The sequence below is a fragment of the Mustela nigripes genome, chromosome 7, assembly GCF_022355385.1.
Source record: "Mustela nigripes isolate SB6536 chromosome 7, MUSNIG.SB6536, whole genome shotgun sequence".
Classification (NCBI taxonomy): domain Eukaryota; kingdom Metazoa; phylum Chordata; class Mammalia; order Carnivora; family Mustelidae; genus Mustela; species Mustela nigripes.
The window spans coordinates 16,674,123-16,818,301 of record NC_081563.1 but is presented as its reverse complement, the minus strand read 5'-3'; positions in this window follow the sequence as shown (position 1 = coordinate 16,818,301).

Here is a 144,179-nt window from a genome sequence, read left to right as displayed (position 1 = left end):
ATTTTCTAGACTCTCCTTTTACCCCTTTAATCACACATTTCTATTTAATTCTATCAGCACAGTATTTAATGAAAGTGCTTGGATCCTTCTGAATTCTGGTAGCTGTATGGTGCAAAGATTACAGGCATGCTTAATTAAGGACAGTCACAGCTGAAGACGGACCCAACGACTTCTACTGCATCTGCTTTCCAAGTACATTATTTGCTTATAACTGTCCTGTCCTTTCCTCAACCACCTACCTCCTTTGGGCTTTCCTTCTCATCACTGCACCCATGACTAACCCCACGTACCTTCCTCTTGCCTCATCTGGTGTCCAGTTCCCCATTTTCCTCCTATCCTTGGCCCTAAGTCCTTATGAAAGGCCATGTTTTAGGTAAGGTGGGAGGTTTCCTTTCGGCATCTTCCCTGTCCTCATCCTGTGCCCTTCTTGAGTTCATTTCAAATCTTTCAGTAGCAGTGCACCTGCTTCCTACCTCCTCCCGTCTCCACTGCCTTTCTCTGCCAGCCATGGAAGAGACTCCAGTAAGCCTGTTTTTGTTGATGCAGTGTACTCTCCAGGGGGCTCTTGGAATTTTGAAGTCCAGGGAAACAATCCATAACACAAGGGGATACACCATAATGCTAAAATTTCAGGGTCGGAGGTGGACATCAGGAGACACTTCTGAGTGTTCCCTAAAGCAGACCCTATAAACCACTGTGTGGCCAGCACTATGAAAATCCAGGCTCTGCTACATTCCTACCAGCCTGGCTAGATATTAGTCTCCACTTGGAGTTTATCTATTCAGATTGAATGAGACAGGATATTCAAGAAACTGGAAGAATAGCTAGAAAATGACACAACACCTTAAGAAGTGGTGGGGCCAACAGGAGCTATCGCTTGCTCCTACATGCCAGTGTCTCTCTCCTTCTCTGACATTTCAGTGCTGGAGCCATCTCCTAAATGGCAGATACCTTTGGAAAATTTTATGCATGAGTTAATAAACAATGTGCTGTCAGTTAATTCTTACTAATCTAAGAAAATATCATGGACAATTAGAGATATTAAAGTGAGGCAGAAACCCTTAAATATTGTTCAAGAAGCAGTGACCTTACAACTGAAGTTATTCACAAAGTTAACTGATAGACTCAGTGTTTTAAAATATCATATATATGAAAATATCAGAATTAATTAAATTACAATTGCATAATGATAAGGAAAGTGTGTGTCTCCGTGTGTGTGTGTCTCAGTATGACACAAAGTTTTATGGGGTAGTTTATACTAACAGTCACCATGGGCAGCCCCAAGTTTCATTAGAGGAGATGTGTAACTCACAGACACAAATCAGTGGCTGCAGTAGTCAAAGCTCACTGCATATCCATTGTGATATGGTTACAACAAGCATTTTATATTCTGGCATATTCTGAAAAGAAAATTACGGTAACATGGTGCTGCTGCCAATTATCTGAATATGACTGACAGTCGGAGCAACCGCGTAGAAAGTCTATCTTGTGATTTCCCTTCGACTGCCGGCTTTTGAACTACAGGGGGTTGAGTTCCCAATCAGATTTTCTTGTTTCCTAGACTCAGCCTATGTAGAGCTGCATTTTCCTTACTTTAAGTTTGTCATCGTAGGGCCACAGGGCCTTTTCATCCTCCACCCCACCCCCCACCACAGTGGGCTTTATTTCTGACGTGGTAACTACAAGAAAGCAGAACTCTGGGTAAAGCATCTCACACAGCGTGGTGAACAGTGGTCTCAAGACTCACCAACTTTTGAGACCTGTGTTCACTGAAGGATGTTAAGTTGGATTCCTCAGATACACATTCCTTACTTTATATTCTACCCAATACCTTGGTCATTCCATTGTCCCCAGGGCCGGCAGTACTGCGTTCTCTGGGATTTCATTTGTACTTGCTACTTCCTTCTGCCAAGAATTCATCTTGTATAACCACACGTGGAAAGCATGTCACTCTAGAGGGTGACATTTCAACCCGTCATCAAGTCCTTGTAGCTTTACCTGTAAAATATATGCATAAATGACCACCTCTCACACCAGCTCTGTCTCTATTACTTGAGCCCAAACCACCATCATCTCTGGCTTGACATTGCAATAACCTTCTGAACCTTACATCTTCCTCGTAGAGGCTGGCTTCCTTGAAATTCATTCTCTATGAAGCATCCGGAGTGATCTTCCTGAAATTTAACTTAGAACATGTTACTAGCCAAAAGTCTTTTTAATGGTTTCCTACCTGAATCAGAGCATAGGTGTGGCCCTCACTAGCAGGAAACCCACCCACATTGTCCCCTGGGGACAGGCCACTTGCTCTGTCAACCTTGTCCCTTTTTGAATCCTCCCTCCTTCCAGAGCCAGGTCTCGACATTTCCTCAAACTCACCAAGCACGTTCAAGCCTTAGGGCTTAACTTACACTTTCTGATTCTCCAGGCAGGGGTGATTTTCTCTGAGTTATCCACATGGCTGTTACTCATTTCTTGCAGATTTCTGCTCAAATATCACCTCCTCTTAAAAGCCTGTCTGTAGTAGTGTTCCTCACACGGATATCGTCTCTCCCTTTGCCTGCTCAATTTCTCCTCCCGGCACTTAACCATGCCCAAATATTGTTCCTTTTTGGCTTACTGTCTATCTCCCCCACTAGGATTGGACACTGCCAGCACAGGGTTTTTTTAAGGTTTGTTTACTATCAGGTCCACTCCTCTAGAATGGTGTCTGTGACACACAGTAGCGGTTAGTAAAGAAATGGTTGAATTAATATCTGTGGCCCTTTGTACGAAGTCCTTATTTTCTTTACAGCTGTGCACTTGGCCATTTCAGTGCCTCCTGGGCTTCCCGGGAGTTCACGTTTGATATTTTTGTACCTCATGTTTGATAATTCTGTTATTCCAGCTTTTAACAGTGCTCACCTGAAAATAAACTTTTCCTTTTAGAAAGTTTTGGAATTATGGTAGCGAATCAGGAAGAAGAAATAATTTCTGGTGCCCTTATATATAATCAGGGCATGACCTAAGCCACTTAGTTCTAAACGTTTCTTTAACAGATGAGTTTGTGGTTCACAGATGTGAAGCACTTTTCTTGTCACACAGCAAGTCACATTTGGAGGTAGAACTCATATATAGTCCTTCTTCCTGTTACTGACCTGTCCTTAGAATTGACTCCTGAGACCACCCACCCATCTCTGGTTTCTTTGTGTGGGAGGCAAAGGATGGGTCTATCCTGTATTCTGACATTTTGAGAGACAAAACAGGATGAGATACAGGTTCCTTCCTGTGGATCATGAACTAGGGTCTCTAGGTTCTTTATCCTCTATTTTGTCTTGGAACCATTAATCATTTTTCTCCTGCCACTGGTTGTTCTGGGCACCATTTACTTCATTTATAACTTGCCCAAATTACACATATAACTATGAATTCTGACCACGTAGCTCATGAGAGTCAAGGGAACGGTGTCATTGTGTACCTACTGTGTGCTCCATATTCACTGTCTTTCATTGCACACAGAGTTTGAATTAGCAGTTGTGTTCACGGAGACACATATTTCTATACTGAAACATTTTCTTCCTGCCAAAGCCAAATGTTAAATGCATTCATTCTCAGCTGAAGTTTTAGAAAGCAAAATTGCATGGTTTGAGAGTGAAAAATCAAAGTATCATTTTAGGATATGTCAGGTACAATTCTAAATCTGTGTGCAAGGGTTGGAGATTTGCTAAGTACAGATCCAGGCTGGTATTAAAATTAGCATTCCTGTAGAATACAGGGCAGCAGGCAGTGCTGGCTTGGCTGTACCTCTGAGGGCTGCATAGGCTTTCTTATTCACCTGACTTTTGTGTTTATCTGAATATTTAGGTAGGCTTTGCCAGCATAGGGTTATCTGCTGGCTTAGCTACTTCTCAGCATCCATAAGGATATAAGTATGAATGTACTTTTCACCTCATAGTTTGTGGAGAGCTGATTAGATTCTGATTAATTCACACAACCCCTCCCCCCAGAATTCACACCCTATTTTCATAATTCACATCATAAACAGACCCTTGCATGTAACAGAGCTCTCTTTTCAAGATCACCTGTCTTAGGGATTATTTAACTTTGCACTGAAATTCCTAAAGGAGACATCATTAGGCATGTTGTTTCAAGACAATAGTAACTGTCATATGAGGCCACCGTGCTTCCGGTAGCATTACCTCACTCACTTCTGAGCCTGGTATTATACCATCTTCACAAACATAATAATGCCTTTTTTGTGCAAAAGTGAAAAAAATCAACACAAAAAAAATAAATCTCATATTGGGCTCTGAAAGGAGTGGATTTTCCCATATCTAAGAAATGTATGAAGTAGAAATAGATGAAAGGAGACACAATCAGAAATGAAATATCCTCATGATTAGTCAAAGACATAATCCCGTCTTTGAAAAATGACTCCATGTTTAAGGTTTTTCTCTATTTCTTAACATCAGAATTCTGCAAGACGCTGAACTCTCAATATTGGAAATGTAACTATAGAAAATGTTCACTCCATAATTTTTTAACAAGATGGAATATCGTACATTAAAGCACGAAATGATTGCTTCTTATTGCCTATCAGTGAAAGCCCAAACTCCTGGGCTTGGACTGAGAGGCCCTCTGGCTAGAGCGCCGTACCTAGCCAATGCCAGTTCCCTGAATTCTTAGCAGAGACTGACTGACTGTTCCAGCCATCCTCATTGCAAGCTTCTCCTCTGTCTTTAACACCTTCATTTCACCTCTCTCATTCTCTCTCTCTCTCTCTCTCTCTGAACATCTTAACCATCAAGAACTTGCTGAAGTCCATAAACTACTGCCAGTAACTCTTAATGCTTAGATAGAGAAATGGATATTAAGTGGAAATTTAGTTACTTTCTTTTTTTTTTTTTTTCATTTATTTATTTTCAGCATAACAGTTTCATTATTTTTTCGCCACACCCAGTGCTCCATGCAATCCGTGCCCTCTACAATACCCACCACCTGGTACCCCGACCTCCCACCCCCCTGCCACTTCAAACTCCTCAGATTGTTTTTCAGAGTCCATAGTCTCTCATGGTTCACCTCCCCTTCCAATTTACCCCAACCCCCTTCTCCTCTCCATCTCCCCATGTCCTCCATGCTTTTTGTTATGCTCCACAAATAAGTGAAACCATATGATAATTGACTCTCTCTGCTTGACTGATTTCACTCAGCATAATCTCTTCCAGTCCCGTCCATGTTGTTACAAAAGTTGGGTATTCATCCTTTCCGATGGAGGCATAATACTCCATCGTGTATATGGACCACATCTTCCTTATCCATTCGTCCGTTGAAGTTCCTTTCTTTAAGGAACCTTTCCTTCCTGCCCAAGCTCAGAATTGTCACTTCCTTTCCTAAGCTGTAGTAGCGCCTATAAACTCCCACAGCTGTTCCCACCAGCCCACAGTAGCCTTTTAGGCTATTCTGAAGTGCTAATAGACAGCAAATTCCTCAAGAACTCTGAACATGGCTTCTGCTTCCTTACCATTCCCCAGAACGCCTAAGAAAGTATGAAGTACGAGGCTTAGCCATTGTTTTATGATTTGATATTTTCAGAGAGAATTCTTGTTTATGAGAAAGGGCATATTCTCATCTTTAGGCATGGCCAGGTGAGGTTCAGGTAATTACTCCTGGCAAGAGGTTTCTTAACGAAAATGTCAAGTGGCCTGGAGACACTATACTCCACATTCAGTACCTCTCAAGTGGTTTTCCTCAACTACAGTTAGCATTTATATTCTGGATCCTTCTTTAGCATCTGTAAAAGTTCTAAAATATGTTCTTTGTATGGAGTGCTTAAAAACACCTGCAACGAGGGGTGCCGGGGTGGCTCGATGGGTTAAGCATCCAACTCTCCATATGGACTCGGGTCATGAACTCGGGGTCCTGGGATCAAGCCTGTGATGGGCTTTGTGCTTAGAGTCGGCTTGAGGATCTCTCTCACTTTCCCACTGACCCTCCCTCTCCTCACCCTTGTGCCCACTCTCTCTCTTAAATAAATAAATAAATCCTAAAAATAAAAACAAAACCCAAAACACCTGCAACCAGGTTTAACAGCACTGGGAATCTGTAATTCCAGTGTGTGAGATCGTAAAACATTTGCCAGAACATTTACCAGAAACAAAACAAAACCGGAGTTGTTTAATATAGATCTTTATATACCATCATCACGAAACAGTACTTTTGTCCCATACTTTACAGTACATGATACACTTCACATTTCATGTTTTGTTGTATTTTAGTTTCTTTTATTTCTTCTCACTCAATCTTCATATCTGGATTTTTCACAGGTGAAGAGACAGAGGCTTAGAGATGGCGGTGGTGCTGGTGAGCTATCCCAGAGGCATAGAGCCCATCTGTGGCAGAAACTCAATTAAGGTTGCTTGTTCTTTCTAGAACAGCAGCTCACGTGTCCCATAATTCCATAATACAAATCTTGGAGGGCTTTATTAGTTACAGGGAATTAAGGTTGCTTGTTCTTTCTAGAACAGCAGCTCATGTGTCCCATAATTCCATAATACAAATCTTGGAGGGCTTTATTAGTTACAGGGGAAAGTAAAGTTGAGAATTCTTTAAACTAATTTTCTCAGATAGTCCAAATCCACATGAGACCAATATGTTCGGACTCTCTTTAAGTATATGATTCCCTTTTAACATATATCACCGTACCTTATGTATCCACACGACAAAGAAACAATACACATTTGCTGAGTAAGCAATTGAGAGACTGTGTGAGCTAAGTAAATATTGTATTGAGGCAGGGAAACAAAAGTGAATCTGCAAGCTTCTGGCTGGTAAATTTTCCTTCATAAAGAATTTGCTTCAAACCTCGGAGAAAATGGTCCCATCTTTCACATTTTGTGAGTACTATGACTCTGTGTTCTTTACTAGGTTATTAGTCTGGGGTGACATGAATTCTGTTGCAAGCTTTTTAGAGTCATACTGAGCCTCTGTTAGAGACTGATATCTTAACATTGTTAAAAACCTGAAAATTTTTAATTTTTGTCAAATGTCAATCATCTCTTTTATCGGTAGGTGGGCTAGATTGTTACTTTGATGATCCCAGTGAACCATATCCTCTGATATCTATGCTCTTGTGTGGTCCCTTTTGTTGAATCTGGGCCATGACCTACTTTAAAGATTAAAATATGGCGAGAATCATGTTATACCTAGTAAAATAAAATTTAAAATTGAAAAGTTAAAAATATTTTAAAAAGCAATCAGGCTATGCCGATTTCAGGCCTATACTTTAAGACTTGGGTATGTTCACCTTTGTGGTCTAGGGGAATCCAGCCTCCACATAAGATAGTTGATGACCCTGTGACCACCATACAGTGAGAAGCCAGACCCTCCCATGCAGCCAGGCTGGGTGGCGAACTGAGGCCCCAACCAATAAGCCAGCTGAGCCCATAGTGGAGAGTCCTCATCTGTTTGTTGGCCATGTGGGTGAGGACACCGAGGAAGCACCTCAGTCAAGACATCCCGCTGTTGCGCTCTCACCGAGATGGACCGCTCTTGACGAGTTCTCCCCAAATTGCAGAATCGTAGCAAATGAATAAAATTACTGTCCTTAAGATCTGTTAAGATTTTGGAATAGTTTGTTATGTAGCAGTATTTCACCAAGACAACAAATAACCAGGAAATGGAGAGCTCTCCAAAAAAGCTGAATAGGTGAACCTGTTTTAACAACAACAACAAAAAAAGCATTAAAGAGACAAAGCTGCACACTGTCGCAGATTCCCAGCATTCCATCCGTCTGCCCCAGAAGTCCTGTGTCTCGGTTCTCTCCTTCATTCCTCTCTCTGACCTCCTGACCATCCGCACCCCTTCCGCTTTCCCCGATGTTGTTACTACCTCTGCTCACATAGAAGGAAACACAGATTATTACAACAGAAGAAAATAACAAAAATTACCAAAACAGCAGCAGCTGAAAACTGGTAGAAAGTTTTTATTTACAAATGGGCAGGAGGAATGATTTCCAATTAATTCCGCTAATTGTTGCCAGCATTTAAGAATACGATTTGTTTCTATTTTATTGACTGTTTTTGTCATCCTGCTAATTAGTCTTATCTGAAGCTACCATATTTTAAATGAAACCATTTGATCTGTATTTACTATCTACACCAGCAGAAGTTCTAGTCCTTTAGCTCATATTCTTGAAAGGATTTTAAAGTTTGTATTAATTAATGAAGTTGGCACCCAGAGCTACAAATCATGGCAATTTTTACTTTTCTCTGCCACAGTCTATTTTGCTTTCGAATGTTTTTCTTCAGCTAGTAAACAAACTTTCTGGCTTCCCAGAATGACTTTCAGTCTTTTTCATAAAAACTCATTACCATGAACTCTAAGCAGTGGCTTGCAATTTCATAGATAATAAAATGTACAAGAAAATGTCCCAGGTCACATCAACCTGTTTATCATTATGGTTGTTACAAAGCGTTTATAAGTCAGTGTTTTAGTGGTTTTATAATAATATGAATAGTGCTGGTAATTGCTCATTTATTTTATTCTTTAGTAAAATATTTTCTTTCTACCTTCCCCCTTATTACAAAAATCAATTAATAGCAGATATTGACATGTCCCTAGTTATGTGCTTAATGCAAACATGCCTATGGGACACCGATCTAGACATTCTTTTGTATATTGTTGGTCATTTCCTATATATTATCATGTAATAAATCATAATTATCAAATAAATAAAAATAAGTCATAAACATGACAATCCTATTTACATTTGTTTCACAGATTAAGAAAATAAATTCTGGTGTGGTGTCAGGGGGACCTCAGTTGGAATCAAAAGAACTGTGTTTATGTCTGCCACTAACAGTTATATCTCTTAATGTTTCTCAGCCTCAGTTTCCTTGCCTGTATGGAGCAGCTAATAATCACTGATCCCATGGAGTTCTTCTGACCACCAAATGAGACCATAGGGGGAAAGAGCTTAGCACAGGCATCTTGGGCAGAATAGTCACTCAGAAAATGTTTGTTGTCTGAATCTGAATGGTCTTGAATACTGGAATTTACTGAATTAATAAGAAGGAGGCTCTTGAACAAGTATCTATGCTATTGCAAATGTATGGCTCTTCCATTGGTTCCTGGCTAATTTTATTGCACTTGACTTCTGTGTATCATCTGAATGACAAAATAATCTCTCCTTGTCAGATGCACAAGCATGCGGGCACAGGCTATCTGGACATACTGAGAATTGAGAGTATGTACCAGTGGTTTTTATACCCAGTGTAGCTCCTTGATATGGTGAATTACTCAGTTGATGGATGCAATTATTTACATTCAATTTAACAAAAAGTGGGTGATTGTTACTCATGCTGGGCACTAGAAATACAAAGCTGACTCAGACACACAACTTTTTTTTTTTTTCTAGAAGATCTCAGGACCTATTTATGGAGACAAATATACACCCAACTGATCATGAAATACCTCACAATGAAATAAAGGTTAAATGTAAAGAAAAGAAAGTTCTATGAATAACAAAAAGTAGTAGCTGATTGTAAGGAGATCTGGAAAGGCCTCCAGAAAAGGTAAGCTATTAATAATGGCTTCAAAGATGAGATAATCTGGGCACTTGGGTGCTCGTTGGGTTAAAGCCTCTGCTTTCTGCTTGGTTCATGATCTCAGGGTCCTGGGATCAAGCCCCACATCGGGCTCTCTGCTCAGCAGGGAGCCTGCTTCCTCCTCTCTCTCTGCCTGCTTTTCTAATTGTGATCTCTGTCTGTCAAACAAATAAATTAAAAAAAAAAAAAAAAGATGAAATAATCCAAGGACTATCTCTCTTGGAACTGGTCTTAGTCTGTACTCTGTGCTGGGTATTTTAGGTTGTCCTCCAGACCTGCACTCCATGCTGCTCTGGTCTGCTCTGTGCTGAGGGTTTCTGACCAGAAGAGATTACATCAACTGACTCTGTTGGTCTCTGGCTTCCGGTTGGCTTTGACCAATGGGGAGTACCAGTAGAAGACAGGCAGGAGGGTGAAGAGTGAAGTCAGGAGTATTCATCTTATTGGTTCCCTCCCTGCAGGCTTGTAATAGGTGGCTGGACCCTCAGTTTCAGTCTCAGATCTTCGTGTCTGGCACACTGCCTTTCCACTTCCAGACTGCCATTAATTCTTCCTTCTATGCCCTTCAATCTCCCTTGTCATTTCTTAACACCCTGCACATGCCTTTGTGAATAATCCTTTTATTAAACTTGACTCAGATTATCCAAATTTTGTTTTACTTTCTATTTCCTACTGAGAGACCTTGGCTAGAATACTTTTCTTCACGAAATTTTGTTAGCTTTTACTATTTGATTTCCAAAGACACCATACTGTGACCATTTTCCTATTTGGCTCACACTGCCTCACTGCTGGTAGCACCTGCCCATTCTTCTCAAACTGATTTCCACTCATCCTTAAGACTCTTAGTTCAAGAAGTTACCTTTGTTTGGGTCCACATTATGGACTCAGTTTCCTTCCTTTACTTTGCACAGCATCATTCACATGGATGAGCCACAGCTCTTGCCACAGGAGTATTTAAACTAGTATTTCCCATTAAGATGTGAGTCCCTCAAGGGTAGAGATCCCATCTTTTCCATCTTCATATAACAGTGGTTCCCATAACTCTCATAATTCTACTTATAACCCTGGAATGATTTAGTGTTTTATTCAGTAATCAGTAAAAATCTTAGTTTTCTTTTTTCACTGGATTAATTTGAAACAATCCTGGACTTTGTATGTAAAAGTTCAAATCAGGTGATGGGTTTCTTTAGATGAAAACTTTGTTATGGGTTTAAATAGCCTCGTAGGTGTTTTCTGTCTTGGTTAGTCTGACAATGTACATTCTGTGATACAAAAGAGGGTGTTTAATTCTTTGTGCTATCGCATATCAGAATCTCTGGATTTCCTCGAAGTCCTTCCGCCTGAAGTTGTTAAAATGTTGTACATGTAGTCATATAGGAGTCACGTGACAGATCTATGTCATTCGTATGCCGAGCATACTTCATGGGCTGTGGCATAGATAAGCAAATATGAGTTTTGCTAAATTTCACACTTTTTCCTATTCAATAAAATAGGCCATCATTAAATTGAAAGGGGGTGATATCATACAACAGAGCTAGCCTTGGTCCTATTTTAATTCACTTTATAAAAAAGCTTAAGGAAGAATTTAGCACGATGATTAGGTATTTTGTTTTGTTTTCCAAAAATTCCTTGGGAATGTAATGTAATTATGCAGACGGATAGGTCCTTTCTGGTTCCTTAGAGCGTGGCCTTTCTGTTTAACTTAACCGTCTTTAATGTCTTGAAAAGAGAAGGAATGGCAAGTCATTTTTGTGTTTTCATACAAGATATGATAAACAGGATATGAAAAAGAGGCAGCAGAGTCTCTCTTTTCTCCATTTCCCATCCCTTGCTCTCCCTCTCTACCTCCCTGGAAGGAGAAATTGAGAGAAGAGAAACTGAGCACCACAGGTGGTTTGGGTGGATTACTTTTGCCTATTCAGAGAAGACATAGTTGCTGCTTCCAGAACCAGATTCTATTTCAAAATTACTCCAGAAATGGTGCCACCACAGCTTCTTGTTCTCTGTCTCTCTCTGTTGGAGTTTAAGAGAGCCAAGTGACATGGTTTCTAAGCCCAGGATCTTTTGTAGTAAAACCACAGGTGAAAATGCCATCCATTTCTTGTTGCCTTGTTTTCAAGAACAAACTGGTTTGATGTTTTTTCTTCTTCGATTTTTCCGGGACATCACATTCAATTCTCAACTGTCCTGTTTTTGAAGAAAGATAAGACTTTGGTTTTGATTGAATTTTCCTTGAGATCAGTTATTTCCAAGTCCAGTTTATTAAAGGACTAATGTGGTGTCAGTTCTGAATTCTCTGAGGTCACACTCAAGTTCATCTTTGAATTATAGAAGATTTTTTTTTTCCCCCAGAGTGTGAATCTTGAGTTATATTTGTTTCCTATTCAGGGGGAGAGAGGATAAGTAAGAGCTAAAATGGGAAGATTATCCTTTCCTTCTTTTTGGTATTTAATGCCTTTTTCTGAAGTATGCGCAGATGTTGATGCAAATCTATTGAAATATATACTTGTTAAGCTTACTGCTTTGTTTCTTGGTCTTTATTACTTATATGTTAGTGATGTCTGTAGTTTGTTTAGAATAAATGTTTAGAATGTAAGAAACTTAGAAGGAAGTATTATTTCCCTTCACTTAAGGGCTTGAAAGATGAGTCAAGAAAAAAATGTGGTGTCAAACAAAAACGCATGGCTCCTCACCTTTAGCATGTCATGTTATGGATAAGAATTCTGTATACTTTGTTTCCTTGGAGAGCATTCTGTGTGAGAAGATGCTGGATAGAAAGGAGTTACAGGTGTCCCACTTACACTACAGGTTAGCTAGCTAACTATTGTTCACCTATGTCAATGATACAACTTTGTAGGTGGCATACCTGTGCAGATCAAACACTTATTTAAATGGCAAACCTTAGGTTGGCACACATTTGTATGGATGGCACAATAGAATGGATGGTACATATTTGACCATCTAGGAAACATCGATACAGAAAGCATTTTTGTGTGGGTAACACATGAGGGGATCCTGATGTTTGAGCTTTGACTGGCCGTTGGTTCATGCTTTCCTAAGATGTACACCATTTAGGACTTTCAAACTTTAGAAAATATTTCCTCTGCTGTTATCATCACAACCCCAGAAAACTGTCAGGATCTTAGGGTGAAAAGCCATGATTGAAATCATATGCAAAAAACTGGAAGATTTTTTAAAAAAAATCTTAATTTCAAATTTCTGCTTAGAAATTTTCAGATTATCTACTTGTTTGGCTGCATAAAGTCTAGCATTTCTAATATAGAATTCAAAGCCAAGATTAACTTGGTCTTATGATCCATCTCCAACTGTATCTTCATTGTATTCACAGGCATGAAGCAAATCTGTCAAGTATGGTCTTTACTGTTCCCGTAATATGCTCACCTCTGACTCACTTTGTATTTTTTCTCAGATCATTCTCCTTACTCAGAGTTTTAATTTATCTGTTCTCTAGCATCTGTTCATCTTCCTATTCTAGCTAGGAACTTCTCTCAGATGAGGAGACTTCACTGGACATCTCAAAGTCCAATGATTTTTAAAATTTTTAATTTCTCTAAGCTTTTACAGATTGTATTTTTTTTTTTTTTTTTGATGTAGAATTTTTCTGTTCCAAACAACTTGATGTTGTCTTATGGATACGATTCTCTTCTCTCCGACCAGGGACCGTTCCCTCTTCCGGCTACCTCAGTGGTTCACTTTGTTGATTACAGAGACAATTTCTCCAATTTTTCTCCTCCTAGACTTCAAGAGATGAATGCCTATGACTGGCTCAATTTCTTTTTTGCCTCTTTACCAAGGTCCTCCTGGCAGGGCTTTGGTCTTCCCAAATGCTGACATCTTTAATCTATGTTTCCTGAAAGCTGGGTCTTTTTAAATTCCTCCTCAGTTTCTCAAACCGTGAGCTCTTTATAGAGTAGTCTGGTTCTTCTACTTCTCTGTTTGAACACCTCATGAAGCTATCCATGCCTGCATCAGCCCTCCTTGATCTCAGTTCCTAAAGTTTTATAGCATTTAATGGTCTAAATTACATAAACTTCATCAGAACCATGGAGCAGATTTTGTCAGCATGGATAGGAAATACGTGTATTTGGGGAGGCAGGTGTTAAGGTACAGAAGTCATCTGGTATCCCTCCTATTTTAAGAACTAGAAGAAGGACTATGGCTGCTCAGTCAATGAGTATAGTATTGATGATTCATTTAAGAAATGATAATTCTGCTTTACTGATTATCTTCTGCCTCCTTCCTCCTACAGGCTGTTCCCAGCTATTCAGTGATTCAGGTTTCAAACTTTTTGTCATGTCTCTGTGCTACATCTTACTTGTCTCCTTCCTTAGTTTTTTATGTCCTTGGAAGTTCTGCCCTAGCCTTAGCATTTTATACCTTGTGCATGCTTTGCTGTCTGATGATATCTGCATTTTCTCTGATTCTTCTCATTTGGTCTGAAATCCCACACCCTGTTTAAATGGAACTTTGTGATTACCTCTCAAGCCCTTCCCAGCCCCTTGTCCTAATACCTTAAATACTAATTTGCAGACTTTAGTCTATTTTGGTGACTTATTAGATTTTTCTTTTAGCTTTCCTCCAGGGGACATCAATTTCAAACCCTCACAAGCACAGGTGCAACTTCTGCTCTTATAATTCCCACCCACACTCCTAACTCCACTCTATCTCCTGATAACACCATATTAAGTCACTAATGGCTAGAGTTTGAAAGATTGAATGTTAAAAGCATAATTAGAGACTTAAGGGAAACAAATTGTACCCATAAAATTTAGAATTAATTTCAGGAAAATAGGGCAATTGAAGCACCTAGTGCAATTTGAAATGACTTTTCTAAAAGAGTGACTATGCCAGAAATCAGCCCCCTCCTAACTTCCTCTGTTTCCTTCTTATTTCCTTCTAAGAAGGGCAGGTCAGTGGGGGAAGTTTGGCAAACAGCAATGTACATTTCTTGTCAGAATATCAAAGGCAAAGAGCTCACCTTAAAGTTAAGCTTTCTCTCTTTAGTGGAAATGGAAAATGGGAGAAGGTGTGCGGGTGAGACCAATCATTGCCCTTGGGCGAGCTTGAGAAATTGCAAGACCAGAACCTACACATTCAAAGAGGCAATGCTTCTGAGCCCAGGCTAATCCCATCAGTCAGTAATTTCTCATTTCTTATATCCAATATTGGCTAACGGCACCATTCTAGTTTACACACAGTTATATTACATACCTTCAGTCCCCTGATGTCTTTGCCCAAGCAATGTTCCCCTTAGGGGAATATTGGGCAGCTTAACTCAGCCAGTGGAAAACTATCTGCATTTACATCACCTCTCCTAACATAGCCAGGAAGCCAGCTTTGACTACCACAGCTCTCCCCTGTCTCTCCCTTCTTAAGTCCATACAGAAACTAAAACAAATAGTAGAAGTTCCATGAAAGACCCTGTGTAAGCCCCTGTAAGTGCAAAGAAGAAATATGATCCCACTATCAAGGAGCTCATAACCTAGTGTGGGAGGCAGCCACAGAAGTGGCAATTATATAGCATAGAAGTACCTGTGAATAGGATGTTATATGGTTACAATAGGGATATTGATAGCCTTGGTCTTCCTTCTCTTAGCTGTATGATTACAGAGAGGTCATTTCTCTGGTCTTCAGCTTTTTCACCTTTAAAATGATAAAATTAACAGTTATTCTGTAGGATGGTTTTATATATTAAGTGATATATATTAAGTGAATATAAAATGCATGGTAAAGGTCTGACCTATAGCTGGTGTTAAATAATCATTTCCTAGCTGGTATTCAGGTAGAAAGTGGTTGAAGAAACTCCACTTATAGGTTTGGTTGCAATTTAAGGCTGTTAGTGACTCTAGGTCAGCCTTGTCTGCCCTGCAATATTTACAGCTCTCAAGAAAGCAAGAATTAAGATTACGGATGGATCAGGGCATCTTTAGCCTTAGTCTTGGAAACCCATGACTATGGATGGCAGCCCAGGATTTTTCCTTAGTTAGCAAATTAAGGCAGCAACCTGTATTATTACAGGTTGGCAAAGTTGGATTAGCCGTGAATGTTTGGAAAATGTGAATGAAAACAAGGCAAACTCAGGACATTACAAGTTTCCCTGAAAGATTAACCATACAAATTTCTGCTCTGGGAGACTTCGTAGAGAACATTCTTCTAAAATACCTTATTCCCTGGGGTTCTCCAGCTGTCTCTCTTTTGTTGTTACTAAAGCAAAAAGAAGAGAACAAGAAAAGTCTCTAAAATCCAAATAAAATATAGATTTAAAACCAGCTAAAAAGAGATTCTTTGACAGTCCCTTTTACTGGCCTGGTAGGTATTTCCATGTATTGTGCATGAATTTTCATAAGACATGTGTCTATCTTTGGTAAAACAATGGAAAACCATTGCTTTTATTTATTTATTTCATTTGGTGTCCTCTTATACCGATCCCAGAACCCATGTTCCTTATGCTTAAAAGTAGAAATAATAACTTAAGGGCTAGGCATGCTGAGAGGTAGGGTGAGCTTTATCAAATGATGAGAACTTACCATGGTGGCCTGCACATGAAAGCTCACGTCACTACCAGCTTGCCTGTGCAAAAAGTCCTCAGCAGGCATATGGCATGTATTCCCTTCTTATAGCTCCTGGAGGCCCTTAGCAGTTTGTTTCTCATTTGTATTTGATCATCTTTGGACTGGTGTCACTAGGTCACAAACTGGAGAATGCCAGAGCAAGGAAGTTCCCTATGATCAATTACTGTCTATCCTTTGTGTCTATAGGGGAGGAAACAAACCCAGAGGAATGAAATAATGTATTAGGTGACTTAAGCTAGTTTCAGACTAAACCCAGAGTAGAAATGTGGCTTCTTATCAAAAGAAATGAAACCTTGCCATTTGCAATGATGTGGATGGAACTAGAGGGTATTATGCTTAGCGAAATAAGTCAATTGGAGAAAGACAACTATCATATCATCTTCCTGATCTGAGGAAGTGGAGATGCAACTTGGGGGTTTGGGGAGTAGGAAAAGAATAAATGAAACAAGATGGGATCGGGAGGGAGACAAACCATAAGAGACTCAGACTCTTACTCTCACGAAAAAACTGAGGGTCGCTGAGGGGAGAGGGGCAGGGAGAGGGTGGTGGGGTTATGGACATTGGGGAGGGTATATGCTATGGTGAGTGCTGGGAAGTATGTAAACCTGGATTCACAGACCTTTACCCCTGGGGCTAATAATACATTATATGTTAATTAAAAAGAAAGAATGAAAGAAAAAAGAAATGTGACTTCTTGACTCTTAGTCCAGTGGTCTATTAAAATGTGGACAGAAGTGCTGGAACTATCAGAAATGAGAGGGCATTGTTCTTGTCACAAGAGTAGTTGTATCTTCATGCAGTAAAGCAGTAATAGATAGGTAATGATGATGAAAATGCTGCAAATATTGTCTATGTTGCATTCAACTCCAAGGGACATATTGAGCATTTACAATGGACAAAGGTATTAAGACACTGTGCTGTGATAACTAAGGGGACAGTTGAAAAAGAATTTGCCCCATGCCTTCTGATAGCTCCAATCTAAATCGGGGAAATGTACCTCTGGCTCTTATGCCAGGGGATGAGTGACATCTGCTTAATGTTAAATTATGTGATGGGAATGATCAAGCACTGTGAAATCTGTGACTATGGATGTAGTCATAGATTCATGACTTTTCCTCTTCAGGAATTCATGAAGAAGATGGCAAAACAATACTACAGATATAAAGATCATGCAATGGAAGGGACTCTGGGGAGGCTTCTCAGAGGGGATAGCATTTCCTGTGGAATTTGCATAGAGGTAGGACTTTGATAAATATGGAGAGAGAGATTTTTCTTTTGATTGGAAAAATTGGTAAAATCCTCTGTCCATATTTTCTGGGTACTAATGGAATCCAGAAAGAGGTATGTGCCATTTATTGAGGGGAACATCTAGAGGAGGGAAGAGGGGATTATATATTAGAGGAATGTGATACAGAGTCCAGCAGTACAGCCAGGGCCCAAGTTTGGATGGAGTTATGATACAGCAAAATGCTGCTTAATATCTCTGATAGGAGCCAACTTTGAGGACATGTTGTATTTGTCTTCTCTTACATGACCAGCAAATAAAACCCTAAGACTGCAGAACAGAAGAGTGGCGTAGATAGGGTTTTGCTTTCAGAAATATACCATCTCAACAGGGCAACATTATGATTTTGGGGGGGCCTTAGGCACTTTTACTTTCATGGGAATCTTCTACCATTAAAAATAACTTTTAAAAATTTATTAAAGTTTTTATTTTATGACTGTATTGATATAAGGGTGAACATATTAATATTATACATTAAGAACTTTTCTTTGATCTGAAAGGTCATTTTTAAAAATTCTGATTTCAAAGAAAATTAAACCATTTCCATGGGTTCCTAAAACTTGTGTGAACCCTAAGCGTTTTACCTATGTGCCTTTTGGATAAATTGGCCCTGACTCTAAAAGCAGCCTTTGAATTGTTTTAAGGGGCAAGTATGGAAACAGAGACCAAGGAAGAGGTTTTGTTAATGGTCTAAATGAGAGATGTATCTAACAATCACAAGTTGTAATGCATGTTAGAAACAAAATATTGAGAAAATGTGCTGAGTTAGTCTTTCACAAAGACAGAAAGAAAATCCAAATTTAATTTATAAAAATAAGAATATCTAATTATTTTAATCATTGTGAAGCTAAGAATATCTGCAAAAGAACTGTGTATTATCATCCAAATTAATATGAAATTTGTGGTTTATATTATACTGAGTATCATTCATTATATAAGATTTTAATACTTTCCTGTTTCTCCTGCTCAAACCTCTACTACTTAAAAGTATTCAGGTGTGTGCACACAGCCATGTTCATTTTTCAATTACTGGTTTATTCTAAGATGTACCTAGATCAAGGTCATCTATTTGACCTCCCAAGGTGCTTTATCTGATTCACTGGGGGCTCAGAGTTATCATCTAAGACAGTTATTTCTTCTGATCTGTAGTAAAATCCCCTGCCTATTGCTGCAGGAAGGTCTCTCCTGAGTCAGTCTGGCTTCTTTTTTGTTCCCTTGTGAAATATATGATTTAGTGTAGAAACCTCACAGACCTTGGGCTTTGCAGCTTCCCTGGTGATAATGGCTTTGTTGGATAGTGATATGCTTACTTTGTTTAGGGAGGCTCTCCCCTCTCATATCACCAGGGGTATATCTTCTATTGCCAGTTCTTAAGCTTTCACTATGTGGCCTCATGGGGTAATTCATAGCTGTCATTTACATTTATTTTTTACTCATTTTTGCCTATAGGGTTAAAGATTCCCAGTCACAATATTTTTAATAAACTCCAGCTTTCCAAATAACATTTAGCTACATGTGGGGGAAATATTAATTCATGTTTGACAAGTTCTCTGTCCTTGTAAAACTCAGTTGCATTAAAAGAAGAGAACCAGGGACGCCTGGGTGGCTCAGTTGGTTAAGCGGCTGCCTTCAGCTCAGGTCATGATCCCAGCGTCCTGGGATCGAGTCCCACATCGGGCTCCTTGCTCAGCAGGAAGCCTGCTTCTCCCTCTGCCTCTGCCTGCCACTTTGTCTGCCTGTGCTCACTCTCTCTGACAAAAAAAAAAAAAAAAACCAAAGCAAATCCTAACAAACTTAAAGATAGTGAAATCATATCAAATCTATTTTTTTACCACAATAGTATGAAACTAAACATCAGTAACAGTAGGAAAATCGGCAAGTTTACAAATATATGCCAGTTAACACATTCTTGAACAATCCATGAGTCTAAGAAGAAATCAAAAGTGAAGTAAAAAATACCTTGTAACAAATGAAAATGGAAACAACATAGTAAAGGTTATAGGAAGTAGCAAAAACAGTTGTAAGAGCGAGGGTAACAGTGATAAATGCCTATATTAAGAAAAAAGAGCTGAAATAAATGATCTAACTTTACACCTGAATGACTAAGCACAAAGCAGAGGAAAGGAAATAATAAATATTAGAGCAGAAATAAATGAAATAGAATCAGAAATATAATAAAAATGATCAATGAAACTGAGGATTTTTTTTCAGAAAAGTAAAACTTGCCAAGCTTTAGCTTGATTAACCAAAAAAAGGAGTGAAGACTCAAATAAAATTATAATTGAAAGAAGACACATAATAACTGATACCATAGAAATCAAAGGATCATGCATGACTACAGTGAACAATTGTACACCAACAAAATGGGTAATCTAGAGACATGAATACATTCTTAGAAACGTGCAACCTATCAATACTGAATTGTGAAGAAATAGAAAATCTGGACAGAAAAATAACAAGTAATGAGATTTAATCAGTAATCAAAAATCTCCCAACAAAAAAAGGTCCAGGAAAATTATCAGGCCAATATGCCTGATGAATGTAGATGCAAAAATCTTTAACAAATACTTGCACACTGATTTTATTTAGTTTTTGGAAATTGAATTTCACAGCACAGTAAAAGGATCATACACCAAGATCAAGTTGGACTTATTTCTAGGATGCAAGGATGGTTTAGCATACACAAATCAATAAATTTGATATGTCACATTAACAGAATGAAGGATAAAAATCATATAGTCTTCTCAATAGTTGCATAAAGTGCATTTAAAAAAATTCAACACCCACTCATAATAAAAAATCTCAAAACATTAGGTGTAGAAGGAAATTTCATCAATGTAATAAAGGCTCTATGTGAGAATCCACAGCTAACATTGTATTCAACACTGAAAAGCTGAATGCTTTTCCTCGAAGATCAGGGAAAAAGACAAGGATGCTTACATTTGCCTCTTCTATACAGTATAGTACTGGAAGTTTTAGCCAGAGCCATTAGGCAAGAAAAAGAAATAAAAGTTCCCAAATCAGAAAGGAAGAAGTGAAATTTTGTTTTCAGATGAAACCCTAAAAGACTTCACACATCCACAAAAAAAAAAAAACCTTGTTAGAATTAATAAATTCAGTAAAGTTGCAGGATGCAATATCAGTATACAAAAATCAGTTAAGTTTCTAGGTACTAATAAGAAATTACCTGAAAAAGAAATTAAGAAAAGAATCTTATTTACAACAGCAACAAAAAGAATAAATAGGAAGACTTTAAACAAAGAGGTGTGTGATCTGTACACTGAATATTATAAAACATTAATAAAAGAAGTTGAGGAAGACACAAATAAATGGAAAGATATCCCTGTTCATGAGTTGGAAGAACTTATATTATTAAAATGTTTGTACCAGGGTGCCTGGGTGGCACAGTTGTTTATGTTTCTGACCCTTGATTTCAGTTCAGGTTGTGATCTCAAGGTCATGAGATCAAGACCCTCATCAGGCTCTGTGCCTCCATGCTCACCCTGGAGTCTGCCTGAGTTTCTCTGTCCCTCTCCCTCTGTCCCTTCCACCCCATGCCTGCTCTCTCTCTCTCTCTCTCTCTCTCTCAAATAAATAAATAAAACATTAAAAAATGGTTTATACTACCTAAAGGGATCAATAGATTCAAGGAGATACCTATAAAAAATTCCAATGGCATTTTTCACAAAAATGGAAAAAAAAATCCTGAAATTCATATGGAACCACAAAAACCTAAAGTAGATAAAGCAATCCTGAGAAAGAAGAATAATAGAAGTATCACACTTGCTGATTTTAAAGTATATTACATAGATCAGTGGAACAGGATCGATAGCCCAGAAATAAATCCACAGATTATGGTCAACAGATCTTTGACAAGGGTGTCAAGAGCATACAATGGGGAATGCTAGTCTCTTCCATAAATGGTGTCAAGAAAACTGCATAGGTATATGTAGAAGAATAAATTGGATTCTTATATCACACTGTAAACAAAATCAACTGAAAAGGATTAAAGACTTAAATATAAGACCTGAAACTAAAGCTTCTAGAAGACAATAGAGAGAATAACTTTTTGTCATTGGCCTGGGAATTTTTTTTTTTTAAATATATAACCCCAAAAGCACAGATAGAAAAAGCAAAAATATACACATTTGATTGAATAAAACTAAAACGTTTCTTAAAAAAAAAAAACAAAACTAAAAAGCTTCTTTTAATGATTTTATTTATTTATTTATTTTAGAGAGAGCATGTATGCCAGTAAGGAGAGGGGGAGATGGAGGAAGAGGGAAAGAATCCCAAGCAGACTCTGTGCTGAGTGTACAGCCAAAATGGGGCTCATTCTCAGGACACCTGACTTGAAGCCACGAGTCAGACACTCTACTGACTGAGCCACTCAGGCACCCCCAAACTGAAAAGCTTCTGCACAACAAAAGGCACAGCCAATAGAGTGAAGGGATAACCTATGGAGTGTGAGAACATATTTGTAAACTGCACATATGACAAAGAGTTAATATCCAGAATATTTTAGAAACTCAAAAAACTCGAACAAAAATCAGTAAATAAATATCCTGGTTTAAAAATGGGCAAAGGATTGAGGCACCTGGGTGTCTCAGTCTTTAAGCATCCAACTCTTAGTTTCAGCTCAGGTCATGATTTCAGGTGCTGAAATCCAGCTCCTCATTGGGCTCCATGCTCAGTGGGGAGTCTGCTTGAGGTTCTCTCTCTCCCTGTACCTCTGGTCCTCCCTGCATTTATGTTCTTTCTCTCAAGTAAGTAAATCTTTAAAAAAAGAGGCAAAGGGTTTTGAATAAATATTTCTCAAAAGAAGATAAACTGATGGACAGACAGTGTTCACACCACTAATTATCAGGAGAATGCCATTCAAAACCAACATGATATCACTTCAAACCTGTAGAATGGCTACTAACAAAAGGATACAAGGTTGTCAGAGTTGGTAAAGATGTGGGGAAAAGGGACCCCTTGTACACTGGTAGTACATTGTTGAACATAAATTGGTATAATCAATTGGTATAAACTGCATAGGTATATGTAGAAGAATAAATTGGGTTCTTATATCACACTGTAAACAAAATCAACTGAAAAGGATTAAAGACTTAAATATAAGACCTGCAAGCCAATATGAACATTCCTAAATAATTAAAAAAATAATTAAAACTACCATGTGATTCAGTAATCCGACTTCTGGGTATATAGTCAAAGGAAATCCGATTTTAAAAAAAATTAATTTTTTATTGTTATGTTAGTTCCATGTTCGCTCTAGCATTATTCACAAAGGCTAAGATATGGAAACAACCTAAGTTTCTGTCCATGGACAAATGGATAAAGAAAAGGTGATATATAGATATATATGTAACTATATATCATATTATCACTATATATATATATAAATATATATATCACATAATCACTATATATAGATATCTATATGTAAAAAGGGAGATTACATGTTATGTAACATTATATAACATATACCTTAAACAAAATTATATATATTATACACATATATAAAGGAACATTGATATATATCATATTGTACATATCTATATCTATATATATATATATAAAGGAACATTATTCTGCTTTAAAAAAGAAAGAAATCTTGCCATTTGCCACCACATTGATGAACCTGGAGGACATGTGCTAATTGAAATAAGCCAAATACCACATGACAAATACTGGAGACAAATACTGTGTGATCTCACTTATATGTGGAATTTTAAAAGTCAGACTCGTAATAGCAGAGTAGAATGGTGGTTGCCAGGGACTGAGGGGTAGGGCAATTGGGAGATGTTGGCCCAAGGAAACAAAATCTTAGTTATATAGGATGTATAAGTTTCAGAGAAATAACATAAAGCATGGTGACTACAGTTAATTATACTGATTATATACTTGAAATTTACAAAGAGAGTAAATCTTAAATATTCTCGCCAGGTACACACACAAAAAGGTAACTATGTGAGGTGATGGATATGTTAGTTAGCTTGACTGTGGTAATCATTCCACAAAATATCACTTTGTATACCTTAAAAATATATTGTTTAAATATATAAAAAAAATAGAAATTTTAGGGGCACCTGGGTAGCTCTGTGGCTTAAGCCTCTGTCTTCGGCTCAGGTCATGATCTCAGGGTCCTGTGATCGAGCCCCGCATCGGGCTCTCTGCTCAGCAGGGAACCTTCTTCCCCCCCCCTCTCTCTGCCTGCCTCTGTCTGCTTGTGATCTCTGTCAAATAAATAAATAAATAAAAATCTCTAAAAAAATTTAAAAAATAGAAATTTTAGTTAATTATAGCTCAATAAAGCTGAGGAAAAAAAAGAAAGGATGAGGCTGGAATTTAGCTCTAAAATAGAACATGTATACTCCCAAAATTCCACTCAATGAACAAAACAATTTTTATTCATGTTATCCTTTCAAATATACTAACATATATTTGATATATTAGTCCACTTGAACAGTAATGTATGTATATAGTTTTGAAGTGAACAAATGTACATACTCTTGGGCTACCAGTTACATTCTTTTTGCTTATGGACTGCACAGTGTAGGAGATGATGAGACCTCTGATTTGGGGAGATTATTACTTTTTTTTACTTCTTTCACTATTCCTAGGGCATTAGTAATCTTTCAACCAAAGGAAATTCCTCTTTGTCCCTTGCAAGCACCATGATTTTTTTTGACTTCTTCAATCTTACTTTGTGGCTCTTCATCTTTTGAAGGTCTTACAACTTCCTCTCTGTCTCTGCAGAGACACACACAAAGATTTTGGAGACCTGTCCCAAGATTTCCTCATTCTCTGGACATTCCAGTCTCTATCTCAAGACTGTTCTTCTCTTGGGCACTCATCCAAGAAGTTCCAGTCAGTCATCTGATGTCTCTTACGTGGATTTCTTTGTCTTGAAGTGCTATGTTCTCAATGAATTTCTGCCATCCCAACTTGATTCTAAGATCCTGAGGGCAAGCTCTATGCCTTTTATTTCCCAGAATCTCCTTCTGTGGTATTACAGAGATGGCCATAATGGGAATTGGGGATGATGATGATGTCTGGTCCACTGAGCTTTAATAAATTTCAGTGAGGTAGGTATTAGCCATTATTTGGCAAAACCACTGAGTGGTATTTTCCCGTGACGGTAGGTACTCAACACAGGAGATGACAGGATGGATCCTTAGGTAGAGTGCGATAATTGGTATGGTAAAAATAACATAGATTTTTCTATAAAGAACTAGGTTCAAATCCCAGCTCCACTATTCATAAATTTTGGGGTAAGTCTCTTAAATCCTCTCAATCCGTTTCTTTATTTGTAAAACAGAAATCGATCCAAGCAGGCAATAAATATCAAATGTCATGTAAATAAATCCCACAGTAGGTGTTCAAAGTATCATAGGTGTGATAATGACATGCCGTGTATACACTAATAGCCCAGTAAGACCTGTCTGTTCTTTAACCAGAGAGAAGCCCATCACTGATTACCTAAATGTTAGGGCCTCACACACCCCACCTGGTTCTGAATAGCCAGGCCTGCTTCAGGTTTTTAAAGGATTTATGTGTTTGCTACCAACAGACTAAGATTCTGCTCACAGTTCTGTTCTAGCCCCAGTCCCCCAGAGGACTGTGACATAGCCCCCTCAGCTCTGCCACCTCTTTACCTCTTGCCTGGCGGCTCCTTTCTGTTCCCTGATTTTGCTGAGAGAATGGTTAATGAAGAGGTAGCCTCAGATCCTTGTGTCATTGTTCTTTGTTTTTGTATTTTGTTTTGTTTTGCTTCATTTTTGCACTTGAAAACAAGCAGAGAGCCTAGGTTTTCTCCAGGCATCATGGAATGAGTGGGATTTAATTACTGCTGAAGGGCTGGTACAAAAGGTTATCCAACAGTGTGCGATCTTATTTGGCACTGAACTTTGAAGCTGAGCATTATGGATTGTGGAACAAGATACAACAGTCTGCTGCTGTCTCAGAGCCGGGAATATAGAATTTAGAGAAAACTGGGTTAGAGCTGATGGGACCTCTCAGGGAGGTCAGAAAGAAACTAACTAGCCATCCATAAAGCTGTCGGAGCAGTTATTTGAAGGAAAAGGCCGAGGCTTCTCTTCCGTGTTTCTAAAAACTTCAAATAAAAATAGACAATTCTGCATTGACATAGATATGAAATGGGCAGCAATTGAGGGCATCAAACTCAGAAATGAAACTGAGGTAACCTGTCATCGCTCTGAGGAAAAACTGTGAAATTGGTAGCCACGGCCCAAGCTGGGGAGATGCTGAATGAGGGGAGAATTTTTCTTTCAGACTTATCTAAAGCCACAAGAAAAATGGATTGACCAGGGAGTGAAGGAAAGGAAAGGAGTCCTGACACCATTGCTACAAATTCAGGGCCAAGCCTGGAGCCAAGTGTCCATCATTCCTTCAGTTTTACCTTGAAGAGGCAAAGCTGAGCTGCCTGCTGACATTGGAGAATTGCACCTCTCATGTTCCTTTGCTAAATGTCAGACTGTTTGGCATTTTGTGATATGGCATCTGGAAGCCTAGGCAGGGTCTTGATAAAATTGGGAAGTGTGCATATAGGCCCTTCTCTCTGAGTGAGCATTATTCTTCAATCTTCTGCTCTTCCTGGGTATCCAATCTATTTAATATTCCTGCAAGTTTGCACTGGCTTTAAGGCAGGCTGTTAATTATCTCACCGACTTCAAGTCTGCAGAGTTTCATGTCCCTAGAGCCTTTTCAGTGTCTAGAATAGTGGTAGATAAAGCATGGTAGTTGAACTACATAGACCCTCTGACTTTTCCTTGAGTTTTGCTACTGGCCAATTGACCTTGGGAAGGCTACTCAAAAACAGAGCTTACTCTCTCTTTCCCAACTCTCTTTCCCACTATAGTGCTCCAAGGGGATTATTAGGCTTGCCCCAGCTTCTTAGTCTAGTTTGTATGTACTTTCCATGGCAGGAATCTCACTTTCTCTAGAGTACCTCCCATCTTTGAACAGATCTAACTATTGCAAAGGTTTCCCTGGTAAAAGTGTAAAAAGGTTTGCAAATCTACTGAATCATCAGGCCCACACAAAGAGATGCTGTTAGTTTCATGAAATTGTAAGATTTTCTTGGATGCTCAATTTTCAACAAAAACATATCCATTTGGCTACAAGGATGACCTTTTCTGCCTCTTTACCACTCCATGCTGGAAGTCTTCATTTCCTGATGCCTGCTGCTAATATAGGACACATGTTGAAATGTTTATGCTAATTAGGCTTTGATTGGAATCTCAGAAACAAGTTAAAATGACAAGTTTTATCCCATTGATGAATTAATTAATGAAATGAAACCAGTGTTATTCTGTTTGAAATCAGCTCTCTGATTTTTGCAAAAGACAGGAGGATTTTCTACTCTAAACCCCAGTAGATTTTATGCAGAAAGACGTGAAGGAGTTATATGTTTTGAGGTAGAAGTGCTGAGGGATAAAGAGGGATCATTCTTTTGGTGAATAAGTGACTGGTAATGGTAGATTGTAAGAGCAGGCATTCATTCATGTGATTGTGTGTATGAATGAGAAGAAGGTATTGAAAGAGGAGGTAGAAGGAACTGTGGTCTATGTCTTTGAAAGAGCAGGTAGAAGCTGACTCTTGGTGAAATGAGACAAAATGCAGATTTCTTCATTTAGTTTAGGCTCTTTCTACCATTTTGATTATTTGAAACAAGGCACTGTAATAATGTTAGGGAAAAAAAAAACATTCAAGGAAATTGAAGTCCAAAGACAAAACATGAATTACCTAGGGCCACCCAACAGATTATGATAGACACAGACTATATGTCAGGGCATTTACCAAAGCCGTAATGAATAAATTCAGACTCGGTTTCTGTTGGCCTATCTAGTCTCTGAGTTAATGTTTAAGATGAACTTTGAAATAAATGTCCCCAGTACATGACAGTGTGTTTGAATGTTCACGAGTTATGCATTTCACTTTGGTCAAGCAGGCTGAAGAAACACACTTTTGTCCTCAATGACTATGATTTAGATAGAACTTGTATTTAAGTAGTAATTCCTGGTGTTGCAAGTCCTGAGATTGCAAAATTCTTTAACAGATTCATTAATGTTCTTTCTTCACAGGGAAAAAAACCAGAGCTTAACACAGTTTAATTCCAATGAGCATGTAATTTGGATTTAGGATATGCATGTCATTATGCTTGGTGCTGACTAAAAGTCAAAGATGAGTGAGTTCTGGACCTTGCATTCTATTGGATGACTGTGTATTTGAGTTAATATGTTAAAAAAAAAAAAAGGTAATTTTGATATAAAGCAGAATGAATGTTGTTGTCCAGGAGAGGTGGTACATACAGAAGGCTGTGTGACTTGCTGATTATGAACAATTTAATGGGCCAGGGGTATCTGAAAAATTGCATGAAACAACTAGTATTTATGTAAAGCTTAAGAATATTAACAACATTTTCAATTGGAGAAAAGGGAAAGGCAGCCATACTGAGCCATAGGAACAGCACTGAAAAGGACCTGTGTGCAAGAAAAGGAAAGGCATTATGGGTGAAGGACGAGTCACTAGTCAAGACTAAGATACTGTTTGTGAGATACAGACACATACAGCCATATTTATTTGTACAGTCTAGATTTAAGTTTGTAATCTACTTGAATTGCTAACATGTACCGATGGAGGTCAGATAATGACACATTCTTTGTGTAATGAGCAATTATTATCTAGGATTGAGAATGAGCTCAGCATGCGTTTAGTCGTTTAGTCACGTCTCCTCCCTTGTCCTAAGATGACACGGTTGGAGCCTGTGGTTGCAACACGGTGGTGATAAATACAAGGAAGCCTCATGTTGCTTCTGCAACATGCTTTCAGGTGGCCATGCTAGCTTCATTGTATTAAAGGGATGGATAAATTTAGCCTAGACCTATAATTTAAATGACTGGCAATTCACTAACTATTTAAGTGCATTTGGCAGAAAACATATTTATTTTCTGGCTTTAAACTGCAATAGAGTCTTTATAATTCACACCAGATTTGGAACCTATTCAGAAACACTTAGTTAAATTAATGAGGTATTACCTACTACTGTTTTTCAATAGCGTCAGTCATGCTACCCAGTGGAAGTTATGTTTTTGGAGACCCTGTTAGATCCAAATCCAACTCAGGGACGTTTTTGTCTAATTGGTAAGAATGGCACATGATTGATTCAAGCAATTTCTTCTGAGAACTCTCCATAATGCACGCTTGCTGTATTTGTTGTAAGTTGGTGTCACGTGTGTTGTTGGTAGGTGCCAGGACCTCTTCTCAGGCTTGCTCCCCATACTGCCCACGTACCTTATACATTTTTGCACATGAACAGAATTAGGACCTCAGTAGAGATTGGCTAAATGTGATACTATTCTAATGACAGTAGTCATTTTATTAGTGTCCAATGAATTTTCATTGCTATGGGGCAAATATTTTACATGCCCTTCTCATAACATTGCAGAATTTCCTTCTAAGAAGGTTAGGAATTATGTCACACTCAGCTATACTGCTAGACTCTAGGTAGGGGAAGTTTTGCTTCCCAAGACAAACCTTCAGCTTAAAACACAGCTGTAACAATATTCTACTCAGTATTTTTATATGTCAATATTCTCCATATGCCATTCAGAAAAAATAAAGAGATTGATATAATATGGAAATATAATACCGATTTGCAATAGCCACTCATTCATCATAAAACATTCTTCTTGTATTAGAAAAAAATAAATGCGAACTAGAAAGATGACATCTTAGATTACTTTTCTCTACTCCATTCTTTCCTGTAATATCAGAAGGTATCCATCCAAAAATTGGTCAGATTCAGTGATAACTTTCTTGCTCACAGCTGGTTGTAAGAGCAAGTATCACTTTGCTTTTGCTGATATCTCTAATATCAGGAAATGGTTTTCTTCCCCAAAACCACTTTGATGACAACAACAAACTTACTTTTACATCCTGTATCCAGGAAGAGAATATTTGATGAAGAAGAAAGGAGAGTGGAAGGGGTGGTTCAGTGAGATTTGTTGAGGGTCATGATAATAGGTTCATGTAGAAGTAAAATCCTAAGCCCGTATCTCACTCCTCAAACCCTGTCAAAGGCTTTGGCCTAGCAGGTATTCACGGAAACATCATGGGGTTCATATAGAGTTCAAGGCCTAGATTTCCTTAGTTGAATTTCTAGCTTTGAGCCTGCTGGCTGCTGGAAGAGGGGAGTGGAAGATAGTCAGGAGCACATGCTGTTCCGCATGGGTCCCACTGGGTATAACAGAAAGTAGGAGCACAGCCCCCAGATCCCAGTTAATGAAGGAGTAGTCTCTGCTAGGTCCCAAAGGGGTAACAAGAAAAAGGTAGGCTTGCACCAGGAGCATAGATATTTGAGTCAAGATTGGATAAAAGACCATCATTTTCTATATAAGTACCCCCCTATACCCCCACGGATTCCATAGCACACATTCTTGTTTTAAATCTAGTACAATAAGGCAGGAAGATTTTTTGTAATCATTAGGGAGAAAATTTGAATTAAGCTTTTATTCTATAGTCTTTTGTTCTTGAAACCGAACTTCTGCCCAATTTGTCAATTCCAAAGAAAAAGACAACTAATCCCGCTAACAGAAATCATCAGGATTTCTTAAGCATAAAAATGAGTGTGTGTGTGGGGGGAGGATTTCTGCACGAAAGTTAATTTTATGATATTGCAGCATACATTGTGACCTGGCAGTTCCTTCTGCAGTTTAATAGAACTGGCAGCAGGAACCATGACTTAAGCAGACGCTGTATAATGAGAAGCAAAGACAAATCGGTGTGAAGGACAGGGAGAAGGGCATTACTGCTTCCTTCCTGGAAGATTAAAAATAGTAAAATATTGCAACCAGAATTTATCGAAAAGGAGATAGTATCTCAGAAAGAGAAAAAAATAAAAAAAAAAAAACAGAAAAAAAGATTCTAAGAGACCGCCATAGCCCCGTGTCTGATGAACAGAGCCCAAGAGCCAGGTGATGACATTTGAAAGAAATCTGTGAGGGTTGACCATGCTAAAGACCTGGTGGCAGGTAATTTCTGACATTATAATTTTGAAATGGGACAATTTTCTAAAGCATAATTAGAGTAAAATGAGTATATGACTTCCTCTGCAGAATGAAATGCAGGCGAGAGGCTTGGGTGTACTAAATAAATGAGAGAATTTATTGTTACAGGACAAGAGTCAGCCTGTACTGTCAACCAGGCGGGTGACTTCCTCAGAGTGCTGTCCTGAGGAGCCCAAGCACGTGTGACAGGCCTGCTCTGAGCTCTGTATCCACAGGAGCTATATCAGAGCAATTTCCCAAATTACACAGGGCATGCAGCTTCTAAATCTCCTAGCAGAACAGCCATATTATCCTGAGGACTTGCAATAACAGGAATTATATGCAATTTTCTGATAATGACTCCATTAATGTGAGTCACTGCTGACAATACAATTTGTTAAACATTGCTGGATTCCTAAATCTTACGTTCTGTCACTCTGAAATCCGTCTTTCCCAGCACTGCCATCATTACCACGGTTGTCATCATCATCATCATCATCGGAATCATCATCGTCATCGTCGTCAATCGCAGCACCACCAAATAGCTACGGATGTGTTTGGGTTCCCCAATTTAAGTGTTCTTAATTTCACTAACATTTCATTCATTAATTCATTCATTCATTTAGTGGAGGAGGGGCAGTGGGAGAGAAAGAATCTTAAGTGGGCTCCACTCCCAGTGTGGAGCCTGACCCAGGGCTCTATCTCCCAACCCTGAGACCATGACCTGAGTTGAAATCAAGAGTCAGCCACTTACCCGACTGAACCACCCACCTGTGCTTCACTAATATTGTAAAAGGGAAGACAAAAATCTGTCTTCATCTGTTCGGGTATCAGTTTTGTGGTCGATGTGTTTGATTCCTTCTTTGGGAAACTAGGATCCCAAATTAATTAAATTTGGACCAGATATAGCTTAACTTTAAATTGTCCTTTATATCAAGGGAAACTGCCTTGGCAATCAGGTGCTTCAAACGAGTGCCTGTAAATACCCATTATTGTACATTCTAATATACCCGGACATAGAATAGAACCTACAGCTCATGGTCTATCTGATCTACTAATTGGGAGCAGCAAGTGCACCTAGTGTTTTGAACCTGAATTAATTAACCAAAACTGATTAAATTGTCTTTGAGCTATTCAAGGGAGTGACACCAAAGGCAGAATTGAATGAGGAAAGGACTATTTAACTTTTTTTAATCACAAAGGTCAGCTTTTTTATGTAGCAGATCATTAGAAAGTCTTCAAAGGTGGAAAGAAACTAACAAAACAGCCTAAACTGCCCACGCAAATACGTAATCTGCTTTTCCTTCAGCCAGCTTTCCTTCCTGTGACAATGGCTTCTCCCAGGACACAAGCCTTTGTCTAAAGAATTACATTTTTCCCTACCAAATTTGCTCACTCAATGGAGTTTTCTGTTCTGTACGTAAAACTACCACTTGAGCTTTATTACCTCCCTCATTAATCCTGAAGCCACTGCCAACTAATGGCCTTCATGACATTCCTGTATTACTGCTCTTGTCTCCTCTGTGACCGTACTGCCCCTAATGCCTCCTCCTTCCTGCTCAAGGTGAAAAGTAAGCCAAACTAACACCAGGTATTTTTACTTCATTATCTCCTTGCTCAAGAAAATGCCATAGTTTTCTCATTGCCTGGTGAACACAATTACAGCCCCCTTCTCCAGCTTCTAGGAGTTGCTGGAAGCTGGATTCAAAGACGACATACCACACTGATAGGGTCATGTACGATTTGCTCAGATTAGACTAAGCCCTTCCTGTCCCTCTGTCACTCTTGATCTCTTATTTGTTTCTCCATAACCCCCATGCCCAGTCCCCGCAAATAAAACACACACACACACACACACACACATTATTACACTCCTACCTTTGTTTGCAGGAAACAGATGATACTTTGGAGAGATAAAGAAGGAAGGACAAGGGAAGGAAGCAGATGAATCATTCCTTCTGTCCTTGGGGGTTTGCTTCTTTTTCGTTCTCATCATTCATGCCTATTGTCTTTCCCATAAATACCTGAATGAGAGGGTTAGGTCTTCACACAAATGTATTTGGGACATTGAGTTTAAAATTGTGTCTTCATTTTTTATTTTTAAAAATTTTTTGAGAATCCATTTGCGTAATGACATTTAAAGACTATCTCTGGATGTTTTGTAAAACGTTGGTAGGAAACATCCATTTTGTTCTTCAGTAGCGTTCATATTTTTTAAAAACCTGACCTACTAAGTGTAACCCTTCATTTTTTTATGTCTCTTTTAATGACCCTTCATCTTATTTAACATATTAAATTTGTCTTTTGATTCGATGGCTACAAAGTTTAGCTCAAATTTTATTCTCATTTTCCATAGCTTCTATCTCCGAGTTTTTAAAACAATTGCCTCCAAAATCAACCCCATTTCTTTCATTAGCTACCTCTTATTATTATGACTTACTTATTATTATGACTTACTTTAAACATTTGCAATGTTATAATCCATCTGAGGTTGTTTCCTGGAATCTCTACAAGGGATCCAAAATAAAGACACACACTGGTGTTTGGTTTCTTCTTGATTGCATATCATTGTTGTTGTTGTGACATCTCTTGGAAAACCTAGTGTGGGATTCCTGAGAAGCAAAGAAAGCAATAGAGGCTTCTTTTAGTAAAAGGTGTTCTGGCTCCCAAGGCCTCCCACCTCCTGAGGACATTGTCTTCTTTGGTTCTCCTTCTCCCCTGTGGCACCAGCCTTTCTCCCTTTCCAGAATCTTTTCCATCAGCATGCAAATATGCATTCACACCTCCCCAGGAAGCACTCTTGCTAGATAATATGCCCCCATCTGGCTACTACCTAATTGCTCCTAATTCCCTTCCGTGGCCATGGTGGTTATTTATTATTTGCATGCTCTGGGTCCTGTTCTTCATTTGCAGCGCTAGTACCTGTCCCTAATCTGGCTCCCACCACATCTCCACAAAATGGTTCTTGTGTGGTGACTAGTGATTTCCACATGAGAAGAATGCTTCCCTGTCTCCACCTTAGTCAACTTCTCATTGTTTATCTGCTTTTGAGAGATTTGCCTCTCCTAGTTCTGACAAAAATTTCCTCTGGGTTTCTTAACCACCTCACAGGATACTCCTCTGGGCCTCTTCAGCTGGCTCTTCCTCCTTTGTCTCTAAATGCTGGGTTTCTTGGATTTCAGTCCTGGATCCTCTTATCTTCACTCTCTGCCCTCTCTTCTTAAATCATTTGAAGAATTGTCATGTACATACTTACCATTTATATTGACGAATTTCAAATGTCTATCTCCACCTCAGATTGTTTAAGTCTGAACTTCTGGCATTATATATCAATTGTCTTTTTTAAAATATCTCTCTCCTGGTGGTCTCATAAATATCTCAAAGTTAACATGCCCATAATAAAACCTTGATTATTGAACATCTCAATGGCAATCCCCTCTACCATTTTATTCATTTCTGTAAATAGTACCGACTTGCAACCAGATACTCAAGCCATACCACTGTACATCTGGCTTGATCTCTTCTTTTCCCTCATCACCCACATTTATTCCATCAGTAAGTCCTGTTCATTACTTTTAAAATATGTCTTAACTCTATTCACAGCTCTGTATTTTCACTGTCAATTTATTTAGCATTATTAAACCTAAGATGGATGATTTATGGTTTTTTTCTCCTCTGTACTCACCTGTATTCTAGGCCATCCCTTGGGTGGAATAGAGTCAGTTTCTTGTTTGTTTGTTTGCTTCAAATAGTGCCCTTCCTTACTATCCACTGTTCTAATAGAAACCCATGCATACCATTCTATGGCTGAAATCCTGTGGTGGCTCCCCATAGCACCCGAGATAAAACAAAATTCTTTTCTGTACCACACAAGACTATTATCTGACCCCTGCCTCTGCTCCAACCTCATTTAGTGCCCATCCTCTCTCTACTGAGTGCCAGGAAGTCATTCATTCAGTATTTAAAATATATCACAAATTCTCTTACTCCAAGTTTTTGCTAATGCAAAGATTATTCTATCTGCTTTTGGCTTCCTTCCCTATACTGTCCACGTTTAGAACCTTTTTTGTCTGTAAGAAGTAATCTTAAATACCACTTCAAGAGGAAGGCCAAGAGGCCTTCCATGACTACCTAACAGAAAATGAATTCTTTTCAGTACCAGGCTCTCAGCCTCAATTTTTCTGTTGTCTCTGCTACTTATTACAATATGATTTTTGTCTGTTTATTTATATTTCATCTATCTCCCTAAATTGAATGGGAGCTCCAAAAGCTTAGAAATAGTGGCTAGCTTATGCCTCTATGTTTGCCTTTAATATCAGGGAATGAGTGGCTGAACGGATGGAGTGGGTAAACTAATTACAAGACAAGCTTTCCTCCCCATTGCCTTGGTACTCCAGCTTGTACTTCCCATTCTCCCAAAGGAAATCATGGTTAAGACTTTGCTATGTGTCCTTTCATGTTTCTACTTGAGTCATTATTTTCAGAGTCATGTCTTTATGGAATGTTGTATTCTTCCTCTCCACTAATCCACATCCTCTTCATTATTCAATAATTACTTCAATTCCTAGCTGTCCTTGGAGACTTCTTGATTCATTCTCTCCTATTTGCATCCTTCTCGTTTTGATTTTCTATCTCCTGATTAACGAATCACATACTGGCTCACTGAACAAATAACCCCCAGCTCCTCATCACCTATGCACCCACAGTGCTGTGTTAGCAGTTTGATTATATTATTTTGTATAGTTTTCTCAAAATTCTTCAGGTATATTTCCCATTTTACAGATGCAAACATTGAGCCTGAGCATAATAACCCCAAACTGGAAACAGCTCAAATGTCATCAGTCTGTTAATGGATACACAAAATGTGTTATGTTCATACGATGGAATGTTACTCAACAATAAAAAGGAAAGAAATGGTGATGCAAACAATAATACTGATGAATTTAAAAAATCAGTGTGCTGACTGAAAGAACCCTGGTGCCAAAAAAAAAAAAAATACATACCATTAAGAGTGTATTTATTAAACATTCTAGAAAATACAAATTAATCTATAGGGACTGAAAGTAGGATAGTGGTTTTTTAGTCAGTGGGAAGGACGGATTGAAAAGAATCATGAGGAAATTTTGGGGGGAGATTGGATGTTCCATATCTTGGTTGTGACATTTGTTTTGTGGGTATATGATTTCACTAATTGCACAGGCGTGTATATCTGTTAAAACTCATCAAAGTTTACCCTTGTAATAGGTGAGGTCTACTCTATAAAGCATATGTCAATAAAGTTGTTTAAAAGAAACCTTGAAGCTTTGAGAGTCTGAATAAGTTGATTAAAGTTTCATAGCTTCATAACAGACTTAGAACCACAAAGCTCAGGCTCTTAGCTGCTCTGGGTTACCACCTTGAAATTATTTATCATTGTGTGGTATAATTAGATTTTTACTTGAAAATTCCCTTCACTGTTTGACATAAGAAAATATAAACTAAACTATAAATTTATTTAAAGCAATGTGAACATAGGTCACATTCATATCCTGAGGCAGCCTACATTATGCTAAATACATGGTAGGTGCCTGTGTGTGATATGAATAAGCTAATTCCTAAACCACATATTTGACTGGCTTATTGATGAGTGATTAGATTACTTTTTCCAAATACGGTCATTATAATATCTCATGTTCCACATGTGATCTCTACTAAGAACTGATCTGGTTTCCTTCTTCTTGAGTCTGGGTGGATCTGTGACAGTTCCAACTGAAAGAGTACTGTAGAAATGATGCTGTGTGACTTCTAAGGCTTGATCATAAGAGATGATGTAGTGTCTTCCTTGTCTCCTGAAATATTTACACTTGGAGTTTCAACCTGCTGGGGAAGAAGTCCCTTAGCACTGAGGTTGCTTGGCTGTAAAGAAGGCAAAACACATGTAGAGGTTCATGTTTAGGCATATCGACTGGCATTCCGGTTATTCAGGTCATCCTAGGCACATGAGTAAACAAGTCTTCAGGTGATTCCAGTCCCCGGTGGTTGCAGTACTCCCACCTTTGTGTTTTTCCCATCAGAGGCCCTAGATGTGATAGAGCACAGATCAGTCATTCTCACAGAGCTCTGTCCTCATTCCTGTCCTATGAAACCTGTGCCTGTAAAAAGCAATTATTTTAACAGTTAATTGGTAAAAATTTAGAACATAAACTTAGTACCATCAGTGGAGTTCTGCTATTTTAAAAACTTAAAACCTAAGGTATTGGGTTTGGAACAGGGCACCTGTATAAACTGAAAGGTCTTTTAATGATAGTTATGTGAATTAGTATAATAGCTAAAGAAAGGAAGAACTTAAGGAGACTTTTCATAAAATCTAGCAGAGCTTCCAAAAAATTGGAAGTCAAAGCTGTGGAAAAGAAGGAAATTATTATTGGAGGGTAGAAAAATAAAAGGGCCCTTGTTATGTAGTGGCAGAAATTTTGCAAAACCATCATCTGTGTGATGTGAAAAATATATTTATCTATATTAACTGATGGATTTGGCTAAGGAAAATTTCAGGCAGTTTTTGAAAGTACCTACTGCTTTCTTTTAGCTGTGTATAAGAAGATACAGAGAGGAAAGAGAGAAGTGAACAACACACAAAAAAAGAAATGATATTTTTGAACAAAGTTTATAGGAAATATAAAGGAGCCAGGACTTGCTGGACTCAAAAATAAAACCATTTTTCACCCCCTGTCTCAGTCACAGTAAGGGATTTTCTTTGTTTGTTTGTTTTTAATAGACTTTATTTTTAAAGCAGTTTTAAGAATACAGCAAAATTGAGTGAAAGGTATAGGTATTTTCCATATACTTTATGGCTTCTCCCATGCATACCTCCCCCCATTATCAGCATTCACCACTAAAGTCATATTTTTGTTACAGTTAATGAAGCTGTGTTGACACATCGTTATCACTCAGAGTCCATAGTTTACATGAGGGTTCACTCCTGGTGATGTCTATCTTATGGATTTAGACAAATACCTAATGATTTCTGTCCATGATGGTATCAGACATAGGAGTTTTTCAAGTTGTTAAAGCTTTTACATGTGATTAGGGTGGAGTGGTGACTTCCTAGCTTCTTATATGTCAGAGCAGAAACAGGATATCCCTGGACTCCAAAAGTTTTCGGTTTATTTTCAAAGTAAGAAAGGACCTCAGGGAAAAATAAAACTGAGAGGCTATCAGAAATGTGTCTTAGTATAAGAATGAAGCAAAAATATAAGTGTAAAACCCCAGAAAGATTTAAGAAGATGATTTATAAACACTTTCAATTGCATAAATGGCTTTCTGAGGACCTTTAGGACATCTCTAGCTTAGCCTTTCCTAATAATAAACTCCTGAAGAAACTTGAAGTCATTATACCACAACAACTCAAGAGAAGAAAAGGAGTCATCTTTAAGAGAACTGTGGTTATAAGCTTTGTTTGATGGAGTGGATTAGAAAGTGATACACAGAAAATCCAGAATCTTTTTAAGGATAGTTTTGATCAATGTAGACCAAAAGGAACAAAGACAGTACAAGATGAAAAAGAAGACTTTGGACACCAACGCCCTCAAGTCTTCACAGGCAGGAAGCAGGGAGAGAAGTCTACTTGCTTGTAAACATAGGCTATCTCTTGTGAAAAAAGAAATGTTGACCCAGAGGATGAAACCAAGAATCCAAATGTAGAACTAAGCCAGAGCAAATAAGTTCCTGGAAGGAGGACTGCACCTTGATCAAGGAATGGGCAAGATGTGCCCAGCTGAAGTTCAGAATTACTTCAAACAAGTGACTCCCGTTGAGTGCTATAGCAGTTACCGGGGTCTGCTCGCCATTGTGTTTTGAGTGGGAATGCATAGGATCATTTTTTTTTTCTTTTTAATTTATAGTTCTTCAGATTGAGAGGGACAATCCTAAAGGTACCATATCCAAAATGTCTTATGGCATCTAGACCGGAGTGAAATGATAATATCCTGGAATTTGTAATAGGATGAGAATTGGGGGGTCTTGGAGGAGGGGTGTCAAAAGTAAACAAAGCTATATGTTAATTAAGGTGGTGAAAATAGATTCTGTACATTCACGACTGACACTGGGGAAGAGAGGTGAGTGAGCCTCATTTCCGTGTGTGAGGGGACTGGGGAAGGAACAAGGAAGGAGAGCTGCAGGGCTCCAGTGAACACTTACAAAGGCTGGCTGGTAGAAATGAAGTTAGGGCAGCTCATGTCAGCTAAACTGGCAATTATTGAAGTTAAGATTCTATGGCACAGAGACTGGAAACCAAGGTCCTATCCTCCTGATGGTTACATTTCAAAGGAGCAGTTTTCAGGTCCTTGAGAAAGACACTAGTGAGTTGTAGGAGATGCATGTATCTCTCAAAGAAAGAGAGGAAGGATTTACAATTGCAAACCCTTTATTAGAGGTTTGGGCCTATCTTCTGGTATTTGCTAGATTCTCCTGGCAGCCTTGAGCTTTCTCAGGTCAGCATCTTAATGGAGTGCTGGGGTCATCCTAGGGACACAGCCTTATGCTGCTAGAAGCCATGCTAGAGTTTGGTCCTCTCTTAGTGCACAGGTTTGAACGGAGTCATGCTGCACTGAGAGTTCTCCAGTTCCCTGGGGGTGAGTGTATTTTATATGTTAGAGGATTAAAAATGATTTATAGCCAGAAGTCAGACCAGCAATTTTAAAACATAGCCTGCAAATTCTCTGATACTCTATCAATAAAGGGCTGTAATTGCCTTTTTGAATCTGGGACAGCTCGTGACTGATAGGATATTGCAGAAGTGATGCTATGTACTTCCAAGTCCAAGTCATAAAAATCTTTGTCCACTGGAGCAGCCAAACTTGGAGACCTAATCTTCCATGTTAGAAAAATGTGGGCAATTATTTCCAGAAGAATAGAAGCTTGAATAGATTAGAAGATGGTAGGATGATTTCTAGGTACCACTAATGGACCTGTTGAGGTACAGGTCATTCAACTAATATTGGTAGAACGTATGAAAACTGATTGAATAAATGAATTAATGTATAGATCTCTTCATAGTGGATAATGCTGTGTCTGAATTGGAACAATATTAGAATTAAATGTAAGTAATTAATGATAAATTCCTGAACACTACATTTAAAACATGACAAGATAATGAATCCTAAGTTATGTAATGGCCATGTTAGGAACCCTAAAGTTATTTGAAAGTTTTGTCCTACAAAGGAAAAAGGTCATGAACAAAATAGACTCATTTTGATTCATGTTCGTTATCATCATCCTATGATTACTTGTTTTGTGAGTGAATAACTCACTTTTATTCAACATGCACTCGTGTGCCAAGTCTCGTGAGGAGAGTTTTTTCATGCGTGATACACCTAAATGGCAGGTATTAATTAAAATCCAGTTATACAGATGGGAAAATCATGAATTTGCCTGAGGAAAGGACTGGGGTTTTAGATAGGTTTTAGTAGGTCTTTACTATGACTTTTTAGAAAGTGTTTTCTTCCAAGACATTCCACATTCTGGTTTTTAAGTATAACAGTTATTTTAACAACTGAATAAATTAACTTTGGAAACTTACATCCTAAAAGACAGTGAATTAAACTTTCCTCGGATAGCTGAACGGTCTTCTCCCTGGATACTTTCATGTCTTTGCCCAAATGTCACCTTCTGAAGGGATTTCCTGGAACACTCCCTTTGAATTGTATCCTGTATTCTTGGCATTCTTATTCTCCCTCAACCTGCTCTATTTTTTTCCACAGCACTTTTTAACATAGGATCACTTTTTAACACAGTATAGCATTTACTTATGTTTATTGCATATCTCCCAGCCCTAGAACGTAAAGTTTAGAAGATCAAGTATTTGTATCTATTTTATTTGCTGATACGAATTTAGAACTCTTAGATTAGTGCCTGAGACATAGCAGGTGTTTAGGACAGATTTGCTGGAAGGATGAATGTGTGCATGCTACACCACAGGCTGTGTCTAAAATGGTGATCAGAAGGACAAAAACCCTGCCTGAGGGGAGTCACCCTGCAGCAGGAGAAAATGAGTGGAGATTTTGCCTTACATTCAGTGGGTTAATTCAGCTTAGCCAACTTTTTCTCCCTTATTTGGGGGCTAGTAGTTTTGATCTCTTCATCCCCCCTTTGTCTAGTGTATCTCTACTTAGTCTGATTTTTCACTCTTATTTCCTCCATAATATCTTTAAAATATGATAAGTAATAAATTTGAAAGGAAAATCACTCTTTCAGTGAAACCAAAGTATAGAGCATAGTACCTCTCAGGGTCTTTTTTCTCTGCACTTTGGCAAACCCTTCATTTATCTTGTAATATCTTCTATGGCTTAAATCCATGTTTGCCAGAGCCATTCCTTACCCTCTTGGTACTTTCTCACCCATTTTCAAGTTTCATCAGACCTTAATGGATCTACGTGGACTACTAGGACATTTGTCTGTCCACTACCCCCTTTTTCACTATTATAGTAATGTTCAGTGAGTGGTACTATTTCCAACTCTTAGATATCACCTTCAAGCAGTAATAAACAGTGCAATAATCCAGGAAACAAGATGTGTCTGGTTTACCCCAAATATATAAATGCTTATTTCCTTTTGGAACAAACTGATAATATGAACATTTCAGAGTATGTCAAGTTGGTGCAAGAGAATATCCACTTGGGAAGATAAAATTGGAGATGGAGGTCAGTTAGACTGAGGACATTTTAAGAACAACAAGTAAAGCTTTCAGTATAAATTATGACCTCAATTTCTGTAAGACCTTCAGCAATATAAAAGCTGATAGGAGTAAGAAGTTCTGTTAGTCAATCAGAATGCCAGATGCGTGGATGCTTGCTCTGACATGCAAACACGCATGCACCATCACAAAGGAAAACACAGCACACATGCACATACCGTAATGAGATTATGAAAGAAGATACTTTTTCTTTATTAATTAGAATTTTTAAAAACTGCTTGAACTAGTGAGGCGAGTGCAGAAGTGTCAGAGAAGGAAATAGTTGACTCAGATCCTGGAGAGTATTTGGGTTTAAGGTACAGTTTCACAATAAGGATTTTATTCTTAGTTAATTGTAACAGACTGTATGATATATTTCTTTCTATTTTAGTTATTTATCTTACGTTATCCAGTTTTGATTCTAAATTTCTCTCACTGTCATACTATTTTTGTGTTTATGTTATCCACTATTTTTATAGTACATTCTATTTATTATACTTGGACTACAGGCTTAAAGGTGACTTACCCTTCCTTCATTTTTACATTCTCATCTGATTATCTTTTCAAAATAAAAATGAAATTTTCTCTAACCACTTATAAAAAAACAAAATGGAAACAAGTTAAAATACTTATAGGATTTTAATGGGAGAGTGCTCAGTTTTTAAAATACCTCAAATACAAATAGTAAATTAAATAAACCTCTAATCTATTACTATGTTAATGATTAACAAGCTTAACTGAGAAAAATACATTTGAATACAAAATCATTTGGTGAGATTACATTATTGACAACAAAAAAGAATCTTGAAAATATTCACTACTTATATTAAGTAATGATGTTGGCTACATCATGAATCATTTTTGTTTTACCAATAGGATTTACTCCTAGGTGTTCCTTTTGGACATAGATACATAAAAATCACCTCTAATCTCACCATATTTATTTCATTATTTTTAAAATTTTAATTGCTGGACTAAAATATGGAAAACTAATGAGGGTAAATATTAAAGGGAGATTTAAATAGTACAACATGTACAAAGACTATAAAAGAATAAGTTAGAGTATATGGATTTTGTAAGGGGTTTAGTATATCAAGAAGTTTATAAGATACAAAGCTTAAAAAGAAAAAGAGACTGATACTTTGTTGACACTAGCAACAAAAATGTAAAACACATGAAAGTGGTCTTAATAAGAGGCGCATGACAACTATATAAATGCCACAGTAAAGTAGGGCTACAAGTAACCAAAAACCTACCTATGTGGAACAGTCATGTTAGTTAATGTAAAAAGGAAGTATATAACATCTTTGTATTTTGCCTGGAATCCCTTATGCAAATGAGCCAGACAACACTTAGGTCACATAATTATGATTGTTAATTTTATAATTTTTGTTCTCTCTCCCTTTCTTAAGAATATGTATTATTTACAAGTCAGATATCACATTCTTCTCTCCATGACTTAATGTTTGGCATTTTCCTTTCTTTATTCTTTGCGTTGTTTTTCTGCATTTCTTATTGTAATTTTTGATGCTTCCAATGATTATCCTAATTGTTCTATTTATCCTAATTGTTCTATTGCATATTTTTTATTTGTAGAAATGTACTACTTTCTTTTGTTGAATAGTGTCAATGCTCTTTTTTATTTTAAAATGTATTTCAGAGGATCTTAAAAGTCTTTTTGTACATAGTGTGGAAAAGCTTTTCAAGTGAAGTTTAGCTCTGATCTGTTCTTGAATTATTGTTCTTTTGGCTACAAAATGTCTTCTCATTCCCAAATTGATACTTGCTTTAAGTTTTAATTTACACATATATCTTTAGGTATACACACAGTCCCTGACTTGTGACAGTTCAACTTAAGATTTTTTTGACTTTACTATGTTGTGAAAGTGATATACATTCAGTAGAAACTGTACTTTGAATTTTGAACTTGGATCTTCTCCCAGGCTGGTGATATGTGGTATGATCCCATCTCATGATGCTGGGTGGTGGCAGCAGCCACAGCTCCCAGTCAGGAGCACGTTCATGTGGGTGAATGACTGATGCACGTAAGTCCTTCACCCGTACAACTATCAGTGCCCGTACAACTATTCTGTTCTTCACTTTTGTTATAGTGTTCAATAAATTACATGAGATGGTCAATATTTTATCAACTAGGCTTTGTGTTAAATGACTATGTCCAACTGTGTAGGTCAATGGAAGTGTTCTGAGCATGTATGACATAGGCTAGGATAAACTGTGATATTTGATAGGCTAGATGTATTAAATGCATTTTTGACTTTATGGCATTTTAACTTACAATGGGTTTATCAGGAGGTAACCCCGAGGTAAGTTGAGGCAGATCTGTACTCTGTTATTTTCTAATGGGTTCATTTGTTTGTATCAGGGGATGCTGATGCTTGTGCAGTTCAATAATAGGCTGCTGATATTTCAGAAATCCTTTATTAATCTTTTCCAGATCTTCTTAAGCCCTCTTCTGACCAAGACAGCATCCCTTTGGTAGGGAATGTAAGCTCACTGCTGAGAATATTATCAAGCTACAGCCATGGTACCTCTAAGTGATAAATTCACTATTAGGTTCATCAAGAGAAGGCTGGACAATTGATACACAATGAGGCTCCCAGCTAAAAAAAAAAGAAGGCTATAAATAATTCATTAACTGATATACTTTTAAAAATTATGCAGGTTAAAATTCGAGAATATTTGAATGATAATACTAGCTAATTCAATGACAATCGTTTTGTTGAAAAAATTAAATTGAAGTCACATAGAGAAGGAAAAATAAGAGAGATAGAAAAGAAAGATTAAAAACAAGTTTTAGAGGTGCCTAACAAAACTGAGCAGAATGTACAAATAAGAGCAAAACACAAAATCAGTTATCAGATCTGATGAATATAAAAATAGAAATCTCAGATTTGAAATACAAATATGGCTTTGAATGCAGGAATGGTGCCAGGAGAATACTAGCATGCCAATTAAGAAAACAATGGGTTTCTGGAATGTGACCAAAATAAGATACCCAAACCCAAATGGATTTAAAGAAGAGATAAGAAATGGTGATGCTGTCCTGCCTTGTCATAGCATTCTGTAAATACAATTTCTGGGTAATATTTTTAAGGAAAATAAGCAATAATCAGTAGGTAATATATAAACATATACTAACAAGGAATCCTAATTAGGACATGCTACTTAATTTCACCAAAATTATTATCATTTTTGTCCTAATGAATTACTGTACTCAGCCCAGATGGTTCCCTCAGAAATCGAAGGAAACAGATCAAGAGGAGTAAAATAAATCCACTTCTATAGACATCAATTCACTAACATAAGTAAAGCAAACCCATATACAAATGAAAAGATAATGAGAGTTTTGAACCTCCTATCTTTCAGAACAACTGTAGGCTATATCATAACTAGATTATATTAACTACAACCTTTTAGAAATCTTTTTTTAGTCTCTATACTTTTTTAAAAAAAATTTTTCTATCACAAAAGCCAAGGAACTTGAACCTGGCATACTGGACTAGCCTGAGACACTAAATTGATAGACATTGATAGAAACAACCAGCAAAGCATTTTGCAACCCTCGTCAGGATAGTGTTTCCATTAATAACAACAGTTCCCATGTTTACCTGAGGGCAGTTACCTGAGGCATACATTTTAGAATCCCTCCAAATATTTCAGTACATTTTTAAAGACAGGAGAAAAGTAGAAAGTAGATTGTTACATTCACAGAATCCACAAAAAACCAAAGCTCTTCAGATCTCATTTCTTCTGCTAGGACTTGAGTTGCTGTGATTGTAGAGAAAGTTATCTTCTCTTGGCATTCCACTCCATTGCTGGGCACAGCACATAGGCTGTGCAAAATGGTGTGTGTGTCTTACATGTTTACTGAACTAACTAGATACTTTGGAAGCTATATTTTATACTTTTGTAAGTTTTGTTGTAGACTCAAAGTAATTAAAATACCAAGAGTTTTAGCACGTGGTTCCAGGCCCTGAAATAAATACAAAAAATGACCCATTAAGTTAGTTGAAACAAATATGACTTAGGAAATTGGTATATGAACTATGCTGACCTATATAAATGTTTGAAGTATGTTACATGAAAAATATAGATCCCAAATAGCCCATGTCTACTCAGTATAACTTTGAAATTATTTATATAAGCATATTAATAAAGACCAGGATAGAGAAGTAAGAGAAGAAGAAAGAATCACCCTTTGGGAAACTACTATGTGCCAAGCACTTTATATGTTACGGTATTAATGTTTACAATCAGGAGAGCTTGGGTTTGAGCTTGGCTCTGTCATTCCTAGCTAAATGAGCTAAAGAAATTTACTTCATCTCTAAATTTCTTCATCTATAATATTGGTTTTCAAATTTTGAATATTGCCTAGAGCCAGGTCCTAAGGATGCATCAGTGAGCAAGACTAACACAGTTCTACCCTGATTCAGTTTACAGTTTAATGAATAACAAAAATTCAATCATATAAAATATGTTTGTGGCATACCTATCATATGACAAATGAAATTCTAGGCAATGATGAAACAGCAATGAACAAGAAAGAAAAGGCCTATGCTCTCATGGACCTTACATTCTAGGAGGGAAGAAGAACATTTTTTTCTATATTTCTTTTTATATCATTACTTAAACATTCATACCATTTTTTCGCCACCACCCTTTTTAGTCCTCCAGGATTTTTTACTTTTTTTTTTTTTCTTTTCTTTTCTTTTTTAATTTTTTTTTTAAATTTTTTATTTTTTATAAACATATATTTTTATCCCCAGGGGTACAGGTCTGTGAATCACCAGGTTTACACACTTCACAGCACTCACCAAATCACATACCCTCCCCAATGTCCATAATCCTACCCCCTTAAAAAGTAATCACTTATTCTGATCTTTATGAAGGCCTTCAAGTGTCTAAAAAAAGAGAAAGATTCCCCGGAAATGGTGATTATGCCCAGTTGTCCTTGGCCTGTGGAAATATTTTGTCACAATCTGTTTTACTCACTTATGAACTCAATAATAAAGTCTATGCCACGCAAGCAATATAGAAGAAAAATAACCTTCGGTTGAGCAGCAGTACACCATCTGGAGCATGCAATGCCTGGAATTAAAGGTTTTGTGGAGTTTGTAGAACATAGTTACAGTAATGAATATTTTTCTCTTTGTTCAGTGCATACTCAAGTTATTGAAATCTTAAATCATGTAATGACTGGTTGCTACAAGTAGTACCGATTCAAATTCCTGGCTATCGTCTGAAATAGCAAATGAGCAAGTTCTAACACCAATACAGTAGGATATTAGTAAATGGAGTTTAGGTGTAACAGATACCTGTCCTAGGGTCCCTGGTGTCTAATATATTCCTTATCATGCACACGTTCAGCTAAATATTTGTGAAGACCTTCTTAAAGTCTAATGGGGACTGTAAGTGAGGACAAAGGCAGTGATTGCAATGCAGTACTGCTCAGAGTCCCACAGGGGGAGAAAATCAATGTAAACACAGTTGCTGGGGCACAAAGGCCCCGTTGCCTCCCAAATATCTCTTCTACCTTCTTGCTCATGTTTTAAATTCTGGAGGCTCAACAACTCTAACTAAACTTGACTGGACATGACCTGTAATTTTAATATGTTTTTCACAGACTAGCCTTGGCTTTTTGTACAATTCCCCTGGCATTCAACTTAGAACCTGTTCCTAGTGTTGACTTCACTCCTTTCATTTTGGTACTGTCCGTGTACACTGTATTTTTATTTCTATTTATATAGGCTACTCTACCATACCTGAGCAGATGACCTCCTTATTTTTTAATATATGCTTTTTCCTTACAAAATTAGCTGGGTAGATATAAACCTTAATTTTAATAAATTATTTAATACTTGTTAATTCTTAATTTTCCAAAAACAATATACAGCCACATACTCATTCCCCAAAACTACTTAGTTTAGTGCTAAGAGATTAGGGTTAATCATCTTAGGTAATAGTTTCAAATTTTATTGGGTTCTATAACTGTAATTGAGCTGTCTGATTTTTATTCAGTTGATATATGTTTCTTATGTTTTGCTTTAAATAAGACATGAGATTTGCAATGCTTTTAGGGTAGAATAAACAAATAAAATGATAATTTTTAGCTTATAATCGGTTTGAAGTTTTCAGCACTTAATTTCAACATAACATTGACTTTGTTGGGCCCTCTCTTGGATTTTATAACTCTTATTAGAGCACAACATTAATTTTCAAGTTGGCCTATCATGTACATCACAGTGTGAACAGATTCAATCAGATTATTATTATTATTTTTTTTTTTTTGGAAAGGGACAGGGAAAGAGAAATATAGGGGCTTTAAGTCCTTATAGGATGAGAGAGAAGTGTAGTTAGGAGTGAAGGAGGCACAGAACCCTGAAACTGAGGAAGCCAGACAAAGGGCAGGTGTTCTAGGCTTCCCCCGTCCATGGATGGCCAAGACACATCAAGACTGAGACAACTCGTGCTGATTCTTCACCTGAAAGTTCCTATCCTTTCCTTATTATTGATTCAGTCCTCTTCGTTCTTACCGATCTGGGTGAAATGCGGCATCCTAGTTCCAATCCTCCTTTCCTACTCGTTCTCCTCCAAATAGATGCCGTCGTTCAACTGAACACGTTGAAGGATATTCAGTGTATTGAATGCAGTACAGTGTTGTCAGGACTCGTACCATAGGGATAATGCTGTGCTTTACTCAGCTGTGTATGTTTTTATTTCTCCAACTGAAGGAGAGCAGGGATAGAACTAACGTCCCTTGAATGCTCATTAACAATCAGGTACCATAATAGTCCCGCATTGCATACTGCCCTTGCAAAAGCCTTGTATGGGAAGGGCTTCCACTGTAGTTTTTTTTGTTTGTTTGTTTGTTTTGTTTTGTTTTTTTGACAGAGAGAGCTCAAGTAGGCAGAGAGGCAGGCAGAGAGAGGGGGGAAGCAGGTTTCCCGTGGAGCAGAGAGCCTGATGCGGGGCTGGATTCCAGGACCCTGAGATCATGACCTGAGCTGAAGGCAGAGGCTTAACCCACTGAGTCACCCCGGCACCCCTTCCATTGTGATTTATACCACCCTACATTTCCTTTATAATAATTTACAAAACATGTTTCTTAGAGGGATTATTTTAAACCTTTATCTTCTCTGCTAAGCTCCAGGAGAACATGCACTGTGTTTTGTTTACCTCCTCAGTATCCAACACAGGGCTAGTACCTAATAACCAATCAATAAATATCTGTTGAGTGAATGAATAGATCAATAAAAAAGTATTTTCTGCCTATTTTATAAGTGAGGAAACTCATTCTCAATAAAAGTAAATAACTCAAGGTCACTTAGCAAGTAGGGGCAGCATTGTGACCAGACTGACAACTAGTGATTCCCAATCCAGTCATATTCTAGCCGGACATCATGGCACTCTACAGTCACAGGGTGAGGGATGGTCCTGAAGTTCCTGAAACAGAACAGGGTTAAGGCAAATACTTGTCATCTGCTTCAAGTCACACCAGGAAGACATCGCTTCATCATTTCTTCACTCAGAAACCATTTATTGTGCACAGAGTGGCCGCCTTCTCTTGATTCTGGTTCCAAATGCTGCTGTTGGCCTAGTGATTTGGCTTGATTCCTGATGACAACAGGCATCTCTTTAAACTTGCTGTATCAGAAACTGCTAATTCCTTCTCAATATCTCTTCTCCCGATTTTCCACGAAATGCAACACTGATTTCTCTTGGCTGTCTACATGTTTACCAAAAACTGCCTTTACTGGAAACCTTGGGAGGTCGGTGTGGCTTTGAGACTAATATTTGTGAATAAGATGTAAGTAGAAGTATCACAAGGAACTTCCAGGAAATCCCTTTAGAGGACAGTGCGGGGGGGGGGGGGGGTGGTGGCATGCTTTTCTTTCTCTCTTCATGCATCCTGCTGTGAATGTGGTTCTGAGCTCCAGCATTCATTTTGAATCATGAGGACAAATGTCTCAGACTGATGCAACATGAGAAGTGGCCTGAGTCCATAATAGTAATCATCCTAACCCTGGTTATCTATCTCTGAGTTTCTTTTAGTAAAGAGAAATGTAATTGCAGTCTTGGATAAGCCATTGTTTTCTGGAAAGATTTTTTTTTTTTTTTAAACTTGTAGCCAAATGTAATTCTGAAACCCATTCTAAAAGAAATAAAGATCATTAAACATTAGCAAGTCTTCTGGTTTTAGGAGCCATCAAAAGGGAAAGCACATATGACAGTAAAATAAGCTTTTCAAATGGGTCAGTGATTTTAAGGCAAGTTTTGCTATAAATAAGACACAATTCATAAAATAAAAAGCTGATGATAAAGGTATTCACCAAGGCATATTTGAAGTATGAGAGGTTTTCATTTCCATTTAGGACCATTTATCCCATCTTTTAGTGTAATATGAATTATGGTTACAAAAATGGTCTCATAACTAAATATGCAAAGAATAAAGAAAAAGGAAATTAAAAAAGACACAATTAAAAGTATAGGAAATCGTGTTAGATTATTCTCAAACAATATGGAGTGAAATATTTTCTTTAAATGTAAAAGAGAATCATAGCATCCAATTTTAAAGAATAATGGCATGTGATTATAAATGCTCTCCTGCACAAGATAAGCATGCTGTTTTAGAGAGATCAAGGGGAATTAACAGTTGGATCATTTTTGTATTTTCCATTCTCATTGCTTCCAAATTGAAAGGAGCAAATACTTGAGCCTGTACAAGAAAAGATTATCCCCCCTACCCCCCCATTCCCACCCCACCACCACCACCATCACCACTGTCAGTAAGGCAGGCCTTGAGGACTGACTCCTGGGAACAGGCTCCAGCACTCAGGGCTCGTTGCACCAGTGCCATCTTTTGAAGGCAACTTGCTCGAAAGCTAAGCTTCAAGTAGTGATAGCCAAAAGAAACCAATTTTCTGATTCTCCTGTCTGGTTGCCTGCATTCTCAAGGTTTCAAACATACCTGCGTGTTTCCTGTCAGCAGCCACAGGACTCATGCTGCTGCAGTCTGTTACCCTGACCCCATTCATCTTATGCAGTGTTGTCCTTACTAGGCAACCATGTTGCCTCCCTGTTTTTAGACTCTGTCATCTGATTTCGTATCCACTTGGGTAGTTCAGAATAAGTGTGGCAGCTAAGCTGGAAAGCCTTCTTTGCTAAATTGCTTTCCTGCAGTGATTTTTCCCCAAAATTAAGAATCTAAATGAATTCAAAAAGTGTTTATCAAGGGCCTACTCTGTGCCGAGTGCTATATACTAGGACTGGTTGGGATCTGGTCTGCATAATCTAAGCAGTCCAAAGAGGGAATTCATTTCTGTCTTAAAAACCAGTTGGCCCAATGTTTAATGTCCTTCTATTTTTTTTTTTGAAATTATGTTTAAATAATGTACGCCTCTTTTGCCTCATTTTATAGATGAGAAAATATTCATTGGAGTCCATACATTTTTCAGGGAAAATCTTTATGAAAAAGAAAGAAAGAGAAGTCTCTTCTATTACAACAAATTGTGAACAGGGAGAAAGAAAATGACAGGTATCAATATCAGGAATGAATGCCCAAGATCACCCCACCTGTTGAGGAGACCTCGGTGATTAGATGTAGAAGTAGGGACTAAGACTAACACTGATCCTGGCCAATGGCTCCCTTGGTCTAGGTCTAATAGTGGTCCTCCTCACTGAAGTAAGGGATTCTCTCACCTTCTGAGACCAAGAACTTCTGTTTCTATTCCACTACAAGTTTTAAATATTCAAGGAAGAATAAAAGGATTAAACTTAAAGTCTTCCCAACTAAAGAAAAAAAAAAAGGAAAAAGAAAAGGTATTTTTCCACTTTTGTGAGTATAATGCTATTTTCAAAATGCTAATTTGCTTTTTCATAATATACTTAGTAATTAGTGAACAAAACCATAATGTACTGTGGGTATGATTTGTAAAGGCTTAAATGACAGACTCTAAGTAGGATAATTTCAGTCCTGATGTGTTGTTAAGTAACAATATATTCTAAATGAGTAAACTTGAAATAACTAAGCCATTGGGGACTATTGGCCACCTGATAATTAAACTTGATCTAACATGGACATCAAAACCAATTATATGTACTAAACAGAAAGAGACAGGTCAGCTCCTCAGAGAGATGAAATGAACTTGGACAGATGGACAGAATGCAAATCATGACGGGTTTCTTAATGAAAAAGCAATGAAATGCAATTTAAAGACCTATGAAAAATCTGGATAGCTATTCCTAGTGTACAAATTGCTGAAAAACAATTATGTTGAAACAAGATGGATTGCCATATTTCCAACAACTAGGAAAAGCATTTCTCTAGAGAATTTAGATATTCTAGTTCTTAGGCAATGAGGTTAAGAGGAAAATTACTTTAATATTATATTCATATGAGTTGCCAGGGGTGCTGTAACAAAGTACCACAGACTGGAGCCTTCAACAGTAGAGCTTTACTCACTGATGAGGAGACTGGAAGTCCAGAACCAAGGTGTTGAAAGGGTTGGATTTTTGTGAGGCCTCTTTCCTTGGTTTGTACACGGTTATCTTCTTCCTGGGTCCTCACATGACCTTTTCTTTGTGTATCCCTGGTGTCTTTTCCTTTTTTCTGAGGATACCAGTCATATATTGGATGAAAGCCTGATCCTTGTGACCTCATTTTACTTTAATTACCTCTTAAAGTTTCTGTCTCCAATACCGTCACATTTGACTTACTGGTGTTAGGACTTCAACATATGAGTTTTGGAGGGACACAATAAGCCCATAACAATATTCAATGGACAAATTATGTGTAGTTTATAGAAGAAAAATATTAAAACAAAAAAAATGGATTGAGGGGAAATAAATTGAGTACCTTAGTGGGGGGAGGTCCTGATCTGGTAGCAGGGTGACCAACCATCCCAGTGTGTCTGATTTCAACTGTAAGTCCTATATCTTGGGTAAGTCCTTAAGCCAGAATGATTGGTGACCAGGGTCATGTGTTGAATACACCTCAACCACTGTTAAGGGTAGGGATGTGCTTATTAACTTAAGGAGGCATGTTGGTATGCAAAATAAGATCATTCTTGGGTTCCTAAAACTTTACCAGAAATACAAATTATCTCCAAGTAGGCAGACCTCCATAAGGAGAATCCAGGAAGACCTCTGTTCATTGGGAAGTTAAGACATAGTAGCCAGCAAACCTCTCTCAAATGTCTCTTATTGAGAGATTTTTTTCATCCAAATATAACCTCCCTCCATTCTTCTTAGTTTTTAATTGCAGGAAAAATATGCTTTTTCCAAACTCTAGAACTTATATTTGGGATGACCAAACATGTAGATGACCATCATCCTGCTTTTCGTAGGACAGTCTCTTTTTTCCTGTAGTTTCAACATAATTATTAGTAAGGCCTCCATCACTCTCAAAAGTCTTTGTTCATAAGATAAAATGTATGGTCACACAACTTAAATTGCTCAGAGTTCTTCTGGCCCTGGCTCTTCTCTGCTTCCCTTTTCATATAGCACATCAGTTCCTGAGGTAGCCATTCACAGGCACATAGATTCCTTCATCCTCTGTGTCAATCTTCTGCTTATGTCTAACTAGGCAGTAGAGGTAGGACTCATAGATTTTGTTTTGGACCCTCTTGATTGACCATATTTGGTATTTTCATAACACAAGAGGAAGCATCACTTTTTCATCATTGACGAGTAAAGATATAGTAGTAAGCTACAGTTTAAGTAGGGGAAAAATTAGAGAATTTTAAAAAGTGCAGATAAATTAACATGTGTGTGCAAAATAGTTTCAATAATCATAGAATCTCAAAGGGCTTCAGGGATCATATACTTGAATCCTGACTCCCCTCTTTTTGCCAACAGATAAACTGAGGCTTAGAGACAAGAAGTGATTTGTCCTAGGATATAATCTAACTTGATCTAGTTAAAGAGAGATTCATGACCACCAATGAATTATCTGTTTCTATTACCCAAGTCAGGATGATATGAGAAGACCTTATGAGAAGACCTTAATAATGGTTTCCTTAAAACATTTTTTCCTGGGCTTCTTTTTTTCTTAAAGTAGCATACTAGTTTTCTTAAATATAGAGTTTTTTTTTTTTTAAGATTTATTTATTTGTTTTAGAGAGAGAGTGTGGGAGTGGGGGAAGTGGCAGAAGGAGAGGGAGAGAGAACCTCCAGGAGATTCCCCACTGAGCACAGAGCCTTAAGTGGACTCCATCCATGACCTTGAAACCACTGACCTGACCCAAAACCAGGAATTGGATGCTTAACAAACTGAGCCACTGAGGAACCCCAGCATACAATTTTTTAAAATGCAAAACTATTTTGTGCACCTTAGAAAAATTATAAAACAGATGTAAGCAAGAGAAACATTTTAAAAATTGTAAATCCACTTACTTATCAGATATAATCACAGAATAATTTCCTTCCATTATGATTTCAGTTTGGTGCATATGAGGGGTGTGTGTGTATGTGTATCTGTGTGCTGGTGTGTTTATGTTGATGTGTATGCATAAATTCATGCTTCCACCTGTATATGTCATCAAACTGAGAGCAATTTATTTTTTGATATATTTAGCTGTATCTTTAAGCCTAAAATATGTATCATGAGCATATTTCCAGACCATTATATATTTTTCTATAATACTATTTTTAATATCATACATTATTCCATTATGTGATAGGACAACATTTATTCAATCACAATGATGTTACCATGGAGGATTTGTTTGTGTTTTTCATTGATGTATAAGCAAAAAACCCTGCAATGGTATTTGTAAATTATTACTTATATGTGTGCCACTAGTTATCTGAAGTGAAAAACTGATAATCAAAAGCTGTACATTCTTATTCCTTTTTAAAATGTATTGCATATGGCCACTGAAGAAGATTGTTCCAATTTATACACCTTCAGTGCTATGGAAGCATTTCTGTTTCCCTCCAACCCTTGACAACACCGACAGTTAGCTTTTCTTTGTCTTTGACAGCTTGATAGAGAAAAATAGTGTATTATGGTTTTAATTTGCATTCATTTTATTATGATTGCACTAGTGCAGTTTTTACATCTTTATAGGTCTTTTGTGAAATGCTGTTTCTATTTTTTAACTTTTTAATCTTTTTAGGTTATTTATATTTTTCTTAACATTTAGCAATAGATCTTTATAGTAGTATAATAATGTATTAACACCACAATACCTTGGGCTGCATATATATTATAAAATTTTTATATGGAAAACAATATTTTTCCATTTCACTTTTCTTTTTTTATAATTTAAATAAGTTTTAAAAAGTGTTATGTTATTTTTTATTGTTCACTCTATCCTGGACATAATAGAAATACTTATACTAGTAAATGCATTTTTATTCTTTGATTTGTGCATTTTTGTATTTATATATTGCTCCATCTAGAAGTTTGCATTTGAGTAGGTACAAGATGGGGATACTGTTTTATTTCTTTTCTAAATATTGGCCATTTATGTCAATAATGATCACTGAAAAATCCACCTTTTCTCTTTTTTGAAAAGACTCTTTACCACATTACTTCAGTTACTAAAACACCACAATGCATTTTAACATATGCTTCTATAAATTTCAGCATCCTACCTGGGCTTTTCTTTTTAGAAATGATTTTGGATATTGTTTCATGTTCATTGATTCCCTTCATTCTACCCAATAATAAAACCTGATTCATAGGGAGAAAATAAGTTAAGGAGAAGTAAGATCATTCTGGGGTTTAACCTTTACATAAGGACATTTTATGGCTCTCCGTTTGGAAAATCTTTGAGTGTGTGTGTGTGTGTGTGTGTGTGTGTATGTGCATTTGTGAACACATGCGTGTGTACCCCTCTGGGCATGCACCTGTGTGCATGTGTGGGTATGTGTATATTTCCTCAGGACCCGGCTGAAGGATTCATTGTTGGTTTAAGCAACTGATACCCAAACACCAAACACAAAACTATTTTTCAGTTATCTTACATTGGCTATGTTACCAATCATACCTATAATTACTGAAATTTGGTCTTTAACATTTTCTTGTATTATTTCTTTTTTTCACCTGGGAAATTCATAAAGTTATAGAATAAAAATGGGATGGAAAACACCCTTGTTTTGTTGTAGACTTTAATGTATGCAAGGCCTCTATTCTGATATTTGCTGTTGACCTTAGTTCTATATTCTTTATTGTATTAATGATCACCTGCCCTTACTTTATTAAGAGAATTTTTAAAATTCAGTAATGAGTTTTGACTCTTATTAAATGTCTTTTAGTCTTCTTTAAGGTGATCTTATAGTTCTTAATTAAGGTAATAAAGTACACTAAGTTTTAAAATAATTTTGTACCATTCATTTTTGCTTAGAAAAATTTTTTACATAGTGTGGATTATATTCCATAAAATTTTATTCATAAAATTATATCTATTACATTTATGTACATCTCTATGAAGAAATCATATTATTTCATAAACACATATGCCCACACATTTTCAGGCTTTGGGAAATTGATTGTGATATTTCCCCCAAACCTAGATATTTTAATTATCATTCAAAATTATTTCTTGGAAGCTTAGTAGAACATGCTTATAATAATATCAACCAAATTAGTGTCTATTTGGTTGACAGTTCTTGTACATATTTTTTCTTATCAGTCAGAGTAGGCTAATGTATTCAAATGGCTTAACACAGTAAACATTTAGTGATCATTCCAGGCACTGTGTAATGCAGCACGTTGGGACTTGTTCATTCAGAGTCCCATGTTCCTTCTATTCTGCATTTTTTGTCCTCTGTGTCCTCAGAGTTACTAAGTTAAGTTAGCTCCTAGGGAGACAGATATCTGCCTGTGGGAGGTTATTATGGGCCATGCTGTGAGTGATTCACACCCTCTCTGCTCATTTCTGTGTGATCAGAAAAAAAATCTATAAGCACTAATGTTCTGTCAAATGTATTAATTTTAATCATTTCTTTTTTTCCAGGAAATAGTGTAATTCTTTAAGAAGTTTAGAGGTCTTAGCAGATAGTTGTATGAATTATTTTTTCATTTACTATTTTTTGTCTATGGTTAAATCCTCTTCTTATGTTCCTGAGTCCTGATTGTCTTACTTTCTACTTGCTTTTCTTCTTTCCTTCGATGTGTGCCTCCCTCTTCATGTTCCCCTGCTCCCTCCCTCTCTCCTGGTCTGTCTCCTTCCTTTATTTCCTCCCAACGTTTATTAAGTAAATAATATGTCCCTGACTACAGAAAACAGCAAGACTGCTTTATCATATCTGCCTACATGGTATCTAGCACTGTGACTCTCCATTTAGACATTCACTAAGTTGTTGAATTGGACTCGAATCGAGCTAACCATGTCCTGGGTTGCTCTTACAGCCTCATAGTTGTTTGCCCTACCTCCAGTAATATCCCCAGTATCCCGCACACACTGCCAGATTTACATTCCTACAACATAGCCTGATCACCTGTATCCTCCTGACACAAACCTTCCAGAGCGCACCCCCCACCCGCCCCCACCGCCACCTCCCATATTAAAAGGTAGATGCGGCCAGCCTTGTGCACAAGGGCTCTCTATTCTGAGGTGGTAACTTTGTTTCTCATTACTCATGCATACTTGCTTTGTGTATTAACCAACCGCAGACCTCATCTTAATACTTATATTTGTGCTGTTTTTCAAATTTACAGTATGCTGTCATTTTCCTCAAGGGAATTGCTAAGGTAGTTTCTTTGCCTGAAATGTCATTATGTTTCAGATTCTGCCTCTTATTGGTTTGCTCATTCTTTAAGGACTTACTATATCTTCCCTGAAACCCACCACTAAATGGACTATCCTTCTTTTTCTCACAATGGCACATGGCACATTAGAGGAGATTCTAATCAGGGAAGAAATTTATACCAATATCCTCTGCACCCTGATCATTCAAAGAAGCATACATTTTCCCAGCTTTCTCTGTTATTTATCGGTCTAGAATAAGCCTAAAGACCAAACCAAAGCATCTATTTGAAGACTAGATTAGATTATCAAATGAAGCTGATGGAGAGGTGGTTTTGCCAGACCCAAGGACACAGCTGAATTTTTAGGAGAGGTACAAAAAATAAAAACATGGGATCTTATAATTCTTTCTGGGACTTTTGTCTCTTAATTCCAAATTAAAAAGAGAGAGAGAGAGAGAAAGAGAAAGAGAGAGAGAGTTTAAATCAACTTTTTGATAAAGGGGATCTACTTAACCCAGAAGGAATTTATGATGAGAAAGGCAGCATGGTCACAGACCTCCTTCCTAAATTAAGTGGTAATGTCCATTTCTAATAAAAAAAGGTTTATATTTTATTTATACCTGGTATTTCAGTAGATCTAACATAATTTCCAATTTAGATATGGAAAACTCAAAATGTACAGAAATTACAGCTTAATGCCCGGGGTAAAGAAGGAAAGGAATTCACCTTTTTACAATTCAATCAAATGCAGAATAGGAGCAGTTAATAATTGTAGAATATGAATAATCAGATAAGACATTTTCTAGTGAAAACTCATAAATTTTATTTTGGGAGTACATTAAAATTCAGTTAAAATTTTAAATCATAGCATATCTTGAGTCACTGTTGAATAGTTGCTGTATCTATAGAAATCTATTTTAGAAATATGCAAGTACAAATTATAGAATGTCAGCATGCAATTTGATTTTATGTGCTTTTCTACTAATATAAATAATGAAGCATGCTGAGAGCATTCAGATACATTCAGCTGAGTATAATTAAAATACTGAGGTGTAACATGTTAAAAAAAAAAAAAGAAACAAATTAAGTACTAAAATGAAGTAGGTAGAAATACCAGCAATTCAAAGCGATAACTATGTTGTGATTACAGTATTGTGAATAGACTAAATCTAATATTTTGGTTTAAATGAAATCAGTGATAGCTGGAAAGTTAATAGAAGCAGTGCCTTTATATTTTCTGTGAATAATGGAGAGGCTTCGTTTCAGGAGCACACATTTTTTTGCCATCTCTGGAAATAAGTCTCCATGGTACTCTGAATAAACATTCTCACCCAAATGGAACAAACTCTCTGATGAAATTGGCCACTGGGGCCTACAACAAATAATTAAAATGGGATTTGGGAATCAGTTGGTTTTTTGTGTTCCACACTCCCCATTGGGTTAGCTGAATGGGGGCAAATCAGCTTCTTCAGACCATGTAAAAAACACAATTGAACTTCCTGCTGGTCACCACTAATTACACTGTGGTTGTGACTGCCTACTCCAGGCTGAAGGCAAACTTTTAGGTTTTGTTGTGGTAGCCCACCAAAGGACCAACTGTTTGTTTGTGCTTGCCCTGGCCAGTTCAGAGTAAGGGGTACTAATACTGCTAAAAGACTGTTCAGTTATGAACAAATTCATTCTGTTTCATGAACCCCCATCTACTTTAGTCCTCCCCTGTGACAATGAACTTCTGGGTTCCTGAATAATCTGCTTTGTACTTCCTACTTCCAGCTTCATCCTGAACTCCTGGTGGTCGATTGGGATTTATGAGAACTGATAGATAAAGAAATTGGGAAAAAGAGAATTTCATTTTACACCTACCAGTAAAATGCCAAATGTTTAGAGTTTGGAGAAGAAAACATTGGAGCAAGAGGATTAATTGTTCCCATTAATTGGGAACAAAGTCAATAGAATTGACTTTCTATTAACCTCAGATTGGGGGCTGCAATTGTAAAGTTGGAGCTAGCATCTTAGTAGTGTAAATACAAGACTCTGCATTTTGGCCTTGTGAGGTCCGCTTTTCCCTGGATCTAAACCCTTCCTCTTCTTTGAGTAATCCTTTGTTTTTCTGAATCATGTCCTTAAGTACCTTCCTGAGAAAAGGTGAAAGGGAAGCAGATTTCCTAGCTCTTACATATATCCCATATTAGAGATAAAAAATATATTCCCCTGTTTATCTAAAAACATTGATTGGACTTGCCTATGGACTGATGTTCAACTACCACTTGTATTAAACTTCCTTGCCTCTACCCATTTTTACCCAACAAATAAAAAGATTTTATTTATTTATTTGACACAGAGAGAGAGAGAAAGAGAAAGAGCAAGAGAGGGAACACAAGCAGGGGGAGGAGGAGACGGAGAAGCAGGCTTCCCATCAGGCGGGGAGCCTGATGTGGGGCTCGATCCCAGGACCCTGGGATCATGAAGGAAGACACTTAATGACTGAGCCACCCAGGCACCCTCAGACTCTACCCATCTTCTTCTTTGAACTTTCATTGAAGTGATTTGTACACAAAATAAAGAATTGTATTTAATTAATTAATTAATGTATTAATAAAGAAATGTATTACGATTTAACAAAATGTTGTGTGTAGAGGAGGACCGCGTGGATTTTGTCATTATAAACCATGTGATATTCTGCGCTTTGTGTGGACTTTAGTTTTCTCATCTATATATAGACATAGCTGAAGATAATGTAGAAAATTTTTGTGACAATCACAGAAAGGCAGGTCAAATGCTAGCACTATGCCGGGTACAGAGTAGGCAGTCAATATAAGACAGTTAATATTCTGCTACTGTGATTTGAGATTAACGGAGTGGGCATCCAACTTCCCTTCATATCCTGAAGTTTTCACTGCCCTCTGATCTAGCTTTATTTGGTTTAATGGAATCTGTGCATAATTTTTAAAAATTCCTTGACTATCTAGTTAAGTTTAAAATTTAAAACAAAGCTTCCCGGGATGGATAAATTGGAAAACACTGAATACTGAGAAGTCTTGAAATAATCACATTTACCTTTGTTTACTCAGTGCTTCCCAAACATATTGACAAAGAAACACATTTGTGTGTGTGTACAACATCTGTTAACGAACTGCATTTGGGAGGTTAAACCTAGTGACACATCATGAGGATGAAATCACTATGGTTCAGATGTAAGAGAAGCCTAATAATGAATGGTTGAATCTGTGCATGAAAGAAAGATGCTTTTCTTACCCTCTATCTAGGCTGTTGATGCAGAACCTCTTCTATGCTTCAACCATTGAAATCTTATCAATTCTTCTTTCCAGATTAAGTGCTACCCATTTGCCTTCAGAGAAAGGAATTTCTCCTCCCCTGCGTTACAGAATATACTATCAATACTCTGCCATTTAGTATTTGTTTTGTTCTGTAATTGTCTGTGTGTGAGTCATGATAATGGCAGCTCCATGGGACAGGGGAGCACCTTTGCCATTGGTTTTATACCATTCTAACAAAACCTGGCACAGATCAGGGAGAAATCTGCCATGGTGGATTTGCTCCTTTTTATCTTGTTCTTCTGTATGTACTGTACTTTCCTGTTAGCATCCATGGACTTGTTGCCCCAAAAGACACTCAAAGACCCCTTGCATCAGTAGAAGAACAAAACAGCAAGTGAAATTACCCAATTTCTGCAGAACTCATAAACATCCTGAATGTAGGTCACACTCACTGCCTGATGTGCTGTGTGTGTCATGTTCCAACAAAGCAGCTGCCGCGAGTAGCCAAACTCCCGGAAAGGAGCACAGCCCCAAAAAGAGCAGCCATTCGGAAACACATTTTCATTGACAATTTGGGGAAGTTGGGCATTCACTTAAGAAAAAGCCATAATTCTGTAAGAAATGAGCAATTTATGCACATTATAATCAAATTTATTTTTATATCCAGCTACTCCTACATGTGGCATAATTCAGTCTGGGAAATCATGCTAATTAGTTAGAAATCCATTACATTGTAAGTCTTGTAGCATATGCAAATGCTGTTTCAAGTATTCTCACCTCCATAATGCACATGCTTTTATTAGAATGCATTCCCGATGTGGGCAGTTTGTCAGTGAACCAGGCTCTAAAGTGCATTGGACAGAAAAACATTCTCACAAAACCAATTGATAACATAACTTTTCATGCACTTTTTAATGTATTATGCTTTAAAACATAAGAACAATTCCACTTGTCAGAATAGTGTCCAGAGCAGTAAACTCTCCAAATAAAATAATAATGATGATAGTAATGTGTTAAGTTCTGATGGTCAATAAGATGTGCATCTTTGTTGAACTCAATATCTGGACCTGCCCTTCACAGACAGGATGAGAAGTGACCCCCAAACCAAGAGTACAAAGAGTTCCAAAGGCAAAGTCACTACTTGTGGGTCACACTGGTCAAGTCACTAAACCTTCAGATGCTACTCTTCCACTGTAACTAGAAATAATATAACTCACTCTGTCTTCCTCAGAGTTGTTGTGAATTTAAACTGAGAATAAGATGTCATTTTTAATTAAAACATTTGCTCCAGTGGGTTACTCTTAGATTATTAAAAATATCCTAGTCCCATTATAAAGTAAAGCTAATCATAAAATCTCTATAAGGACTTCATAAACTATACATTAATTATATTTTAAGATAACTGATCAATAACAATGTCTAATTGAGGGACTCTACTGGTCAAACCAATACCTGCTAAAAGATTTTCTGATGAGTTAGGGATTTGGGATCCAGATGTTAACAGTCTTGAAGAGTGAATCTGGTGAAATTCACATTTTAGATCCACATTAACAACAATAACAAAAAAACTCAAAAGAAATGAAGATGTACACCCTTCTCTTCCCTCCCCAAATACCACCACCATACCCCCACTGTCCCTTGCAGTTCTCACATCATCCTGTAAGCCCAGCCCTACCATACTACCACCTAGCAGAAGTCACAAAAGCCACAAACCATTAGTTCTGTACCCTAAACATCTTTAAAATCTATCCCCTCACCTATGCCTTTTTTTTTTTTTTTTTCTTCTTCAAGTAGGCTCTGTGCTCAGTGTGGAGCCCAACATGGGGCTTAAACTCATGACTCTGAGATCAAGACCTGAGCTATGATTAGGGGTCAGATGCTTAACTAACTGAGCCACCCAGGTGTTCCTCCTGTGCTCTTTTATACTTTCTCAGGCCATGATCCTATTTCCTCAAGAAGTCTTTTATCACCTTCTAATGGGTTTCTGCCTCCTGGGCAGTTCCACTTACAACCAGTCCTGTCAACGCCATCAATGGCTTTCTAAAATGCAATTTAATTTTAAATTACTTTTAAATTTTAAGTGTTTTAAATGGCTCCAAGGAGCCTCTAGATAAAGTACCCCTGTGAATCATCCCTATATGCTTCTCCAGCTCTTCCTCTTTCTGCCAAGGCTCCAGGTATGATCCCATAGTGGCTTCCCTGGATTTACCAAGGTGTACATGCTCCCTGACACTTTAAAGCTTTGTGTAACTTAATTTTGACTAGAATGGTTTTGGTCATCTCTAATCAGGTCAGCTTCTTTTCTTTTTATTTTTCAACTAAAATGTTCATTATTCTTAATAGCATGTCTTTTTCTCACCAATACATAGTTGACTCTTCCTATATATTGGGCTCAGTTTTTCAGGAAACTGGGAACTTTTAGGGAAGTTGTTATCTCTTTCCCTACCATTCTTTTCCTGGAGCTTGGGTATGAGGAGGTTTTTATTTTCTTGATGAAAATTTATTTTCTTGACTAGAATGAATGAATAAAGAAGATGATCTAAATTAAATAACACATTTAAATCCTTTTCAGAGCGCTCCTTTAGTCTGCTCAAGAAGCTCATTGATGTCAGTGGGAACTTTCAGAATATAACACCAGTTCTTTAGAAAACATTGTGAATTCACTTGTACAGTGAGAAAGATGTCTGAAAACAAAACTCAAATGTTACATCTGTTAGCTGGGGTCTGAAGTCCCATCTTTGGAAAAAATGTGAAAGAGAAACAAAGGAATACCTCACTACCTGTCCTAGCTCTACAGATACATCCACCACTATCTTCAAAACAAACAAACACAACATACCACCACTTACAATGTATTTTTTTTTTTAACTGAACAGGCTAAGGATGATCTGTCAATTCTAGAATTTTAATAATAAAATAATTAAGAATTAAAGCATCAGAAGTATCCTTCTGACACAATTGAGGAAAGTATAATACGTCATTATTCCTTTCCATCTTCATAATTGTTGACCTCGGAGAATATTTGCAATCTGAACATTGCAAAGAACTTGTCCCACAGGACTTAATTAAGCCTTGTAAAGTCCATTAGAGATAAGCATTTTCTGGCCTCATATCTTGGTTTCACTGTTGAGTCATGAGAGTTTGTACACTTTTGCTGTCTGATACTCAGGATGGGTTCTGGCTGGGTTGAGAGAAACAAAACAAAAGAAAACACTGTTCCCTGTGTATATCCACATTTTCTTGGTTAATTCAGGCCAACTCTGGCTGACCACTCCTGTTTCTTTTAGTTAATTCAGTCAAGATGAGTTATGGGTGACTGTAGCTCATGACCCATGACATGCACAATGTAAATGTGCATGTGATTACAGATCAGAGATAATAATTACCTAGGAAGGAATTAGCATCACAGCCCACCAATTAGGTTCCTTTTCTATAGGTGACCATGTACATGAAAATTCACCATTTATTCTGCTTTAAGACTGCAGCAAATGGTCATTCAGACCTTCAGAGTCTTCCCTTATTTGCTGAATAGATCCTAAAATCCCTCTATGGGGGCGGAGGAAGGAGAGAGACTCTTTCTTCAGTGCAGATCATAGGCAGGAGCTTGCTCAAGGGAACTCACTCACTCCACTCACAAGACTAATGATGCTCCTGTCCTGTCTGAGAGTAACTTTTGGGATGGCAAAGGGTCAGGAGCGTGAGGAATATGGGGAATGTCAGAGAGAGGGGAAAGGCTCAGAAAGGAGATTCTGGTAGCAACACATCTCCTGATTGTGTTCCTTCAGGTCTTGGAATATGGAATCTAACTATTAGCTGACACTCATTACCTTTTCTGTAGGGCAACCAGGTCTACGCTGTACCCACTTCTAAGCAAGGTGCAGAGAGAGACATGAGAAAGAAAGCATGATGCACATGCCCTCTGGTTGGTGAGGTTTGTGATCGTTCTGAGTGCACAGCACTCTAAGCAGCAAGACAGCACAGAGAGACTCAACAGCTTGTATCTATTTCCCTATTCATTTATTTGACGCATATTCATTGAGATTTTCTGAGTAGGAAGTACTCTACTGGGACAAATGCAGAAAGTGTGTGCAGATACAATAAAACATTTCAAATGAGTATTCAGTTTAAAAGGGAGGTAACTGGGAGCATACATACCAAAGGGCAGGGATTTGGAGAACTGTTGGTTAGGAAAGGAAACCAGGAATAAGAAAGAAGTCTAACATACATGGAGGATAAGCTTGTAAATCTTGCCCCTTTCATGCTGACCACTTGGGTTGGACCATTGTGGTATCAGATTGGGAAGGGAGGCCACTATTTTCCAGAAAAAAACAGTAGTGTCTTTTTTTTCTCCCTTGCAGTAACACATGGAAGTTTTACAATTTTTTTGATTCTTTTGATTGCTGAGTGGTCAGTGTTTTTGTATATTTGTTTGTTTGTTTTTGTTTTATTAATGCATCTCTTCAAGTACTAACTCTTTTCCATCATGTTTTCAACATGGAAAGATCAAGGACTTTGTGACATGTATTTGAAATCATGCTTTGCCACATAGCTATGAAAATGTGGACAAATTAAACTCTCAAAGCCTTAGTTGCTTACTCTGAAAATGAAAAATATATGTGTGTGCATGTGTGTGTGTACATGTGTCTTTAGGCTTTGTGAGCATTTGATGAACTATTGCATGATTTAAAACATAGTAATGTCCTTGGTGCATAATTTAGAATATGAAAATTGTAGGTATTTCTGACTCTTACCATCAATGTCATTGTAATCTACTTGGGACAACAAGATGATTACTTAAAATCACAGGGAGTGAAGGAAGGGCTGGAGAGCATCAGGGCTTATTTTCAAGAGTGATGATTATGGATGATCAGTGCAATGTTATCAGAGATTGGCCTCTCTCAAGAAAATGGCAAAAGGAAAGGAAGGGAAGCCTCACAGCTCTGTGTCCATTCATAAAGGAAGATTCTAGAATCTTAGAATAGGGCTTGTTTTCGTCATGGTGCCCTCCCTCCCTCCCACTCCCCTGCCCACCTTTTTTGGGCTTGGTTTAAATTTTAGATGATTTCAAAGTAGTTTGGGGGAAACAAAGTCTTTCTTTTCCTACCTGTGTATGCAACTGCTTGACCCAACTCAGGTAGCCTGAGCCATCAAAAATATGTATCAAGCTTTTAATAACAAACACTGATACACAAAAATCCTGTGTGAAAAAAAGAGTGTCAACAGATTCTAGACAAAAGTGTTCTTTGCACCTGTGACTGCTTTAAAGCTCAACACATAAACAGAGTATTACAAAATATCATTATGTCTTTTTTTACTTGTCCCCCTCCTCTCTGTCTTCTCCTTTTCCTCCCTCCCTTCATTTCTCCCTCTTAGCAAAAGTGTATTTAAGATCTATGTAAGTTCCCAAACTGGAAACATCTATTATCAGATATATTCTGTACTGTTTGGGCACAACTTAAACAAAGCCAAATATATAACATATTAATTCAGGAAGCAAATGCATTAATAGGAGTCATTTGCATATTAGAGCTATCCTTATATTTGCAAAGGAGAGTCTGTGAGTTTGCCTACAACAGGAAGTTTTCCCAGCACATATAAAATGTGAGTTCCTTTTCAATAATTTTTATGTTTCTTTTTAGGAATACATCTGTTGTGTGAAAAAAGACACACCTGCATATACAATTTCAAATGCCAATGTAATATACACTTATAAATTACTGATAAAAGAGAAAATATATTCTAGGCCACCATATTTTCAGTCTTTCATTCTTGTTATCAGAAGAATTTTTAATAAAATGCCTTACATTCAGTGTCACTTCACAAGTCACTTTCCTATTGTTTTAGCAAGCAGGACACTTTTCCAGTTTTCAGCCCAGAAGTGAATGATTCAGTGTGACTTGTCCTATTATTCAAATGCCCTGAACAAAGGTCCCTAATCTTCAACCAATGGCATACACTTAACTGCCATTTTTGACATCTTAGGGGATTAATCAAGATTTTATAGGTGTCCAAAGATGCATAGGTAGAATGGTTTTTTAAAGTTTCCTTTTTAGTCAGAAGTAAATTGCTGACTCCTCACTTCTAACTTCTAAGAAAATTTGCAAACTGAACAGTAAGTGCATGCCTTAAAGTCTAAAGACTTATCTTGGAATATGAAATGGTTGCAGAAGAAAAAAGTAATTACTTCGTGCAGATAACTCCATTGGATAATCCTAGGTGGTTGATCTGAAGTTATGCTAAGATAGAAGAATTGGGCTCTGTTAGGGAAATTATAAAATGAATTTAAGAAGGAATAATAAGAAAAGCTATTTTGGAGTTTAAAAATAATGAGTTGGATCTGAACATAAAGTTTTGGATGTTAGAACTTGAATCCTTGAGGCATGGATCAAGTCAATTAAAATTTGCATATGATGGAGTAATCTTGGGTAAAGATGTTGAAGGAATCAGATTTCTCTTTTGGGACAGACAGCATAGCATCCTCTGAATCCCCCTGACAACAATTTCATTTTCTTTGATCTCTGGGTCTTCTCAGGTGATGTTTCTGGGTACCTGGAACACTTGTCCTGGTGCTCTTCACATGCCTGATTCCTTTAAGTGGCTAAGAATACATTTCTGCCTCCTCCCACCTCCAACCTTGATTAGGTCACAGTCCATGTAATGGGCCCCAGAATATCCCATATTTCCCTTACTCAGAACTTCATTCTCTTAAAATTATATAAGAACTTATTTGTAATTAATGACACTGTTTTAGATATCTGCTTTCACTGCTAATGAGTGCTCTGCTTGTCACAGACATCACCACAAAGTCAGCGTTTATCACAAGGTACCTTACAGAGACATGAGAAACTTTGCTCTTTGACCAGTTGGAGGAAATTCAAAATTAGGTACACACATACACTTATCTAAAGAGGATATTTTTCAAGGTCAGTGATCTCTTGGCTTCTTACCACTCTCATTGGGAAACATTGGTAGTGAGAGCCATTTAGCCATCACAGAGAAAGTATATGTAAATAAAAAGTTCATAGCTATCCATAAAATCAGGTGCATTCACATCAAAACTTCATTCCATCCACCACTGAGTCGATCAAGTTAGGAGGCAGTTTTCACAGGCTTGCTGATTCGATGTGGGAAGCCATTCCACTCAAGCGTCTATCCCCTAAGAGGGCCACCTGCAGTAGACACAGTGCCTGGAGAGAATGCTTCAGTACTTGCTATGCTGTGAAATTGTCCTTTCTTGGCCTTTGGCTTGTCTTTTGCCATGCATGAAGCTGCATTTTAAAGTTATACCAAGAGATAATGTTCTCTAGATAGCAGCATAATCTGGGGAATCACCTTCCATTAATGGTGTTACCCAACTACTCTTAAAAAAAGTCGAGTCCATGTGATAGAATTTTCTTGGTTGTTAGAATGCTTTTTCCTTTGCTATACTTTAGTAAACTTTAGTAAATCTAAAGAACCACAGTTCTTTTCTGATCCATCCTTGGTTTAGATCTGCTTTGAAAAAAAAAATTATTTTTCTTAAGATTCAATTTTTATTTCTTTATTAATCAATTTGAGTGTTCCCTTCCTTAGAATCCCTTGAGCTAAGCTGCCAGTCTCAGACTCTGTGAATGACTCTGTTTTAGAAAGTAAAAATAAATGCATGGGTTCACTTCATAAATGATTCCGGAAGAATGCTATCCTTTACTTTTATTTCAAATAACATTTAAATTTCTCAGTTTTGCACAGAGATCTCTTCAAGATTGTTTCTTTTACTGAAGACGATGAAATTATTAGCTTAAAACTCTAGTGACCTCTTCTTAAACTATCAAGAAGGGTGCACTTGGCCAAATCTCATCATCTGAATTTCCTGCTGTTCAGAATCAGGCTTATTCTCTACTCCATAATGCTCAACACTTGTTCCCATTCTCCAACCAAAGGCAATAAGTGTTAACAACTTGAAAAGAAAATGATTGACATTTGTTGATGAATTTCTATGTCTTTTGTGGGTTTAGGGTAATTTCTAAAGGTTACCTAACAATAACAAAAATTTTTCTAATCTCTCTATGCAAGGATGTACATTGTGCCATTTTATGAGCTATGCTGAAGATATATAGGATATGCAGCCAATGATCTTTTACCTGTATAATTTCAAGGATGAATAAGACTTTGAGAAATTATTTCCCATTTTTCTCCCTTTGAGTATGCCTAATCCAGATGATATAATCAATTATCTGAAAAAAGTATAAAAAAAATGATGTGACCATCTCTGGTTAAACTCAGTAGTTCTGTTTTTCTGTACAATTTTAAGTTCATGTTCGCCATAACTGGTCCTAATGAGACTAAAATGGACTGTCAAATTTTATTTATTTTTTTCAAGGATTTTATTTATTTATTTGACAGAGATCATAAGTAGGCAGAGAGGCAGGCAGAGAGGCAGACAGAGAGAGAGAGAGGAGGAAGCAGGCTCCCTGCTGAGGAGAGAGCCCAATGTAGGCTGGATCCCAGGACCCTGGGATAATAACCTGAGCAGAAGGCAGAGGCTTTAACCCAATGAGCTACCCAGGCTCCCCCGGACTGTCAAATTTTAGAATATGAGATAATATTATTCAGTGTCATATTGAAGCCCCTGGCATATTCTTAGGGCAAGGGCAAGAAAAAAATACATATAAAGATTAAAAGGAACATAAGAAGTCATTATTTGTAGATGATCCGATCATCTACATAGTAAACCCAAAAGGACCCTAAAAGAGTTATTAGAATTGGCAAGATGTTCAGCAGTCCTGGCTCACAAATCAAAACACAAGGGCCAAGAACCTTCTTTTAAAATAGCATGAAATTAGTGAAAAAGAAAATAGAGTATAAAACCAAATACCACAATAAAGTATTTGAGAATAATCTAACAAAGAAAGAAAGCCTTCATAGAGGGTTATTTTATAGAAGGACCATTTTAAATTGATTAAAGAAGATAAAATCCAATGAATAATAAGGTATATGTGTTTGTGGGTGGAAAATTTGACATCCTGTAAGATGTCATTATCCTGAATTTATTCTACAAGTTCTATGCAACTTTAATCAGATCTTGGCCAAGATTTGGAAGGAATATTACGAGAAGATTCTACAATGTACATGAAATAATAAAGCTTATCAAATAGCTAATTTTGGGGGGGGACAGTAATCTCAGTTTTTAGGGGCTATAATATAGGCATAGTGATTTAAAAAAAAAAGAATAGTATTGGCACAGGATGAAGTAGATCAATTGAACATATTAGAGACCCACAAAGAGATTTACATAAGTGTAGGGACTAGTTGTACAGGGTAGCATCACAAAGGAGTACAGAAATAATGAGTTGTTTAATAAGTGCTGTTTGAAAAAAAATAGTGCTGAAAAATTGGATTCGTATATAGTGACAATTTACAATATAGTAAGACTGTTTTGGAACCCAAAAAGGAAAAACTCCTCTATTTTTCTGTCTACTCACATAACACTCTACTTCTCTTCTAACCCTTCTTAGAACACTTCTGATATTTCTGGTCACCAAATGTGTGAGGGTTTCCCTCCACCAAACAATTTTCAGACACCAGCTGGATGCCCTACTACATAACTCAATTCTGATACTATCTACTTGAACATGGAAGATTGCCCCTCTGTCAGCCTCAGATGCCAGTCTCAAGTCCAGGTTATTGCCTGTACTTCTGACCAACTGGCTATAAACTAGAGGTTCCCAGAACCCCCTCCTCTAGCCATTTGTTAGAACAACTCACAGAACTCAAGAAAACAGTTTGCTTACTATTTTACAGGTTTATTATAAAAAAGATACAATTTAGGAATGGCCAGATGGAAGAGATGCATGGGGCAAGATACTTGGGAAGGGGCACAGAGCTTTATTGCCCTTCTCAGGGAATAGTGTTGTCCCAGGCCTACATATGTTCACCAACACAGAAGCTTCCCAATCCTGTCCTTTTGGATTTTTAATGGAAACTTCATGATAGAGGCATAAGTGACCAAATCATTGGCCGTTAAGGATTAACTCACTTCCAATCCTTCTCCCCAACCCAGAGTTAGAGGCTTAAGACTGAAAGTTCCAACACTCTAATCATATGTTTTTTTTTCCCCTGGTGATTAACCCTCATCCTTAGGGACTTTCCAAAAATCATCTCTTTAACATAAACACAGGTATGACTGAAAGGAGCCTGTTATGAGTAACAAAATGAACTTCCAAGAAGTTTAGGAACTCTGTAGTAGGAATAACAATGAAGACCAAATATATAGATATTATAAATTAGATGATAACAAAACCTTATAGAAAAACATATACAAATAAATTAAACTAAGTGTGAGAGAAAAAATTATGAAGCTAATATAAGTGTAGGAGAATATTACTGGGTCTTTGAATGGGACAAAAATTTAAAAGACCAAAAGAAACACTAAAAAAATAATGTCATATATATATCAAAAAGAGATCAATGAACAGTACCAAAAATTAAAAGAAGTATGACAACTGAGTGATGTTACACGCCCAGTGTAAAACTGGCAATGAACTATTGTATAGCAAAGAAAAAAAAAGTAAGTAATCAAGAAAAAGGTAAATTCTCTAGTGGAAAAAATCGACCAAATAATATGGAAAAGCTATTTCTATATGAATGGAGAGAAAAATCCAATAACTAATAAGACTATGAGATAATGTGCATCCCCTTAGTAACCAGAGAAATAGAGATTAAGACAGGGAGGCATTATTTTGTGTACTTCCAAATGGTAAAAACTGAAAGCTTTCTAATATAAAGGGCATAAGAGCATGTGGAATTTCCATGCTCTACTGTTAAGAATGTATACTGGTATAGTCATACCGACTGTTGAAATTGAGTATGCATGTACGGAGGGGTGCTCAGCAAGACAGCAGAGAAAATCTAAAATCTACATATTTTGTAGGAAATGATAGAAGGTATGACTATTGATATGATAGGTATGCAATATACATGCCCCAGAATAATGTATCAGTTCCAAGGAACATATTTGCATAAACCAACATGGATAGTTCCCAAGAACATAGAAGTTAATTTCAAAAAAGGAAAAAATAACCTAGCATGAGAATTGTATCACAATATCATTTAGTATTTTAAAAAGCCACATTGTTTTAATAAATTATATTAAAATTAATTATAGTATAATTATAATATATTTATATATTATATAACATGATTTATAATATATTAATAAACTATATTAATGAATTTTTAAAATTTTAAAATAATACAAATATACAGAACAACATGACATCAACTTATACATTCCCAGCATAAAAATGGATATTTTATAATAATTTCCTCAGAGAAGTTTTAAAGTTAAGAAATTGCAAATTCGCATTTTTCAAGTAAATATCAATATCTAATTAAACATGTGGAAAGCAGACATTAAAGACTTAGGATGTGAGAGGGACTCTTAAGGAATTGCAGAGTGGAATGGATTTGGTGATAGGACATGAATGGAAAAAAATAATAAGAACACAATAAAAGCAGTGATCCTTCTTGGACTGGTAATTATAGTGTGCTGTTGACTAATGGATATAAACAGCTCAGTTCTGTGTATCTGAGGTCCAGAAAGAGGAACAAAGAAATAATGTGCATGTTTGTGCATGTGTGCGTGTGTAGCATGCGTTTACTTCACTTCATGCCATTTTTATGGCTACGTCCACATTTTCTGCAGCGTCTCTGTTTTCTATTCTCTTCTTACCTGTGAAGCTTGGAATTGGATTCTTCACTTGGTATTTGAAAAAGCATAGCTTGGACCTTCCCTCCTTCCCACCAATTTATCACCTGATTAAAATCTCGCCTGCCTTTTTGAGGTTGGCCCTGAAATGTCATCATTAGAGTTCCAAGCCACATTTTTGACGTGGATCTCTTCTATTCCTGATTTCATCTTCTTGGCCTTTCTCCTTCATCTCAACACAGATACAGACACCTTTCCTTTTTTTTTTTTTTTTAATCATCCTTTTTGTTCCTCTTTGCTATGTAAGCTCTGACCCTGCTTTTTTGTAATTCAGGATTATTATATTGCCCATAAGACCAAAGGGCCTCTCACTATTTCAAAGAGCCTATCACTTACTCACAGTACAAGTGCGAGTTCCTTGCTCTATCTTGTCTCCTTGTCCCTGTGCCCTCCACAGACACACAGAGCCACGCTTTCTAAATAATCAGAGACCTCCCCTCCTATCAGCCCAGATCAGCATAAACAAGGTGGAGGAAGACATTTCCGTGCTATAACAATAAGCTTCAGTAAGGTAAAAGACATGGATGTGTGCCACAACGTTCCCACACAGAAAAGGGGAGAGCATTCTAGTGAGATTTCCAGAAAGGAAATTAGTGACTTAAGGGAAATGAATACTTTTAAGGCTTTTTAAAATAAATACTGACAGCTGTCTTTCCAGTAGGGTTAAGTAATTTATGTTCACATTTATGTTGCTATAAATGTGCCTCTTTCACCTTTTACCAACTGGCATTTTTGCCATATGCGTATTAAATTTAAATCATTGCTAATTTGTTGGAATTAATAAATTAATACCATTATACTATTGGTTTATTTATTTGGATACTCATGAAGGTAAACATTTTTAATACAATGTACTTGTTAAAATGTTCTGTTTTCATTTTGAGGAATCATCCTTTTTATATCCATTGGTCATTAATTTACTAAAGTCTTTATATACTTATTTTTCCTTCTTAGAATTTAGCTCTTTATAGCATCTGGAGTGTGTTTTGAGGTTTAGTTTAAGAGTAGGATCTATATTTTTAAAAATAATTTTTTATTACCCCAGCTCTATTTATTACTCTTATCCTTCTAGACTGATTGGGGATGACTCATTTATTACACATAAACTTATTTTATATATTTTGAGATTGGCTTATTACTTGCATGAAACCATATTCTTCTGCTGAGAGGCAGAACACTCTTTTTTTGATGGTGTCTATTTAAAGCTAATAATGGAAAATATAATCATATCTGAAAATATTATGAAACTGGTCTTTAATTTTCAAAACTGTGCTCTATTTCTGTCTTCTTGCTTTTCTCATCCACAGTAAGTAATTGAAGAAATATTCTGCCTATTGATTTAAAAACTTGGCAGATAACTTTAATATATTTCAGAAGAAAGTGAAGCAAAATAAATAAATTATGACCACCCTTGTACTGTGTTAAAGCAAAGAGTATATTAATAAAATTCAAAAATAAATTTAAATTTTTAATGTTAACAGAATTGGACTTTCTAGACAAGCATACTTCATTCTTATGTTCATTCATTCATTTACTCACTAATTTATTAAATATGACTCTTCCAGGTTTGTAATGGTTATGAAATATGGAATGACTAGTATATTCTCTTCCTTTATGTTTTCTATTCTTGTTGTTTTTGTTGTTGTTGCTGATGCTTTTTGATTGGTCTTTCATTAACTGAATACCTGAAAAGAAAGACTGACTGAATGTGATGAAACATGTTCAAAGATGGAATGAAACACGTTGGGAAGCAAGGTGACCATTGCAAAACAAATGCAGAGATTGTCAGTGAATACAGACCTAAGAATTGCAAACAGTAATCCTTAATGAGCAGTGCAGAATGGGGGAGTTGGCACAGGACTGGGAATGGGCAAATGACTTATTAATGTTCAATACAGTGAGAAGGTAGAATAGGAAATTGACAAACATGAGCTTTATGCCAACTTAGGACATTATTATAAAGTGTATAACAATGGACTCTGAGTCCCTAAAAGAAAAAAATTTGATAATATCTCTAGGAGCTCGAATGGGCTTATCAAGTAGTCATGTCTGAACCAGAGTCTTTAAAAAAAAAGATGCATTTATTTCCAGAGAGAGAGAGAGCGAAGGAGAGAGAGTGCACATATATGCACGCGTGAGTGAGGGGAAGGGCACAGGGAGAGAATCCTCAAGAAACTCCATGCCAAGCGTAGAGCCCTTCTGGGGGACTCGTTCTCACAACCCCGAGTCCATAACCTGAGCTAAAACTAGGAGCCAGAAGCTCAACTGACTAAGCACCCTGAGAGCTAAGCTCTCTAACTAAGCACCTCAACTCAGGCACCCTGAGAGCCTTTTTTATTTAATATAACAGTGATCAAGCTGGCAATGCCAGAAAAATGCAACAGATATAACTCAGGTTTTTTAATATCCTTGTGGATAAAGTGAAGATATGTAGGATGGGTATCAGGAAAATAGAGAAGGTCTGTTTGAAAAGAGTTTGGAAGACTTAAATTTGCAGAGATTGCTGAAGACCACTAAGATGTTGTCCAACACATTTTCCATTTTAGCGTTTTTATCAGTAACTCAAATGCTCATAGTAACTTGAAAGATAATAGACTTTCAAAATTGTCGGATAATATTGTGCCTATTGTCAGAAATGTTGATTATCTAAATATTTACTGAAAAAGATCTAAACAGACTGGAGAGAACCAAATGTAAAGATGTGAAATTATTAAGAATAAACGTACAAATCCAAATTTAGATCTAAAAAAAAAAAAAAAAAACAATTGCATAAGAGCAAGTTGCAGGAAACAATATATTAGTTGTCTATTACTGTAAAACAAATTAGCCTAATTCCAGCAGCTTGAAACATGAAAATTTATTTTCCTGCATAGCCCCTATAGTAAAAAGCCAGGAAAGGCGTGGGTGTTTCTGGATTAGAGTTTTTCAGGAGGTTATATTCAAGGCTTACTGGGGGCTGGAGATTTTGCTTCTAAAACGACTCATTCATGTGGCTGTTGGTAGAGGGGCTTTAACAATTTGAGCCTCTCCCTAAAGGTGGTATGTCCTTGTGGGCACCTTGCTTCCTCCAAGTTTAAGGGAATAAAAAAAAAAAGCAAGGCAGACTTCAAAAATGTATTTTATAACCTAACTTCAGAAGTTATATACCTCCACTTGTGTTATACTGTACTGGTTCCTTAGACTGGCCTTGGTACAGTGTGGCAGGGGACTATAAGAGGTCTTGAATGCCAGAAGGCATGGATCGCTGGGACCATCTTGGAGGATAGGCACCATGGTGACACAAGACTTTACTAGAGTCCTGTGAAAAAAGCTTGAGGAGATATTTTTGTTTGTTTGTCTGTTTGTTTACAAACAGTATAACTCACTGGTGTGATATAGCTGTCAAAAAAGTTTATGTGATTATGAGGTGGTTTCATATATGTATATGAGCTCTTACACACACTATCTTCTCTGTATCAGTCAAAACATGTGGTGTTTTTTTTTTTTGTCAATTTAGAGCTCCAAATTTTATAAAAATAGATATAAATTAGAACATATAAGAAAAGTGAGAGAAATTTGGATGTACAAAATAAGAAATGGAAGAAAGTCTGGATATTCTCAGGCTGCATAAAGAACCTGTACAGGGAATTTGAAGGCAATAATCAAAGAACTGATGGGGAGAAGGGATTAGATTTGCTCTGTGTGTTTACAAGGGGTGGGAATATTCATTAATAGGTAGAACACTTCGGAAAGGCAAACATCAAGTGAATAAGGGAAAAACCCATGTTATAAAATCTGTATAAAAATGAAGAACTACTGAATTTACGATTTCTACTCAAGGAAAAATAGGAATCACACTTGCTTAAGATACCAATAAGTATGTTTGAGAGGGGTTTAAGCACTGAATGAATTATTCATTCCTTTCATCATTGTTTCAGAAGAGAGTAAATGAGCACCCACTCTAGGTTGAGGGTTGTTTTTAAGGCCTAGATTGAGAGATTGGTGAATGAGGAGGCAGGATCCTGCTCTTACCAGGTTTCTGCAGATTGTGGAAGATGTACAATAAACTAGAAAACAAAACTATAAGTTTATTTCACTGAGATAAAACAAGCTCAGGTAATAGACTGTCAAGAGGTATTTGTGAACAGGTGTATGCGCTAGAGTGGTCAGGCAGGCTCTCTCTGGGGATGAGATCTTTAAGCCAAGGATCTGAATGGCAGAAGGATCCAGCACTGTGAAGATGTGGGGGGATGGGGGAGAATTTCTGGCAAAGGGGACCATAAACTGAAGGCCCGTTGACTCAGCTAAGTGTAGCATATTTTATCTGCAGGAAGGTGGCCCCTCTGACTAGACCATTACTAGTTGGAGAAGGTGGGAAGAGACCAGATAAAAAAGGTAATAACATCAGCTTCAAAGTGTATGGCTTATAAATAAGAGTAATGAATTTAGATGTTATTTTGGCATGCTCAAGAACATATGTAGGTTATAAGCAGAGGCTGGAGATATAGTCTGATTTACAATGGATAAAATAATTTTGTTTGCTTTGTGGATAAAATGGTTGAATAACGGCAACCTTTAGGTGTAAATAAGGAAAGGCATCAAAGGCTGTTGTTCTAGTTTGGGAGGAAAGAGAAGCTGTCAAATTATCTACTGACACATCCTCTTGGCCAGATGTAAGCTGGTTCCTAGAAATAACAGAGTCAAGGGGCGCCTGGGTGGCTCAGTGGTTTGGGCTGCTGCCTTCGGCTCGGGTCATGATCTCAGGGTCCTGGGATCGAGCCCCGCATTGGGCTCTCTGCTCCGCAGGGAGCCTGCTTCTCTCTCTCTCTCTCTCTCTCTCTCTGCCTGCCTCTCTGCCTACTTGTGATCTCTGTCTGTCAAATAAATAAATAAAATCTTAAAAAAAAAAAAGAAATAACAGAGGCAAAAAATAAAATTTGTACTTTCAAAGAGCATACTGCTTATTGAAGAGGTAAGGCATGCATAGCTGTGACACACCTCTGGTGGCCGATATGAGGTAGACACAATGTTGTCAGAGCAGGAGCAAAGACTGAGTGAATGAGAGGGTACCAAACCAGATGCACTGTTTTGAAAACTACACAGACAGACTTTGAAATCCTTTCTAAATACAGGACTCTGTACTTCTGAAGCTCCCAAGAAACTGTCTTTCATCTTGTTCGGACTGTGCAGATGAGGGTTGATTGTGGGATCTAAGTTCTGCATGACCATGAAGAATGAGGAATTTGATATATCGTTGGATACTTGAGGAACAATGATTCTTTCTCTTCTTGTCCATGGGCCCTGAGAGTCCAGCCCTAAAGCTGAAAGGGCCAACTGTAAAGCCACTTAGAGATAGGTGCATGAGAGAGTGGCTCTTTTCCTAGGAGCCAAATCTGAGGCCAGGACTCCTGAGCCTTTACTGATCTAGTTCCCCTAAACTTTTTTGAGTTTGTTTTTTTCTTCCCTGAAAATAAATACAAATGTCTAAGAATCAAATGCTGGTTCTATCCAAGTCACAAAGGTGTTGGGGTAATCAAGTAGTTATTATTGTAGGAAGGCTTGGAAACCCATTTGAAATCTATGGAAAAGTAAATAGCTATACAAGGGAATAGGAAAATGAATGGCTACCCGAGAATCCTTGTTTTTATTTAATGGTCATTTAGAATAGGCCAGAGTTCTAGCTAGACATCACACTGGGTTGGCCACACACAAAAAAAGAATGACCTATTTTTATTTATTATTTTTTTCAGTTTCCTCAGACAAGTTTGAATCTCCCTGAGGGAGTGGAAAAGATAAATGGAGCATAATGACAGAGTTAGTCTCCCTAGCATAGATCACTAGTATTTCTTTTTTTTTTTTTTTTTAAAGATTTTATTTATTTATTTGACAGAGAGAGATCACAAGTAGGCAGAGAGGCAGGCAGAGAGAGAGAGAGGAGGAAGCAGGCTCCCTGCCGAGCAGAGAGCCCGATGCGGGACTCGATCCCGGGACAAGAGATCATGACCTGAGCCAAAGGCAGCGGCTTAACCCACTGAGCCACCCAGGCGCCCCAATCACTAGTATTTCTTATTTGCAAAGAGCTTGGAATCAGTTACGTTCATTTCATGCCCGTGCCTGTGATGGGAGTGCACGGCTAGACTCATTTTATAGATCCGAAACCCAACGATGGCAAAATCTAGTAGCTTATACTTGGTTTCACAATGAATAATCACAAAGATGGAGAGAGGACTCGTGGTTATACCACCCGGGACTCAAAGGCGTCCTACAAAATGAACTCAATAATCTCCTTTAACCACTTGTGAGTGCTTTTAATTGTGTAGAGCTTTCTTACCATTGAACAGATTCTATATTTTTTTCTTTTGGGGGTTGCTTCCTCCCATCCTTTTTTTTTTTTTTTCCCTCAGAGAAGGTTTCTTAGAAGAAGCTCTACCACAATATGTGATCTCAGTTAAGAAAATGGAGTTTAGGCAGATAAAAAATAGCAGATGAGAAATGAGGGTATGACAAATATGGTTTCACTTTATCTTTGGGAAAAGTGTATACAAGGTGTACTAATGACACTAGAGCCTGTCTCTAACCGCATTCTCTTCTGATCCCCAGGGCCCAAAATGTGAGTGGAAAATTAGGATGCCCAGACAGGGTAGCTATAGAGAACACAGAGTCAGCTGTGTTCTGCCACAGGTTATTGTGGGGGAAAACTCAAACCATATAAAAGAAGACATTTGGAAAAGTGAAGTTTGAATGGTTGAAATTACTCCTTTTGCTAGGTATAACAGCATTTTGGCACCTTTTTCCGAAGTACATTTTTAAATTTTATCAAAAGCTTTAAAATTATATCTGAAACACCAGAAAAGCCAAAAATATCTAGAGAGAAGCCCCTAATATAAACATCAAATCTTGAGGCACGTGGGTGGTACATTTCCTTAAGTATCTGACTCCTGGTTTCGGCTCAGGTTGTGATCTCAGAGTCCTGAGGTTGAGCCTTGCATCAGGCTCTGCTTGAGATTCTTTGCTTCTGCTCCTCCCCTTCCCTTTCTCTCTTATTCTTTCAAGTAAATAAAATATTTAAACACCAATTCTTTTATGAATGCTCAATTCTGCTTTCCTTAAAGCATTTGCATAAGGAATAGGAATATTTTCAAAATGTGAACTATAAACTATGCAGAGATAATGTCACTCATAGGACTATAAACTGTGTAGAGATAATGTCACTTGAAAGCTCGATGTCATTTGAAAGTATGTGGGCCGACCAGCTGGGTGTAGACATAAGTTAACATGGTAGCCTGGGACTGCCTGTTCTTAGAAAGGCCTGATTACAGGCTTGGTCCTTGACTAGTGTCTGGGAATTTGGACAATATATATAGCTACACTGACACAAAACTTTCCCTCAGTCGTAAGAGTGGTTCACCGCTAAAACTGTAGAAACATCAGTTTGCTTATGGGAGTTTGGAATTTTGGTATGCGCTAGACAAGAAGGTGCCCATGTGATCTAATAAACCCTTTGGACATTGAGTCTCTAAAGCTTGTTCCTGGTGGGTAACGTTTTTCATGTGTTGCCACACTCCCTGCTGGGATAGTGTGTTAAGTCCTCTGTGACCGTGTTGGGAGACAAATCTTGGAAGTTAGTATCTGGTTTCCTCTAGACTTAATCCTTTGTGTTTTTTTCCCTTTCTTTGCATTTTTTTTATGTCCTTCCACTTGTTCTCTTAGTCCCATGTACAACTCTAGAAGAATCTTGTGAGTATTTCTAGCAAATCACAAACCAGCAAATCTGGGGTGGGCTTAGAGATCTCTAATACAGGACTTCTCTCTGAACATCTAAGGACAAGGCCACTCATTTTCTTTTCTTAAGACTACTTTTCATCCCATGTGCACATTTTAGTTCAAATTAGATGATAAATTTAAAAGAAATAGTAAATAGAGGCAAAAATCGGTGTCCTGTTTAGACATTTTCCCAAATTTCTAGATGCATCTGTATTTCTCTCCTCCTATTCCCCTACCTCAAATGCAGCATGCATTTTGTCTTTCATAATAATCTACTATAGAAGTGACAGAAGTTGCAAAATCCCATGAAAATACATACTTACAGAGAGAGAGAGAGAAACAGAAAGCAATTCTCATACTCTTATAGTATTTTCAGTTCAGTTGGGAGTAAAACTGTAAAGTCTGACAAGGATGCCTGCTATCCTGGGATATGAGGCCAGATTGGTTGATTAGAGAGGTTTGAATTTCAGGGTGCTAGAAAGAGGCTTCTAAATCTTTCCCCATTTTCATTGGGCTTGAAAAAAAATGAATGTGAATCATACAGTTTGAATCTGACTATGGAGTCAGGAAAGCATTCACAGAAATGAGATGCTTGAGGCAGTCTAACCCACAAAGGACACACACATTTGTAAAGCTCTTACAAATCCAGGGTTTTGCTCCTGGAAAGTATCATAAGTCCCACTTCTGCATAGCAGGGGCTGTGATGTCAGAGAGCCTAGGCCAAGATTTATGGGTCCTCCTTCCAACTCTCAATTTGCAGGTTCCCACTGTCATTTGTATTGTTCTCTTTGTGATGGAAAAAATGAAGTGAAGCTAATGGCATCCTTTGTGTGGGCAAAAGAATGTGATATCCATGCATACAAAGGGTCTGCTAGAGTGAGATATGAAGAGCAGAGACCTTTTTGAAAGCTGGGAATTTATGGGAGAAGGGATGTGCTGCCTCTTGATTCTCCTACAGAAACAGAGTCTTCATACTCCGTGTTACATGGTCCTACTCTTACAGTGTCAATGCATCTAGTACAGGACCATGATACTTAGAATAGTCTTCACCCCCAAAGTAACAAATTACATCTGCAACCATTTGCTATCAGTGAATGAAGCTTGTTTTCTTTCGTAATCCCATCTAGATATGAAAAATAAAATAACTGGCTTTTTAAAAGAAATGAGAATATTTGTCCAAAAGTGATCTTCTGTGATCTGTTTAGAAATCTTATCAACAGTTCTGACAGTTATGTGAAATGGTGTCTCTGGGTACGCCACTGCACCAACAATAGGAATAATTATTTTTTTTCCATTAGCTCTTATAATGAGCAGCTTTCTCCAGAAACGAAAAGAGTATATTAAACTTCATACTGCCCTAGAATTTTAAAAAGCTAAATATGACTTCATTTATACTAAAAGTCTTTAATTTTCACTGGTGATAAAAACAGAATCAATGGATTTCAGTGCAAAAAAAAGAAAAATGTTTTCTTTCCAGCCATTATAATTCCCACCCAGGGTATAATGGTATTGAACTCTACTAGGTAATCAAAAATATTAAATCTGTTTGTATAGTTTCTTTTAAGATTTCTGTTTATTCAAAAATAATTCTTGTCTGATTATTTGCATAAAATATGGAGACTAGATAGGTAATGCTGCAGTATAGTTTTCTAACATTTCAACAGTTTACTTAGCTTATCTTTAATGCCTCATTACAAATCTCATCAATGCTAATTTATTGGCTGTCTAAATGGCTTTATTTTTGTAAATATGATGGATTGCAAGAGCATTTGTGTATTTCAGTTATTTCCAGTTTTCCTTAATATGCTGTACTTAATACATTGTACAATTGACATCTTTGTGGTAACTTATACACGGAAGTACCCTCCCTCCTATGCTGATGATAAGGAAATTAGTGGATCCTAGCGGTAGGATCGAGGCAGATCCTTGTCAATTTTCACCCATTTTTTTTTCTTCCCTCTGGTTTCCTGTGTCCAACGTAAGTGTCCACATACCGATGCCTCTTGAACATAATGCGGATGGTAGCCTTGGGAATACGCTGTGAATCAAGCAAGCCTACTCACTTAGTGAGAAGTTTTAGCTGATGAACTCATTTATTATCACGGAGAAGTTAACCAAATAATCCTTTCATAGGAGAGTCTGCTATTTAGTCATACCTTCAAGACAGACCTGTAAGTCAATTTTGCCTCACCAAGCGTCTCCTACATTAAACCCCAACTCACAACTCTGCCGTGGAGGTTTGCCTTTGAGGAAATTGGAAGCTACCCAATGAGAGAGGAAGGATGATTTGGTTTATTCCCTCAGTCTATGGAGGAGAGGTGTGAGGACATGGCCATATATTGCATGGAAGAGTATTTTATGTGTCTGACACTGTTAGCTAAAGAAGCAAGTGTGCTGAATAAAATAACTTTCTGGAAACTGTTATCTTTTTTGTTGTTTTTGTTCAAATGTTGCATAGTAGAGCTAAAAATGAAAATAAAAAAAGAAAAGAAAAGAAAATCTAAGTCCTGAGTAAATCTAATTGTCATTGACATGGGAATGATAGTTTTGGGGAGATGACATTTATGATACCTCCACTAAACATAAACCTTTAAGCTTCAGATCCAAACTATGACCTATAAGCAATATCCTACTTCCTTAATAGTATGTTATATGTCAGTTAACTCATTCCGATGGTGAATCTTCAGAAAACTATCAAAATAATCGAATAGTGAAGTAATCTTAACTAGGCTTAAAAGAAAAAAAAAATGATGGAAAAGACCAAGAAGTGAAGGAGGTAGTAAAGCCAGGAAAGAGGGCACACTAAAGAATGAGGGTAGAAGTGAATGGCTAAGAATCCCACACAGTTCTGTGCCTAAGACTGTGCAGAAAGCTAGAGAATCTTAATGAATGTAGAGTGTGAATAATTGAAATAAGACCATTGAAATAATCACTTATTCAAAGTAACACCTTGTGAAAGACATGCAATTATCAGCTGCAGTGCCATCAAACACCTCTATCTTTTCAGAGCTTATGAAATCCCTCCAAATTAAATCCTAAAGGGGAAGATTATGTCTAAATAGTCATCAGGCAATTGGTAAACATTTCTCCAAGTTTTGTGGAGGGGCTATGGATAAAAATGAATATAGTCTGATCCCCTTCCTTGAAAAGTTTAGAAGTTGTTGAGAAACTGGCAGGTAGCAGGACTGGAGTCAATCCATCCTGACATACTATGGGAGAAAAATAGGAATACAAGCAGAAAATTAACTAGCCAAGAGGGGTTTCATATAGGTCTTGGAGATGCTGATGATTGATTATGAGGAACCTTGTGTGCCATGCTACAGGTTAAGAATATCATCCAAAGAGCAGTGGGTAGTGCTAAAGAAAAAAAAATTATTTTGAACACCTGTTAAAGATGGTAAGGAAGACTTAATTCAAGAAGGATTACTGCAATAGGGATTTTGTAGTAGGAAAGACATTTATAGACAAGAAGAAGTGTAGGGGTCAGTGGATGGAAAATTGCTAAAGGGAAACATCAAGGCTAGGGAGATTATTTCTAGACCCACTCAACAGGAATCCTGTTGGAGACAGGCCAGGGTAATAAGATACCAAGAGGGGGCTGCAGAAGTTAATTCAGATATCTAGGGCCAGAGACTCTCTTTAAACTGACCCTATGAGATTCTTGCTAAAACTGGATTCAGCTGACCACGGACAGAGCCATGAGTCAGAAAGAAGCCATTCCTTTCTAGTTAATTTATTACATTATGAAATTTTGTAAAATTAGACTTAAATTTGGAATGCTTTTGCATTTTGGTGCTTCATCTGAAGTTTTATTTTATTTTTTTTTAAGATTTTATTTATTTATTTGACAGAGAGAGAGATCACAAGTAGGCAGAGAGGCAGGCAGAGGGAGAGGGGGAAGCAGGCTCCCCGCTGAGCAGAGAGCCCAATGCGGGGCTCGATCCCAGGCCCCTGGGATCATGACCTGAGCCAAAGGCAGAGGCTTTAACCTACTGAGCCACCCAGGCACCCCTGAAGTTTTATTTTTTTTTATTTTTTGGAAAATTTCACCAAGGATAAATAAAATGCTTTGAATTATGTTTAACTTTGTTTTAGGAAAGTGTCATGTTTCCAGAGCACTTACTATCTGGCTAAGAAGAATTCTTTTTTAAAAAAATTTATTTATTTGTGATAGAGAGAAAGAGAGAAAGAGCACACAAGCAGGGAGGAGAGGCAGAGGGAGAGGGAGAAGCGACTCTCTGATCCCAGAACCCCTGAGATCATGAACTGAGCTAAAGGCAGATGCTTAACCAACTACGCCATGCAGGCATCCCTAAGGAGATTCTAAATACAGGCAATTGGTCCTCTGCTTTTAAGGAACCCACCTATTCTAGTTGAACTGATATATCTCTATATATCAGATATCTATCTATCTAGATAGATATATCTAGATAGATAGATATCTGATATATATAACCACTGAATTAAAAATATATAAATATATATCTATAATATGTTTTATTATATATATTTAAAATACATATATTTATACTAATATATATTTTTAGATTCAGTGGTTATTTGCACAAGTGTTATTTACTTGTAAGATAATACCTCATGTGATTAATAAAAAAGATAAAATAGTATAAATATACAGAGTGAAAAAGTCATTTTTCTTTCTATACATTTTTTAAATTGGAGTATAGTTAACATGCAATGTTATATTAATATTTCAGGTGTACAACATAGTGATTGAACAATTCTATCTACTACTCAGTGCTCACCATGATAAGTAGTCACCATACAATGTTATTATAATATTATTGATGTGATCCTTATGTTGTACTTTTCATCTCTGTGACTTATTTATTTTCTAACTCCAGATTTGTACTTTTTAAGTTCCTTCAATTATTTCATCCATACTGTCAACTACTCTTCCCTGGGAACTACCAGTTCTCTGTATCAATGAGTTTGTTTCTTGGTTTTTTGTTGTTTATTTGTTCATTTATTTTGTGTTTTAGATTCTACATATAAGTGAAATAATGCATTCTTTGTCTTTCTCTCTTTGACTTATTTCACCTAGCGTACTACTGTGTAGGTCCAATCATATTGTCACAAATGGAAAGCTCTCATTCTCTTCATGGCTAAGTAATATTCCATTGTGTCTATTTATCTACACACCAAACATTTTTTTTATCCATTTACCTACCAATAAGCAGTGGAGTTAACTCCACATATTGTAAATAATGCCACAGTAAACATAGGGGTGGATATCTTTTCAAATTGATGTTTTTGTTTTCTTTGGGTAAATACCCAGTAGTGGAATTATTACATCATATGCTATTTGTTTTTAATTTTTGAGGAAACTCCGTACTATTTTCCATAATGGTTGCACCAACGTACATCCCCAACAGAAATTTATAAGGTTTCTTTTTTCTCCATATCCTCATCAACACTTTTTTTTTTTTTTTTTTTTTTGTCTGAGAAGCCATTTTCAAGTTGGTCAAGGATAGAGGTTTTTGTCAGCATCTACCAGTAATTATTGAGAGTGGTAGATAAATTAAACTGGACAAAACAAAGACTCCTAACTGAAGGAAAAGACAAAGACTCCTAACTGAGAGACCAGTTAGGAGCCTAAAGGCAGATCAAATGAGTTTTTTCCAGGAAAGAATGGATTAGAACCCAGACCTTCTCAAGAATAGTGGGTATAAGAAGCAAAGAAAACATTGAAAACAAAGATAAAGAAACACTGAGGAGGCTAAATGAATAAAACATTGATTTCTATAAACTTTGCCATTTGCACAGTATGTGGCATGTAGTATGTAGGTGGCCCCAAAATATTTATTCAATGAAAGAACATGAAGGGCATGTTATACAAATGTTAGTGTTAACATTTTAATTGTGATTCCTACCTGGCCATCCCCAATTAGTCTTAAATACTGGATGGCATCATAATTACCCACCTTCCAAGCTCTGATTATAACCCATTAATCAAGTCACGCCTGGTCCTGACTGGTATCTGAGAATATTCTTTTATTGTATATCCCAGGTATTTGATCATAGCAAATACTTTGTATTTAATTCCTTGGATTAAAAGGAAATACTTTCCATTTAAAAGAATATGATAGATCATTAGCAGGAATTGTGTCACAGTGATAATCATTCAAAACTTTGATCCAATCTCTGAGTAAAGATTCTTGTAAATATGGGCCATTAAAAAAATTCTGGCTCTGTCATTCACTAGCTGCATGATAACTAAATCTCTGTGCTGTACTTCCGTCATCTATAAAACAGGCATAATTACACTTATTTTTCAGGACTTGGAGGAAAATCAAAGTGTTCTTATTTATAAAGTGCCTAGCAAGTGCCTAAAAAAGAGTAGGAGTTCAAGAAATCAAATATTATTTTATTCAAAGTCACCAAGTATCAGTGATGACTAAGTATTTGGTTGTGCCTTAATCCTTTCAGTTTTCTCTATTGGAACCTGACAAACTCTTCAAGTTTCCCACATAGTAATAAATGTAATAGTGGCTGGTAAAACGTTTTGGGGGGAAACTGGAACTCAGCCGTCTCAGTGACTTCCTTGACTATTGACACTTTCTTCGGAAAACAAAGATTTTTCAGAAGAGTAAAGCATATGGACCAGGTATAAACTTTCATTCACACAGAATGAGTGCAGTCAGCACCACACTATTTATCCTCCCACTTGCTCATGCAATAATCATTCACTGAGCTTCTATCAGGTATCACGCGCTGTTCTAGCTACTCGTTTTACATAGGTTATTGAGACACATCTTCTGTTCTCAAATAATTCACAATCTAATAAGGAGCACTGAAACATAAATAGTTGTTTATATTACAGAGGAATTAGAAGTTTGTGCAAAAACTGATAGGAGTACAAAGTACTCTCTGAGGGGCGCCTGGGTGACTCAGTGGGTTGAGGCCTCTGCCTTCAGCTCAGGTCATGGTCCCAGAGTCCTGGGATCAAGCCCAGCATCGGGCTCTCTGCGTGGCGGGGAGCCTGCTTCCTCCTCTCTCTCTCTGCCTGCCTCTCTGCCTACTTGTGATTTCTGTCAAATGAATAAATAAAATCTTAAAAAACAAAACAAAACAAAACAAAGTACTCTCTGAATTATTCTGACAATGGGGTCATGAAAATTTCAAACCATGGGTTATCCTTAAGAATCTAGCCCTCAGAGAAGGAATGCCAAGTGTGAGTGGCTGATAATAAGTAAAAGGATAAGTTCAGTCTTTGACGTCTTTTTTTTTTTTTTTTAACACTTGTCACTTTCTGCTTGTGTTATGCCACCCTTTCCCAAATGCACATGATTATATGGCTAAAGCACCTTATATTTTGTCACTCACAGTGGTCCTTAGGTAGAAGAAGTGGCATTGATAGGTCCAGGTTCCTTCCCTAGACTTTTGTATCTTTACCATTCACCTGATGCTTTCTATATATACGGAACATCCTTTCCGTGCACATGCCCCACTAATATAGGCTCTCCAAGTTCCTTTGATCTAACCCATAAAGAACAATATGTAACTCATTTCTAAGTCAATTTTTATGTTTGTTTCTATAGGCAGGTGAGCACAGAATCCTGCAGAAAGCAGACCTCTGATGGAAGATGGGGGATAATTTTTGTCCTTCCTTAACAAATGGGAGACAGAAAGGGAGATGCTTTTATCAACCACAAGGTGAGCTTGACATTCAAAAAAATATAAAACATTTGCAAATACTGAAAGTCTGACTTCTTCCCTGCTGATTTGGATGCCTTTTAGTTTTTGGTGTTGTTTGATTGCTGAGGCCAAGAGTTTTAGTACTAGGTTAAGTAGTAATGATAAGAGTGGACATCCGTGTCTTGTTCCTGACCATAGAGGAAAAACTCTCAGTTTTTCCCCATTGAGGAAAATATTAGCTGTGGGTCTTTTGTATATGGTCTTTATTATGTTGAGGTTTTTCCATTTATACTTACTTTATTGAGGGTTTCTATTAAGAATGGATGCTGTATTTTGTCAAATGGTTTTTCCTGCATCTATTGAGAGGATCATAAGGTTCTTTTTTTTTTTTTTAAATTAATGTTGTGTGTCATGTTGATTGATTTGCAAGTATTGAACCACCCCTATAGCCCAGGGATAAATCCCACTTGATCATGGTGGATAATTCCTTTAATGTACTGCTGGATTCGATTTGCTAGTATCTTGTTGAGAATTTTTGCATCCATGTTCATCAGAGACTTTGGCCTATAATTCTTCTTTTTAGTGGGGCCTTTGTCTGATTTTGGAATCGAGGTAATGTGGTCTTGTAGAAGGAATTTGACAGTTTCCTTCCATTTCTATTTTTTTGAATATTTTGTGAGGAATAGGTATTAACTCTTCTTTAAATGGCTGATAGAATTCCCATGGGAAGTCACCTGGCTCTGGACTTTTGTTTGTTGAGATATTTTTGGTTCCTGATTCAATTTCTTTGCTGGTTTTGGGTCTGTTCAAATTTTCTATTTCTGTTCACTTATAATTTTTCATAATATTCTCTTATAATTGTTTGTATTTCTGTAGTGTTTGTTATGATCTCTCCTCTTACATTCATGATTTTATTTATTTGGGTTCTTTCTCTTTTCTTTTTGATAAGTCTGACTAGGGTTTATCAATTTTATTATTTTTTTCAAAGCATTAGCTCCTAATTTTGTTCTACTGTTTTTGTTTATTTGTTTCTATATCATTTATTTCTGTTCTAATCTTCATTATATACTGTCTTCTTCTGGTTTATCCTTTATTTGCTGTTCATTTTCTAGCCATTTAGATATAAGATTAGGTTGTATAGAGATTTCTCTGCTTCTTGGGGTAGGACTGTATTGCAATATACTTCCCTCCTAGGATTACCTTTGCTGCATCCTAAAAGTTTTGGACTGTCATGTTTTCATTTTCACATGCTTCCATGTAATTTTGTTTGTTTGTTTGTATCTTGAATTTAACTCTTTTCTTTTTTTATGTTTCTATTTTTTTTTCCATTTTGATTTTTTTTTTGTTATTATTTTTTTTAATATAATTTTTTATTTTTTATAAACATATATTTTTATCCCCAGGGGTACAGGTCTGTGAATCATCAGGTTTACACACTTCACAGCACTCACCAAAACACATACCCTCCCCAATGTCCATAATACCACCCCTTTCTCCCAAACCCCCTCCCCCCAGCAACCCTCAGTTTGTTTTGTGAGATTAAGAGTCACTTATGGTTTGTCTCCCTCCCAATCCCATCTTCTTTCATTTATTCTTCTCGTATGTTTCTATTTTTTTACGTTAATTTCTTTTCAGTGTAACAGAATTCATTGTTTATGCACCACACCCAGTGCTCCATGCCATATGTGCCCTCCATAATACACACCACCTGGCTACCCCAACCTCCCACCCCCCGCCCCTTCAAAACCCTCAGATTGTTTTTCAGAGTCCATAGTCTCTCATGGTTCATCTCCCGTTCCAACTTCCTTCAACTCCCTTCTCCTCTCCATCTCCCTATATCCTCCATGTTATTTGTTATGCTCTACAAATAAGTGAAACCATATGATAATTGACTCTCTGTTTGACTTATTTCACTCAGCATAATCTCTTCTAGTCCCGTCCATGTTGATACAAAAGTTGGGTATTCATCCTTTCTGATGGAGGCATAATACTTCATAGTGTATATGGACCACACCTTTCTTATCCATTCAACCGCTGAAGGGCATCTTGGTTCTTTCCACAGTTTGGTCATAGTCATGGCCATTGCTGCTATAAACATTGGGGTGCAGATGGCCCTTCTTTCCACTACATCTGTATCTTTGGGGTAAATACCCAGTAGTGCAATTGCAGGGTCACAGGGAAGCTCTATTTTTAATTTCAGAATGGTTAAATTAAAAACACAAGAAACAATGGGTGTTGATGAGGAGGAGGTGAAAGGGAGACCTTCTTACACTGTTGGTGGGAAGGCAAACTGGTGCAACCACTCTGGAAAACAATATGAAGTTTCCTCAAAAATGTAAAAATAGAGCTACCCAAAGATTCAGCAATTACACTTCTAGGTAATTACCCAAAGGATTCAAAAATACAGATTTGAAGAAGTACGTGCACACCAGTTTTTATAGCAGCATTGTCAACAATATCCAAACTATGGAAAGAGCCCCAGTATCCATTGACTGATCAATGGATAAGACCAGGTAGCAGTAGTTATGATGAGCACTGGGTATTGTATGTAAATGATGAGCCACTGAATTATCCAGAAACCAATATTATACTCTTATGTTAATTAACTAGAATTTTAAATAAAAATGTGAAGAAAAAAATGTATAAAACAAAGGTATAGTGTTTTGGTTTGGACCCAGCATGTAGGTCCCAGATATCAAATGAAAGGGAAGGAAAGCAATGCCATGGGTAAAAGATGTCATTTCCTTGTGTTTCTTGTGAGCTAGTTTTCTCAGAATAGTACCATGGACAGGGCAGAGGTGGTCAGTGTTGGAGTGGCAAGCTCTGTAATAATCACGTGAAATAAATAGGTTTGGAACATGCTAGTTCCAAATAGGAAATGAAAGGAGCAGAGGAGCTGAACTCTAGAAGTATGAATCTTTTTTGATCTGCCACCTCTAGTGTTTTTTAGTCTATAAGCTTTCTTAAGTTGTGATTTCTTTGTTGCTCTGCTTTCCAGTGAAATGCTGACTCTGAGGCCAGGAGACAAGTTTAGTTCACTTTTGCACCTAATTGCTCCCTCTCACTCACCTCTACTGATATTATCACAATGAAGTTAGATTTAAAGATTTATTTGTTTATTTATTTTAGAGGGTAGGTGGGAAGGGGTGAAGGGCCAAGGGAGAAGGGGAGAGAGAGGGCTCTAAACAGACTCTGTGCCTAGTTTGGAGCCCAAACATGAGGCTCAATCCCATGATGTAGAGATCATGACCTTAGCTGGAACTAAGAGTCAGACACTTAACTGACTGAGCCACCCAGGTGCTCCACAATGCAGTATGATTTATAATTCAACCTTCATGAAGGCATGAAATATTGGACTGGAAGATGCTAGTACCAGAGACTTGAGGTGAGGTAGGGAGGGGTTTGACAGGTGAAAGGTGAAACAAGGTAATTGGGAGAAGATCTAAGGGGGAAGTAGTAGGAAGGGTAAAGAGAAGTTAAAAATGAAATGAGGGTGTTGAAGAGCTAGACAGTAGCCCAGGCAAATTGGAGCCTGGGAGGTCACTTGGAAGTGATAGCTGATGAAGATGGTACATAGTATCCTGGTGGTTGGGATCCAGTGCTAGACTGAGAGTCCAGGTGAGAATAATGTGGTGCTTACTGGAGAGACCTGACCTAAAAGTAGGAGCAGGATCTGCAGCCATTCTGCAAAAGAATTTGTAACAGCAAATCCAGTTTCTATAGTTAGAAAGGTGAGGGTGGGAAGTGAAAGAGAAAAGAATGGAGGCAGAGGGACCCACATGACTGAAAATGGAACTTAAAGAGATGAGGCGATCTTAACCCCTAAGGAATAGTGCACAGCTTTCTTCCTGGGAATGGGGTCCAAGTCCAGAGCCAAAACTGTTGCCAGGCTGACTTGGTGCTAGACTGTCCAGGTTCTAAATAGGGAATTCCTCATTTCTCCCAGCCACAGAACAGATTGGTCCTTGGGCCTAGGGTAGTGCTTAGCATGCATTTGGGAACTAATGGTACCGATATGTGATTAAAGAGCCTTGGGAGAGATATTAGGTGGTTCTCTATAATAAAGTCCTGATAAACATCTGGTAAGGGTGATGGCAAAGGTGATCTTGATTCTCTGACAATGATGTCTGATTCAGCCTTCTCAGAGGAGACCCATGCAGGGAAGTTAATAATGAGGCAGTTTTACACTTTAGCCCTAATGAAGATCATTGCAGGATGGACCCCAGACACAATTGGAGAGGGTAGGAGCTCCAAGGCATTTTGCCACCAAACACTTATTTTCAGTTTGGGCAGTTGGTCTATGTGAAACAAAAGCTAATTCTACTCTCCCAGGTTTCTACAGACTTCAACATCTTATTTAATATCAACCATTCAGCTTATGTCCTCTTCATTTTTCCTTATATTATTCTTATTTTAAAATTAAAATTAGTTTCCTGGTTAAAGTTAGTCTTGGACTAAATCCTAGAATTTTCAGCATTTCATATTCAGAGGTGTGTTGGCTCTAGCCCAGCTGTTTTTCTGAGAATACCTGACTATGTTGTCAAGAATATTTGGAGAAACTACCCAGGCTGCTTGAATATAATTGGTTAATATATTTCAGAGCTCCGTTTAATGGATATTACACAGGGGATGCATTTTCTTCTGTTTTCTTCAATTTGTGACTTAGCACTCATAACTAAGGTGCTTGCCTCTCCCTTTGACTTTCTGCTACTTTTTATTCTTCTTTTATATGAGGTCTAGCAAAGAAGATTGGAGGGACCTATATCTTCCTTTTAAAGTTCTACAAAGAAAGGATGAATAGTCTAGTCCTTAACATTCCCCAAATCCCCTTCCCCATCCGCCACTGCCCCAGCATCCCAGATTCTTTACCCTGGGAGTATAAAGCTGAACTCTGTTCCTGTATCTTATCTTTAAAGCAAATGTTAGTTCAAATTTTGTTTTAATTTCTATTTATTGACTGTTTATTCTATGGCAGGTTCATGTTCTGGGCTACACTCCTTATATACATTACCTCATTTAATCTTTACAGCATCCCTATGAAGTTAAACTCGTATCCTCAGGTTAAGCTTAAGGAAATAAAAAGAATGAATAATGGTTCAAGATCATCACAACATAACAGGACCAGATATTGAAGCTGGATCTAACTCCAATGTTGTACCCTTTTTGACTGTGACACATGTCCAGGTGGCTCAGGTATTAAACTGCGTTTTGCTTCCTACTGTGCTGAAGATAGAAAAAGAACATTATATTGTTACATAGGCAATACCCAGAGATTGTCATGATGGGTCAGGAGAAAGGAAACAAGTGAAGGAAGATAAGGAGGTCAAAAAAAAGTTGATGTGGTTGGAAGTTGTGATTCCCAAGAAGGAATACAAGAAACCTATTGCTTAGTGAGTCTTGTCATAAGGTGGTGCGATTTATTAGTTATAGCAGCAAGATGGTGGGGGAGGCAGAGATATTGGAATGAAGCTGCAAATGTCTTCTTGGCTCTGGCCCATTTATCTGCTATGACTGGACCTTCAACAACAGATAAAGATGCAGAGAGTACAGTCCATTCTCATGAAAGGAGAATGATGAGAATGGCAAACATTGGTTTAATAATGTTGAAATCTGCAAGTTTCTAGGTCCAAAGACAATCTCAATTATGAGGCATGAAAGCAAGGTTGACCAATGTGGTAGATGACAAGTGGAAAGGTGTGACCAGAGCTCCCCTAAATTCACTATTAATAGGCATTGCACTTGCATAACCTTCCTCTCATTAGTTTGTGAGCTGGGGCTGGTGATATGCTAAATGCCTCATCCAGTCTAGTTCAGGAAGGCAGAACTTTTGTGAGGTTTAGCAGTTTGTATCTTTCAAAGAATTGGCCAATATCATCTAGGTTATCAAATATATGAGCATACAATCATTCATAGTGGTCCTTTTCATCTTTTTAATGTATATGAGATCAGTATTGATGACCCTTATCTTATTTCTGATGTTGGTAAGTTGTATCTTCTCTATCAGTATTCTACTTTGAGAAGCAGGCAGAGGCCAGGGCTGATGCACTGCTTCAGCTCTGTGATGGGCTGAAGCAGTCATTTGTTAAGGACACTGTTCTCATTCTCTATGAATCAATACAGACTGCACATAATTTGCAAGGTGAAGAAAGAGAAGGAATGGAATCCAACAAGAGATAAGCAATAGTGAAAAACAAGAGGGTGTGAAATTAGAAAAAAAATGTGCCTCAAAACTATAAGTAGTAAGTATCATCCACAATCTAAGAATTGAGGCATTGGGCTAGTTTAGAGATAGTATTGTGTAACCCTAAGAACCTCAGCTTTTCTTCCTTAAGGTGATAGAATAAGCCTTTTTTTTTTTTTTTCCATGTGGAATTCTATGGTTATATTATCAACTACTTTGAGGAAAACACTTTGGGACAGGAATCGTGTAGGTTCAGTAAAGGTGTTGAAAAGTCCAGCAAAAGCTCATCTTATACTAAGTTCCATAGCATAAGAATAACTTATTCTAAGATTTTATTTGATCTTTGGGAAGGTGTACAAGTTTGAGAAATATTTGAGTTACAGATAAATTGACTGAGGTCCAGAAGGGTTAAGTGAAATGCCTGGTAAGAGGATAAGCTAGGTTTAAAACTTGTTTCCAAGCTCCAATTCCAGTGTTTTTTCTACAGCAAACACAGTTCATCCTCAAATTTGCATTCTTGAGCACATGTTTTTGCTTCCATCAAATACACATACATGAATTCTTGCTGAACCATCCAATTATCTAATCTACTCCCTTTACTCAGGATAAAGGCATGCTGGCAAAGGCTATAAAGGATTGTTCAATGCTCATGTCAGTCATACTATAGTAACTCCAGGTGCCTCAAACCTCCAAGTGACAATCTCTAATACAGCACCTTTCAAACCCACCAGAGAAATGATGCGTTAAGGATGCAAACGTGAGTGACAACCTGGAATTAAAGTTAACATTCAGTGACTATATATATTACAATAACTTGGTACTTTAAAAGTACATATTTGTCTGCTATGTCTGTCATGTTAATAATGAATTTTGTCCAAAGGACTACCACTTACCTTTTTACCAAACACTTAATGCAATGAATTCCTTATTTTTCTGTGGTATGTGTTTGATCTTAGTGTTTTGTTTACAGTATGTTAAAACTATAATGTTCTATGACTGACTAGATGGTTTAAAGATAAGCTGATTCAAATCCAAATTATATAGGAATAATATATGTATACATTTGCATATAATACATACATGTGTATATAAGTGTATATATGTATAATAATACATATTAAAATAATGTTTGTTTAGATATATATTTTTATTTGGGGAATTCTTATTGAGCATCTTCTATGTGCCAGACATTATTATTGACACCAAAGATACAGCAGTGAATAGGGCCAAGTATCCTATCTTAGGAAGTTACATTCCAAAGAAAGGGAAGGAAGGAAGGAAAGAAGGAAGGAAGGAAGGAAGAAAAGCAAAATGACCAACCCCCTTCCCTCCCAAAAAAAAAAACCAGAATAAAAAACCAACCCAAATCCACAAGATAATTAAATGTAATGCTATGTAGTCTGGAGAAAATTAAAACTTATCTAAAATATGAAAGTTTAGATGTACAAGAAAACATCTTTTAGTAAGTCACACCTAAATATATATTTTTCAATGAGACTTTTGATCTAAATATGAAACTTTCATATCTAAAATATGAAAGTTTAGATGTACAAGAAAACATCTTTTAGTAAGTCACACCTAAATATATATTTTTCAATGAGACTTTTGATCCAGTAGAAGAGTAAAGAACTGAAATACAAGAAAGACCAAATCAGGAGGAGAAAGCAAGAACCTGTAATCCTCTGGAGGATTCTGTTCATTCTTAATAACCTAACATATAGAAGTTTGGGACAACTACATGAATCTAATGCATTAAAGGCCAGCATTCTCAGTGACAAAATATAAAGCATAAATGTATCCTACAGTGGAAGGTGTGTGAACTTGTACCCCTTAGCATACTATGTCTAAGTGATAACTTTTTTATAAAGAAAAGAAGAAAATTATCTAATGAGAATTCCAAGCAAAAATCTTCTTTGAAATTTTGAGACTTAGAAGTAATATTCTCCATGCCTCTCAACCCACTTTCCAAAGAAAATGTAATCAAAGTGACTCTGAATGATAGTCTTTTAGGCGTTAGGCAGAAGCAAATTATTATCCTTGCTGGAACAACATATATTAAAGCTAGATCCCGTCTCAATAAACTCTTACAGAGTTCCAAAGGACGTGTTCACAATAAAAATATTAAACAAATCATGACACTGACCATAATGAGTAAGAAATGCAGAAATAACTAATTATACAATCTGGACATTAAAGACTTCCAATTTGGAAATTATGAGTAGATTTGATATTTTTTAAAGTAGGTTCCACACCCAGCATGGGGCCCAATGCAGTGCTTGAACTCACAACCCTGAGATCAAGACCTGAGCTGAGATTGAGTCAGAAGCTTAACTGACTAAGTCACCAGGCACCCTGGTAGAGTTGATATTTTTAAAGAATTAGAGGCTATTAAAAAAAGATGAATGGGCAAATACTAATGAAATTAACATGGGGATATTTGCCCAAAAAAATCGGTTACAATTGTAAAACACAATGATTGGAATTAGAAAATTAATGATCAGGCTAAGTATTCAATTAGATAGAGCTAAAGAGGGAATTAGCAAAATGGATGTTAAATCTGACAATACAGAATGACAATAAAAAGAGGCACTGAGTGAAGAGGAGATAAAAAAAAAAAAATTGAAAGAAGATTTAAGGACATAGAAAATCAGGAGAGTGACTTTTAGTTATATTGTGATGGTTAGGGTATAGTCCAAGCTGCTAGGATCAAAAAAGACTATCACACAGTGGCTTAAGTAAAATTGAGTTCATGTCTCCCTCCCAAAAAGGCCTGGGAATAAGTCATTTAGAAAGAAGGGAGCCTCTGCTATTCTCAATATGTGTTTCCAAGGTTATTTAAGTACCAATAGGAATATGTGGGAATGAGAAATTCCTGATCAAGCATCTTGTCTGTAGGAAAGTGACCTAGAAATTTCCTACAGCACCTTCACTCTCAGACAAGTGGTCAGATCTCAGACTGCCATTACATGGACACATTTAACTGCATTTTTAATCCCAGAAGTGGCACAACAAATTTTCCTCAAGTTTCTGATTGTAGTCTCTTCTGCTACCAGCTGTAGAAACTTTCTGTTTTTGAAAGGCTTATGAGTTTTATTATATCGATTCAGATAATCTCCCTATCTTAAATTCAACCATACCATATGACATGATATAAATATAGGAGTGCTATTTTCTCACATTTACAAGTTGTGAGGGTTAGGGTGTGGAACCTAGGGGCCATTTTTAGAATTCTGCCTACCAGATAAAGAAAGCATACTTTTAAGAAGGAAAACATTTTAAAAGTAATGGTAGTGGGGTAAATTAAGGAAGAGTAAGACAAAGATATTATGGAGAAAGGATCGAAAAAGACAAAATATGTACCTTGAATAGACAAAAAAAAAAAAATGGACAGTTTAGTTTTCCAGATAAAGAAGAGTGAAAAACCTAAATAACAATATTAGTCATGAAAAATAGTCCCTAAACATAGATATGGCACAGATTAAAATAATGATATGCTAATTAATTCAGAGAATATCTGTAGGGAATGGATTCCTAGAAAAATATAAGTAACAAAAATAGATTTAAGAAGAAACAGAAAATATCAACAGTCTTAAACTCACTAAGAAAATTATATTAAATCTTTCCCCGAAGAAAAGTCTGATGGTTTTATAGGCTAATTCTACCAAATATTCAAGTCATGAAATACATAATTCCAATCTTATATAAACTTTTTCAGAAAATTGAAATGGAAATAATTCTCCCCAATTCACATAATAGTGTAACATAACTTTGACACTAAAACCCAACAAAAGCATCACAAGAAAGGAACCAACAGGATAATCATATTGACAATTATAGATAAAATTTTCTTAACCAACATATTAAAAAGTAAAATATTTATGCATATCAGAAAATTCATCATTGCAGTGTTGGGTTTATCCTAGAAATCCATACCTCTTTTTAACTTTGTAAAACCTTGTAATATGATTTAGTATAGTTACTTATTGAATGCAAAAAAATCATATTCAACTCTCTATTCACTCACTCAATAATTTCTTAAACCATCAGATAACTACAGGTATTATTCTCAGTGCTGAGGAAATAGCAGTAAACAAAATAAATAAAAATCCTGCTCCAGTATAGTGGGAGAGACTGATGCTCCAGAGGGGGAAGACCAGTGATGGGCTGGTAAGTTACAAGCTCTGGTTTGTACTATTTGCTGATTTCTGTGGTAAATAGTCCTATAATGGCCAGTTTCAAGCTACTAAATGATACAGAGTTGGCAAGGGATGTCTTCATTCAGGTCTCTCCAGCTGGTAGGAGCAATTGCAAACACCACTGGGAAGACAGAAAATATAATAATTCAGCAAGCTATGTATTACATTGGAAGGTGAGAAATGTTATGAAGGCTAATGAACAGGGTAAATTAGGTGGTAGGTTTTAGAGGAGAGGTTCGTTTTAATTTTCAATTTTCAAAAATGTGTTCAGCATCAGTGACAGGATGACTTTTGAGTAAAAATCTGTAGGAAGTGAGGAGTCTTGCTCCATGATCAATCTATAATATACTCAGGCAAGAAAGTACTGGCCTTCTCAGGAAAGTGTGGCTGGAGTGGGCTGGGGAGGAGTGTAGCAGAAATGAATTCAGAGGAAGAGAACCAGTTAAGTTCTTAGAGGGTTCAGTAGGCCATGATCAGGGGTTTTGGCCTTTATGATGTGAAGTGGGACATGACTGGAGGATTGTGATAAGTGGGTGACACAATGTGACTTACTATTAAGAAGATCATAGAGGCCACTGTATTGATGATAGGTCCTGGGAAAGTGAGGGTGAAGACAGGGGCAAGTTAATGATGTAGCAATCCAGGCAACAGGTGGTGGCAGCTTAGACCATACAAGAGTATGGATGGAAATAATTGATAAGATTCTGAGAATGCTTAAAGTTTGCACGGAGCACATGAAGAAAAGGGTGCAGGCTGACACACACTGGTCCTTAATGTCATCTACTTTCAAGGGGTCAGGAATGAAAGAAGCAATCACTGATGCAGGTAAAAACAGCAGAGTTTAGTACTCTAGAGGCCAAGGGAGGGTCTTTTAAGGAGAGAGGGATCAACTCTGCCCAAATGAAGGTTAGTCAAGTTTACCAAGATAGCGGTGATTTGTGAATTTTGCCATAGCGCTCTCTATAGAATGGTGGAACTGAATGCCTGAATGGAGAGAGTTTGAGAGAGAATAGGGTAAGAGGCATTAAGTCAAATCAACTATTTCAAAGAATTTTGACAAAGAAGAGCAGAGAAATGAGTAGCTGAAGGGATACAAGTATTCAAGAGAAAGAATCTTATTTATTTCTTTTAAGGATAAAGTATGCTTATATGCTGAAGAGAACAACTCTTTAGAGAAGCAAAAATTGATGAATTAAGAGAAAGAGAAGAGAGAATAACTGGTAACTGTCATTAAATAAAAAGAAAATGGTTGAGATCATGCACACAAATATATAATAACACATAAAATCTCTAATATAGTAAACAAAGAAGCTTATTGTGATCTCTTTTAGCAGATGCTAGTATAGAGAGTAGATTTGGTGGAAGGAAGCTGTGGAAACTGAATTCTGATTACATCACTCTTTTGTGTAAAGTAGGAAGTAGGATATTCTTTCATTCATTCATTCATAGTATGAATACACAATATTACATAACTTTCAGGTGTACAACATAGTGATTTGATAAGTTTATACATTATGCTGTGTTCACCCCAAGTACAGTTACCGTGTGTTCCATTACATCACTATTATAATATCACTGACTGTATTTTTTATGCTCTGCATTTTGTTCCCATGATTTACTCATTCTGCAACTGGAGGCTTGTATCTCCCTATCTTCTTTACCCATTTTGCCCAACCCGCTGCTCCCCTCCCCTCTGACAACCATCAGTTTGCTCTCTATTTATAATTCTGATTCTGCTTTTTATTTATTAAGTTTTTTAGATTCTATTTATAATGGAATCATATGGTGTTTGTCTTTCTCAGTCTGACTTACTTCCTATAGCATACCACCATCTGGGGCTATCCATATTGTCTCAAATGGTACAATTTCACTTTTTCATGGCTGTGTAATATTCATGTGTGTGTGTGTGTGTGTGTGTGTACACACCACATTTTTCTTATCTATGCACCTATTGATAGTTAGGTTGCTTTCATGTCTTGGCTATTGTAAATAATGCTGCTATAAATGCAGGTGTTTATGTATCTTTTCAAGTTAGTGTTTTCATTTTCCCTGGGTAGATACCCAGTAGTTAAATTATTGGATCATATAGTATTTCTATTTTTAATAAGGCATTTCTATTTTGAGGAACTGTTTTCCACAGAAGCTGTATCAGTTTACATTCCCATCAACAAGTACAAAATGTTCTTTTCCCTCCACATCCTTACCAATTCTTTTTGTTTCTTGTCCTCTTGATTTTAGCTATTCTAACAGGTTTGAGTTGATATCTCATTGTGATTTTGATTTGCATTTTTTTGATTAAAGTTTACTTATGTTGACAAATTTTTCATGTTTCTGTTGGCAATCTGTATATTTTCTCTGAGAAAGTGTTCAGGTCCTCTGTCCATGTTTTAATCAGATCATTTTTGTTTGTTTGGTTTTTTGGCCTTAGGTTGTATAAGTTCTGTTTGTATATTTTGGATATTAACCCCTTATCCGATACATCATTATCAAATATTAATTTTCATTCAGTAGGTTGTATTTTAGTTTTGCTGATGCTTTCCTTTGCTGTGCAGAGACTTTTTATTTTGTTGTAGTCCCAGTAGTTTATTTTTGCTCTTGTTTCCCTTGCCTTAGGAGATGTATCTAGAAAAATATTGCTGCAGCCAATATCAGAGGAATTACTGCCTGTGTTCTCTTCTAGGATTTTTATGATTGCAGGTGTCATGTTTAGGTCTTTAATTTATTTTGTGTCTAATTTTGTGTATGGTGTTAGAATGTTTTCCCAGCAAAATTTATTGAAAATATTGTCTTTTCCCATTGTATATTCTTCTTCCTTTCTCATAGATTGACATTATTTAATTAATTAATCAACAAATCAATCATGGGTTTATTTCTGGGCTCTCTATTCTGTTTCACTGATCTATGTGTCTGTTTTTATGCCAGTACTGTGTTGTTTTGATTACCAAATCCTTGTAGTATATCTTGAAATCTGGAATTGTGATAACTTTAGCTCTACTCTTCTTTCTCATGATTGCTTTGGCTATTCAAGGTATTCTGGGGTTCTGTACAAATTTTAGTATTACTTTTTCTAGTTTTATGAAAAATACTGTTGATATTTTGATACAGATTGTATTGACTTAATAGACAGCTTTGAGTAATACAGACATTTGACAATATTAATATCTTTACACTTATTTATGTCATCCTTAATTTCTTTCATCAGTATTTTATAGTTCTCAGAGTATAGGTCTTTAACCTCTTTGGTTATGTTTATTCCTAGATTATTTTTTTTTTTTTGGTACAATTTTAATTGGTGGGTTGTTTTTGGTTTTGTTTTTAATTTCTTTTTCTGCAACTTCATTGTTAATGTATAGAAACACTACTGATTTCTGGGTATGATATTGTATTCTGCTTTACTGAATTTTCTAATTACTTATTGTAAGTTTTTCGTGGAATCTTTAGGATTTTCTATATATTGTATTATGTCATCTGCAAATAGTGACAATTTAACTTCTTATTTACCAATATGGATGCTCCCCCCCTTTTTTTTTTGTATGATTGCTGTAGTTAGGACTTCCAGTACTATGTTGAATAAAAGTGATGGAAGTGGACATCTTTGTCTTGTTCCTGACTTTAGAGGGTAAGATCTCAGTTTTTCAACAGTGAGTATAATTTTAACTGTGGGTTTTACATATATGGCCTTTATTATGTTGAGGTATATTCTCTCTAACCCAATTTTCTTGAGAGTTTTTGTTTCATGAGTGGATGTTGAATCTTATTATATGCTTTCTTTGTACCTGTTTAGATGATCATAAGATTTTTTTTTAAAGATTTTATCTATTTATTTGACAGACAGAGATCACAAGCAGGCAGAGAGGCAGGCAGAGAGAGAGAGAGAAGGAGGAAGCAGGCTCTCTGAGAGAGCCCGATGCAGGACTCGATCCCAGGACCCCAAGATCATGACCTGAGCCGCAGGCAGAGGCTTTAACCCACTGAGCCACCCAGGCGCCCTGATCATAAGATTTTTATCCTTCATTTTATTGATATGGTATATGATACTGCTTGATTTGCAAATATTGAACCATCCTAGTGTCCTGGGAATTAATCATGGTAAATAATATTTTTAGTGTATTGTTATATGCCAATATGTTGTTGAGGACTTTTGCATATGTTCATCAGGAATATTGATTGGCCTGTAGTTCTTTTTTGTGTGTGGTGTATTTGGTTTTAGCATCAGGGCAATACTGGTCTCAGAATGCATTTGGAAGCTTTTCTTCTTCTTCTGTTTAGGAATAATTTGAAGAAGATAGAGATTAACTTCTCTAAACGTTTAGTAGAATTTACTTGTGATTCCATCTGGTCCTGGACTTCTATTTTTTAGAAGTTTTTTAATTACCAATTCAACTTTGTTACTTCTAATCTGTCTGTTCAAATTTTCTATTTATTTCTAGTTCAGTTTTGTAAGAATGTGTTTCTAGAAATTTATCTGTTTTTTCCTAGGTTTCCATTTTGTTGACATAGTATTCTCTTACAGTCCTTTATATTTCTGTGTTATCAGTAGTTACTTCTCTCTCATTTCTGATTGCACTAATTTGGGTCCTTTCTCTTTTTTTCTTGATAAGTCTGGCAAAGAATCTGTCCAGTTTGTTTACATTTTCAAAGAATTAGCTCTTGGTTTCACTGATTTTTTTTTTCTATTTTAAGTCTCTATGACATGAATCTCTGCTCTGATCTTTATTATTCCCTTCCTTCCACTCACCTTGCTTTCTTTTTCTAATTCCTTTAAGCATAATGTTTGATTGTTTATTTGAATTTTTTCTTGTTTCTTGAGGTAAGCCTGTATTGATAAATACTACACTCTTAGTAATGCGTTTCTGTGTTCCAGAGATTTTGGACCATTGTGTTTTCATATTCATTTGTCTTCATGAATTTTTTAATTTCTTTTTTGATTGCTTCATTGATCTAGTGATTGTTTAGTATCATGTTGTTTAGTCTCTATGTGTTTGTGTTTTTTTCCCTTGTGATTTATTTTTTTAATTAATTTATTTTCAGCATAACAGTATTCATTATTTTTTCACCATACCCAGTGCTCCATGAAATCCATGCCCTCTATAATACCCACCACCTGTTACCCCAACCTCCCACCCCCCTGCCACTTCAAACCCCTCAGATTGTTTTTCAGAGTCCATAGTCTCTCATGATTCACCTCCCCTTCCAATTTACCCCAACTCCCTTCTCCTCTCTAACTCCCCATGTCCTCCATGCTATTTGCTATGCTCCACAAATAAGTGAAACCATATGATAATTGACTCTCTCTGCTTGACTTATTTCACTCAGCATAATCTCTTCCAGTCCCGTCCATGTTGCTACAAAAGTTGGGTATTCATCCTTTCTGATGAAGGCATAATACTCCGTAGTGTATATGGACCACATCTTCCTTATCCATTCGTCCATTGAAGGACATCTTGGTTCTTTCCATAGTTTGGTGACCGTGGCCATTGCTGCTATAAACATTAGGGTACAGATGGCCCTTCTTTTCACGACATCTGTATCTTTGGGGTAAATACCCAGAAGTGCAATTGTGGGGTCATAGGGATGTGATTTATTTTTAGTTTCATACTCTTGCAGTTTGAAAAGATGCATGATATGATTTCAGTGTTCTTAAATTTATTGAGGGTTGTTTTATGGCCTACTGTGTGATCTATTCTGGAGAATCTTCCACATGCATTTGAGAAGAATGTGCATTCTGTTGGTTTTGGATGGCATGTTTTGTATATATCTGCTATGTTCATCTTGTCCAATGTGTTATTCAAAGACACTGCTTGCTTATTGATTTTCTGTCTGGATGATCTACCCATTAATGTAAGTGGAGTGTTAAAATCCCCTACTATTATTGTATTGCCATCAGTTTCTCACTTTATAATTTGTTAATATTTGATTTATATATTAGGTACTCCAGTGTTGGATGTATAAATATTTATAATTGTTATTTCCTCTTATTGTATTGATCCTTTTACCATTATGTAATGCTCTTCTTTGTCTCCTGTTACAGTCTGCTTTGAAGTCTATTTTGGGGGTACCTGCGTGGCTCAGTTGGTTAAGTGACTGCCTTCGGCTCAGGTCATGATCTCAGGGATCTCAGATTAAGCCGCGTGTTGAGGATCCCGGCTTAGTGGGGATCCTGCTTCTTCCTCTCCCTATGCCTATGTTGTTCTCCCTTACTTAAAAAAAAAAAAAAAAATTCTATTTCATCTGATAGAAGTAGTCTACCCTGGCTTTTTAAATTTTTACTTCCATCTGCATGATGAATGTTTTCTTATCTTTTCACTTTCAGTCTGTATGCATCTTTAGGTCTGTGATGAGTCTCTTGTGGGCAGCACATAGATGGGTTTTTCTTTCTTTCTTTCTTTCTTTTAAATTCATTCCACCACTCTATGCCTTTTGATTGGAGCATTTAGACCATTTGGATTTAAGTTATTATTGATAGGTATGTACTTATCTACATTTTAAAAAATTGTTTTCTGGTTATTTTTGCAGATATCCTTTTTTTTTTCCTTTTTTCCCTTGCTCTCTTTCTTTGTGGTCAATGAATATAGTGTTTTGTTTGGCTTTCTTTTTATTTTTTGTGTATCTATCATAGGTTTTGGATTTGTGGTTACCATGAGTTTCATATATAACACCTTTAGTAAATAACTGTACATATTAATTTAACGACATTTAAGTTCAAACATGTTCTTCAAAAAACCCAGAAAAACAAAAATAGATTCTTTCCTTTTCTTTTTCCTCTTCTCCTCCTTTTTTACTCTCTTTTCCACATTTTTGTATGTTATTATATTTTGCATCTTTTCATTTATATTTTTCATATGTCTAATTATGACCATTTTTTTTCCATTTAAAGTAGTTTCTTTAACATTTCTTATAAGTTGGTTTAGCAGTGATAAACTCCTTTATCTTTTATTTGTCTCAGAAAATCTTTATCTCTTCTTCAAATCTGAATTATAACTTTTCCAGGTAGGGTATTCTTAGTTGTAAATTTTTTCCCTTTCAGCACTTTGAATATATCATGCCTCTCCTATCTGGCTTGCAAAGTTTCTGGTGAAAAAATCAGATTATAACCTTATAATTTTACTTTTGTAGGTTACTCTCTTGTTGCCTTTAAGATTTTCTTCTTGACATTTTAATTATTATATGCCATGGTATGGGTTCATCTTGTTTGGAACTTTCTGTGCATCTATAACTTGGATGTCTACTTCCCTCCCTAGATTAGGAAAGTTTTCAGTTACTATTTCTTCAAATAAATTTTCTACACCTTTATCTCCCTTTTCTTCTTCTAGGACCGTATAATGCAAATGTTTATTCACTTGGTTTTCTCCGAGAAAATTCTTAATCCAAATTCTTTTTTAAAAAATTGCTTTATCAATTCTTTCAGAAAAATAATTTCTAAATTTGTTATTGTGTTCTACTGTATCTCTAGTTTCTATCTCATTGATCTCTGCTCTAATCTTGATTATTTCCCTTCTTGTGTGTGGGCTTGGCTTAATTTGTTGTTTTTTTGAAAGAATCAATAAGATTGATAAACCATTGGCCAAACTAATCCAAAAGAAAAGAAAGAGGACCCAAATTAATAAAATTATGAATGAAAAGGGAGAGATCATGGCTAACACCAAGGAAATAGAAACAATCATCAGAAATGATCAACAGTTATATGCCAATAAGTTAAGCAACCTAGAAATTGAAGAAGACACAAAAAGATAGAAGACCATTCTATGCTCTTGGATCGGAAGAATAAACATTGTTAAAATGTCTGTACTGCCTAGAGCAATCTATACTTTTAATGCCATTCTGATCAAAATTCCACTGGTATTTTTCAAAGAGCTGGAGCAAATAATCCCAAAATTTGTATGGAATCAGAAGAGACCCTAAATTGCTAAGGAGATGTTGAAAAACAAAAATAAAACTGACGGCATCACATTACCTGATTTCAAGCTTAACTACAAAGCTGTGATCACCAAGACAGCATGATACTGGCATGAAAACAGACACATAGACCAGTGGAACAGAGTAGAGAGCCAAGATATGGACCCTCAACTCTATGGTCAAATTATCTTAAACAAAGCAGGAAAAAATAGACAGTGGAAAAAAGACAGTATCTTCAATAATTGGTGCTGGGAAAACTGGATAGCTATATGTAGAAGAATGAAACTCAACCATTCTCTTACACTGTACACAAAGATAAACTCGAAATGGATAAAAGACCTGAATGTGAGACAGGAATCCATCAGAATCCTAGAGGAGAACATAGGCAGTAACCTCTTCGATATCAGCCACAACAACTTCTTTCAAGATATGTCTCCAAAGGCAAAGGAAACAAAAGTGAAAATGAATTTTTGGGACTTCATCAAGATCAAAAGCTTCTGCACAGCAAAGGAAAACAGTCAACAAAACAAAGAGGCAACCCACAGAATGGGAGAAGATATTTGCAAATGACACTACAGACAAAGGGCTGATATCCAAGATCTATAAAGAACTCCTCAGGAGCACCTGGGTGGCTCAGTGGGCTAAGCCTCTGCCTTCAGCTCAGGTCATGATCTCAGAGTCCTGGGATCAAGCCCCTCATTAAGGCTCTCTGCTCAGTAGGGAGCCTGCTTCCCCTGCTCTCTCTGCCCGCCTCTGTTGTCTACTTGTGATCTCTCTGTCAAATAAATAAAATCTTAAAAAAAAAAAAAAGAACTCCTCAAACTCAACACACACAAGACAGATCATCATGTCAAAAAATGGGCAGAAAACATGAAGAGACACTTCTCCAAAGAAGACATACAAATGGATAATGGACACAAGAAAAAGTGTTCATCATCATTAGCCATCAGGGAGATTCAAATCAAAACTACATTGAGATACCACCAAAAAGCCAAGAAAAAAAAAAAAAAAAAGCCAAGCAAGCTTTTGGTACTTTTGGCCAAAAGCAACAAGACAGTAAATAACAAATGTTGGAGAGGATGTGGAGAAAGGGGAACCCTCTTATTGGTGGGAAAGTAAGTTAGGGCAGCCTCTTGGGAAAAGAGTGTGGAGATTCCTTAAGAAATTAAAAAATAGAGTTTCCCTGTGACCCTGCAATTGCACTACTGTGCATTTATCCCAAAGATACAGATGTAGTGACAAGAAGGGCCATCTGTACCCCAATGTTCATAGCAGCAATGGCCACAGTCACTAACTGTGGAAAGAACCAAGATACCCTTCAATGGACAAATGGATAAAGAAGATATGGTCCATATATACTATAGAGAATTATGCCTCCATCAGAAAGGATGAATATCCAATTTTTATATCAACATGGATGGGACTGGAGGAGATTATGCTGAGAGAAATAAGTCAAGCACCCACCACCAGGCTCACCCCAACCCCTCCCCCCTCCCCTCCCAAACCCTCAGTTTCTTTCTCAGAGTCCATGTCTTTCATGATTCGTCTTCCCCTCCAGTTTTGAAAGGATAGATCAGTTTTGTTGGGAAAATTCAATCTTCCCTACTGATCATTGAAAAATCTTATTAATGATATCTTCAAAATCCCACTTTGACCAGTACTCTGGAGATTAGTAGGCAAGGATATATTTTTTTAATCTCTTATATTCATGGTCCTGAGACAATTTCTTTATTTCCTCTAAACTTCTGTTTCCTTCTATGTAGAAAATGTTATTTCTCTTTCATAGGTGTTTTGTATAAATTAATTGTTAAATGTATAGTGTCTATTAAAATTCCTGGCAAGTTATCAATGTCCTTTAAAGAAGATTATTTTATCATGCTTACCATTATTATTCCAAGTAATGGTCATTTCATAAACCTATCAATTGATTGTTGAAGTTTTGTTTTTTTGTTTTTTTGTTTTTTTTTTATGCCTAAAAATGTACTGTCCTTCACACTGGGGATAGGAGGAGAAAAAGTTTGCATAAAGACTGTGCCTCAGTTAGCTTGTGATTTAACTGGGGTAACGAATCATACAGACATATGTAAGTAGAGCTTTAGGTAATAGAAGCCTACAGAATACCATAGAAAATCAAGTTCAAACTCTTTTAATCATACTGGACAATGAGGTTGGAGATAATTCCCTAAAAACTAGAACTTACATGCGGTAGGTCCTGAGGTCTTGAGTTCATTGGCAGGCGAGGCTGTCCGTTAAGGAATAATTGCATATGTGGGTGGAGAGGCAATGGGGACACGTGAGATACCATCCTCTGTCATTGTGTTTTTGTGTTCATTAATTTGGCATACACCCTGCTTTATAAACTAGGTATTTCTTGTGACATAATAAGAAATATATATTTGGTCATCTTTGTCCCTAGATCTGATTTCTGGTACACATCTCCTGAAACCTTAGAAAATCTGGAATAGTGAGAGTGTCTTTTGTCCCATTAGCATGGGATGACTGGTAGCTTGGACTCTTATATAGCTTTAGGATGAGCTCTGGTCACCAGAAAGACAAAGGCATAATTAGAGGAAACTTCAGCCCACCCCCAAACCCCTAGGTGGGGAGAGGGGCTAGAGGTTAAATTCAATCACCAATAGACCATAATTTCCTCAGTCATGCCTGCATAACGAAACCTCTATTAAAATTCCTAAAGGACAGAGTTCTGAGAGCTTCTGGGTTGGTGAACACATTGAGGTACTGAGAGGATGGTTTATGGAAGCTCTGGTCACCTGCCTCCCCATAGCTTGCCCTGTATATCTTTTCCATTTTACTGTTAGATATGGAATTATCTTATTTATAATAAACAATAATATTAAGTAAAGTGCTTTTCTGAGTTTTGTGAATTGTTCTCTCAAATCATCAAACCTGAGGAGAGTATTTGGGAACCCTTCCTTGAACTTGTAACTGGCCAGTCAGAAGAATGGGGAAGAACACCTGGGACTTATAACTGGCATCTTCACTTGGGGACTCCCATGGGATTGAGCCCCTTTAACTTGAGGAATCTGATGCTGACTCCAGGTGTGTAACATCAGAATTGAATTGAATTGTAGGAAACCTAGCTGGTGTCTGGAGAGTTGAAGAATTTGTTGTTGGTGTCAGAAAGTAGTACAGACTACTCTGTTCATTCATTTGGCAGATACTGTACTTTTTAAGTTGTATTTTTTTTTTCCCTGGTGAAAAAGAAATTTATAACAGTAGCTTCCAGATAAAGATGTGTCTCAGTACTAATTTCAGCCACAATTGGAGAGAACTAGCTTCATAGAAGGTTGGATTATGGGATCTGTGTGCCTGATTACAAAGGTATTCAAAGAGATCCAGAGAAAGCTTCCCCTGAGTAGAACCCAGGCCAGAAGTGAGAATCTGGAGATGGCTTGGCTGCACAAAGCACATTGTGGCAACAAAGCTAACAACTTTATTCTGTGAAATGTACCTACCCTGAAAGTTGAACTATCTCTTCAGCATGGGATATTTTAACAGCCAAGGGGCTTCAAACTAATATTTGTGGAAAAGCCTCAGGAAATAGGCCAAGCTCTCTGGTCAGTGGCAGGAAAGTGATCCCTGCATGCTGGCTAGGATGTGTGAATCTGAAGATGAACATTGTTTCTGATCTTGGCTGTATCTATTTCATAACTTAGACAGCTTGATGCTACCTACTGGCATGTTAGCAGAAAAATTACACATATATATTCTTTTCCAGAGCTTTGTCAGTAGATATATATTACCTGAAAGAGAGAAGAGAGGTGTCCATGCTAGGAGAGGGATGGGAGGAGGCATGGAGGGAGAGATCAAGCCAGAGAACAAAAAGGCGGAGGAGAAGAGCTGTGGGAGAGAACACATTTACTCCAAAAACAATTTACTCAGCCAGTCATTTTCAGTATTCTTCTTGCTATTACTGAGGCAGAGGAAGAAATACGATGCCGGAAGAGAAGACTCTTTATCTCTCTCCCTCAGCCAAACCTTCTGCTGACAGACTCTGCCCAAGAACCATTTTTCTCTCACAAGGGTCTGTGACAATTTATGTGGATGGCCACAGAGTTGAGTGACTAAGCAGAGGAGATGGGCAGAGGATCCCCCACACTTACCTATGTCCCTGTCCCCTTCCATAACTGCTAGCATTATGAGATAACACGGGGAATGTCAGGGCTCCCCTGACAGACTGTGATTCAGTTTCCATAGAAGGCAATTATGCTCAGGGAATGGCTGGAGTCCACAGCCATTAAGGAGGTTTGGTGGGTATCACCATTATTAGCATTATCTTCATGTGGGCTCTGCCTTATGAGGATTCCATATGTTATACAAGAATATTTAAAAGAAACATCCTGCTCTTGCTTATAAATTCAGGACCATGTTTTGTCACCCACGGCAGGTGAGTATTGGGCTGATTTTGTTTGTTTTAGAAAAACAAATGTGGAATCAGAAGTTAGGATTTTGGTCTAAGACACTAGGCCCCTGTAACTGATTGTCTAGTCTATCTGTCATTGGCTGAGCAAGGATCTATCTTAATGACAAAATTTTCTATCCATGGTTTATGTAATAGCTTCTTAAGGACCCTACTCTCCAAGCTACAAAGAAATATACCATGTTCTCCACTATGCTTATCTTTTTAGTAAAATCTTGTCTCTCTTAATTAATATTCCTATAATCCAAAAACTTGTGTCTCTATTACATTCACTTATGGATGTTATTTTAAAAACAAAAACTAAAACTAAAATAATTTTGTATCTTCTTTCTGAGTCATTTTGGAGGATAGAGTATGGAACACAGAAATACTATTTTCCAGAATAGTATAGGAAAACATGTGAATGAAAAGAAGGGTGACAAGTGTGAGATGTTACTTGTGTTATGTCAGTTTTGAAAGTGATTAGCAAATTTTGGGTGACAATCATGACAAAAGAGTAATTCTCTTTTAATAATTCTCCATAGATAGAGTATTTACATGAAGTGGTGGATGGGTATGGAGCAGTTCAGGACTAGTGAATAGACATTTCACTTCCACTTTGATAGTTGACATTCTACTTTTTACAAATTTTTGATCTTGCATATACCACTTTATGTTTAAAAAAAGATCAAGAAAATGAAATGAGAAGCCGTTGATGGAGGAAAAATGTTTTCAAAAGAAACACTCGATAAGGGCTCCTGTGTGGCTCAGTCAGTTGAGTCTCTGCCTTCAGCTCAAGTCATGATCGCAGGGTCATGGGATTGAGCTGCACATCGAGCAGCAGGGAACTTGCTTCTCCCTCTCCCTACCTACTTGTGCTTTTCCTCTCACTATCTCTCTCTCTCTCAAATAAATAAATAAAATCTTTTTAAAAAAGATACACTTGATAAAGGACTATTATTTAAAATATACAAAGAACTTTTTAAAAATCAACATTAAGAACACAGATAACACAGTAAGTGGACCAAAGACCCTTAAAATATATTTCACCAAAGAGATATAGGTGGAAGATAAACATATGAAAAGATACTCTACATCATATGTCATTAGAGAAATGCAAATGAATACAATGAGATGCCACTGCACTCCTATTAGAATGGCCAAACTCCAGAACACTGGCAATACCAAATACTGGCAAGAATGTGGAACAACAGTAACTCTCATTCACTGCTAGTGGGAATGCAAAATTGTACAGCCACTTTCAAAGACAGTTTGGTGGTTCCTTACAAAACTCAATGTAGTCTTACCATAGGATTCAACAGGTGCTCCTTGGTATTGTCCAAAGCATTTGAAAACTCCTATCTATGCTAAAACCTGCACATGAATATTGATAGCAGCTTTATTCTTTTTTGTCAAAACTTGGAAGAAAGTGGGATGTCTCTGAGTAGGTGAATGGATGTTGAAATAGTAGTATATCCAGCCAATGAAATATTTTTCAGCACTGGAAATAATTAAACTGTGAAAAGAGACAGAAGAAACTTAATTTTGTGTTAAGTGAAAGAAGCCAGTCTGAAAAAGGCTATGTACTGTATAATTCCAACCATGTGACATTTTATCTTAAAACTATGGAGACCATAAAAAGATCAATGGTGGGGCACCTGGGTGCCTCAGTCATTAAGTATCTGTCTTCAGCTCAGGTCATGATCCCAAGGTCCTGGGACTGAGCTTCACATTGGGCTCTCTGCTCAGCAAGAAGCCTCCATCTCCCTCTCTCACTCCCCCTGCTTGTGTTCCTGCTCTCAGTGTCTCTCTGTCAAATAAATAAATAAAATCTTTTTAAAAAAATCAATGTTGCCAGAGTTGAGAGGGATTGTAAATAGGTAGAGCACAGAGGATTTTTAGAACAATGAAAATATTGTGTATGGCGTTTTACTGGTGGATACATATCATAATACATTTATCTAAACCCACGGAATGTACAATATGAAGAGTAAACCTCAGTGTGAACTATGGATTCTGGGGGATAATAATGTCAAGATACGTTCATCAGTTGTAACAAATATACCACTCTGGTGGGGGTGTTGATAATGGGGAGGCTATGCATGTGTCTGAGTAGGGAGTATATAGGAAATCTGTGTACCTTCTGTTCAATTTTTCCGTGAACCTAAAACTGCTATAAAAATAGCCTATTAAAAAGTCAATTATTAAAAGCATTAAATATTTAGAAATATTTTTAGAACAATTATTAGTATTTTATAAGATAGAATCTTAGCTTTCTTAACTTATTAGTAGTGAGTGACACATAGTAGGTGTTGGATCAACATTTATTGACAGAACATGTATACATATGCATGAGTGTTTACTTACTCGTGCACACACACCACTCAATAACTCAAAATACTTTTAGCCCTACAACCTAAGAAACACTTTAATTTAATCCAAGTTGGCCCTACTATACTCGATGAAGCAATTCCATCTCAAGAGCTTTCCTAGAAATTTTGGTTTTTAATGATCATGTCTGTATTTTGTTTTGGTTTTAAACTAACCAGTAGTTTTGTGATCAGACTTTGGTTTAGAGATTTTGCTTTTAAAAATCCACTGACTATTTCTGTATCCCTTGAAAGTTGGCAACAGAACTGGCAAAATGTCAAGAATGATTCACAAAAATGCCAATACAGGATATTCTTCAACAGAAGGAATACATCTTTGGAAGATTCTCTGCCTGAGTTAATTAGTGTTCTTTCTGAAACCTTTCAGAGAAATATCTTAGAACTGCTTTTATTAATGGTTTTATCCATAGCATACAAGTCATGACCAGGCTTTTAGTCTGGCCTTAATACAGTGATATCTGTTCTGACAATCCCTGTCCTTTGATTGGAAAAGGGATTTCAAGAAGACTCATTATTAACTCTTGTTATGAGAAATTGGCTCCTCAGTGTGGAGTTTAGTATTTGAAGTGATTTTTTTTTTCCTAGTCCTAGAATATGGTTGGAATTGAAAGAAATGCTCTGTATTTAGTGGAGTTGGGTGGGATATCAGCCCAGGATTCCACTATGTAGAAGTCCTGGATATTGGTCTTTCCCTCTGTACTGCTCCCCCAAACCTCCCTACATAAAGAAATATTTTTAATCAAGGTAAATTCTCTTCCCTGTCAAAATGCATCAGCAGTCACCCTGAAGGTTGAATGAGGATGACAGATTCTGAAATATCACTCCTGAACAAATGTCCTTTTATAGCTGCTGATCCCTTTCCCTCTTTGCCTGTCCCCATTCTAGATTCCTTGATCCATGTGGTAGGTGAGATAAGATGGGGAACATTTTCTATCTTGAGGAGCTGTACTTATTCTGCAATCATATACTGAGTTTAAAGCCATTTCATCAAGGTATGTCAAACTAAAAATAGCTTCTCCATACATTTCCTTCTGTTCCTCTCTCCTTGTTCTGAGAGACACAGTCATTTTACTTTCTAAACAATAGTCCTTGCATTTAGTACATATCTGTTCTAATAAATGCAGGGGAAAAAAGTCTGACAGAAATAACAAGTGACAGGTCATAAGTAAAAAAGATATAGGAGAAATTAGAACAACATAGATGTCTGGAAGAATTTTTGGTAAAAACAAACAAACAGGAGTTGCCTAATGTGTAGTATTAAGTCAAAGATGTGGGAAGGGGAAGAAGTATGTTTCCATAGTGTCATCTACAATAATTACCCTGAATCATCAAGTAAAGGCTTAATTCCATTAAAAAATAATTATAGAGCATATTTATGTAATACTTTTTATTTGTCAAAGCATTTTCTCAAACATCATTTCCTTTGATGTAGAAGGGTAATGTCAGAAGCAAGGGCAGCTTTATAAAAAGTTATTTCCATTTTTGAGGGAAAAACTGTGGGTTAGAAAGGTGAAATGGCTTTAAAATGTCCCACAGTAACAGAAAAGTCAGAATCATTGTCTGCTGATTTTAACTTTCCCTGTGCACCATATCTGATACAAACTCACAGAAAGTCTTCCGCCTCGTTAACAGATAATGGTTCATTTACCCCTGAGTTATTAGGTCCATCTTTCACCGCAGCTCAAAGAAGACATCAAAGAACATATGTGTAGAGCAAGGCAGGTTCAAACTGCTGAATCAGAGAATGGATGGAGATTAAGAGACACAGGATTGTAGTAAAAGATTTAAGTTTTATCATCTAAAAATTTGGAAAGAGAAGAAGCAAATAATGTGATGGATTAATATTTTGAACATTTATTGAGCACATATGATGATTCTAGAAACCATATTATGTGCTTAGGATAAAAAGATGATACATGGTTCCTTTGGGAGAAACATACTTAAACAAATACAGAAAAACCACACAGATGATTCTTCTAGTTAAGAATGACAATTTGAGTCCTATGCATTTAATTTAATTATCTTCCCTCCCAAATTTGCATTTATATGAACATATATACATATGTGCATATTTATGCATGAGTGTATATAAATATACATATGTATATATCTGTATGTGTATATGTCTATGTGCATATGCACACAAACACAAATAAGTTTATATCGGCATAGATAAGAAAATGAACAGTGTATACAATGTCATGTTGACAGCATCAAATTGAAGGCTGGACCAAGAAACCCAATATCCAATAACTAGAATCATATTACAAAGGGTTATTAATGTATAATCTTATAACTAGGAGTGAGGGAAAATTTTGGACCAATAAGTAAACTAATCACTCATGACCAACCACAATTCGTATATAAGTGTATAAATTATATTCCTAAACTTATTTATAATGTTAGAGTTTCATCCCACCTACTGTCATTATCCACCCTTTCCTGTCACCTTTATTCTAATTCACTTGAGGTACCATCCATCTCAGCCTAGGGCTTGTGGTTAGTGCAATGTATTCAGTAGTTACAACTTTGGCCTTAAGAATTGTTTTCTGCTCTGGCTCACCATCCTACGGTCTTGTGATCCACCATGGGAAGCATATGGGTCAGATATCTGCTATCCCTGAAAGAGATGTTTGGCATAAACTAAATCTGACCTGCTGCCAAGCCCATTCTATCCCAGCAATGTCATAGCCTATCTAGAAAAGTAAGAAACCTAAGTGCTTGCTATTTGAACCTATTAAGATATTGAGGTGGCTTGTCACAGAAAATCCTTGTAATAATAATTTGTATCCATGTATCATAGGTCCTCAGTATACATGGCATGGGGCACATGCTATGTTAAAGTAGGGGCATTACTGAAGAGGATTTGTTACTAAGCAAAACCACATCCATTAGATAGAAGAAGGGATAGCCCAGCTAACTTCAGTGTATCACAACTATCATGAGGGAGTAAAATCCAACTATTTTGCAAATAGCAGCAAGATTTGGTACCATATATTTCTCTTTCCAGTTGGAAGGACAAAGATATGCCAGTCAGATAGGAGTACCATTAGGGCCAGCAGCAGGCCACGAGAAGGAGGTTAGGGGTAGTTGAGGAAAGTTTCAATTTTTGGAAATACAAAAATGCACAGAGCCTTCTCTGAAGTTATGCCAGATAAGGAGGAGGCAGCCTTGCAACTACCTCACAACTTGAACATCTGCACCACCTAGTAAACAAGGACCAGGCACCTACAAAGGTTGAGTTGCTACATCAAACACAAATGATAACAGCCCCAAACACAGAGAACTAAATTTATGTCAGAAGAGTAAAACTTTCTCATGGAACAAATTTCTATAGTTATGACTCCCTTCTTACTCCTCATTTACAACTGGTATCCTTATCTGGGAAAATAGAAGTGCAGAAAATAGCACAGAGCAGCACAGTCATCTTCAGTGGTTTTCTGAGGAAATGTCTCTGTTTTATTTGGTGTTTTTGTGATTGTGACTGCCTCTGGTCAGAGCTCTGTGAAGGCATAGTGTGAGCCTGGTGACCTCAAGGATTTTCCTGATGTCCATACAGAAGTCATTCACATTGCAAGATTCGGGCTCCCTTATTGATTCCCCAGGTCTTCCCCATTCCTCTGATCCCTGTCCCTGTGTTTCAGAGAACTGGAGGATTGCCTTCCATGTATTGAATCTGAGGCTGGAAAATAATTTTTATATCTAGCAATCCAAACCTATATTGTATCTTGGAAATGTTCTCACAATATTGAATATGTGAATATGTGAATGGCATCCTTCCCTGTTTGGTCACACTGATATCGTTTTCTAAAATACACATATTTTTATATAACATTGTAAATATAAATGAAAATTTAGCATGGTGCAGTCAAATATACTGGCTCTGTTTATCATCTTGAATAGAAACTTGGAAGCATTTCCAGAATCTAATGAACAAAATTGACAATGTATATATGTGGAAGAGATTTGGAGGTTTTGTTTTGTTTGGGAGCCTGAGAAATGAAATTATATAAGGAAAATACATGCAGAGGAAACTGAGTACAATTCTTTGTATTGCTAACGTTTAAGGACCAAACAACAGAAAAGACAAGTCAAGAAAACTTAGAAGAAATTTGCAAAGTTGTAAGGAGAAAAATCAGGTTATTGCATGGTCCTAGAAGACCAAGAGTTTGGAAAATAAGTGGGTAACAAAAAGTGACAAATGCTATTGGAAAATGGGTACAATAATGATGGAACTGGCCATCAGATTGGAAGGTTGGATAGTCCTGGTGACCTTGGGGAGATCAGTCTCAGGAAAGGGTGTGGGCCAGATTGCAGTATTAGGAAGTGAATGGAGTAGGGTGGAGTGGAGATGGCAAAAGTTAATAGCCCTTTTGGAAATTCAGTCAGCATGCCATCTCTCTTACATTCTGATAATTTTTCACTTGATTCTCTTCCCCATATGGCATTAAGATCTTGAGGGTAGGTACCATGGCTTTAATTTTTGTATCACTAGCATCTAGCACAGAGCCTGGCACATAGTAAGCATTCATTAATGTTCCTAAATGAATGAATTATCAGCTTTGGTGACCAGTAAGCACTATGTTGACAGGTATTTATACCATCTTTGGCTAAGGAGCCAGGGAAAGCATGATTCCCCTGGAGAGAGTTCTTTAAAAGCCTTAGCAATGCTTTTCTGTGCAACCTGGAATAGATAGATTGCCGAAACTACAGTCTGCAGAAACTGCAAGGGTAATTTTAGGTCATCAAGATGTCATTTCCCTAAATGGAATAACTAGTCTCTTGCTGGTTGGAAATCAAGTGTATTCTTGTCAGAGAGCTTTCGGTGCGGATACTGGTGATGGCCTTGCTGGTTTGAACTGAAGCTTTTAGCCCTCATTCTATAAGCATTAGATTTGGATCCACATTTAAAATGGAAAATGCTATTTAAAAATATCTGATAGCCCATTAAAGTTCATCGTTCTGTCATCTTACCATCTCCTCTCAAAAGGAAGTGCTGGGCTGTGCTCCTCTCTGCTGGAAGCAGCTTTTACAGTGACACAGCACACAAAAGCTGATGGTCTCTTCTTGAAGGGGTACGATCTTCCCATCTCTGGATAGGTCACTTTTTAGAAAGCATTGTTCCAATTCAACTAATTTCAGTCTGATCATTTTCTTCTGTTCAGACTTCTAAAAGAGCATCCATTTTGCAACTCTAAATTCCATTCTGATTTTTCTAAGGTTTCATCTCTCATAAAGTCTTTTTTCTTTTTAATGTTTCCAACCAATGCTAATGTAGTCCTATACCTACATACATATATTTGAATATATATTTGTTTGTCTATAAGTATATATGTATATGTATATTGTAAAAATTTTTATACATGCATGAATTTTATCATTAAGGAGACTAACAGGAATAGATGGGTTCATTTGTCTATTAACGGTGGAATGCTGGCCACCAGTCTGTGATACCCCCAAAAAAGTAGGTTTAGTGTTTACCTTCTTATCTTTTCCTGTTTAGGATGAACGGAGCAGAAGATAATTATCCCTACCTAAGGCTTCTCTGAGGTCTAATTTGCTAATATGCCTTTTGTTTCAGTCTGACGTGAGGGTCCAAACTGATGGAGAAAATAAGCTCAAGGATAGAGGCATACTTAAAATGGTGATACCCTGGATTGAAACAAAGTATCTTTCTCTCATTCTCTTGTTCCTTACCCTCATCCCTTTCAACCTCTATTCCATTCAAGATGTTTAAATGTCTGATCCCTTATATAGACTGAAAATTTTTGCTGAGACACCTTTTTCTTTTCAATTTACTATTCCTTTCTCCATAATGTTTCCCTGACCATTATATCCATTAGGGATCTCTTCTCACTCTGAAATCACTCAGCATTATTTATCCAGGTCTCTCTGTTCTTCATGTGCAATGACGATATTTTATTTTTTAGTAGCACATGGCTACATTCTAATCTTTTTGGGTTTGGGATACTAATTATTTTCAACTCTGTTTCTCCTTTAGTCTTAGAGAACACCTAGACATAGTAGGTGTCCAATCAATTTGTTGGTTCACTGACTAGATCACCTTTTAAAATTCTATTTTTAATGTCTGATTGTGGTTTTCAATTTTATGTAACCTTTAGTTAAATGGCTCTTCTCCTAGGCAACCAGTTTGGGCTGATCCCTTAGGACCCTACTCAAGAACAAATTTGTTTTATTTCAAAATGGCAGACAATATCTGGTTGTAAATTTGATAATCATTAAGATAACATATAGCTGCCTATCTGAAGGTCTCAAAATAATCCAAATATTTGTGGAGTGATTAATGATTTCAGAGAATATCTCACTCATAATATCTTATTTTTTTTCCCACTCATTTACAGCAAGTATGTAAGCCAAGTATTACTCCATATTAGAGAAAGGTTAAATGTCTTAACTTGCTGAATGTCACAAAGCCAGCAAATAGCAAACTGGAACTGGAAACCTAGTTTTCTGATTCTAGGACTAGTGGGGTTTTGTTTGTTTGTTATTTGCTTGTTTCTCTTCCAGCAAAGTGTTCCCTTGGATATTTAAAAATTTTGTGTGCTTCCTCATTTGTTTCCCTGGAAATTAGAGCATTTATATTGTTTTTATTTAGTTTTGCACTCTATTGTGGTAACTCTGTCTTCTGTGGCTATATGAAAGGTTTTCCCAGAGTGAATGTTTTTTTTAGCAAATTTGTAGCATGGTATTTTAAACAGAGTCCTTCAAATGAAATTTTAAAAGGTTGGCATGTTAGGGCTGACCTTTACACAGAGTGAATCCAACTTGACATTTCCCATGCTTTAAGATGAGACTTCTCCATGATTGCTTCCTCTCCCCACCCTGCCTGCCTTAATTATTCCTGATCTCTTATACTAAAGCTTTACTTAAGTGAACTCCACTGTACCTACCAGTGGCCTCCCAGAAGAGCAGGTCAAAAGCAATTACCATTACAAAGTGATTGGCTTTTTCTTAGTAGAACCAAAACTTATAAGAAGAGTACTATTACTGCCTTTCTGTGGTTGAGTCAGTGCAGAAAGGCTTTTCTGCAGAGCCTGGCACATCATCCCACACAAAGCAGGCTCCCTAAGTATAACGTCATGGTTATCAGCAGAGTCCTTAAATTCTCCCAGTTAAAGAAAGATACTAAACATCAAAAGCAGGATAAGGGTATATCTCTGTTCTGGGTTAAAAAGTGCCCCTCCCCAACTGTATGTCTAAACAGGACCTCAGAATGTAACTTTTTTTTTTTTTGAAAATAGGGTCTTTGCAAATATAATTGGTTATGATGAGGCCATACTGTTTTAGAATGAACCCAAAGTCCAATATATCTTGCTCCTTATAAGAGCATAGAACACACAGAGACACTGACACAGAAGAAAAATGGCAGCAATTGGAGGGATACAACTACAAGGCAAGAAATGCCGTGGATTTTAGGCAATACCAGAGTCTAAGAGAAAACCATGGAATAGATCCTCCCTTTGAGCCTTCAGAATATGACTCTGCGGACACCCTGATCTTGGCCTTCTAGCCTCCAGAACCATGAAAGCATGTATTTCTGTTGTTTTGAGCTACTTGATTTTTGACAATTTGTTATAGCATCCCTAGAAAACCATTATAAGCTTCCACCCTTGCAAAACTTGTGTTTTCTTTGAGGAGACAGCATACCTACAAAACCTAGTCTTAGGCAATGGCTGCCTTGGTAGTTGAAGTGTGGCTTAGCCAATTCAGGGAGGGGAGTCCAATGTCCTAGTGTGATCAGTGTAGTGACCAGGGGAGGTATGACTTCACATGGACCTTGAATGTTAAGTGGAACATAGAAAATTATAAAGAGTGGAGAGGAGAGACACTCTAGGGAGATAACTCTTAAACTTTATACTGAATTTAGGGGAGTGGGTGGGAATTATAGAGAACAGTACACAAAGAATAGGTCCAAGTTTTTAGATTGTACCCTATAGATGGAATGGGGGCATTGAAGATTGCAAAACTCTGAAGAAATTCATTCATCATCTTTCACTGATTATTGATAAGGTTACTTATAATCCCATCTTCAGTATATTAAAAACTGTATAGAAAAATAGAAAAATTAAAAAAAAATGTAGGGTAGTCTGTATTACTTAGAGGAAAGACAAAGAAGACCCAGCTTTGATTTTTCCCAGTACTTTGTTTTGAATAAATCACTGTCAGTTCTTGTCAGCCTACTTTAATTTGGTACAGTCAATGAGAGCCTAGTGTCCTGTGAAACTGTGTCTCAGCCTGGCATGCTGTGAGACAGTCATTGAGAGATTGATGATTCTGTCCTCTTCCACTGGAAGAAGTGTTTTCTTGGGTGGCTATTCCTGGTGGGTTCCAGGGCAGGTATGCATGTGAGGTCTGCTACTACACCCTATCTTGGTTGAGAATCAAGACCTGTGCCCTTATAATATGTGTATATTTACATGTCTTTTTCCAGAAAGTGAGCCAAACCCATCAAAGCATTCTCTTATATGAAAGGACTCTATGGCAAATATTTTTTCTCAAACCACGATATAGTGGTATTACCTTTGGTAACAATCAAGCAAATTGTGGATCAGAAAGGCTTTTACTTGTGGACTATGACCACTCTGAAGGTATTTACTTTGGAACTACCTGAGTACAACACAATAAATTAGGTCAGAAAAATAATGGAATGTGAGATTCCATGATTGTGTTTATTTTTTGCACTTTGATTTTGATAGTTAATTGGTATATTTGCCATTGATACTGAAATATTTTAAATGATCAGGAGTTTCTCTCTATTTTAAACATGTATTCCATGTTCAATAAATATGTAATAATATCAAAAGTCCAGTAGTGAGCAAATTAAATAAGATAAAAAATATTCACAATGTAAGATATTGAATGAATGAATGAATGAATGAATGAAGTTATACATCTAATTTCACCTATACTTCTGGCCACACATATTTTCTAAGTATATTTTAAAATACATGTTTTCATAAGGCATTTTACTAGGTGAAATAGAAATGTGTTCATTTTTGCTTTGAGTTTGAATAAAGAGTTACATGAAAATGTGTAAGAAATTCCTTCTCTTAATTCAAAATCTGGTGGGTAGGTGGGTTCTAGTAAATTAAAAGTTACTACATAATATGATATGTAATAGACTGTTCTATCTCAGTCTTGGGGCCAAGGATGGAGACCAATAAGCACCATTTCTTCTCTTAGGAGCTCATATGTTGACTTTACTAAGAAAGCTGTATTGTACTCTATGGCAAAAGAAGGATAGAATAGCAAGTAGGCTCAGAGAAGAAGAATCTTTTCTCTGGAAAGGAAAGCTCATAGAGGAGAGACTTAACAGAAGAGATGCTTGTGACTGTCAACATCTTCAGGAGAAGGTTATACCGTATAATTGCTTGGGATGTATAGTCTCAAGGATAAAAAGGCAGTGGTCAATTGATTCCAAACTTACAGTGGTGGAAAAGCGTTCTCTGGGCCTTCAAGTTTAGCCAACTCTCACACACTTCCAGGATTATCTATTTGATTTTCACTGCCCAGCTTAGGAAGTTTTGTTTTATTGTTAGTTTTTTGTTTGTTTGTTTTGAAAATAATGTTTTTGGATCATTTAATCCCTATTATTAATTTATCACCTCCCCATTCCCATATTTCAATTAGATGTTGTAGATAATGTTGCAGGAGTGTGTGCAACATTGTAGAACCAGGGGAAGAGACTAACTCCACAGAGAGAAGAATGCTTAGGCAAAAATAAATTATTAATAAGTATATGACCATCATTTCCCAACCTACTCCATCTTTCTAGTCCCAATTCCAGTGGAGTGCTCATGATTATTTTTTAACAGTAAATTTTTTTGAGTGATTGGGTAAATGAAACAATTATTGAGACAGATGCTAACTGTAGAAAAGGCAAATATAGGGAGTCTAGGATAGTAAAACGTAAAACCAACTAGGGTTAGAGAAGGCGGCCATCTTAGAAAAACAGACATTGTGATCAAGAGTAGAGAGTGGACTACATTCACTTCCCAGGGAATTTTCTATGTTTTGGAATTGTTTTAAATATCTTGTAATAGAAAGCATCTCTCCTAGTATAACATGTTCTTTTGTGTGTCTCTTAGTTGAAACTTTTTTCAAAGAAACTAAAAGAGGAAATTACTATATTTTGGTCCTTCTTAAAATATATTTTTATTGCGGGGGTATTATTTTTTTACCTGGGAATTATGACATCTTCCTCTGTCATCAAGAAAAGTCATTATCTGTCTGTTAAATGTGTGATTTTATCATTAATAAGAGTGTTGATGAAACTCTGCTGGTGATTAAACTACAGTCTTCAATCTGAAGTTGTTCACATACCTGAAGCTCCACCTGGAGAGAGTCCAGAGAGCTCAGAGTTGGATTGAACTCATAGCGAGTCATTGAATCAATTATTTTTTTGTTTTGTTTTTTGTTTTTGTTTTTGTTTTTGTTGTTAATGGCCAAGCTAGAGATTTAATTTGGTAGGCTGTGAGTGTAAACACATTATCCATTATCAATGTCCTGATTTGGCCACAAATAAAGGCTTTTAATAATTAGGTTTACCAATTTTTTTTTTTTAATTTACTTACCATGGGAGAGGGGTGAATAAGCAAATGTGTTTACCGTAATTATCTCATTTAAGCTAACAGCAGACACATTATATATATTTCCCTCTATCCCCTTCCTCCCCTCCATTTCCCTCTTTGTTCCTCTCATTACTTTCCCCTTCTTTCTTTTCTTTTCTTTTCTTTCTTTCTTTCTTTTCTTTTCTTTTCTTTTCTTTTCTTTTCTTTTCTTTTCTTTTTTAAATAAAAGAATACATGGAATGGGAATGTAAACTAGGAGAGATTTCTTTCCTCTCTGCCACATTTCTAGGGAGGGAGAAGTGGACTTTGGACTTTTCCCAAAAACCTCTGCTTTCACCCTTAGGGGAGAAGAGACCTTGGGTTTAGGAAATAAGAACACTGTTGTATTTTAGTGTGAGCCATTGTCTGTAAATGCCCTTAACTATCACCTTCTTCTTCTTGACATTATACTTCCCAAGAAGCTTCCCTTCAGGCCATGGAGAGGTGCACTTTGGTATGAACAGTGACTGAAGTTCAGGAATCTCAAGACATTTGGTTGTGATTTAGTGTCGAGGATTTTCAGTTGCCAAATGCTGGAGTCAGAAGGCCTGGGCTTGGGAACTATTTTACTTGGTCTCCTGTCTGGGTCTATGTTCATCTGTAACATGGGCATGATATCTCCTCTGTCTGCTTCTGATGTGTTCTGAGGATAAGATTAAATAGGGCAAAGAAAGCATTAATTATAAAAGAAAAAAATGACCATGGAATTGTATTATGTTTGATAAAATAACAAAAGAAGTCATTAAGAGAGTGAAAAAGCAACCCTCTTTAGAGAGAATTTATTGACTATATACCTATCCAACAAGGACTCCTATGTAGAATATATAGAGTACTCCTAAAAATCAGTAAGAAAAAGGGGAAACAATACAGTAGAAAAATGGACAAAAATGAGAACATAACTTCTCAAAGGAGGATATCCAAATGACCAGTAAAAAAAATGAAAAGGTGCTTAACACTATTAATTATTTGGCATGCCACAGACAATGTCCAAATGGTAAATAAATGTATGAAAATGTGATCAGTTAGGGATCATTTAATAAAAAATGTGATACCACTATACTCTCATCAAAATTGCTAAAAAAAAATAGTAATAATAATGCCTTAAAAACTGCATGTTGAGTATGCAGGGCCACTGGGATACTCATCCTACAATGATGATGATAATGGTGTGTATTTCCACAACCACTTTAAAATACTGTTTGTTAGTATCTATTACAACTGAACATATGTACACTCTAGGACTCAACAATTTCACTTCTGAAATTTTCCTATAGAAATTCACATATATATTCACCAAAATACATGGACAAAAATTTTCTGCAGCAGAACTATTCATAATGCTATAAATAAGTAATTACCAACAGAGGAAAATACACATTGTGGTTAATTTAAAAAATGGGATGCTACACAGTAATGACACTGAATGAATTACAACTCCATGCAACCATATGGGTGAATCTCAAATGTAATGTTGACTGAAAGAAAGAAGACACAAAGGAATTATTATCATGTGACTTCATGCATATGAAATCAGGCAAGTTAGTTGTTGGTAATAGAAGACAGGGAAGTTTTCTATTACCTCCTTGGGTGGAGGGTAGTGACTGTTGAGAGGCCATGAGGGAGACTTCTATTGTACTGGTATTCTTTTTCTTGAGCTGCATAGCTGATTACAAGCAGGTATTGAATTCTCAGAATTCAACTGGCTGAACATTTATGATGTAAGCATTGTTCTGCATGTCTATTATGCCTCAATTACGAAGGTTAAAAAATAGTATCACATGAGTTGTCTTGAGATTCAGAAATGATGGAAAAATTTTCCAGTAGAAATGTATTTTTATTTGTCAGAAATTCTCTGCATGGGAAAGAGAAATTATGACCTGTATCTAGTCAGTGAATAAGTTCAGACTAAGAAAAAATTGGTGTAGATTTGAATCTAATAGAGAAGAATCAAGGAGTTAAAGAAAGGAGAATATTTATGGTATAATTCTGGATTTATGTGTAAACAAGGCTGACTAGAAATTGGAGAAAAAGTGGCTGGCATGAAGTTCTGGTAGAACTCCAACTTAAAGAGTTTGTTCTGAATTCTGAGATATTAAAAGAGTTTGATCTCTTACCACAGAATTAAAAAACAGGTAGAATGACAGAAAGACCAGGTGTGGGGTCTGACGTCCAACACGGAATGAAGGGGAGAGCTGAGACGGAAGAAGGGGCAGTTAGATACAACGAATAAAGTCCTTGGTCATGAGGTTACTGAGGCCTGTAAATTCTTTTTATTTAACTAGACTATCATGGATTATGACAGCAATTAAAGTCAACATCTGTTCTAAAGGTTCTCACAGAACTGGAACTTCATTATAAGTTTATGCATTTGTCCACATATTCTATATATATTTATAGTGAGGAATCTTAACTATTCTCACATTAATATATGGGAAAACTATAATTTGTGGTTTTTAAAGCATCGTTAAAAAACCTGGCGGTCTTCTCTTCCTTCTCAGCCAAAATGGAGTAGTAGATTGCACTCCATTTATGAACCAGCAGTACGTTAACTTGCAGCGTGGGTAGGATTACCATAAATTAAGGCAAAACTACAACGCTAAGCAAAAGAACAGAATGTGTTTGGCAATGGGCTATCCTTGACTTTGTAATCATTTGTTTTAGTTCTAATCTGCACACTCCAGTAATCTGCCAGCCAAAGAGGCTTGTGAATTAGCAAGGTTTAGCTGTTTATAAAACACATGCATAAATATATGCAGGGACTTTGCATACTGGGTGTGCGCTTCTGTGTGCAGATGCAACTATGTAGGAATGGGCAAAACTCTGGATGTCTTGGGGAGAATGTGAATGTGTGGGTCTGTGTATCTGTGTGTTGAGTGGGTACGTATGGCAGTGTGTGAGAAGGAGTTGGGGTTGCCATGCACACAGTTGTGCTGGCAGGAATGTTCTCATAAAGGATTGACACAGCCAGAGGTTTGTGCAATTGCTGCCTAGTCAGTTCAACCACAATCAGTATAATCATGGAGCAGATGGGACTCTTCAAGAGAGTCTGAAGAAGGGGTCACAGCGAGGAGAGGTGGCATGCTCAGAGTCACACGGATAATAGAGAACTACTCCTGAAAATAAATGAAGAATGAAGGAATTTTTAAGTCCATTGAGTAACACTGGCTCTGAGTGTTGTGATCAGTTTTCTTTTCTTCTCTCTCTTTTTTTTTTTAAAGATTTTATTTATTTGACAGACAGAGATCACAAGTAGGCAGAGAGGCAGGCAGAGAGAGAGAGGGAAGCAGGCTCCCTGCAGAGCAGAGAGCCCGATGCGGGGCTCGATCCCAGGACCCTGAGATCATGACCCGAGCCGAAGGCAGCGGCCCAACCCACTGAGCCACCCAGGCACCCCGAGTGTTGTGATCAGAATCAGAAGTCAACAATTAGAAGGTAGGCGGTTTGCATTCAGGGTACTCTCAGTGTCACTTTATTTGCTTTTGTGTGGTAAAATGGTGGCCATTGTCCCACTTGCTAGAGCCTCTGGAGGCTAAGACTGAAATACAGGGAGGATATATGGAGACATTTTGCTATGTTTATTTAAGAGATCCTAGGTGTGTACCTACCTATAATTGTGTATACATGGCTTAAATATTCAGAAACTATGAAGTGGCAATATACTATGAGGTCAATAAGTGAACTCCCCTTTCATGCTTACCTTTGTTTTAAATTCTCCTAATAAGAGGAAACAGCTTTTTCTTTTCCACATGACAGGAGGTAGGTCATCTGGAGCAGTAACAAAGTGTTATTTAGAACCCTTCCCAAGAACAGGGCTGAAAGCTGGACAGACAAAACAGTGTGAAGATACCAGGAAAAGGGGAAGTATACAAAAGAGAAGAAGGGCTCATGAGATAAGTTTCATTGGTGCAGAATTTACTGAGCATTGGCTGTGTGTGTGTGTGTGTGTGTATGTGATGTGTGTGTTGGGCATGTACACACATGAACACATTTTGAATATATAAATTACCAGCACATTTTCTCTGTTGTGAAGTATTTAAGTGCCAAGATATAGGTGGTTCTTGGAAGTGCTTGCAGAACATATGCTGTGCTATTCCACCATCTGTAGCCTAGGACTTTGGATCAGATTCTGTTGCTTTGGTTTGGGGCAAGGGAGAAGGAAATGAGCAGATTTCTCTCTCATTTGTGATCCTCTGCCCAGTGAAGTCCTATTGACTCTAAACTTAGATGGGTCTAGCTCATGACTCTCCTTGGGGTACACTTGAGACCTGATCTTTCAAGTTAAGAAACAGGTGTGTTCTTACTTGAAGGGGAAAATTTTTACCCTTTTAGACAACACTGTGGAAGCAATTGTACTTAACCATGTGTTTGTCCAAATTCTTCAAATATACCAGTTTTTTGCTTCCCTCAGGACTTCATGAATTTTGTTCCCAACTGCAGTTGTCTTCCTTGCCTTGATGATATAGTCTAGGTACTACTAATCTGATCACTGTCTACCCATAGCTTTTGCAACAAAATTTAAGCTCTTAATTTAGCTACATAAAACTGTTCATGGCTAGATTCTGCCTACCTTTGCTGACTCATGTCTCACTACTATTTTATCTGTTCTGTTGTCCCTACCACTTAAATGTATGTGAAGTTACACCAATTCGCCACTCTCTAGGATGCCAGATATGTTATTTCTTCTGCCTGGAGAGATGAGGGGCAGTAGGTATCCCTCCCACAGCCCCCTGCTCCACCGAGCTCTCCATTCCTGATGTCACCACACCAGACTCATAACACTGTGAGCCTTCAAGCTGTCCTGGTGGAGTCATAGAAAAAGAAATCTTTCCATTCATTTGTCCTCTACAGATAAGGATACCTTTTTTTTTTTTTTTTTTTTTTTTAAATGAGAACAGTGAGGGGAAAAAATAGAAAGAAAAAAAAAAGCATGCAACAAAACATAGATTTTATTAAGTTATACAAAATGGGTTCCTTATTAAAATAACTTGCCCCAAAAGACTTAGCTCTCCCAGTTTTCTCCAATCCTGCCTTGGCTGAACCAGGGAATAAACAGATTTCCTGAGACCACAGCGAGTATTCTGCTACTGTCTTGGGAGGTTTTTCTCCTTCACTCCAGGGGACATTGCTGATTCATATTGCTTTGTTCTGGAAATTTGAAAAGGGCAATCAGATGTTACACTGCATGATTTTTCATCTCCATGCTCACACAGAGGGCTGCAATGAGGGCATTGAGTGAGGTGACCTCCAGGATTAGGCCTCCCCAGGTCTTTCTCCCTAGTATCCTCCCTTGCATCCCTAGCTGAATTTTTAGACCTTGCAGCTGATACTTGCTTTTCACTCATTCTCAGGGTGCTCTGGCATGACCAGACTTGGAGTAGAAGAGGCACACTCCGTAATTAATTACTATCTGGGACCTCTTAATGACGCAGCTTGTCAGATGGCAGCAGTGATGTGAATGGAGACTTGAAGCACCACTTGTGGGGTGATAAGCTCCATTCGGCTCTTGGCTGTCTCTTGGTTGCCATGGCAACATCTTTGCTCTAGGGCTCTGTGACTATGTGAGGGGTTGCAGGGATGAATTTGTGGCAGCCTTTGGGAGTCAGTCCTGAGGCCGAAGGACCACTCCCCCTAACCCCCTAGGAGTGGTACTTTCTCTGCTCTATCGGTAAAAAAGGAGCATGCGGCATTGCCATTTTGAGGCTGTTGGTTTGTGTTGTTCAAAAACATACTTGAACGCTGGGTTGTGAGGATTTGGAAAGCTGAAGAATAGAACAGGGGTTCTTGGCTGCTGGGGACTGGCATTAGCAGCAGTGAGGAATGAGTTACGACTTCAGACAGTAAATAACTTGGGAAGCTTTGATGCACTGAGGCATTGTCTGGAATGCTGGATGTTGGAATAGAGCAGGCTTTTTAAACTCATGTTTGCCCTATGCTGGTGGTTCTTCGGATGGGTCCTGTCTCTTACTCACTTTCATATGTTTATATGAGCTCTGTTTCTTTTTCCAGTCCATAGGAATCTCCCCTACATTCCAATTCCCAGCAGGGCCATGTTTTCTGAGCTGGTGTTTTTGTTTGTTTGTTTGTTTTGTTTTGCTTTTTAGATTTATTGAAGTATAAGTGACAAATAAAAATTATAGATGTTTAAGGTGTAGAGCTTGATGTCTGGATACACATACATGTTCTGAGATAAAGTCTGTGGGGAGGCCTACAAGGCATGTTGAGGGTGACCATTTTGCCCACATATGGGGTGGCCTCTGCCTTTGCTCCCACTCTTTGTGCCCATTCTCATACTGTAGGATGTCTGTGCTTTAAAATATTTAGAGAGAGAAAATTTTACTTACCCAATTCCTATTAGCATTGTAAGAATTTCAAAGAAATATCTTAAGTATTTTGAAATGCAAGGTAGTATTCAACAAGGGTGATCCAAGTAGTGAAAGCTGGTGTTGAAACAGGTTTTTGAGGAGAGTGACAGCTGCCACTTGAAGGGTATTAGTTTCACTTAGTAAGTGAGATAAGGAGGGAATTCAGGTCAGGTTTTGGACAGAGATGAATTGCTCCACAAACAGCAAGGAACAGAATTAGAAATTTAGGGACATTCCAGAATGGAAGCAAGAATTAGATAGTAATCTAGATGCTAGAAACAGGGATGTGTGATAGGTGATTATCACACCCAATGCTTCCTTAAGATTAATACTTATGTTCTTTTATTAATTAATCTTTGGCATATTACCCAGTGTACTTCTCATAAGCCAAGATAGCAATAATGACACCTTCTAAATGTGTATAAAGTGAAGTAGTTTTCTTGCATTATCTCACTTATACTAAGAAGGTCAAGATGGTTTTTCTTGTTTTCTAGATAAGAACACATTGAGTATGTTTTCTAGATAAAAACACCTTAATTTTACCAAGTATTATTTCCTAGTATAATCATCTGTTTACATGGAAAGTCTCAGACATAAAATTACATTAAATTTATGTATAATTTATTTATTCATCAACATATATTCTTTCTTAAAAGAATAAAAGTGCAGGCAAATTCAGGGTATAGCGTTATTGTATCATGGACGTCAAGGGTCAGGCAAATTCAGGTTATAGCGTTATTGTATCATGGATATCAAGGGTCATCTTCCATACAAGGATTGGCTTCTAGAGTCTAGTGTGGATTTCTTGGTGTGTCTCTGTTCTTCTCTTCTGCACTAAACAGTGTGAATCCTACCTTGTTATTCACTGTCATCCCTCCCCTGGAATTCTTATTCTGGTCTCTTCAAGTCTCAATCAGTATTTTCTTGTCTTATAATTAGGAAAAGGTGATATGTAGTTCCCACTCTTGGGGTTAAGGTCCTCGATCTCATAGATTAATTTGTTACTCTTTTCAGAGTACATATTGTTTTTTAGAAGGGGGTTTTGGGGAAAATTATACTGGAGCCAGTTTGCTGCTGAGAGAATATGAGGCAAATTTTAGAAGATGGCCCTGCTTTAAGTAACTGGGTGTTATAACACCAAAGGAACTTGCCCTAAGCAGGGCTGTTAAGTTTTACACATAATTTTAGAACAACCTTGCTTGCTACAGGTTTAATATTTACTGACAGTACTTTTACCTTGGGGTTCTGCATTTAGGTTACAGAGAGGGTATCTCAAAATATCTCTTAAGGTCCACAAAAACTCAAATGACTTCATAGTCTCTTATGAAGAGGGCAAGGTGTAGTGAGGACAATGAGGACTGTGGCAAATAAGCACATAAATTTATATATAAATATGTATTATACATATAAATACATACATATATGAAACACTGTACCTTCAAAACTTACAAATCTATAGCCATAAGGAGTCTGAAGTTTTTCTGTCTAAAGTCCTCTGAATATTATTGGACTAGAAAATTAATTCCAAATTTGAAAACAAAAAATCAGAAAGGGTCACAGGTGAAGAGTTTAGGTTTTTGATTCTTTAGTCTGCAATTAATCTTATAGATGGATGCTCAGTACATTCTGGTGAAGGCTCATCAGCCCACAGAGACCCTGGTGGGAGCCTTGAATTACACACTATCCAGAGCCAGGCATCAGAAATGGGCATCCCAGGAAGACATATTTCTGACTCTGAGCCTCTTGTCACCAGGAAGGGGAGGCAGCCTTGAACAATGACAGTGATGACTGAAGGTCAGAGTAGAATTAATTCCTCAACCAGTTACTTGGTATAGCAATAATTCAGACTTTACATTAGATTATTAAGAGAATGACTTGGGGTAAAATATGTTTTGTGTTTGAAGATTGTCTTACTGAGTCTTGTTTTCAGTGTGTTGATGATACAAGTCACTTTGAACTGTTGGATTTTTCTTTTTCACATTTAGATTCATACTTCAATATGGTACATTACAGCTTCAACCCAACTGCTATCAGATTCTGCATTGGGAATTTGGTTGAGATAAGAGGTTATCAAGTAAACAATTAGAATCATGAGGGAGTAGGGAAGGTGTTCTTCTAGTGGTGTTGCTTCAGGGGATATGTTTGTTAGCACTTGGCTTTGTTGAAATGTGCACATTATATTTGGGAGATCTTGAGAGGCTTTTTAAAGTTTAATTGCTGCAAATCTCTTGTTATCATGCTTTCCTGTGAGATTTACACAGCCCTAAATGTTCTCCAGTATGAAAATTATTCTTTCCTATATTGTTTTGCCTGAAAAAGTAGAGTGTGATGAGCTGTAGCAAAGAATAGCCTTTTTTCTCTAGAGTCAGTAAAAGTGTGTTTGTTAGTTTGCCACAACTTGCATAATGATGTACCACAGACTGGGGGGCTTAACCAACAGACCATTATTTTCTCATAGTTCGGGAGGCTGGAGGTTTGAGTTTAAAGTATTGGCAACCATGCTCTCTTTCAAGACCTTTGTCCTTGGCTTGCAGATGGCTACCTTCTCCCTGTGACTCACACAGTCTTTCTTCTGTGTGTATACATCCCTGGTATCTCCTTGTATGTCCCAATTCCCTTTCCTTGTAATAGCACTAGAGAATTGGATTAGTGGCCAATCTAAAGGCTTTGTTTTAACTTGATTCACCTATTTAAAGGTCTAATCTCCAAATATGGTCACATTCTGAGGTCCTATGGTTTGGAGATTCAACAAAGGGATTTTTTAAAAGATTTTATTTATTTAAGAGACGCAGAGAGAGAGAGCATGAGCAGAGGGGAGGGTCAAAGTAAGAGGGAGAAGCAGACTCCCCACTGATCAGGGAGTCCAAAGACATGGGACTAGGTCCCAGGACCCCAAGATCATAACCCAAGCCAAAGTCAGATGTTTAACCTGATGAGCCACCCAGGTGCCCACAATAAAAGAATAGTGAGGGGATGCAGTTTAGCCCATAGAAAGGCATAATTGCTTTCAGGGTTTGACCAAATGATGGGTAAGGACTCTATTTGCTTTACTTATGACTTCTGAAAAATCAGACCTTCACAGAAAGCTGGTTTTCTGTCTCATGCACTGTGTTGGCCAGCTAGCACCAGCTTCCCCCCAAAGAATTAGACTCGGACATGATGTCATGTTTGTTGGTTGGTTTGTTTGTTTTAGTATTTTATTTTTTAGTAATCTCTCACACAACATGGGGCTCAAACAAAGATCAGAAGTCATATATTCTACTGACTGAGCCAGTGAGGTGCCTCTGTAACCTAAGTGTCTCCCCACTGTCACCATCACCCCCATTTACAGTCTTCTCAAATTCATCTTTTCTTAATCAGAAAAACTATCAGATAGGGACAATGCAAGTTGCTACGGAGAGAGGACAGACTGCTAAATACTGTTTCCTTTAAGGGAACTGCATCTGTTGACACATCCTCATGAGAAATGATGACTCAAGAACAAGCAGAATAGAGATTTAAGAGAAAATTCTAGGGTCAAATTATAGTGACTTAATTATTAAATATGGTACATGGAAAAGGGAGACATCTAGAATGCCTCTATGAGTTCTGACTTCTCTGCTGCTATGGATGCTGGAGCCATTAACCAAGATCACGCATAAAGAAGTGAAGTTATTTTAAAAGTTATCTAAAGGCATTTGTGTGTGTATGTGTATGTGTGTGTGCATATGTATGTACAAACACACAGACCCACATATCTATAGTTCCCCACTGACACATTTTTAACTGTGCCAGCTAAGCAGAATTTCTGCATTCTTTCAAAGAAGCTCAGTCACAGAGCTTGACTTCTTGAATGGTTAACAGAAGTATAGCCCCAGGCTAAGGTGCCTGAGAGCATTTCTGTTTTAAATGGAAAATGGGTAAGTGCAAGAACTGGACCATATGTAAACACATGGCATTTATAGCTTAGACAAAATAGCCTGTGTTGAAAAAAGGAATCATATAGTCAAGGACCCAGCATATGGAATTAAATAATATATGCATTAAATCAAAGGACTCCAATCCTACAATTCTTTAGTTCTTTTGTACAATTCCTTTTTATCAAAAGGATAATGCTCCCTACTCTTCAGTAACTAATTAACAATAAATAATGTGTGGAAAAGTTTGAGAAATAAAACATTCATAGCAAGCATTTCATTATGTGATTAAAGATCATTAGATGCATTAACTGCCTTACTAATGAATGCATTGTTAATTACTTGTTAGCATTTTGTCCAGGCACATTACTTAGAATACTGCTGACTCTTGTGAGGAGATATGTTGGTAGTTAAAAGTGGAAATATTGGGCTATTTTTAGAGAAGCAGAAAATCTATGAGGTTCCTCTAATCTAAGATGATACCAATACTCCTTTCTGAATTATTACGCAAAAACCATCAATGTTAGTTGACTATCGATATTTAGATGCAATAGAAGCAGAAGGTATGTTGATCTTCTCTGGCCAAAAAGATGAATCTCTTTATGTGTGTTATGCTTTATTGCTAACTTAACTTTAACTTTTTTTTTCATTCTGAAAGATGGAGTTCAAAGGCTGATGACACTAGGTTTCAATATTGGCAAATCCACAAGTGGACCACTTAGGGATAGTATCAGCTTAAGTGTAGAATAACCCATGTTACCCAACACATATAGAATATTTGTTTTGTTCAAGAGTCTCAGAAATTTTCATTGTTGAAACATGGTGAAGTATTTAATTACAGCAGATGCCTAACCACATCCATGTAACCAACTCATCAGAATAATGTTGTTCAGCACTCCATTTGTAAACATACCAAGCAGTGTCCAGGCACTCTTATCTCATGGCCTGCAGGCTCCACACCCCTGTTCCCATGCCTATCTGCTCCTGCCACTGGTGCTAAGCTTATCACGAGTCAGTAAATCTATTTATGCCAGTTGCCCTTGCCATTGTAATTGCATAACTCAATTAAATATTATGTAAGTCAATGAGCCATGAGTGCAATGAAAAAAAATGTTTCAAATTGTTTTTCTGAGAAGGTGAGGTGCTAAAAAATTGTTATGAAGTTAGGTGTGGTTAGACAATTATGAAAGATAGAGGAAATTTTGTAAAATTTTAGAACTCTGGGCTCAGGCAGGCTCTTTAGAGAGTTTGAATTCTTATTCTCACTTAAAGATAACCCCCAAAATAAATACATAAATAAAATGGAATTGTAAAAACTATTCATCATAAATGTGGCTTTTACAAGAAAACTATGGCACTCTAATCAAAGGGCCTGAATACAAAGAAAAACCTGGTCCTATATCTTAAGCATAGCTAATGATTGTACACTTATATATGTTAAGTGAAAATAAGGTGTTTAAGCAATGCACATGCTTTATTTTTTCTAAATTTTTAAAAGAAGATTTTACTTATTTATTTGTCAGAGAGAGAGAGAGCACAAGCAAGGTGGGCAGCTGATGGAGCAGGCAGAGCAGGCAAAGGGAGAAGCAGTCTCCCTGCGAAGCAAGGAGCCTGATGTGGGACTTGATTCCAAGACTCTGGAATCATGACCTGAGCCGAAGGTAGAGGCTTAACTGACTAAGCGACCCTGGCATCCCATGATAAACATGTTTTTATAATGATTCTCTGATTTACAGACTTTTTAAACAGATTTTTTGATTTATTGGCCAGTTATTCTGAATGCACTAGATAGAAGAGCTTTGACTGTATATGAATGAAAAAAGTCAGAGTGAGTGTACAATAGGTTTATAATGTATTCTCACTTTAAAAAATATACATGCATTCATGTATATCTATAGAGAAAGTTAGATGAGAATATTAATATTTAATGTTGGGGATGTTTATGCCAAGTTTTTAATTTGTTATATATTTCTATATTAAAAATTCCTATAATTCTTCCCATTTCTTTTATATTGAGATGATAAACCACTAGATACTTTTTTACAGTTTTATTTTTAAGTAAACTGTATATCCAGCTTGGGGTTCAAACTCACAACCTCAAGATCAAGAGTCACAAGCTCTACTAACCGAGCCAACCAGGCACTCCAACCACTAAATGCTTTTTAATGTGCTATGTTTTTTGCTCCTCTGTCTCTGTCCTCATATCTCCACCAGGGACATTAAACCATTCCTGAAAGTGAGGCTGGTCTAGGTTGCTTCCAAGATGAAACAAATGGACTTTGCTGCTGAAAGACAGTTTTTAATCTGTCTCATTCTCATGGTCTCTTCTTGGTCCCAGGGACAATTTAAAAGTGGTCTCTGTATGTTCTAGAGATACAAGTGCTCCCTTTTCTGTGTTTTAGTAAGCCTCAATCAACACATCACCATGGTTTAACTAAATAGTTAAGGTTGTAGAAAACGGAAACATTTTGAATCTCAGAAACATTTGCAAACATTTCAAATTGGTAATAGTTTACATACTTTATCTCCTTGTACCCATATTGTGGAAAATAATTTATTTTAGTTGGACCTGTACTTTGAAATGCACCTGTGGGTTTTTTTTAAGTCATTGCTGAATAAATAGGAGAAGAAATGACTTGTTTATTTATGTCAGGAAGACTGAGCAGATATCTACCATTAACACTGAAAACTCAGAGAAAGAAGACAAAACTCTAGAGGGGTCCTAACAGGGGGTAACACAGAGGCTTTGTTACTGTGGGCCCATGACTCTTGCACCATAAAGTACACAGTGAGCCAGAGCACTGAAGGCAGCATGTAAGTCATCTAAATCTCTGCCCATAGTATTCTAAGAGTTTGCCAGTCACTGGTACATAACAGATGGATATGTGGTTATTTTCAGAATGTTTTGTCTGATTATGTTTACATCTGAATTTATTATTTCGGTTAGATAAAATTTAGTTTAATCTTTCTTGTCCTGTGATGTGTTGGCATTTTTCTTTTGTAGGGATCTGGTAACTTTTTTTTTTTTTTCTGTCATCATATTTTTGTGTCATATTATCTTAGAATCACTGGATAGATCAGAAAAAACAAGAAGAGTGAGGTCAGGAGTCTAAGCTACCTCATGGTCATTCAATCTGTGTTTCTTGAGTATGCTAATGCTATCCAGGGGACTCCTCACCACCCCTGTGTGGGCTGTCCTTTGCCCCACCGGTGGGTCGTGTATGAGAATAAAAGTGGTACTTAAATAAATTGAGCATATATGAATACATAATACATAATGTTCTCTTAGCATAATCTTCACAATTGAGAATATTGAGGCTGTGTGAATATATAATCAATTGTCTTATGATCACACAACTAAGAAGGGTGATAGCCAGTTTTTGAACTTAGTCCAGGAGTGAAGGTTCTAATAGACTAGTTGTACATTTGAGGGGGTTGCTGCACCTGTCCCTTCATACATAACTGGATTGTTCACACAGAGTGCAGAGAGCAGAGAAAAGTCAACCATATACACCCATCCTCAACTTGGGATCTCATTCTCTGTCTGTTCTACTCTACCCCCTTCCTTGGATCATTGACTCTAGATATTAGCTCTTCTTGTTTACAGTAAACTATGAAATATATTATCTGGTATTTTTTGTTTTTTTATTCTACTTGAAAAATAATAAGGTATAATTTTATATAACAAAACACACATATTTTAGGTGTACAATTCAATGAGCTTTGATAAATATGCATAACCACTCAACCACTAACCTAATCAACATATAAAACATTTCCATTACTTCTAAATATTCCTTCGGTGCTACCTTGTAGTCAGTCCCCACACTCCAGTCTCAAACATTCACTCTGATGTCTAGCACCATGAAATAGCTTTACCTGGTGTAAACTTCTTTTAAACCAGAATTATAGAATGTATACTATTTTGTCTGATATATTTGACTCAATACAATGTCTGTGAGATGCAAGCATGATGTATCATGTCTCATTTTTATTGCTCAGTAGTTTCCCACTATACAAATATATCTCAGTTTGTTTATCCATTTTCCTGTCAATGAAAACAGGTTTTCTAGTTTAGGGCCATTATGCATAAAGCCATCATGAACATCCACATAGAAGTGTTTTTGTGGACATGTGATTTTATTTCTCTTGGGTAAATACTTGGGGATGAAATTAAGTCACAGGAAATGTATACTGTAAAATTTATAAGAAACTGTGTGCTGTTTTCCAACATGATTGTACCATTTTACATTCCCACAATGAGCATCCGAGTGCCAGATTTCACATCCTTGCTAACACTCAGTATTAGGAATTGTTTTCAATTGTAGATGTTCTAGTTGGGTGTGAAGAGGTATCTCATTGTGGTTTGAATTAACATGTTCCTGATGTCTTATGATGCCAAGGCACTTTCCGTTTGTGTATTGGCCATTAATATGTCTTTTTTTATTGTTACATCATCTGTCCAAGTCTTACCCTAACATAAATGAAAAAAAAAAAAGTCAGTGTTAAGTTTTCAGAATTCTTTATATATATGGGATTCAAGTCCTTTGACATGTGTATGTATTATGCTTATTTTCACCCAGTTTGTAGTTTGTATTGACTTTAGGTGCTCTTTTTTTTTTTTTTTAAAGATTTTATTTATTTATTTATTTGACACAGAGAGATCACAAGTAGACAGAGAGAGGCAAGCAGAGAGAGAGAGAGAGGGAAGCAGGCTCCCTGCTGAGCAGAGAGCCCGATGCGGAACTCGATCCCAGGACCCTGAGATCATGACCTGAGCCGAAGGCAGTGGCTTAACCCACTGAGCCACCCAGGTGCCCCAGGTACTCTTTTCTTTTTAATTGCTGTCCTCCCACAATGAACATTCTTAACTTCTTCCTCCCCAGAGTCCCTGAATAATGCACTGGGATGTGCTAGCAACACGCAAGAGAGAGGTAGTTGTTGCAGAGAGCATCTCGTGGCCACAAAGTCATGAACCCCCACCCCTTGTACCTCTTTGTCCTCCCCACCAGGAATCTGACATGGTCTTAAAATTACGTGTGGCTCAAATATTTCATATCCCCCACTTCTTTCTTCCTTTACCTTGTAACTTGTTCCTAAATGCCAATGAAAAAATGGTTCCTATCTTAAAGATTTTGTGATAATCTTTGATTTTTTTAAATAACAACTTCTGCAAATCTGGTGACTAATACCACTACAAGAACACATAGTACATTTCAGTTCATTTATGCTGCATAGCTATAATAAGGGGAGATGGATCCGTGAAATTCAGGAACAATATCTTCAAATATAGGAAGCAGTTGGTCTGGTGAGTTATATTAGATTTGGATGTATTTTCTGAGGTGGTATGTATGGTACTATAAGTATAAATTGCATTTTTTAGCAGGAGGTTGAAGATTTTTTGGATCCCTGAAGAAAATGAAATTGTCAGTTTGAAGTAATATAAACAGTTTGAAGTTGAATGATCTATGCAGCCTTCACCAATAGCAAATAGCTTCTGGTGGAGGATACAGTACAGTGTAAAATGTAGGATATATTGTCATTTTTATTACAATACAGAAGCAATGGCAAAGCATTCTGGTGCACTGGAAACCGTTTCAATCTGTCCTAGGGTTTGCTGGGTTTCTTTGCTCCACGTCCCCTCTGTTTACCTCCACTGATGAATAAGATCATTTTCCACATGAGCATCAAGACTAGCCTTAGTGATGGGGAGGAATTCAGAGTCCGTGAAATCCACAGATGGATCAGGTCACGTGGACCAGGCTTTGGATGTCAAAGTAGAGCCTAAATTTATTGTCTTTTTAGGTTCTATCCTCACTGGCCCTCAGTGGGTACAGAATATATGGAGATTTCAGCAGAGGTTTTCTATGGGGTACCAAGCTGAACTGGAAAAACAATAGGGAGTTTCCAAACTTCTTGTAGGAAATTCTGAATGCAGCAGAAGGATCTGAGATGATGATTGGTCCCTAATGCATAAAATTCATATTGCATGGAGTTCTAACCTCTTGAGCCAAAGGTATCACTGTTCCTTCTATGTGTAAGTTATTGAATCTATAGTACATGGAGAGACAAAAGAGAATCACTTTCTAAAAGAAGCATAGTTTAACATATTCCATATTGGACTACTTCTCAGCTTAAGAAATTGTAAAGCATTGTGATGCTTGGAAAATAAAAATTATTAGTCCTGATTGTTATATCCTATATACAAAAGAGCTAGAGGATCATGCAATAAGCAGTGATGGATCATAGCAACATTAGAAATTTCAGCTCTCACCTGAACCCAGAGTATTAATGCTTGTGTTTACAGTGGACTTGCATCTGCATGAAGAATGGTCTTGTTTCAGCAATCCTGACATCTACAGCTACAGTTGAGCTGCATCTATTATATATCCTACATTTTTTTCTTGACTGATGCCTTCAATCCTTTTGTCACTGAGACAGAAGAATGTCACATTAACCTTCTGTTTCGCTATGATAACTGTGTTTTGTTCAGAATTCAGCATAGTTACATAAAACCAATAGTCTATCCACAGGCTTGGGGGGGGGTCATTAGTAGCTTTGGCTGCCATAATTATTGAGTGATCCATCATCTTGAAAGCCTTATCCTCATGGTTCTCCTTTTATGTAAATCCTCAGCTGCAAGATATGTTTTCCTCGAATTGTAGAAACCAGTCTTATGGTAATAGCTGCACTGTCACCCTCTATGGGGAAGGAACAATCCAAACGTGGTAAAGCACATCAGAAATGATAGCCAAGGGTGCCTGGGTGGCTCAGTGGGTTAAGCCGCTGCATTTGGCTCAGATCATGATCTCAGGGTCCTGGGATCGAGTCCCGCATCAGGCTCTCTGCTCAGCAGGGAGCCTGCTTCCTCCTCTCTCTCTCTGCCTGCCTTTCTGCCTACTTGTGATCTCTCTCTGTCAAATAATAATAATTTAAAAAAAAAGAAATGATAGCCAAAACGTGGTGTCTGGTCTTCTGGGCCACATACACGTGCACACACATGCATACACACATACACACACAGTCAGAATAGCAGGTGAAGGCAGAGATTCCCCTACACTAAGTACACAAGAAGCTTAGTAAATAGTCATGGATCAAGGGAACCAGTAAGTCATCTTGTTAGACAGAACCGTGCTAATTACTGATCACCTCACCCAATCTTCCAAAGACACATCTGTGAAGAACCTGTCAGGGGGTTGGTCTTCTTCAGGTTGGCTAAAGAGAATCCATAGTTTCTATAGGATAGATCTAATATTTTTAAAACAAAAATTCATGGGCAAGAGGGAAGAGGATTAAAATATTTTAACAGAAGGTAAAATGTATTGTCTGAGTTTACAGTGTAGAATGTTAGACCTTCACAAGTTCTGAAATAAATGTCCTTGAATTTAGACTTGGTATGCCTTCTCAAAGAAGAAATTAATTATGTCTCTAAGAATAAAGATTTATCTCATCAGAAACAGTGGAATATTTCCCACAACTTGTAGTTGTTTTGTCAGTTATAATGGGAAGAAAATGTTATTGTAACCTTTTATTTAAAGTATTCTGGAATTCAATATATATATATATATTATACATATATATATTTACATTAAATATATATATATATATATTTTTCACTGACCCAGAATGTCAAAAGTACTGAACCATAATTATGGATGCCAATCTTTGAAAGCTTGTTTGTTATAGACTGCTTACTCAAATATGAGGTGGGGAAGGCATATCAACAGGCAGGGTTGGCCTGGGGAGGGGGCCAGGGTACTGCTAAACAGGCGGAGATGCAGCTCCATCTCTAAGAGGTGAGCTCTGGAGAAGGTGGGCAGGGGAAAGCAAGGGAAGAGGCAGAGGAGAAAGAAAACTAGCCCTGGAGCTAGTCTAGAACTAGCCAGATCACACTGGCAACTCTGTCTCCTGAAGGTGCCAGACTTATCTTGATTTTCCACTTTTGTTCAGTGCAACAAATGTGTGTGTGCCAGAAGCATCAGTTGAACATGATATCCATTTATTTATTTATTTATTTATTTACTTACTTACTTATTTATTTAGTGTATGTGTTCCAAAATTCATTGTTTAAGCATATCACCCAGTGCTCTATGCAATCTGTGCCCTCCTTAATATCCACCACCAGGCTCACCCAGCCCCTCACCCTCCTCCCCTCCCAAGCCCTCAGTTTCTTTCTCAGAATCCACAGTCTCTCATCCTCTGTCTCCTCCTCCTATTTCCCCCAACTCACTTCCCCTCTCCATCTCTCAATGTCCTCCGTGTTATTCCTTATGCTACACAAGTAAGTGAAGCCATATGATAATGGACTCTCTCTGCTTGACTTATTTCACTTAGCATAATCTTACCCTGTCCTTCTATGTTGATACAAAAGTTGGGTATTCATCCTTTTTGATGGAGACATATTACTCCATAGTGTATATGGACCACATCTTCCTTATCCATTCATCCGTCAAAAGGCATCTTGGTTCTTTCCACAGTTTGGCAACTGTGGCCATTGCTGCTATGAATATTGTGGTACAGATGGCCCTTCTTTTCACTACATTGTATCTTTGGGGTAAATACCCAACAGTGCAATTCCAGGGTCATAGGAAAGCTTATTTTTAATTTCTTAAGGAATCTCCACACTGTTTTCCAAAGTGGCAGTACCAACATGCATTCCCACCAACAGTGTAAGAGGGTTCCCTTTCTCCACATTTTCTCCAACACATTTTGTTTATTGTCTTGCTAATTTTGGCCATTCTAACTTGTGTAAAGTGGTATCTCAATGTGATTTTGATTTTAATCTCTCTGATGGCTAGTGATGATGAACATTTTTTCAGATGTCCGTTAGCCATTTGTATGTCTTCTTTGGAGAAGCATCTGTTCATGTCTTCTGCCCATTTTTTGACATAATTATCTGTTCTGTGTGTGTTGAGTTTGAGTTGTGTTGATCTTTATAGATCTTGGATATCAGCCCTTTGACTGTAGTGTCATTTGCAAATATCTTCTCCCATTCTGTGGGTTGCCTCTTTGTTTTGGTGACTGTTTCCTTTGCTGTGCAGAAGCTTTTGATCTTGATGAAGTCCCAAAAGTTCATTTTTGCTTTTGTTTCTTTTGCCTTTGGAGACATGTCTTGAAAGAAGTTGCTGTGGCCGATGATGTTGAAGACGTTACCGCCTGAGTTCTCCTTTAGGATTCTGATAGATTTCTGCCTCATGTTGAGGTCTTTTATCCATTTTGAGTTATCTTTGTGTATGGTGTAAGAGAATGGTAGAGTTTCATTCTTCTACACATAGTTATCCAATTTTCCCAGCACCATTTATTGAAGGGACTGTCTTTATTTCCACTGTATATTTTTCCTCCTTTGTTGAAGATTATTTGACCATAAAGTTGAGGGTGCATATCTGGTATTTCTACTCTGTTCCACTGGTTCATGCGTCTATTTCTGTGCCAGTACCATGCTGTCTTGGTGATCACGGCTTTGTAGTAAAGCTTGAAATCAGGCAACATGATGCCTCCAGTTTTGTTTTTCTTTTTCAACGTTTAGGGTCTCTTCTGGTTCCATATAAATTTTAGGATTGTTTGTTCCAGCTCTTTGAAAAATACTGGTGGAATTTTGATTGGGGTGGCATTGAAAGTATAGATTGCTCTAGGCAGTAAAGACATTTTAACAATGTTTATTCATCTGATTCATGAGCACGGAATGCTCTGATCCATGAGCATGGAATGATCTTCCATCTTTTTGTGTCTTCAATTTCTTTCATGAGTGTTCTATAGTTCCTTGAGTACAGATCCTTTACCTCTTTGGTTAAGTTTATTCCCAGGTATCATGGTTCTTGGTGATATAGTACATGGAATCCATTCTCTGATTTCCCTTTCTGTATTTTCATTGTTAGTGTATAAGAAAGCAGTTGATTTCTGTACATTGATTTTTGTACCCTGCCACATTCCTGAATTGCTGTATGAGTTCTAGTAGTTTGGGGATGAAGTCATTTGGGTTTTCCATATAAAGTATCATGTCATCTGCTAAGAGAGAGAGTTTGACTTCTTCATTGCCAATTTTAATACCTTTTATTTCTTTTTGTTGTCTGATTGCTGTTGCTAGGACTTCTAGTACTATGTTGAACAAGAGTGGCGAGAGTGGACATCCTTGTCATGTTCCTGATCTCAAAGGGAAGGCTGTCAGCTTTTCCCTATTGAGGATGATATTTGCTGTGGGTTTTTCATGGATAGATTTTATGAAGTTGAGGAATGTTCCCTCTATCCCTATACTTTGAAGAGTTTTAATCAGGAATGGTTGCTGCATCTTGTCAGATGCTTTTTCTGCATCAATTGAGAGGTTCTTCTCTCTTCTCTTATTGATTTGTTCTATCACATTGATTGATTTGAGAATGTTGACTCACCCTTGCATCCCATGGATAAATCCCACTTGGTCATGGTGTATAATCTTTTTAATGTACTATTGGATCCTATTAGCTGGGATCTTGTTGAGAATTTTAGCATCCATATTCATCACGGATATTGGTCTGAAATTCTTCTTTTTGGTGGAATCTTTGCCTGTTTGGGGGATCAGGGTAATGTTGGCTTCATAAAAAGAGTCTGGAAGTTGCCTTTCTGTTTCAATGTTTTTAAAGAGCTTCAGGTGAAATGGTAGTATTTCTTCTTTAAATGTTTGGTAGAATTCTCCATAAGGGGCACCTGGGTGGCTCAGTGGGTTAAAGCATCTCCCTTCAGCTCAGGTCATGATCCCAGGGTACTGGGATTGAGCCCCACATCAGGCTCTCTGCTCAGAGGGGAGTCTGCTTCCTCCTCTCTTTCTGCCTGCTTCTCTGTGATCTCTGTCTGTT